The sequence below is a fragment of the Labrus mixtus genome, chromosome 21 (genome assembly GCF_963584025.1).
Source record: "Labrus mixtus chromosome 21, fLabMix1.1, whole genome shotgun sequence".
Classification (NCBI taxonomy): domain Eukaryota; kingdom Metazoa; phylum Chordata; class Actinopteri; order Labriformes; family Labridae; genus Labrus; species Labrus mixtus.
In genome coordinates, this window is record NC_083632.1 from 21,795,253 (window position 1) to 21,931,357 (window position 136,105).

At 40.5% G+C, this 136,105-nt stretch overlaps 10 protein-coding genes across 16 annotated transcripts; 5 read left to right on the top strand and 5 right to left on the bottom strand.

The window, feature by feature from the left end:
- Positions 1-16,980: 16,980 nt before the first annotated feature.
- Positions 16,981-38,437, top strand: slc38a10 (solute carrier family 38 member 10). 4 transcript variants are annotated; one of them, XM_061028864.1, is made up of 18 exons: positions 16,981-17,193; positions 17,368-17,571; positions 19,229-19,346; positions 20,000-20,045; positions 20,220-20,313; positions 21,063-21,206; positions 23,201-23,325; positions 27,208-27,310; positions 27,757-27,939; positions 29,879-29,990; positions 31,871-31,977; positions 32,095-32,248; positions 33,450-33,629; positions 33,703-34,143; positions 34,227-34,295; positions 35,622-35,642; positions 36,028-36,168; positions 36,258-38,437. In XM_061028864.1, the coding sequence occupies exons 2-18, from the start codon at positions 17,482-17,484 to the stop codon at positions 37,412-37,414; spliced, it is 3,285 nt and encodes a 1,094-aa protein (XP_060884847.1). In that variant the 5' UTR covers positions 16,981-17,193; positions 17,368-17,481; the 3' UTR covers positions 37,415-38,437. The 4 variants fall into 4 exon arrangements, with proteins under 4 accessions (XP_060884847.1, XP_060884849.1, XP_060884848.1 ...); XM_061028866.1 differs by having other exon boundaries at positions 29,882-29,990; XM_061028865.1 differs by lacking the exon at positions 23,201-23,325 and adding an exon at positions 24,025-24,149.
- On the bottom strand, positions 38,425-40,680 carry ndufaf8 (NADH:ubiquinone oxidoreductase complex assembly factor 8). The gene is made up of 3 exons (XM_061028878.1): positions 40,383-40,680; positions 38,785-38,895; positions 38,425-38,691 (listed from the first exon to the last, which is right to left on the bottom strand). Exons 1-3 carry the CDS (start codon positions 40,461-40,463, stop codon positions 38,671-38,673), a joined length of 213 nt encoding a protein of 70 aa, XP_060884861.1. The 5' UTR covers positions 40,464-40,680; the 3' UTR covers positions 38,425-38,670.
- Positions 40,681-40,825: 145 nt separating this feature from the next.
- tepsin (TEPSIN adaptor related protein complex 4 accessory protein) lies at positions 40,826-48,223 on the top strand. Of its 2 annotated transcripts, none has more exons than XM_061028869.1 (13): positions 40,826-40,947; positions 41,401-41,473; positions 42,239-42,330; positions 42,438-42,531; positions 42,627-42,694; positions 42,787-42,862; positions 43,133-43,204; positions 43,484-43,672; positions 43,813-43,999; positions 44,114-44,227; positions 44,317-44,395; positions 44,488-44,622; positions 46,814-48,223. In XM_061028869.1, the coding sequence occupies exons 1-13, from the start codon at positions 40,909-40,911 to the stop codon at positions 47,390-47,392; spliced, it is 1,797 nt and encodes a 598-aa protein (XP_060884852.1). In that variant the 5' UTR covers positions 40,826-40,908; the 3' UTR covers positions 47,393-48,223. The 2 variants fall into 2 exon arrangements, with proteins under 2 accessions (XP_060884852.1, XP_060884851.1); XM_061028868.1 differs by having other exon boundaries at positions 40,827-40,947; positions 43,481-43,672.
- Positions 48,224-48,988: 765 nt separating this feature from the next.
- Positions 48,989-51,202, bottom strand: si:dkey-21c1.1 (uncharacterized protein LOC100150256 homolog). Its single transcript, XM_061028877.1, has 3 exons — positions 50,550-51,202; positions 50,021-50,126; positions 48,989-49,674 (listed from the first exon to the last, which is right to left on the bottom strand). The coding sequence occupies exons 1-3, from the start codon at positions 50,564-50,566 to the stop codon at positions 49,417-49,419; spliced, it is 381 nt and encodes a 126-aa protein (XP_060884860.1). The 5' UTR covers positions 50,567-51,202; the 3' UTR covers positions 48,989-49,416.
- A 538-nt stretch (positions 51,203-51,740) lies between these two features.
- Positions 51,741-55,648, top strand: LOC132955826 (archaemetzincin-2). Of its 2 annotated transcripts, none has more exons than XM_061028873.1 (7): positions 51,741-51,858; positions 52,434-52,722; positions 52,808-52,981; positions 53,121-53,249; positions 53,461-53,624; positions 53,821-53,997; positions 55,024-55,648. In XM_061028873.1, exons 2-7 carry the CDS (start codon positions 52,434-52,436, stop codon positions 55,159-55,161), a joined length of 1,071 nt encoding a protein of 356 aa, XP_060884856.1. In that variant the 5' UTR covers positions 51,741-51,858; the 3' UTR covers positions 55,162-55,648. The 2 variants fall into 2 exon arrangements, with proteins under 2 accessions (XP_060884856.1, XP_060884857.1); XM_061028874.1 differs by having other exon boundaries at positions 51,812-51,912.
- Positions 55,649-57,320: 1,672 nt separating this feature from the next.
- LOC132955822 (monocarboxylate transporter 7-like) lies at positions 57,321-69,570 on the bottom strand. The gene is made up of 6 exons (XM_061028870.1): positions 69,407-69,570; positions 63,606-63,846; positions 63,365-63,508; positions 63,108-63,236; positions 60,184-61,170; positions 57,321-58,230 (listed from the first exon to the last, which is right to left on the bottom strand). The coding sequence occupies exons 2-6, from the start codon at positions 63,841-63,843 to the stop codon at positions 57,962-57,964; spliced, it is 1,767 nt and encodes a 588-aa protein (XP_060884853.1). The 5' UTR covers positions 63,844-63,846; positions 69,407-69,570; the 3' UTR covers positions 57,321-57,961.
- On the top strand, positions 68,807-88,219 carry arsg (arylsulfatase G). Its single transcript, XM_061028871.1, has 11 exons — positions 68,807-69,220; positions 71,815-72,054; positions 72,228-72,463; positions 75,109-75,223; positions 75,514-75,660; positions 84,621-84,808; positions 84,908-84,988; positions 85,115-85,223; positions 86,080-86,200; positions 86,307-86,397; positions 87,351-88,219. Exons 2-11 carry the CDS (start codon positions 71,828-71,830, stop codon positions 87,629-87,631), a joined length of 1,596 nt encoding a protein of 531 aa, XP_060884854.1. The 5' UTR covers positions 68,807-69,220; positions 71,815-71,827; the 3' UTR covers positions 87,632-88,219.
- Positions 88,042-99,202, bottom strand: LOC132955824 (WD repeat domain phosphoinositide-interacting protein 1-like). Its single transcript, XM_061028872.1, has 12 exons — positions 98,776-99,202; positions 97,519-97,601; positions 96,797-96,966; positions 96,593-96,689; positions 94,470-94,567; positions 94,285-94,377; positions 94,130-94,200; positions 92,518-92,625; positions 91,386-91,550; positions 91,191-91,298; positions 90,542-90,681; positions 88,042-90,096 (listed from the first exon to the last, which is right to left on the bottom strand). The coding sequence occupies exons 1-12, from the start codon at positions 98,850-98,852 to the stop codon at positions 89,984-89,986; spliced, it is 1,323 nt and encodes a 440-aa protein (XP_060884855.1). The 5' UTR covers positions 98,853-99,202; the 3' UTR covers positions 88,042-89,983.
- A 1,235-nt stretch (positions 99,203-100,437) lies between these two features.
- LOC132954967 (cAMP-dependent protein kinase type I-alpha regulatory subunit) lies at positions 100,438-108,604 on the top strand. Its single transcript, XM_061027533.1, has 11 exons — positions 100,438-100,596; positions 102,143-102,358; positions 103,182-103,352; positions 104,040-104,131; positions 104,222-104,283; positions 104,386-104,432; positions 104,519-104,677; positions 104,823-104,883; positions 105,071-105,192; positions 105,503-105,584; positions 106,079-108,604. The coding sequence occupies exons 2-11, from the start codon at positions 102,185-102,187 to the stop codon at positions 106,249-106,251; spliced, it is 1,143 nt and encodes a 380-aa protein (XP_060883516.1). The 5' UTR covers positions 100,438-100,596; positions 102,143-102,184; the 3' UTR covers positions 106,252-108,604.
- Positions 108,605-111,952: 3,348 nt separating this feature from the next.
- Positions 111,953-125,935, bottom strand: fam20a (FAM20A golgi associated secretory pathway pseudokinase). Of its 2 annotated transcripts, none has more exons than XM_061028226.1 (12): positions 125,521-125,935; positions 124,525-125,197; positions 122,710-122,903; positions 121,910-121,960; positions 120,631-120,709; positions 119,342-119,434; positions 116,358-116,473; positions 115,141-115,321; positions 114,550-114,659; positions 114,355-114,436; positions 114,212-114,271; positions 111,953-113,175 (listed from the first exon to the last, which is right to left on the bottom strand). In XM_061028226.1, exons 2-12 carry the CDS (start codon positions 124,893-124,895, stop codon positions 112,905-112,907), a joined length of 1,608 nt encoding a protein of 535 aa, XP_060884209.1. In that variant the 5' UTR covers positions 124,896-125,197; positions 125,521-125,935; the 3' UTR covers positions 111,953-112,904. The 2 variants fall into 2 exon arrangements, with proteins under 2 accessions (XP_060884209.1, XP_060884210.1); XM_061028227.1 differs by having other exon boundaries at positions 124,525-125,200.
- Between the last annotated feature and the right edge of the window lie 10,170 nt (positions 125,936-136,105).

A 136,105-nucleotide genomic window follows, 5' to 3' on the forward strand; every position in this document is an offset into this window, starting at 1 on the left:
ACTTAAAGACACAAAAAAACTCAAAGCTAGAAGTTGCAGATGTGTGCGCAACAATAGACTTCATCTGATACAATGTATTTATTTTACACATACACACACACACAGGGCACATCAGGATCTTGTGTGTGTAGGGAGGTTAGATGTATTGACCAGGAAGGAAGGAGGCTTATGAGGTCACCAGGAGTGAGAGAGAGAGACGATAGTGGACAAGACAGGGTGGGAGAGAGCAAGTGTGTGTGTGTGTGTGTGTGTGTGTGTGTGTGTGTGTGTGTGTGTGTGTGTGTGTGTGTGTGTGTGTGTGTGTGTGTGAGAGAGAGAGTGTGTGGTGGCAGGGGGTTTCCAACGTGTGCTTCCGGTGCAGGATGGCCCATTCATCATTCTCACATGGTGGGTTTACTTTGCCAGTGATAGAGAAAGAGGTGAGGAGAATTAATGTGTGTGTGTCTTCGTGTGTGTGTGTGTCCTCATGTGTGTGTGTGTGTGTGTGTGTGTGTGTGTGTGTGTGTGTCCTCATGTGTGTGTGTGTGTGTGTGTGTGTTGGAGGAGGGGTACATCAAATGAAAGCAGGACGAATGGCCAAACCAGATGTGAAGGTGTGTGTGCACGTTTCCCTTGTGTGTGTGTGCGTGTTTGTCTGTGTGTGTGTGTGTGTGTGTGTGTGTGTCTGTGTGTGTGTGTGTGTGTGCTTATGTTGCAAGGTGTGTCACAGGGTCAGATTCACTCCCCCTCCTCCTCTCCTCCTCCCTTGTAGCTGACATACATGTCATACACCACCTCCCTCCTATTCTCACCCATCCTCACCTACATAAAATCGCACACGCACACACACGCACACGCACGCACACACACACACACACACACAGACACACACACACACGAGGACACACACACGCACATGCACACACATTTTCTATATTGTGACAAAACATATTCATATGTTGAGCACATACACATAAAAACACACGAGAGCAGAAGTTGGAGTGTCATATTAGTTAAAGGTGTCTTGTTTTGGATGATGTCACTATTCAGTTGTGTGTGTGTGAGGGTGCATGTGTGGGTAGGTGTGTGTGTGTGGGTTCAGTGTAAGGTCGGGTGACATAACAGATGATCCCGTCATGCTCTCAAACAAACAGCTGCTTCCATGACAACAACTAAATATGCAACAGGCCTCAGTGAGAAAAGGGAGAAGAAGGAAGAGGAGGACAGATGAAGAGTCAAAACCTTCAAAATAAAACTTTTTCTGGGTCTTTCTCATCTATTGAATGCTCAACCTTTTTGCCTGGTGCTTTTATTTTGTAAATCCGGGCACGTCTGCTGACCTTTGACCTGCACCATCAGCTGGTTTTTTTGTTATGGGAAGTGACAGGAGGAGTCACCAAGGAGGATCCACAGCCTCCCCTACTGGCCACACACACACACACACACACACACACACACACACACACACACACACACACACACACACACACACACACACACACACACACACACACACACACACACACACACACACACACACACACACACACACACACACACACACACACACACACACACACACACACACACACACACACACACACACACACACACGTCATCTGAGTCTGATTACCTGGACCAATTAAAGGATCCATTTGATTAAAAGTCAGCGGTGGAGGTGAGAGTTGATGAAGAGTGCATTTCTTTTATTCTAAAAAGGGGAAACGGTGAGGGGTGAGAGAGGGGACAGTGAGGCGAGGTCGCCGCGGTAACTGGGAATTGGGAACACCTGTGGGATTCTGGGCTATGTCATGTCATAGACATGCATGAATAATACGCTAGTGCAGGGTAAACGTGCACACCGGGTCTCTGTCACTTTCTCTCTCATTCCGTCTTTCTTCTTCCTACAAACACACCCATTTAATTAAGCGCACACACACACAAGCAGCTATGCACACACACACACTTTCCTCTGACCTTGTTTGGGGTCACACAGAGGGGGACTGAAATGAGTTTCAAATGTTCACATTATTTATTATTGGGTATCATCTCACTGTACAAATCCCTTACAGATGTTAGCCTCTGGTGCATGTATGTGTTGGCGAGTGTGGGTGTGTGTGTGTGTGTGTGTGTGTGTGTGTGTGTGTGTGTTTGTAAGGTGTGTGAGTGTTTCAAACAGGCAACAGTGTAATTCTTTTAAAAGGAGGCTGGGCTGGTATGTTAGTGATTGTGGAGGTCAGTGTATACGCTGAGTGATGGTGAATCTTTTCTATGTGTGTGTGTGTGTGTGTGTGTGTGTGTGTGTGTGCTTATGCTCAGCAGGGGGAGGGGGAGGCTCTGAGTGACTGCAGAAGAAATGAGGGATGATCTTTATGTGGCAGCTTATTTGTTTTTAAATGCAGGAGGCTCAGAGGCCCCAAACTGAAGGCATCAAAGCGAGGGGCAAGAGGGGCGTCCGTCACTGTACTGTCAGCCTACAGAGACACACACACACACACACACACACACACACACACACACACACACACAGCTGTCCCGTCGACGTTGTGTTCGACATTGCTGTGTGGTTTATCTGAAGAGAAAAAAGTGTCAAGTTTTGCAGAGTCTGATCCTACATGCTGTAAAACCTGTAAAAAATAATGAGCCCGTCTAATTCTTTTCTTTGTCCTTGAACAGCGGACGTAAGGTGGCCGCGTCAGCATTTCCTAAATGAGTCATCTCAGCAAACACTTCAAATATTTTATAGATTAAATGAAGAATGTCGAAAGTAAATTTGAAGTGAAGCTTAAAAAGGAAGTCCAGCCGTATCGTTGACAACACTGAGGAAACTCAGCTTGTTGTTTTTTTTCAGATCTGGAAGTGTTGTGGACCTAAAAGGAGTTTACACTCTAATGATACGTTGACATATTGATGATGTTCAGTAAAGTTATTAACACATTTAATTTTATTTAAAAATACTAATATTAAACAATGACTGTTTTTTCTATTTTGACTAATAAATACATTTATATATTTTTTTAATTACAGACCATTTGGACATTCAAACCAAAATCTGTTTTTTCCCAGAAAATACAGATACTAATACTTTTATAATTCTTAAAAAAATAAGTAAAATAAGATAAGTAATACTTTTGTTCTCCCTGTGGGGATTTTTTTTCTTGACTCTGATCAACAGCAGTTATGAATAAAAAAGATGGAGCAAAATAAAGTGAACAAATTTACAAAAATCACAGTTCACACATGCTAATGACAGTCTGCAAAAGACAAGGGAACTATTTTACTTATTATGATTTTACAGCTTTGACTTTCATCCACATACATTGATGGTCCATACATCACTGATTTTACTAATATATATGTTATATATACGTTATATATGTACGATTGTCTGTACTCTAAAGTCTGATTGTGTGTTGTGTCTTTTGTCTGATGTGATCTTTGTTTTACGTTCTGCAGAACAGGAACCTGCTGTCTACCTGAGTCAGGCCCGTTTCACTGTAACTTCTGTAATGTTACTTTGAATCTTTTCCTGTATAATAAATGAAATTAAAATGGACACACATGGCGACAAATATTACACTGATGTACCATAATGTCCTCATGATGACCTTATATTGCACTGATAACAGCAGGATATCACATGGATGTAACATTCTGTCCTGACATAATATAAGAACTTTTTTTTTTAATTAATTTTTGTTTTGTTCTTCTCGTCTAACGTCCTGATTGAGGTGTAGCTACTTTGTTGAATTGACTCTTCTAGTTGATTATTTCTATAATCCGGGCTTCAGTCCTCGTTACGTCGCTGACATGTCGTGCATGTTTCTTTTTACACCGAAGGATTAAAGGGTTGAGAAAATTCTTGAACTGCTGGGGCCAATAAAGCCCACTTAATCTGTGAGATTATTGAAATAAGACATTATCAGAAAAACAAGGCTGTTTATTTAGTTCAAACTCCCGTGAACTTTTTGTTTGACCAACATTAAATATTACACAATGACACAAACACTAATCTCATTACAAAGTGAAAACTTAAACTCATATCAAATTTAGCATGTTAATCCTGTATGTAGTAAAAAGAGATGTTTGTTTTATTATTTGTAAAAAAAAAAGTATGTTCTTTAATTTTGTCGGGTGAAGTTGGTTGCAACCCTCTTCAAATAACTTTTTGAAGCTTCAACGATTAGTCAGAACTAAGGAATTAAATCAGAAAGCTCATACGTAATAAAATAGGAACATTTACAGATTCAGGAGTAAAGTAAAATACAGCTAAAGAAAAAAAAAACAAAGAGTCCTTATAGACGTCGTGTTGTGAGTCTGAGGTCTGGTTCTGATGAAGCTCTCTGTAAAGGTCAGCGCTGAGGAGGACCAAGAGGACACTCGGCTCGCCTCGGGACAGAGGGTCAGCTTCATCGAGGCTGGACGGGACTGCTGACCTTTCTGATGTCAGAGCAGGGGTCTAAGTGTGTGTGTGTGTGTGTGTGTGTGTGTGTGTGTGTGTGTGTGTGTGTGTGTGTGTGTATGGTGAGTGTGGCCTGGGGGAAGGATTGAAGGCAGGTCATATATAAATGTGACCACATGTTGAGACGGAGACACAAATCTCTTTCTGGATTGGGAATTTAGATTTTGCTAGTGCTTTTGATTTTTGTTAATTCATACAGAACACACACACACACACACATGCAGACGAGGAGAAGGAGGAGGGTGGTAGGTTGGGGGTCGGGGGGTAGGGGGTAGGGGGTAGGGGGGGCTTTGGTAGTTTGTAAAACACCTCGGGTTTCTGTTTTTGGCCCACACACTAGAGAGTCCTTGGCAGAAGCTAAATGGAGCAAAGTAAATAAAAGTGGCCATTATGTGCAGGCTCCAGTAAATAGCTGCTCTCTTGTCTCTCCGTGCTTCAAAAAGAGGGGCGGAAGATGCGATCACGAGGGAAGCCCGTGTCTTTTCTTCTCCAGCCATTATTGAAAGAGGAGGGGGGGGGGGGGGTGTAGTTGGCTCGCCACCTCTGCCTCCCCCTTCCTCCTCCTCTTCTTCTTCTTTACCCCCTTTTCTCTCCCCGCTTCCTGCTTCTCTCCTCTTCTTCTGCGTCCTTCTCTTCTTTGCTTTTTGCCCGCCCCAGTGTTCCTCAAACATGCAGGAAGGGAGAGATCAATGGTGTCCTCCGAGAGAGGGAGAGAGGGAATTACACAGCTGAATTTCGATGAGAACAGAAGAAAGGAAGAGGAAGGGAGAGAACAAGTAGAGGCGGGGAAGGCATGTGAAAGAGAGAGAGAGAGAGAGAGAGAGAGAAGAGGGATAGTATATCTTACGGGGGTAGGTGGGGTGGGGGGGAGGAATGTGGAAAAGTATGTAGAAGAATGGACGAGTGTGAGTGAGCCCTGAAAGACTTGATACAAAAAAGGGCCAAATTGCATTAAAACCCCTGAAAATTAATCCTCATAGGTTTAGTTTAATGTGTTTGTGTGTGTGTGTGTGTGTGTGTGTGTGTGTGTGTGTGTGTGTGTGTGTGTATGTGTGTGTGTGTGTGTGTGTGTGTGTGTATGTGTGTGTGTGAGTGTGCATGTGTGTGTGTCAGTGGGCTGAGATAACATCTACCACTGTGAGCATCGGCCTGTAATTTATGTTGACAAGTGAATGTGTGTGTCTTATTTGCTGGGATTGAAGAGATATTTCCTGTTTATTAGTGGGAGAATCTGCAATGTTTGCATCAACACACATGTACACACACACACACACACACACACACACACACACACACACACACACACACACACACACACACACACACACACACACACACACACACACACACACACACACACACACACACACACACACACACACACACAGCACGCTTAAGTAGAAAAAGAGACGAGAACGAGGAAACGGACATGAAAACAGCAGCTGTTTGTTGAGTCTTTGAACCATGAGTCAACTTTTTTTTTCTACACTGGTGTGATGTTTACATGTGTATGATGTAGATGTAACCTTTGACCTTTGCTTGAGACTAACTTCTGGCCAATGTCAGGGTGGAACTGCCCTTCATATTGCTGTCCATATAAAATGTTTGCTGAAATTGATTGAGGTGCTAAAAATATTAGAAATATACTTCAAAATTCTAAACAGTATTTCTTTGGATAAAAAAAAAGCCTATAGTCAATTTGTTAGTGACAGTTTTGATGTGTTTTGTTGTTGTTGGTACTGAGTTCAAAAAGTTCAAAATTGCCTTTTTTAGAAGAATTGTGTAAAAATAGTCCAAATTAGGAGAAAAATCCCATTCATAAATGGGACATGGTCGAATTACTCACCGCTTAAAATTGAGCAGATATGTGAACGTAGCAGGAAATATTCAGGGATATTTACTGTGAGTAAGAGGGCGGGGGTCATGACGTTTTTATCCCGTGAACTCTACACGACCTGTGAGATCTTTGTGCACGTAATAAACCTGCACCACACTCTATTTTCATTGCCAAGATGTTCTATTCAACTCTTTGGTTTGTACTGTGAATATGTCCAATTATACGTGGCATTGATATCAAGGAGAAACTGTCACCATAACATCAGACTCTGTTGCTTCATCTGCTTTCTTGGATATGTTGTTAACATTACACTGACTGCTGCGTCCTTCATACGTCTTGTCTTTCCTCAAGAGACCCCCCTGCTGTCCAACAAGGGCAAATCACAGGTGAGGGACATGTGTGAAAGGGCCACTCAGGGGCAGATTTCAGGGGCAGTCTGTCATTCAGGAGTACATGTGTGAAAAGGGCTAAGGAAACAATATTAACCATCGCAGGGTCTTCGGTAACCACTAAGTAACCACTAGATAACCACTAAGTAACCACTAAGTGACCAGTAAGTAACCAGTAAGTAACCAATAAGTAACCAGCAAGTAACCACTAAGTAACCACTACATGACCAGTAAGTAACCACTAAGTAACCACTAAGTAACCACTAGGTAACCATTAAGTAACCACTAAGTAACCACTAAGTAACCATTAAGTAACCACTAGGTAACCACTAAGTAACAACTAAGTAACCACTAAGTAACCACTAAATGACCACTAAGTAACCACTAAGTAAAACAACTAAGTAACCACTAAGTAACCATTAAGTAACCACTAAGTAACAACTAAGTAACCACTAAGTAACAACTAAGTAACCACTAAGTAACAACTAAGTAACCACTAAGTAACCACTAAGTAATCACTAAGTAACATCTAAGTAACCACTAAGTAACAACTAAGTAACCACTAAATGACCACTAAGTAACCACTAAGTAACCACTAAGTAACAACTAAGTAACCACTAAGTAACAACTAAGTAACAACTAAGTAACCACTAAGTAACAACTAAGTAACCACTAAGTAACAACTAAGTAACCACTAAATGACCACTAAGTAACCACTAAGTAATCACTAAGTAACAACTAAGTAACCACTAAGTAACCACTAAGTAACTACTAAGTAATCACTAAGTAACCACTAAGTAACATCTAAGTAACCACTAAATGACCACTAAGTAATCACTAAGTAACCACTAAGTAATCACTAAGTAACCACTAAGTAACATCTAAGTAACCACTAAATGACCACTAAGTAACCACTAAGTAACCACTAGGTAACCACTAAGTAACCACTAAGTAACCACTAGATAACCATTAAGTAACCACTAGGTAACCACTACTACATGTTTTATTCGTTTATTGTTTGTTTTATTCAACCATTTTCAAGTTCTTCATATCTTAATAAATTATTTAGTAACTGTGTCGACTTCTTTCTCTCTTTGAATCAGTTAGTCTTCCTGTTGTATTCCTAGTTATTCTGTATTTTATGTCTTAAATCACTTTGTAATACAAAGGTTTTAATGAGTGTTATATGAAAAGCTAATTATTATGATTATGACTGGTACAGACGTATGAAAGAAATTGACAAGTGAAGTTATATTTCATTGATAGAAATCCACTCTGAATACAACTAGAGCGTTCTGCGCCTCCATGTGGCAAGATAAAAGAAAAACATGAAAAACAATCCTGTTTCTTTTTTTTGGGTACTTTCTTTCTATTTATTTTCAGAGTAAATCCTGTTTCACTTTTAAAAGAAACCCCTTAATGATTATTGTCATGTGCATGCATGTTATGTTTTTGGGGTTGTATGGAGCAGATTGAATGTCCTGCAAGAGACCAACGTACAAGTATATCAGTCAGGGTTGTATGTATCACTCAGGACGGCACTATTTAGTGGGTTTGTTGGGGGAGTTCAGGCGGCTGTCTCTTCTTTCTCTGTCCATAATAAATCAGCAGAGCAATAAAGAAGCCGGACTAATCTTCATATTGCTTGTGTAAGGACCTGGCTGTTCATGTGATAAGTGCCACTCCTAAAATCCTAATGATGCTGCTGGCACCAGAGAGCTGCTCTCATGAAAGACCTGTTTTCAGAGAAAGGAGCTGTGGAGGAGTCCTGACGAGAACCTGGGAGGAAAAAAAATAAAAAAATACATCTCTCCTGGCTCTGAACTCGGTGTGTTACTTTGACACTGTCAATTACAAGGAGATATACGGGCCTGCCCCGTTTCCACCACTTTACTGAGTCCCCTTCAGTTGCAGCTCGCTCCTGCTGTAAATTATCACTCCCACAAGCTCAGGTTCGGAGTCACCACTGAGACCCTCCTCTGTATGGGTCTGAATTTGAAAGAATTCCCTCCCTCTGTGTGCCAAAACCCCCAAAGCCAGAGCGAACCTGAGGAGCATGAGGCCGCACGCCCGTGTGGACACGCTCACTCGCAAACAGAGATTTAAACACACACAAATGCACACAAATGTTCGTATACTGTGTATAAATGTCCCCTGCAGCTGTAGATCATTGGGAACAGGTAGAGAGTTTAGCACACACACACACACACTTTTGCTGGCTGTATATCACGGAGGTGGGTAAGGATGTCAGCACTCCCATACACAGTGAGCCTTATTGCAGAGTTTAATAGAGAAAAGCCAGCATGAATCCCCACAGTCATTCTGTTCCAGTCAAACACACCATTCACTACACACTCGATACGTGTGTGTGTGTGTGTGTGTGTGTGTCCTTGCATACTGTACACCATGTGCTTCAGAATGCAATGTGTGTGGTTAGATATACAATATGTAAAAGTAAATGCATTCAGTGTTTTTGTTGTTGTTTTTGTGTGTGAATGTAATACATTCTGTTTGTGTGTGGTCATGCATGAATACTGTATCTGTCACATTAGGGAAAGTTGGCTAGTGTGTGTGTGTGTGTGTGTGTGTGTGTGTGTGTGTGTGTGTGTGTGTGTCAGGATTGGGGCCATATTGACCCATCAGTGCTGCTCTGTCACCTCTTCTTTTTATGAGTCTGGCCTTTTAAAAACACTCTGGATTTATGGTCAGTTTGGGCGCTATCTGAGACGCAGTGTGTGTGTGTGTGTGTGTGTGTGTGTGTGTTAGAGAGAGCGAGAGAGCGAGAGAGAGAGAGAGAGAGTGTTTGAGTGTGTTAAGACATTTTTCCCCTAAACACAAGTCCTTATCTAGAGAATTAAAGTCAAGATGATGAGGTTTTTTTTCATGCAGTGTGACTCATATAATAATCTGAGTTGACATGCACAAAGTGAAAAGGGAAGGAAGAATAAACCTGGAAAGACCTGGAATCATTTTGGACACCTCTAATTTGTCATCTAGACATAAAAACTTACACAAAAAAACTCAATTTTAGAACTGGACCAACTGACCATAGAAGCTATTTTGCAAAGTTTGATTAAGGATTGGCATTGCTGCTTTTCTCCTTTCATACACTGAACATAAACATCCATGCAGTTTTTTTTTTGGCCTCAAGATTTTTGTTACACTTGAAATATGTTGATTATATCAGTTCCTCTATTTCTTTTGGAGTATAGCAGTTATAAAATGTGTAAGGGTTAGTATGAATAATTCACAATCTTGTGATTGCAAATACAACAGAATAAGTTGAATAAAAATCAATCAAAATGTACCCATAATGCATTGTGATTGCTCATTTATAGTCGTCTGTAAGTTAGAGTACTAAAATGTTTTCATAGTTTTACATATAAACATGTTTATATCAGTTATGATGTTTACTCGATGTCCAGCTGATGTTCATGCACTTGTTCTCTTCCTGCATGTAAACACAATGTTCATGTGCTGTATTAACACTAAAACACACACACACACACACACACACACACACACACACACACACACACACACACACACACACACACAGGCCTGAGTGGTGCAGATGGCAACTTGACGTCTCTCTTTCTCTCTGAAACTCAAAAATCCCACATCATCTTAAAAATTGATTTTCCAGAGAAAGAAGAACACCCCCCCCCCCGGAGATTAACTAAGTAAATTCTTCATTACAAAAGAAACACCCACAATTCTTCTTTGCTTAAATAAGCAGACATAGAGGATTTTCTTAAGACAGCTTTATATGTGATTCGAGGTGCTCTGTGATTGTGGATAGAGTCTAATGTGTGGTCCATTTGCTTCATTAATGGGGCAGACGCGAGACGCTCAGCCAAGAAAACGCCTATTGTTCCCTTTTACCGTCCTGTTTTTAATGTGTAGCATTAGTCCAGCAGTTGTTAGTGCTCTGCTGATGGTCAAATGACAAAGTCTTAATAGAATATAGTGGGACCGGCGGGACAAAGGTGGGCAATGTTCAGCTGGATGCAGCCAATTTCTGTGTGAGGGGCCTGCCTAAAAACCCCATTCATAGGCTGTCTAATGCTGCTGGCGTAATTAAATGTGATTACTGGAGCAGAGGGCTCCTCTCTCTCTCGCTCTCTGAGGGCCACACACAGGCCTGCAGGCAGCGTGCATGCGCTCATTAAGGAGGCGCTAACAGATGTACACAAGCGGCAACCACGGGCATACCTACAACTCTAAACTACATCTCAACAGACAAACATAAACAGAAGGAAATGTCTTCTTTTTTTCAGGCGAAAAAACTGAAAAGTGTTGGATAGTCTTTAACCAAGGGGCATGTAATCCTTCAACTTAGTTTTAAATAAGCAGTGAAGTAGCACAGTTGCTTTTTGACAGTTTTTTTTCTCCAAAAAGTCAGAATCAAGCACTAAAACAAACACATTCCAAGCACCTGGCCGTAAATAAAAATCAGGCTAAACTATGAACCTCAGCGAGCGATAATCATAAAGCAAACAGGCAGAAATATAAACAAAAATCAATTATGGTTTCCATCAACACACATTCACACAGTCGTGTACGCACACACCTCGTCTGGCCCGCTCTACGGTCCAGTTTCCTGGGCAGACACAGTCCCCCTGGTGCTCATGGGAAATAGTGAGCATGCCAGGCCCCACAAAGGCGTCCTTTCAGCCGCCCGCATGCTTGACCTGTGCAGGGTCAGCGCTCTGCTTTGTGCCCCGTGACCCTCCAGTGACCCGGGGTCACGGCAAGGGCCCCGGGGTCAAATCCAGATGCCTCCGTCTAATTTTGCCCCGACTGGGTTATCTGTCCAAATCTGCCCTAAAATTCCCCCCCCAACCCCACCTTAAAACCCACTACACATGACTGAGCCCCATAGAAACACACAGGTACTCTGCCGTCTAATTGGACTACTGTGGAGTAGTGCTCACACTCAAGCTCTCTCACACACACACACACACACACACACACACACACACACACACACACACACACACACACACACACACACACACACACACACACACACACACACACACACACACACACACACACACACACACACACACACACACACACCTGACCCCCTGTAACTGCACTAATACCCCATCCCATGGCCTTTGGTCTATCTTCAGGGATTAGGTGCAGAAAGACACACATACAAGCACAGATACATCCACACACACATTAACACACAGTCACACACACACTTATGAGCGCAGCAGGCCTGGCTGAGGGTCTACCTTGAGGGATTAGGTGCAGAGAGACAGGACCCTCCAGCCAATCAACTGGTCTGTCACATTGATTTTGAGGGGTCACTGGTGCACAATGGCCAGGGTTTTCCTGTCTTAACCTCTCTGATCATACACACATGCACACACACACACACACACACACACACACACACACACACACACTGGCACACATTCACACATGATAACAATGAACTTTATTCATATAATTTACGTAAAAAGTAGAGCTAAATAAGAGCCTTATGACTGGGTCAAATGCAAGACTTGTAAACAACTAATGGTAAAAATAGACGGCATGAGAACAAAAAACATTGGGACATCCTATAGGAATAAAAGTTTGGTCTTTAAAAGATAATTAAGTCTATAAAAGTTACATTTTAAGATGCGTAATTTCAGTATTGTATTGATAATAATGTACACATTTTACAGAAAAGACTTGACAAAGTGTCCACAAACACACATATATATGCAAACACATTCCCACACATCTGGTAACAATAAAGTTGATATCCTATAAGTAAAGAGTGGAGCTCTTATTACTGCACAGGATCCCAATTTGATTTAATTCCGGATTCGATATCGATTAATTTAGGGATATTTAAATTGCAATACCAATTCTGCTTTAATATGATTAGGATTCTCAGGGATTTTTTTTTGTTTAAAGGTCCCATATTATGCTTTTTCTGGTTTTATATGCTCTTTAGTGTGTTTTCCAAGTGTCCTGTGCATGTTTAGACACATCTATGTGCAAAAATTCAAAGTCCGCTGAAACGCGGCTTCTCCTACGTCCTCCTGTTAGCTGTAGCATTAGCTGCATGTAACGCTCGGTTCTAGCCCCCCTCGATAAAAATTTGTCAGTGCGACGTCATTGTCAGTGTGAGATCACTGATCTAAGCCCATTGGCTCGTTGTGGCAAGCCCTGCAGCTCATGTTGAAATTTCCAAGACGTGTGCTGAGCAACTGACCAATAACGACAGAGCGGATCGGCAGACCAATCAGAGCAGACTTGGCCCACGTGGGGTCTAACAGTGGGGGCTTAACAGAGTGTAACTGACGGACTCAGAGCGGAGAGGGAGCAAGGAGGAGCAGTACATGAAAACAGACACTTTTTTCAGACTTTAACTATTGTGAACGTACAAAAGTAGATACATAGATTAAATATACAAACCCCAAAAAGGGCATACTATGGGCTCTTTAAAGGCTTTATATGTTATTTTTTGATCCAGCAGATGTTGCCCTTGAGCACCAGCATGAAACCAAAACAACTGCATTGTTGTGTTAGCATGCTAATGCTAGCGATCTTTATTCTGCTCGTATCTTCACACTGCATGTAAATTTACCTGAAATGAGCGTGATCTAGAAACACAGTTAAGCAGTGAGTACAGTATGTTATTCTTCTTTTCTCTAGTCCCTCAATAAAACAACTTTTATACACGAGGGGAGGAGTCAGCCGGCCGTCCCGACGATGTAAACAAAGTGAAGATAGGACTCTGAAAACTCTGAAAACATCACACAGTGGGACTCGGGTGTTACACCCATTGTAGACAGTCATGACTCACAGAGTTATTTTCAGAGGATATACTTGATTTATATTATATGTAAGTGTGAAAAAATTGCATATAAAGCCTTTAATATGATTAGGGTTCTCAGGGATTTTTTTGGTTTAAATAGGTTGAGTTATCTAAAAAGTTATGGTTAACATTAAAAATTGACCCCAAAGCAGTTCCGTGAATGTACTTTGTATTTAGTTGCCTCTGACAACAGTTCAGCATTGACTTGTGGCTTGTTTGAATTATTACATTAATCTCCGCTCAATGTCGATAAAGTGAGAACAGTCACATATTCATTTGTTGCTCTGGTTTGTCCAGCTGTCACAGGTTAGGGCGACTTTTCTCTGCCAGCTTTAAGAGAAGTTGCAACGCTGTGTGTAACCTCTGTTTTGGTGTGGCCTCTTCACCCAAATGTTTGCTTGTTGGTTACACGTAGCATGGCGCAAGTATATCAACCCTCTAAGGTCGACGTTGTCATAAACGACATAAAGAAAGTTGTCTTCACACTATAATATAATTTCTTTAAAAAACTAGAAAACTTACTATAAAATCCAGTTGCTTCGTCAGGTCAGCTGCTTTCCGATGATAAACTCTGTGCCCCTGCAACATCCAGAGGCTTTTCTGTCCCACTGAGAAGATCCGTGTATATTCAGTGACTGTCCGGGTCTAATTCTCCCAAATATGAACATAATCCGTGATGTTTTATGTATTAATTCGAGTGAAACAATGTAACTTCTGTTAGCACGCTGTGCTAACGCGGACGCAGCCATCTTGTTTTTCTTGTTTATGTCGGTCGACCAATCAGAGGCCGAATCTGCGATCAACTGACATCTAAGGGCCAATGAGATGCTAGCGCAGTCTGAAACAGACGCCGCAACTTGATTACGTCACATAGGCCTATATACGAACTTTTTTTTACAACTTTATTGTAATCAATAGACAATAGGTTGGTAGATTTACGAACAAACATGCCAGGGGTTGACAAAGACTAAGATAAAGTGAAAGGAAGGATACAAATCTATACATCATAAGTTTATAAAATTTAAGTGATCACTAATTTTAAGGACCTTCGGGTTCTCAGTGTTGAATGATTTTTTATGCAGTTCATTAGAATAAAGTTTGAATGTCGGTTTTCTGCCTATTAAAAGATTGATCTGTGGATTGTATGAATCTATATCAGTTAATTCAAATGAAAAAAACTTCAAACCCATTTCTGAAGATGTGTAAACAATTAAAAGTAAAAATGGACATTATGGGAACACACAAGACTTAAAAAGTTTGATGAAAATAAATCCTTTAAAGATACAAACATATGGGTTAAAATCGACCACTTATGAGGTCTGTAAAGTGTGTTTTTAAATATTGAAAGAATGTAAAAAAAATCCTTTAAAAAATTGCAACAAAGGCACACACATGTTGACACAATCCCGAAACCCCCAGTCCTCTCAAATCTCCATCACATCCCTCCTTCTCTAAATCCTCCATCCCCATGGGGAAAGCACACCCGGCTGGGGGGAAATCTCCCATTACTCCCACCACCAGCATCCAGCCCCTTGCTCCTTCTCCTCTTTCCTGGTCAAACAAAACAATAGTTGTCCATCACAGAGGGCACTAGGCAGGGGGTTTTCATGACGGAAATAATCCTAGCTATACTGCCAGCAACATTTTCAGGTGCTCGGCCTGGTTACTTTCTCTGACGTCATTGTGCGCATTATGCCCATGCTGTTTTAGTCTGTGTTGTTCCCCCCCCCCCTCACACCTTTAGCCCTTGCATCCCTCTTTGCCTGTTTCCCTTTCCTGGAGGGAATCTCTGAGGCATCTGGAAAAACAGGATTCATGCATGTCTGTTGTTATTGTTATAACAGAGCAGGCAAGCGTTGAAAAGCTAGTCAGGTCCCATAGAGTAAAAGTTTCAATACAACAATGTAATACTTAATGATTGGAGAAGTCTTTCAATTACAATCCTGAAGCAAATGTATGGAGTGTTAGTTTCAAAATCTAACAACGTTAAGAACAAATTCATCAGAAGAAAAAAAAAAAGGCCAGTGTGACTGACAGATTATGAGACTGTCAGCTTGTCCTCTCCCTTTTAGTAACTTGATAATTTACAACTTTACTGTTTAGATTAGGCTAATATTATCCCTTGATTGAACTGACAACAAATCACAGACATCTGAAACATGACCTTGTCCTACAGGTGTAGACTGTTTGAAAGTGGTCTATCGACAGAAGCATCAGAGACTTAAAAAATCTTTATTAGTCAATTTTTATTTGACTATTTAACACTTTTTTATGATAAATTAGAGTCTGAAGAGAAACTTGTAGCCACAGCTGCCAAAAAAATAATAACACAGTAGGCCTACAGTAAAAAAGTGAAAAAATGTCCTGCAGGAATATAGTGGATGATAAGTAAAAAAAAGAAAGAAGGGAAAACAAAAGTAAATTAGATCAATCAATCAAACTTTATTTATATATTACCTTTCAGACAAATTAAATTGCAGTTCAAAGTGCTTTACAAGAGTGCAGAAAAGTTATTGACGAAAAAGTAGTTTATAAAATCATCGATAAAATCATTGAGAGACTAATGCACACCAATAAGAATTAAAAAAATATGTATAAAAATGAAAAAATTTAATACAACACATAAAAACAATAAGATATTAAAATTAATACATAGGAGAAGAATATTTAAAATTGTAGTTGGATAAAAAAGACAATAGAATAATGTTAAGATTTGAATTGATATAAAGCACTATATAAAAGCCAGACTGAATAAATGAGTTTTAAGACTGCATTTAAAAATCTCAATATTCTGGGCTCCTCTCAGACCCTCAGGAAGGTTGTTCCACAGTCTTGGAGTGAAACAGCTGAAAGCAGCATCACCAAATGTTTTTGTCCTGCTCTGTGGAACAACTAAAAGAGAGGAACTGGAGGATCTGAGGGGCCCCCCTGGTTCATAAACTAAAATCATATCTGATAGGTAGTCTGGTGCAAGGCCATGTAATGCTTTTTAGATGACAAAAACATTTTCCTATGGGGTGATAAAACTCTTGATGTGATTTAATTTGGTTAAGAAAGAGGGATTTATTTCAGGTACTTCTTAACCTCCATGTTCACCCTAATATGGCAGTGGTTCTCATCTGGTGGGTCGGGACCCAAAAGTGGGTTGTGGAGTCATTTTCAGTGGATCACGAAAGTGTGCCTGAGGGAAAAAAGTGTCAAATAGTCTCAAAATCACTTTTAAAACATTTTTGTTTCGCTTCATCTGTTTGTTCTGTTCCATCTGAGGTACAAACAGCACACTTTTTCATAAAACAAATCTCATTGGTCGAAAAATATCTATAACTTGGGTCTCGATTTCTTATTAAGGAGTGGGGTTAGAGACTAGACCAGTTGAGAAACCCTATGGAACCAAATGCATTACTTCAATGTGAACACTAGTGGGCGCTCATGTATTTCCACAGTGATGAAACCTGCAGGCGGTGTTGTCTTCTCTGACCTCATCGACTGTAATCTCTACTTCCTGGATACGCGTTCAGAAAAACAGTCAGGTTGGATTTGCAGTTATCATATTAAAGTGAGTTTCCACCAACTTGTAGCTAACACACACAGTAAAGCGTCATTTTCTAAATATAAATAACATCTTAATGCCACGAAATCACCGATGATAACGTAGACGGGTGAGTGAGGCGGTGGGCGCAGAAAGTTGCAGAGGAAGGTGAGTTAACTAAAGTAATAACGGTAGTGTTTGTTTGCTTTACTTTTAACCTCCTGTTACTTTTTATTTTAATATATTTTGTTTTAAGGGGAGGCTTTGTTGGGAGTTTTCATTAACAAGGTTACTTGTAATTGTGTCAAATGCAAACTAAGTTGTGTCTGTGTTTTCTCCCAGAGCGCCACGTCACTTAAAAAAGCGAGAGAGAAAAACACACCCGGAAACAGCTGCGACCACCGGGCTCTGTGACAGTCTCTTAACGGAGAAGGACCAGTGAATAAACAGGTCAAAATGACGGCGTCCAACTGGGGTCTCATCATGAATGTGGTGAACAGCATCGTGGGAGTCAGTGTGCTCACCATGCCCTTCTGCTTCAAACAGGTGCGTCACCTGAAGCTGCACGCGCACGTGTGTGTGCAGGTGCTGAGATAAAATCCATCCCAGAAACACGAGCCTTTGGTTTTTTTATAAACATATTTTTATTGACTTTCACATTTACCAGGACGTGTACAGTATATGCATGTAACAAAAGTATGACATAAAACAACCCTCCCAAAGTAGAACATGTGGCAGTACATCAATAACACAAGAATAATAAAAGTGATTAGTACAATACAAATGACAAAATAAATAAGTGAAATAATAAACATAAACAGTCACATTTGACACATATTTCTCGTACTAGTAACAGTTCACCATCATGCTTTCAATACATTGTCCAAGTCAGCATTTTTAACAAATTCCAAAAAAAACTCCCCAATTTTACCAAATTCTGAAGCTTTCTTCCTGACTATGTAAGTTTTTCAAGAGCCAGACTTGCTGATAATTCTTTTAACCAATGTCCAAGAGAGGGACTACATACATTTTTCCAACAGAGCGCAATTGAACGCCTCGCCTGTAATAAACATAGGTCCACCATTACCCTCTCTCTTTTAGAAAGAGTACATTCATCAGGAAACAGACCAAATATGCACAGCTTAGGACTTAACGTTATATGTGAGAGGTAAGAGATAACACAGACCTCCAACATTTTTAGATCTCTGCACATTCCCACAAGCGGTGAAATAGAGTGCCACGGTGTGAACTGCACTTATAACATAGGTCAGGAATATGAGGATCAAACTTGTTCAATTTTACTGGAGGGATGTAAGTCCTCATACGAGCCTTTGTTTTGACCGTAAACTGTGGCGAAGCAGATATTTGGTTGAGTTATTTTATTGTAAAATATTTAAATCATTTACGACAGCAGAGTTAAAAGAAGTAAAATGCACGTGAACAAGCTAAATTGCTCGTTATGGAGAATAACCAATTAGTTGTATTATTTGGCTTTTATCAATGTTGTTTTTTATGTAAGAATTCCAATTTTAATATAAAAGTTTGTCAAGCCTAGGTCCTTTTATGTTGTTTTTCTTAAAGGGTACATATAAGTAATTAACTAATGTATTTTGAGTCTTAGTTTGAAAACTTTTTACAACTTTAAAATGAATGTATTTAAATATAAGAAGCTGTATTTCCCTCTAAGTATACAGTTTAAAGTAATAGGATGTTAATGGTGAGGTGCAGTGAACTGTTTGTATGTACACTTCTTATGTCAATATATTTAACATTTCAGTTCAAACATTTACAGTATATACAGTTGGCTGAAATGCATATATGGTCATACTTTCTAAGTGTGGCAAAATTGTTTTAACATTAATTTAAGCTTTTGTTTAATTCCATTTATCAAAGGTTTTTAAACATGTTAAGATAAAATGTGTTTCTTAGAACAACCTCAATGATTAAACATGGCTGGGACAAAATGATGTGTAACTTGCTTTAGAAGCTACTTATTCAGTTTGAACTATTTTATATTTTGGATATCTTGTGAATGATAGGTGGTCTTTCCTTCAGTGGTATCAGGAAGTGTGTGTTTTCTCTCTCAGACCTTTTCCTTTATATCTACCTTCTTGTCCAATTAATTTAAAGTTTGTGAATCTGTTGTTTCCTCTATGGACTCCTGGTGTTATGAGTGTTAAAGTGTCACTCTGTCCTCTTCCAGTGTGGGATAGTGCTGGGGACTCTCCTGTTGTTCTCCTGTTCGTGGATGACCCACAAGTCCTGCATGTTTCTGGTCCACACAGCGAGTAACACAAAAAGAAGGACCTATGCGGGACTGGGTGAGTTTCAATCGAAATAAGTGACATTTTTACGTTTGTTTATGTTAAGATGGCGCTTGCATTTCTTGTTGAATGTAAAAAAGTTATTCAGAATTCAGTTAATGAAAGGTTTTGCATTACTGTTTCACAGTAGTTTACAGCAGGATGTATGTAACAACCCAGTTCAAGATTACATTTTTGGTGCTTTTATACATTTATTGGAGAGACAGGACAGTGGATAGAGTCAGATATCAGGGAGAGAGAGAGAAGGGAATGCCATTGGGGAATGGAGCCACAAGTCAGATTCAAACTCTGGTTGCCCCCTTCGAGGAGTTCAGCCGCTGTACATGGTGCAGGCTAACTAACCACTAGGCCACTGTCGCCCCTGTAACCACCCCATTTAATGTAAAGGAAACAAAGTTAGTATTTAGCAGTAGCAACAAAAGCTATCATGACTATGTGACTTTACTTACAGAAAACCCACATCATCCCCCGCAATGATCCAGAATCTTTCAGATGCTTAGTTCTGTTCTGTAGTACAAAAAGTCAAAACACATCACTTAGGTATTCCGGGTTTATCTTAGGCATTCTTTATACTTAAACTATTTTTAGGACACTGCCATCTGTTTGTCCACATGTTGTTCACACTGACGTCACGCTCTCTCTCTCTGCAGCTTTCCATGCTTACGGAAAACCAGGAAAAGCTCTGGTGGAGATGAGGCAAGTCTAGTCATGAATTCACTTTTCACATCATGCTGTATATGAAGCATAAATTATGTAGATTTCTTTTGTACAAATAACTTAAAAGATCTATAACAATTAAATAGATTTATTCCAAAAACATAAACTCCAATAATAATCTCAGCTGTCTTCTCTCTCTCTCTCTCCCTGCAGTATGATCGGTTTGATGTTGGGGACCTGCATTGCCTTCTACGTCGTGATAGCTGATCTGGGCTCCAATTTCTTTGCTCAGCTGTTAGGTTTACAGGTTTGAAATAAATGATTTCCTATCTACTTATCTCAGTCATTTAACATTTCCTAACACTTTATATGATATCAAATCATTGTTTTCCACTGCTCTCTTCTGCACTGCCTTTTTACTCTTGAAACCAAGTCACAACGTCCAAGTCACAACGTCTCTTGAATCACGTCTTTGAGTAAGCTTGTGAAGAGACAATGTTTTATTTTTAATAATTTATATTTTATTGATTTTTATAACAACATTATAATGGAAAACGCTTATAAAAACAGACTAAAAGGGAACAACAAAACAGGCAGGAAACATAATAGACAATAAATGGATGACAGAAATTAGATACAACGATGCAGAAAGTATCAACAGTGCATCACCAGAAGGAGAGCATATGATATGTGCTCACAAACAAACAAAAGTCAATCAACACCCTGGCAGTGATGTGTTGCGTTCTCCTGATATAAACTGGCTAAAATTGTCCCATTGCTCCTTAGAAATGTCATTTTTCCAGTTCAGCTTTCCAAGCATATTTTCACAAGCCGCTATTGTTGTCATTTCTTCTTTCCACATTTTCAGTTTCAAAGTTCTTGGTTCTTTCCAAAATCTAAGAATCACCCAAATTAATATTTGCTTAAATAGGGTACTACACCTTTATCCCCCAGGAGACAAAGCTGAGGTGATAGGGGAAGTTGGCATCCCAACCAGTCCTCCATAAGTGGTGAAGAAACAATGTTGTACTTTTCATCTCCCTCTCTCTTCTGAAGGTGACCTTTGGTTTCCGCGTGCTGCTGCTGTTTGCCGTGTCCCTGTTCATCGTCCTCCCTCTGAGTCTGCAGAGGAACATGATGTCCTCCATCCAGTCCTTCTCCGCCATGGCTCTCATGTTCTACACCCTTTTCATGTTCACGGTGAGCTCAACTACACACACACAAACACACGCACACACACACTCAAAGTGCATGAGATAAACTGCCTGTGTAGAAGATGAAACACCATACAGCTAACCAGCACAAAGCTTCATATAAAGTTTATCAAACAGTGCATTTCTTTTTTACTAACTAATTTAAAGGGCATTTTTTCTTATTCGATATTATTCACATTTTGTTTAATTTGAATGATTTCTTGGTTTTTGTTGATGCATTCATGTGTTCTATATGTTCTGTGTTTTCCTTAACTTTGAAGAGTTTATTCAGAAGTTCACTTCTAAAGTCTTTGGTGTTGTCGTCCTCCACAAAAGAAGAAGTACATTAATATACTACCTGCTTCTTGAAATGTAATCTTAATATTGTTTAGTAATGTTATCTAGCGTTATTATGTGTCAGTTCTTTCCTATGTGCTCCATTGTACAGAACTGTGTTTACCTTTTACCTTTTCTCTTTTTTTTTTTTCTTTTTTTTTTTTTTAAAGAGTAAATTGGAACTTAATCACATCAGGCAGAAAACAATTGCTGCACTGCTCTTTATAGCCTGAAACAAAGCCTCTCCCCTGGGAAAGCCAAACCACTGGGGAATGGCCACAAGAGAAATGTAAGCTCTGCAAGTGCAAAGTAAATGGAGGTCAGAAATTCTACTCCACTTAATCGTAAACTCTTTCAACTGGAAGGAATTACAAGTCTCTATTTTACCATTTGTTACTACATACATATATTAATGAAAAAACATCTTCATATTCTCTGATTATAAGTCAAACAACATCCCTATTTCCATTTGCCACAGTGGGACATTATTGATCTGTATATAATAAGAAAGAAATTCTGCTTGTGAATTTTCTCTTTTTCTAGTAACAACATGCATTGTCTCTCCACCGTAGAGATGTGTTTGTTAGGTAAAAAACAAAACATCTGCTGACTAAACAAGGGCTACAAGTAACGTTTAACTTGAAACTTAACTAAAGATGTCCTTTAAATTAAGTAATCATCTATCTGTCTCTAAAGTGTGAGGGAAATGTTTGTGCTCCCAAGATGTAGCAGTGATGCTTTCATGTTTTTATTTTTATTTTTATTTCAGTTTAAGCTTAATTTAAATAATTGTTTAACCCTTGATTGATTGCCAATTGTTTTTGGGCAAGACCCAAAGGGCCAGAAAATGCATTTTGTAACTAACTCTAAAAACATAATAGCATTAGAAAAAGATTGATAAGTGTCAGTCAGTGTTTGGATTTAATATGCAACCAAATGCTCAGCATATATATGAGATACATCGACAGGGACGAACACAAAAGACATTTTCTCTACAGTTATATTTGATTTAAGTTACTTTTGTAAACATACATTAATTTCATTATGGTTTATTTGTAAAGTCCAGTTTTTTTTTTATTTCAGTTAAAACAAATATTTTTGACAATCTAGTTTTTGTTATTATGTTTGAGATAATAACCTTGGGCATCCAAATTGCTGTTTTTGTCTTGCATAAGGTAAAAAATATATATATATATTCCAACGACTCGTGTTATTTCAGTGACTTCCAGCAGTAGTTTTCTGCCTCACTTGATTCAGCTCGTTTACTCTTTAAAGTCACACTCACACTGTGTGTGTGTGTTTCTGTTTCGGTCATGTTTAGTGCTGCTTCCCAACGTTTTACTGCTCATCACAGTCTCTCTGTGCAAAGTGACCTGTAGATCTTGTAGCATGGCGATTACATGGACAGTTGGTGTGGTGTGTGTCTGGCTTCAGATCCAGACCCGGCTCAGCCCAGTCCAGACCCCTAACCCTTTTAACAGTGATGTCATTTTCCCTCCTTTTCCTCTTTGCTCATTACACCACCTTACCTCTCTTTCTCCCTTGTGTCTTTCTGCTCTCCCTCACTCTCCTCGACTATCTCATCTGCACCCTTTTGTTTGCTCCCCTCTGTCCCACTGCCCTCTCCTCCTCCTCCTCCTCCTCCTCCTGATGCTGATGCTATAGATAGTGTTGTCGTCACTGCGCTATGGCATAATCTCGGGCTCCTGGATGGAGCGTGTTCACCTGTGGCGATTGAAGGGCGTCATTCAGTGCCTGCCCATTATCGCCACAACCTTCTGCTGTCACCCGTAAGTAAAACCATTGAATACCCACCCCCCCCAAAATAACACCACTGTAAGGGCAGTGTGGGGGGAAGATGGAGAGTGAAGGTAGCCTGCTGTTTCTCCTGCAACTTTACACTCCTTTAAAAACTTCTCTCCCACCGACCTGATCCTTCCGCCCATTCCTCTAAGTCATCCCTGTTTTCACCTTTAATTTGGGTTTGGTCTGAGCTGTTAGTGCTCTATGAGTGTGTGTGTGTGAGTGTTGGGGGCAGTAGAAATAAGGCAGAGAGGGGTGAAACATGCTGCAGTGAAAGTTTTGGCTGACTCCACACCCAGGATGAGCAGCCTGGGTGTGGGTGCGGAGGCTGAAGGACTGTGGAGTATTCTGCTGTTTTTAATCAGGTAAACAAATGAGCAGGACAGAAACACAAGCTGATCGATTAAAAAAACCTGTTAAGTACTTTTTGCATAGATTACTCATTCAAATTTGTGTTTTTTTTTTAAATATCACCTTCATTACTCAGCAGGTTTTTTTGTTCAGTTTTGGTTTTCTGGTCATGTGTCTTTCTGGTTTCCCTTTCTTCATTTCGTCATTCATTCCTTTCATTATCTGTCTGTGAGCCGTCGGCATGGGTGCAGCCCCCCCCTCGCCTCCTCCTCTTCGTGCTCTTCACACACTTTTCTTCATTTTGGTCTGGGCCGTAACCCCCTCCTTCCCCTCAGATGGTGCTGTCCTCGTTCAAACATGGCCTGCTCAGCGGTTGGTGGCTAGAGCAGGTCAATGTGGTGCGCTGGGAGGGTGTGTTTCGCTGTCTCCCCATCTGTGGGATGGCCTTCGCCTGTCAGTCGTAAGTACTCCTCCTGCCCTCCACCTGCATAGGACCAGTAAAATAATACTAATTACAAAGAAAAACCCCACTCAGAGTAGAATAAATCTGACTGTAGACCTTAAAACATGTTTTTTTGTACACTGTCTAACTCCTACAGCTGCAACATGAATTATGTTTTTCATTGCTGCATGTAGAAATGATGCATGTTTACTTGCATCATCACTTTAAGCCACAGTGGAGGGATCAGGGTGAATTTGTCACACAAAGAGACACACACATTTGTGGTGGAGATAATTGGTTGTTAAGGGATTTGTCGTCCTAATTAAGGCAGGCTGCTAATTTTTTTGCTAATGTGCTCTTCACAGTCAGCTCATCTGTTGCTGCCCTGCTTAGAATTAACCTGAGAACTAAAACTGCTTTTTTGTCCACACTTTTGCTTCTTTTATTATTTTACAAGAATAAAACTACTTGGCCTTTACTGGTTAAAAAAAAAAAATGGATGGAAAAGATTTACAGTTTTTAAGTGGCACCAAACATGGGACCAGTTTTAAAGTAAAGATGAAAAGTTCCTGTCCATTTAAAATCATCTTTATGATCTGAAAAAAAATCTTAAAATGTTCAAATTGTTCAAGGAAACAAAATTAGTGTGGCAACCATTGCCCATACATTTGATACTATTATATTCCTTCAACTTTCCTCACATTGACAACAGAGATTACTCCTCCTGACGTCAGCTCAGTTAGAGCTTCTTAGGGAGAACATATTCATCCTTTTTCTACATTTTCATCCACCTGCATGCTCTTTCACTGCTTCTTTTGTCCTGTCCTCTATGCTATAGCGCTTTGCTTCAGGTTTTAAGAGAGTGAAGGGTGATTATTGAAGGCCTAATTGGGATCTTGATGTACAAATTCCTACCTTTTGATTGCTGCACTGCACTTGGGTGTAGGGTGTGTTACAGTGAGGTCATCAGAGGCATGATGTTTGGTCGGTGGTAGTGTATGGGTTTGCTTGTGTTAGAGAGAGAGTGAGGTAAGTGATGGGAGTGGGTGACTGTAGCTTTGAGACTGAAACAACACTTTAATTAATAGAATTGCAAAAAGCCAGCAGAACATTTTGGTATGGCGGGTGTTTTCAAGGAGTAAGGTGTGCGTTTATTAGAAGAAAAAAAGTGTTGGGGGGGGGGGGGGGGGGGCAGGGTGGGGGGCTTCCACTAGCAGCACTGAATGATATTTGGCAGGGTGATTTCTTGGCCTGCGGTCAGGCAGAGAGAGGTGGGCGCCCCGTTAAAGCCAAACCACTAATCAACACATTGGACCGCGGCCATCTTACAGACACGTACTGATGTATTCACGGGCTGATTAACCAGCTCTCAGCACATTGGACTTTTATTACGTTCATGAAATGTGTTTACTTTCAGTTAAAACATTACTTAACATCACCATTATGGCGCGACAGGAGCTGGCCGTGTTGTCTTTTGGCTGCACGCTTTGAATAGCGAGGTGCAGTTAGCTCATAATAGAGGGACATAAGAAAAACATGTGTGGCCAAATTGTCCCTCTGTGATGCTTCTGTCAGCATGTTTCAACTCTGAGCTAACGATAATATCTACAGCACACACTCGAGCCCTCCAAACACTTCTCCATGTAAGACCTTCTCCGTCATATTTCCTCTACTTAAGGGCAGAAAAAAATGCACATTAGCCCCCGATCAGGACTTTTGTGTGACCATTAGATGATTTAGCTCCCAGTTTACAATATGCAGTTTTACTTAACCTTGGCTATCAGATTTACTGGTTTGCGGATTAAATAAGCATCAAGGAATAGCGCCACGGGACAGCACTTGGTCATAAAACCACAGCATGTGAAAGAGAGAGAACAAGAGGTGGAGAAAGTTATTGTTTCTTTCTTTCTCTGGTTGTCTCCATTTCTTACTTTCACATATATATACGATGGTGTTGGAGAAAGAGACGAGAGTCTGGGAAGTTTACAATGCTCTGAAAACCACCAGGGTCTCAGAGTCTGTATATAAAACCTGTAAATATTCTGGTTAATGTTCCAACAGTCCTCTCTACACTCACAGAGACAGTCTCAGGTTCAACCTCAGCCAGCCTTCACTACTGTCACCCATTCTGTGTCACACACACATGCACACACTCATGTGTCGACAAAGTCTTCCCCACATACTCCGCCCACACTGCCATGACATTACTTCCATCTCCTGCCTAATTATACCGGCAATTCTTTTATTGTTATGATCACTGTGTGAAACGATACGATTGGGGGAAAAATGTGATGCGTTCATGTGCATGTCGGATGTTCTCATCAACACAACTTGTTTGGTCTGATGTGCTGTACGTCCTGATTTACAGGCATCTTGATTACATTTGGCTACAGTATGTAATGACGGGCCTTTTTCTGCAGGTGATCATCAATTAATAAATGTTCTGATAGTTTAATGATTCATTAATATACTTGTAAAAAATGGATAAGCAATCCTGATGAATGGAAAAGAAGAAGGGCATTAGCTAGAAACTATTCCATTTTATAGAAATGTATGATCAACATTAGACTTTTTTCCAATCAGGTGGGGAGGTGAAACATTTGCATAGTTAAATATTGCTTGCCTGTTTCTTGCAACTTATAAGCTCAAGCAGCACCATTAAACTTTTTTTTTTTTTAACCAGAAACATGTGTAGCAAGATGTATCAGGCTTTTTATTTGCTTGATTGATTGACTGTAAAAAGGTCATTTTAAGCTGATTTTCTACATTTTTTTTTTTTTTTTTAAATCTGCATATTTATGTTATTAGAAGTTAGCATAAAGTACTTTTCAACCAGTCAAAAATGAAATCTGTCTAAAGTTAAGAAGAAAAGCTAAAAACAGAGATCTTTCCTGTCTTATCATCTCTGCCTGGGCTACTTTCCCACTCCTCCCAGCTCTTACTTCCAAACACAAGTTGCATTATCTGATCTTTTCCGACAGCACATGAATGCACCACAGCAGTAGACGTAGCGTGGTCTTTTGTCATGTAGCCCACAAAAAGTGTGTTGTTGCTGTGCGGCTACCGTCTCTCACAGGCAGGTGCTGCCGACGTACGACAGCCTGGACGAGCCGTCCGTCAAACGCATGAGCACCATCTTCACCTCAGCCCTCAATGTAGTCACCATCTTCTACATCACTGTGAGTGGAAACACACACACCATCCAAACACCATTAACACTGCTGCTGTTTGTCATGTCAGCCTGAAGATGTTGTGATATTACAGCGTGTCTGATATCATCTTCTTTATTAGTGATAATGTTTCATATTTGTATCAGTGGTAAAAATGGACCTTTCATTCCTTTTTTTCTCATAGTCCACTGCACAGCTCCTACATTGCACCTTTTTGTACATTTTGTGTTTTTTATTTTTACATTTTTAAATTCTATTTTATATATTGTAATCTCTTCTTATACTGTATTATTTAAGTTGTTGTTAGTTCTGCTTTATTTCCTTGTTAATTGTTTAGCACCAATACACCAAGTCAAATTCCTTGTATGTGTAAATGTACTTGGCAATAAACTCCGATTCTGATTCTGATAGTAACCCCAGTTCTTTTTCTGTCCCTCCGCCTCGTTGTGAACCAGGTGGGTTTCTTTGGCTACGTCAGTTTCACAGACAACATCGCCGGCAATGTTCTGATGAACTTCCCATCTAACCTGGTGACGGAGATGATCCGTGTTGGCTTCATGATGTCTGTGGCCGTCGGGTTCCCCATGATGATCCTGCCCTGCCGTCAGGCCATCAACACCATGCTGTTTGAGCAGCAGGTGAGCATGAATGATGCTAATAACTAGCTTTGTAGCAAACACAAATGGTTCAGATGTCTTGATACATTGTTACAGAAATACAGACATGAATGTTCAATGTTATGTGGTAACAGAAACCATCGATTAAATCAAACCTCAATGACCTCAACCATTGCTTTCTGAAGAGGTATTTTGAAGCCCACATTTGGGAATGGCAAACTCTGGCTTCAGGCAGAGAATAAGGCAGGAGGGGGAGTTGAGTTTTCCCCAGTAAAGAAATTAGCTATCGAGGCCAAAACTTATTTTTTATCCTGGCTGTAAACATTTCTGCTGTTTACAGCCAGAAAAAAATATGAGCTTCAATGGGGCTCCCTTGGTTTTGCAGCCAGCCTCATGTGGACACTTGAGGAACTTCAGTTGGTTTGCACTTTTACATTTGCTTTATTTTTCAATACTGGAGGTTGCTTCTTGATGCTATCAAACATTGTAGGCATACAAACACCTCTGCCTTGTACTCCTCTCACATTTTCTTCAAATCAAACAACTTAAAAAGCTTCTTTTTTTTTTTCATTTCTTATGTGTTCAAGCTGCACCATAAGATAACATCCTGCTTGTGTTTATAGTGAAAACCAGACCAGTAGTACTTATTCTGATTCCTGTATAACCAGCCTTACTGGCATTTTTTCCGCCGCCCTGGTGGACACTTTGTGTATCGCTTGTGTTTTCTTAAAGAGCCCATATTATGCCCTTTTTGGGGTTCGTATATTTAATCTATGTATCTACTTTTGTACGTTCACAATAGTTAAAGTCTGAAAAAAATGTCTGTTTTCATGTACTGCTCCTCCTTGCTCCCTCTACGCTCTGAGTCCGTCAGCTACACTCTGCTGAGCCCCCACTGTTAGACCCCACGTGGGCCAAGTCTGCTCTGATTGGTCTGCCGATCAAATTTTTATCGAGGGGGGCTAGAACCGAGCGTTACATGCAGCTAATGCTACAGCTAACAGGAGGACGTAGGAGAAGCCGCGTTTCCGCGGACTTTGAATTTTTTCACATAGATGTGTCTAAACATGCACAGGACACTTGGAAAACACACTAAAGGGCATATAAAACCAGAAAAAGCATAATATGGGACCTTTAAGTTTCATTTTCACCCTCAGTTTAGTTTCATTTACACAAAGAGCAGACTACAGTGTGCATGCAGCTCAGTTATCTCCTTACGTTTAAACCTTGGAGTTGATATGTCCGTTAGCAACATGTCATATATTGTTTGAATGCATTTTTATGAAGAGATATTTCTGTTTATGAAGATTACATTAAGCCTCCAGTTGTGAGTAAACACGGAGATCTGTTTTGCTAACAGCTAAATAGCTAACATTGAAGCATTGTGTCATGTATTTCCGGAGTTGTTTAGCTGCTGAATAAATGTGTGTAAGAATGTTATACAGCAATGTTACATGTGAATACATGGGGTTACAATTCATAGGGATTTAAAAAGTAGTTTAATTCATATTTTCATCTCAAGCTATTAATGTACATCATACATTTAACTATTTACAGTTTCATTTCATGTGTGTATGCTTTACATGTGCAGTATATTGACACAATATTTGTACTGTATTTTCAGTTTTACAGAAACGACCATCACTAAAGCCACTTAGTTCAAGAAAACGGTTTTATTGGAGTTTTTGTTCGCTATCTGTGTAGCCTTGCTCAGAAATGCAATCATGAGGACAGAATAGTACTAACTGTTGGTAATGTGATGATGAGAAATAAGACATTATTAAGCACAAGAACTGGTGTGGCCACAACAGAGAACTGTATGTTGTATGTTGTATGTATGTAATGTACTGTAAACACTGAAAGCTTCCTAGAAAACACGTTTTATTATTGTAAGCTTAAAAATAGAAAATGCAGTTTCATAATGTTGAGATGATCCTCCTTTTGTGTTTCCGTCTTATAGCAGAAGGATGGGACGTTTGCTGCGGGAGGATACATGCCTCCTGTGCGCTTTAAGATGATCACCCTCTGCATCGTGTTTGGAACCATGCTGGGAGGCATCCTCATCCCCAACGGTACATCCTGTGTGTTAGAACAGTAGTGCACTGTATGTATATGTGTGTGTTTGTGTACAGCTCGCCGACTGGAGGTCTTTAAGGTGTGTGTGTGTTCCTTTATGTGGGCGGGGTAGCTGTGGAGCTTTACGACATGTGTGAATGTGACTTTACGAGTCAGTGACTGTCACACTCTAACACAGTCCTTAAATCAGGACCCTAACTTTTATCTCCTTTTAGACGGGCAGACGGGAAGATAGGGCTATTATTCTCCCTGACTCTCACTGCACACACACACACACACACACACACACACACACATCCATGTAAACACTTTCATTGGCTCTCTGTCAGGTTTTCTGAGTCTCTCCGTCTCTCTCACAAACGGCTCCAAAATGGTGGAGATGTAAAGGTTAGCGTGAGTTTATGTATTATTCATTCTTTTATACAGCCGCTGTTTGTTAAACTTTTGATCGGCTGGACACACACACACACACACACACACACACAGCAGGTTTGGCCAGCTCTTTGTGTGTCTAATCAGACTAATAGACTGAGGAGAAGGGAGGTAAGGACCCTGGAGAGAATGGACACTAAATCTGAGGGAGACAATATGGTGTCCGTCCTCCGGATGAACTATGGAGTTCCAGGCCAGACGCCCAGCCAGCCCGGTCTTCAGGGACGGGGGCGGGGCCAGGGCTCAGTGCTGCCAGGAAATAGGGCTCCATTGTTGGTAGAGTAGGGCTGAGCGGGTATGAGGGGCAGAGGTGGTTGTGAATGGAGCCGGTGATAAAGAGCAAAGATATCAGGAGATGCTGTGAGGTTTTTAGAACAAGGTAGGAAACAGTACGATTCGCTGGAAACTTTTAATCGTTAACTTGATGCTAACTTTTTAAACTCTGCTCTTTAACTATAAGTGAACAATTTTAACTCTTTATCATTAACTTTAATCTAACTGTTACGTGTATAACCACTCCTTTCAGCTAGCTTTGTTAATCAGATATTTTATTAAATCATTTCAACTTTTTGAAGACTATAATCTTACTCTTTGAACTATACTGTTACTCTTTCATTTAACAGTATATCTGTAACAGTCATTTTTGAACAAACGGGACAAAGAAACATACACATGACAGCAGGCAAGACTTTAACTATATCAACTCTTAATCACTCACTTCAAGCTAACTATTGAAGCTGTATATCCGTTATATTTAGCTTTTTTAAGAATTACACAATTTAAAGTGGTCAACTGTTTATTCGTGACTTTTAGCTTGCCTTGGATAACTACTTTAATTGTTAATCCATTACATCATGCTGATCATTTCAACACTTTATACATTTCTTTAAGCTAACTAGTTTAGCTGTACATTCAAGGCTAAATGTGATTTTTCACACTTAAATATAATATAAATCAAGTATATCCTCTGAAAATAACTCTGTGAGTCATGACTGTCTACAATGGGTGTAACACCTGAGTCCCACTGTCTGTGATGTTTTCAGAGTCCTATCTTCACTTTGTTTACATCGCCTGGACGGCCGGCTGACTCCTCCCCTCGTGTATAAAAGTTGTTTAATTGAGGGACTAGAGAAAAGAAGAATAACATACTGTACTCACTGCTTAACTGTGTTTCTAGATCACACTCATTTCAGGTAAATTTACATGCAGTGTGAAGATACGAGCATAATAAAGATCACTAGCATTAGCATGCTAACACAACAATGCAACGCGAGTTGTTTTGGTTTCATGCTGGTGCTCAAGGGCGACATCTGCTGGATCAAAACATCACATATAAAGACTTTAAAGTGTGCCAACTACACTTTGGATGCATGTTGGTTTGAAATCCCTTCTCTATGGGCCGACAAGGTAATCGCTGTGTTTGTCTTTCCCTTTCTTTCTTCAGTGGAAACCATTCTGGGTCTAACTGGAGCCACCATGGGCAGCCTCATCTGCTTCATATGCCCTGCCCTGATCTTCAGAAAGATCCAGAAAAATGGCATCATCGCTCAGGTGACAGAGCAAAAAAAGGAACTCTCTTCAACTCTCCAATCATTAATTAGTCGAGTCATTCATCGCCTCTGACCTCATGTGCTTCTCCTCTTTCTCTCTTTCTCTCCACCTTGTTAGCTGGTGCTCTTTGTGGGTCTGGGCATCCTGCTGATCAGCACCTTTACCACCCTCTCCATTTCGGCCAGCAGTCCCCCCACCAAAACCATAGGTCCTCCTCCACCAGCACCTGTCAAGAACAACCGGCTCGTACCAGACCTTCCACAAATTCCAGGTAAAGATCACGACATACACTAATGGCATGCAATCACTTATCTACTTGATGAGATGTAGATTAAAGTGGTAAACTAATGAGCCATGCAAACATTTACCTCAACGGTCCTCAGCCAGGTAGACATGCAATAGTTTCATAGAAAAAGCACCAGAAGCATGAGACACATGGTTATTTCTTTGTTTTATTTTGTAAATTTGTGCACTGTTTGCAGCATCCTACGACAGCAATGTATAGAGAAGGAATTTGAGGCCGCAAAGATTAAAACAAAAGCACAAAGCCACGGGAAAAAGTAAAGCTTCCTTTCATGTGTGTGAGAAGAAAAGGAGGAGACAGACAGGGTGACTGATGGATAGACAGGAAGGGTGAGAAGATAACCTCTTGATAATATCTGAGAGCAGCACTGAGTGCTTGACATTGATGGAGCGAGAATGATGCCCTTCAAACTCGAGTAATCCCCGTCCCCCCGTCCCCCCCTCCCAGCCCTCTACCTCTGTTCATTTCTCCTGCCGTCCCCTCCCCCCAAAAAATACATCGTCTCCCCCTCTCTCCCTCATGTCTCCAGTGGCAGCTTAAAATGCCTGCGAGCTCCAGAATCCAAAAAGGGTGATACAGGTACAGGGGGAAGACAAAAAAAACAAATAGAGATGAACCTTAATGTTCTAATTTTGAAATTAATTAGGTGGCTTTTAGTTTCACTTCCTCTCATTTTCATACCTTCCTCTGGTGTGGTGCAACCTCCTGACCGGTTTCTCACTTTCCTTTCTTTTCATGCACCCCCTCACTCTTCTCTTCTCTCTGTTCCTCATTTATTTTACAGCACCAATTGTGTTCGTTCTGCCATTGTCAACAGTGGCTGCCACCTAGTGGACCAACCTACTCATTAGCACCGGTCGGCTTAAAATCCATGATTACTGGGTGGATCATAGTCATAATTGTAATGTGCTACACCCAGGTGTTAATTTATTTTGGTGCCAGCTGTTAATGTGTGTAATAAACACAACTGTGCAATACTCTAACGAGAGCTTGTCTGGACCAGCATTAAATACTGTTGACTTACCACAACACAGTCATTTCACTTTTCTCAGATAGTAGTGGAATAAATGAGGTGTCACATTTGTGGTTTCTTAATTTAGTCACATTTTTTATAGAGTTAGGGATTCAGTTGCAGCAATAACTCTGTGTTGTATGTGTCTGCATGTAGAAATTTCTCTTAACAAGAAGCCAGTGGAGATAGAAGAGCCAGCTCCTCCAGTTGTGGAGGTGGTAAAATCCGTAGAGAGGGTCCAGCCTGAGCCCCCCCAAATTATCGGACCAGTGGATGTACCTGAGAGGAAAAAGAAGAAGGAGGAGGAGGAGGTGCAGCTGGACCGCCCTGATGCTGGTAAGGACACTAAACCATGGTTCCAATGTAAAAGAAATGTGTATGAATAGTGATGATTTGGATATTTACTTAGGTGTTGCTGTGCCAGAGGTAGAGGCCCATCGCCATGAACCTCCCATCCCTCGAGACGAGGTCGTGGTGGACGCCAGGAAGAACAAAGCAGAGCTGGAGGATGACAAAAAACAACCGTTTGTAGGAGAAAAGGAACTTAAGAGACATAATGGTTTAAGCAATGAAATTAAGGTAGAGGACCAGAAAGACGAGAAAGAGGAACAAAAGCCTGCAGAGGTTGTGAAGAAAGAAGTCGTGGATTTGGGTGGAGGTGAAGTTCTTTCTAACGAGGTGCTGGAGAAGCAGGGTGAAGCAGTAGGAAAAGAGCAGGAAGTTCCTAAGCTAAAGACTGATGAAATAATTGATGCTGTGAAAGATTCCAGGAATGTAGATGTGTTGGAAAATAAGGCTCCGGCTGCACAGGTGGAAAATGAGGCCCAAGCACCAGATACTGCAGGGAAACGTGAGTATCACTTTTCTCCTACTTCTGTCATTTAAACGATGTGGAAGAGAGGACAATACTACATCGATCTGGTGACATTTCAGCTCCACTTCCTGAAGGAGAACATCAACCTGCTGCCGACAGCAAGGACGTGGCAGACGAGAAGTTGGAAGGTGAGTGGGATAGAAATATTCTGTGTATTCCCAAGATACCTATTTATAAACAAAACATGCTGCGCTGCCAACCTATCATTGGTTGGTACATCATTTGTCTTTGAATTTCCACAGTTAATCATATGTGATAAAATGTAAAATAAAGCTGCTACAACAGTCAGTATCATACAGTAGAAGTGGTGGGGATACAAGTCTATGTAACCATAGTTCGCCTTCATTGACCAGGATGCTTTGCAGCTTCAGCTTTGTGACATACAGGGGTCCTGTGACAGACACAGCTCTTTGTGTACACACTGTGCAGAAAAGTGAACTACATGATTACTCCAAGGACACTGTAAAGTTTTTGAACTTTTAGTACAAGATGATAAAGGCAAGTTTCAAAACATAAAGTGTAACACTTTGTTACTTATTACGTTTTCACAGATGACCCCATACATTTCCCTGAAAGGTTAAACAAATTTCCATTTAATTTTACATAAAAAATTAAAAAATAAAAAGATTTAACTTTCTGAAAATTTCCATGAAACATGATAGAATATAATGACTTTATTGATCCAAAACTGGGAAATTGTGGCGTTACAGCAGCAGGTTGTCCAAACACACAATATGAGCAAAAAACACAATGTTAGCAAATTTAAACACAATATAATATTAAATACAAAGTAAATAAGCACTAAAAATATCAAAACTAAGAATGGGAATATATACAACCAGGATTTGACTTAGCATTACTAGTCTTAAATATGAAAGATTAAATACAACATACTTTGCAGGAGGTGGATGTAAATGTTATAATTGAACAGTATTGACATAGGGAGATGTGAAATCAGTATTGACATAAGTTAAAGTGCAGGAGTGTAGACATATTATCAGTAGAAAATATTCAATATAACGGCGAGTAGACAGACCTTTTAGTACAAGATGATAAAGGCAAGTTGAAAAACAAAGTGGAACTTCCAGATAGTCTTCTGCTTTATGCTGTTTATGCTGCTGCCTCTTCCTTCCTTATCTCTATTTGTTTGTTTTGTCTTCCATTGTTTCATGTCTTTGAGATTTTGGGCCTTTTGCCTTATTTCAACGAAACAAAGTAAAGCACTGCAGGGGCTTAATTCTCATCCATTTCTTCCTCTGCCTGTTTTGGCTTTTGCTGACTTTTTCTTTCTGTTTACTTTTGCCCTTTCTCTCTCTCTCTCTCTCTCTCTCTCTCTCTCTCTCTCTCTCTCTCTCTCTCTCTCTCTCTCTCTCTCTCTCTCTCTCTCTCTCTCTCTCTCTCTCCCCCCATCTTTTCTCCTTCTTCTTCCTTTCTCTGCCGGACTCCTGTCACAGTGATAAAAAAGCTGGTTGCAGGTATGAATTCCCTCTCTCCTCTATTCTTAATCTCCCTCTGTTTCCCTGCCATTCACTCAGCGGACTATTTATCAATTAAGTAAATAGGAATTAGCTTATACTTCTACTACTTTATGATGTCATATCACTAAACAATCTGTTGATGTAGAACCCACCCACTCACTTCCCCCCATAACATAGTTTGTGTATGTCTACAGCTGCCCATTCCAGTTTATCTCAGTTTGGACCAATGAGACGGTCTGATGCTAGTGGAAAGAAAAAAATGTCTGCCCCACCTCCCATCTAGATAATGGTCCTGCATCAATCTAACTAAACCTCTCAGCTAATTAAAACATGTTTTGGAGCACTGTGTGACTTATTTTAATTCAGTGTCTTTGTCATGTAGAGGGCCAGCTGGACCACGCCGTCCTACTGCAGGTGATCAAGGAGCAGCAGGTGCAATCGAAGAGACTCCTGGACCAGCAGGAGAAACTTTTAGCTGTGATAGAAGAGCAACACAAGGAGATGCACCAGAAACAGCCTGCTGGTATGTATGCATGGGATGTTTTACAGACAGTACAGGTAACAAAGCATGTTGTTTAAGTTAAAAAAAAATGAATGTGTTTTATAATTCAGGGGCTGGAGAAGGCGAGGCAGAGAAAGGAGTCCAGGAACCCTTGGAGGTGGTGGTGGAAGGAGGAGCAACAAAGGTGAAAGAGTCCGGCTTGGCGTCAGACATGAAGCAGACAAAGGAGGAGGCTGGAGCTGCACAGGGTGTAGAAGACCAGCCTAATGCTTTATCCCCGAATCAAGCCCAGGCTGCTGATCAGGGTGCTGTGGCCGGGGATCCTAAAGCAGCTTATAAAGAGGACGGCCATGAAGCAGCAGGGGGAGAGCCCCATAAGCAGAGCGAGCTAGGGGCAAGGGGTGTGCCACTGAGAAAGAAAGGACCCGTTGACCATCAACCTGAACCTCAAAATGATCAGGTAGCCCAACTCAAGGATGAAGAAAGAAGTGTAGATAAGGAAAAGGAAAGAATGGAGAAAGAGGCGAGGCTTGAAAAAGAAAAGCACGAGATGGAGACAAAGGAAAAACTGAATCGAGAACTGGAGTTGGAGAAGGCGCGAGCTGAAAAAGAGAGAATTGAGAAAGAAGTGCAGGCGAGAGTGGAGACGCAGCGACTGGAAAGGGAAAGACGGGAGAGGCTGGCGAAAGAACAGGAGCTGGAGAGAGCGGCAAAGGAGAAGCTCGCACAGGAGAAAGCAGCAGCAGCAGCAGCAGAAGAGAGACTTAAGCAGAAGATGCAGCAGGCAGACAATGAAATATTTGAGAGAAAGAAAGAGATAAAAGTTGAGGAGGCTCAGGAGAAGCTGGCCCAGGTGGATGGAGATATAGCAGTCAGAGTTGTTGCACAGGGGGCTGAAGGAGAAGATGGAGGAGCTTTGAAGAGTGGAGGAAGAGACCTCAAAGAGAAAGCTGCAGCTCAGGCCGACCCCAGAGAAAGAGGAGAAGACTTGGCCGTCAAAGCCAACGCTCAGCCTCAGGGCTCCCACGAGAAGGTCAGGGACCAGGGAGAGATGGATCTAAGGAGGAGGCGCAGGGCACTGGGACCCGGCGAGGCTGAGGGGGTCTCAGAGGAGACCGGCATGTCCAGGGGGGTGCCTGGGCTGGAACCCCTGCTGGAGCTGGGGGGCTCAGACTTGCACGCTGCCCTTGAGGAGCGGCTACTGGCCGGGGCAATAGTGCACTCACGTCAGATTAAAGAGGCCTCAGAGGACGAGGGGGTGAAATAGATACATACCATACACCTGCAAGAACCAGTCAAACTGTGGACTATGAAACAGTTGCCTTTACATCCCTTCTCGACTTCAGAAATGTTCTGGACTAAAAGGAACACATTCTCCTTGATACTGTGTAGTTCAAAAATAACCCAAAGTCTTTGTTAAAGAGCAAAGTGTCTGTAAATGTTAACTTATTTTTGTCTATACTGGAGAGAATTTTAAGAGGTTACTGTTGAAATGTAAATAAATCTATGCAAATCTGTGTGAAATGTTTTGACAGGATGAGTGTAAAAATGTTTGTTTGAATCAACTCAGTTCCGTTTCATTTAGCAGCTCTGTGGCTTCTGTCTCTGTAGGTTCTGTGTCTTTTTAATCATCACCTGTGTGGATGTGTGTGTTTAACGCTGCGGCCAGTTAGGTTCATCTGTTACTTTAAAGTGTAAATAATGTACATGTGTTGTGTGGTTATTCTTTAGGCCTTCAATTGACCACATATTGGATGTATTGTGGGGGTAAAGCACCTTTAGTTTATTGTTGCTTCTCTATACTTTCAAATGAATGTAACTGCATTCAGCCTCATTCTGGAGCTCCGAGGGTTATAATAGTGTAGCCTTACTGTTTGAGAAACTGTGGATCCATGACTGTAGTAACAATCATTCCATCTTCAAAAGCTCCCTTGATTCATCGTGCCTTTCAATCAACATGCTGCATTGGGTGACTCTTTAAAAAAATGTGGCAGTTTTTCTCTATTTTATTTTTCATCTCTCTTTGAGAACTTTGAATCTACAAATCACTAAGATTAAGAACATTGTGTTAAGGAAATTGGAGAAATGAATGATCCATGTTTGGAGTGGTTTTTTAAATTATTATTTTATCCAGAAATCCAACTCTTCTAACTCCATCTGTTAGCACTTCAACACATGCTGGACCCTTTCTTCATACAAGAGACGTATTTTCATGACTATTTTTCTATGTGCATCAAGTTTCTGTACATTTTGCTGATAAGAATAAATAAAAACATCTTTATTACATCCACGGCTGTTCTTCTGTTTTTACACAGTGGATTCATAATTCTTTATTCACCTTCTGTATATTCCAGAAATGTATGCATACACTGAACAGTACTACCATGTATCACAAGATCGTCAGTTCATTTAGAGTGTCCTATAGATATTATCACATCCATTAGAGTGTCTTCTCCCACTGCACCGAGCACGTCATGTGACAGGTGAGTCCAGTATGCAGCTCCAACAAGGCAGGCAGAGTCCTCACTTGGGTTTTTTCTTGGCCTGTAATTAAAAAAATAAAATCTATTTTTGGACCACGATGGTGTGTCCCCACTACATAACAATGGAAGCTTGATCACTGACTTTGTCACTTACTGCATTCATAAAGCAGCTCTTCAGTGCTTCAAACTCCTTGGCACAAAGGTCTTTCTTCAGCTCGTGTCTGCCTGTTGTAGTCGCTGCCACACACTTCCCATACACCGCAGCCTGAATCAAAAACGGTGACATCCCGTAAAAAGTAAGTAACACGACTTTGTAACTTTATAATATGAAAAGTTTAAGATACAAAATTAGTAAATATTCTATTCTATTGTATAATCCATTGATTCATGATTCATCTTTTTTTAAATGTACATTTTGATTTATACACATTTCCACTGTTTCATTGTGCCAAATATGTATGCTACACCAATCTTCGTCTAATGTGTGAATAAAATGAGAAGCACAAAGTGGTTCATTCTTATCATTGAATAATCCAGCTGTAAGTAATAACAGTGGAGACTAAAGACTCTGAGCTAGATAACCTGTATTTTTGACCATCTATTACCAGGGGCCTTTATTTATCTCAACAGCAGAAGGCTCCAGACCTTCATATAAATACGTTTAATATTAGTGACAGACATTGCTGATTTGCTGTTTGATCAGTATTAATGGTCCTCTCTTAGTGCACATATATTGTGCTGCGTATTGACTGCTCTCCAGTTTGCTGTTAAAAGTAATCTGACTGAGATAATGTCTAATGTAAATTAAATTGTTTCTTGCATCAGTGGACAGATTACCTTTAGTTTTATTTTTTAAAAACAAAGCTTTTATTCTATTGTGAAACAATTACAGTGACGTGGAAAATTCAGTGGGTATACAGTACTCTACTGTTCCTGTAAAGCACCTGAAATGAAACTTCTGCCATCTTGTGGAATATATGGAAGCCCATTTCCACCAGTTAAAAAAATAAAAATGAAAACTTGGCTTTGTTGAGATTTATTTTTTTTTGACCATGAAAAAAAATCGAAATTATGAGATAATAAAGTCATAATTATGACATTCAAGGATGCATCTCGGTCACATTGAAGACTACATGAATGTACATACAGGCCCCTGGAGCAGAAGTCACGGAATAAACCACTTGAGCAAGGGACAAAATAAACAATTTTTATCTTTATCTCATAATTATGACTTTATTATCTCATAATTTCGATTTTTGATGGTCAAAAAAAAATCTCAACAAAGCCAAATTTTCAATTTTTATTTTTTTAACTGGCGGAAATGGGCTTCAATAGAAAGAGGCAGACTACTACAAAATACAGTTTGACATAATATCATAGACTGTAAATATTACGCATAATATACATTGCCAACTGACATTATCAATTGTTGAATTAAACAAAATGAGGCAATAGAAATGTACAATGTGCTTTGTTGGCAGCGCAAAAGACAGGAGGTTTAAGCACCCAATGTGTCGCCTGTATTACTTCAGAAATGTTTTCGTAACCTGCATTAAATATGCTTTTTGAAGGAGTCTATAAGAAATGTCCTTCCTTAACTCTCTTACAGCAAAATGTATGTTGTGTTTCTGTGTCTGTGAGGTTTAGACAGTTAAACATGCTAGGAGTTGTCTTTCACAGGAAAGCAACACAGCTGCAGCCTCATGCTAAGCTATGACAACAATAGAATAACTGTGTGTACTCATCGCTTACCTCTGCAGAACACTGTGCCAAAAGTTCAGGGAAAAGTCTTAATTTCTCTCGGTTACGACTCCAAACATTTGACCCAGACATGGCAGCTGTTTAGGCGTTAAAAGAGGTTTTTTTACACTACACACAACAGACGAGCACGATAGGATAGGAACGATCATGTGGTTACACTCGGCGTTTCACAATCATTAAAATATACAGACAAAAACAACTTGTGATACATTTTAAAGAAAGCTGCACATCAAGCAGACAACACTGTGCACCAGGGGCAGCGCCATATTGTTGACCCTGTCATCAGGGAAACCTCCAGCACAATATGCGGCGATACCATTCGCTGCTGTCCCTGTCAATCAATGTAGCTGCTTTAGCGTTCCTGAAGCTGATTCGCTAGTTGTAAACCATGGGCGTAACCAGAACGCCAATAGACTGTTTGCTGTTCCGTGATTGGTTAGCTGTCACCTCGAAGCTCCACCTCCCGCTCTCACCCCTCGGAGGAAGATGAGTAACCCGCAGCCTGGACTGCTAAATCATGGCAACATTTATGGAGCGATTAGCCTTCCTTCAGAAGGTAAGTGTTGTTTGCAGTCTTTACTTGTTGTGAAACATATTAGCTAAGAGATGAAAGAAGAATGTTTAACATGACGTACGTATACGTGCCTGTTTGAATCTGTTTAAGAGGTGACATCAGTAGCATGTTAGCTGCCCTGTAGCTAACAGTATGAAGAAACAAAAGTAGACATTGCCAAATGCTTTCATATTCTTTTTTCATTAAACCTGCTATCTTGTTTTATTACAAACGCAGACATTAAGGCACTTGTATTTGAAACTGATTTAACTGCCTGTTTGGCCTAAAGTAATGTGACTTAGACCCTGGTGTGATGCCTACTTGGTGTTGATTTCAGAGCTGCAAAGTAAACAAGTTGGATTCTTTTCAGATTGTTTATGAACCATGCATCCCCTCACTATCATCTTTAATCTTTCCTTTCTTTATTTTTCTCCATGTCTCGTCTGTTATCCAAAGGTCCCGACTCTGATGAAGGCTACAGCAGATGATGAAAACCCCTGTCCTGGATACCTTTTCCAAGAGATCGGGAGTATCCTTATTAAGATTAAGATTAAGATTTACTTCATTGATCCCCGCAAGGGGAAATGTCAGTTTTTACACTCTGTTAATCCTATATCACACACATGCACAAACAGGATCCTATGGACATGCACTAATGGAGAGATGTCAGAGTGACGGAGCAGCCCACTGCGGGCGCACCTGAGCTGATGGTGGGGGGGATCAGTGCCTTGCTCAGGGGCACCTCGGCATTGCTCAGGGAGTGATCTGGCACCTCTCCAGCTAGCAGACCAACTTCCATATTTGGTCCGCACCGGGACCCTACAGACTGAGCTACTGCAGCCTCTGTTTCGGTTCAGCCACTAGCTTCCACTTCTGAAGATGATTTGGATTTGATGTTGGATGGCAATAAATCAATTTAGTAATTTAGTAAACTAATAGCTGCTGGATTTCATCTACATTTTTAAAAATCAATTGTGTACCCTTACAATTATAATGTAAGGGTATGACTGTCGACATAACAGATCAAAGTTTGACTTAGCTTGTCATATCAGTTTAGTGAATCCCTTTTTAATGCAATGGATTGTAAAGCAATCAATTGAAAAACATTAATCATAAATGTTTCCAGAAAAGCTAATAAGTGAATTTCCACACAGGAGTTAAGTTGGAGAGATATTTCTCATAGTTATTTTATTCATCTCCTACTATTTTATTCAGTGAAGATTCACTTTCTGACGATCAGACACACCGAGTGCATAAAGCTAGGGAAATATCCTTAACCATCATCACTCTGTAGAAATCTCCCATGAGTCTTCAGGGAGCGGTCAGTGTTTGTTGGAGTACCTTCTGGAAAGGCTGCAGGTGGAGTCCTGTCACGTCAAACTCAAGGTGTGTGAACAGTATTATTTTTGACATGACTGATATGTTGGTAGATTTCCTTCTTTTCCTCTCTGTGTGTCAAATTAACGCTCTTGTTTGTGGACATTGTGTTTCAGGTGCTGAAGATATTTGTCCATCTTTGCGGTCATGGCTCAAACCATTTCCTCACAGAGCTCCGAAGGAACTCCACCTTCATCCAACAAGCATCAGGTTAGACATTGGCGGTTTGTAAACTGAGCTCCATTTATCTCTCATCGCTCATCAACTTAATTCTCACTTGCTGTTTGGCTTCTTCTTTTTTTAAGTGTACAGTGGCCCTCCTGATCCTATCCATGGCACAGCATTGTACCAGAAGGTTAGAAATACAGCACAGGTGAGACACAGGAGTCGTTACTTACTATGTCAATCAAATATCCCTGATTGACAGATTGAACACTCTTACATGTTTCCTCTTTCTATTCACAGGAAGTGGCCAGGTTGCTTTTCACAGATACATTAAAAAGTGATGCATCCCCACTCAGCCTAGCCACCCCGACAATGGGTGAGTATTCAATTAACCATTTGATGTAGTAATAAGGGCAGAAATCCACACATGCCACTTAATGACTACAAAAAAGTACAACAAATTTTATTGGTGTTACCAATCAGAATCGTTGAAAGCCATTCTTACCTTCAAATAAACGTTCCAAAATAAACTTTCTTATTGACACACAAGTGACTTTTGAGACTTTGGCTGTTTTAATCCCAAGTATATGTTTATTTGTTTTTTAAATCCCTGAATGCAATAGGTGTTATTTGTGTTTCTGTCTAGGTATGGGCTCAGGAACTAACCACAGATCAGGGATGCAGGGTTTTGGATACAGTCCGGGGAAGCAGGGGACAGGTAAGTGTCACACACACACACACACACACACACACACACACACACACACACACACACACACACACACACACACACACACACACACACACACACACACACACACACACACACACACACACACACACACACACACACACACACACACACACACACACACACACACACACACACACACACACACACACACACACACACACACACACAAACATCCAACCGATCTTCTGTCATATGAAAAGAGTCTGTCTGAACTTTTCTGTCTGTTCATCTTCCTCCCAGCAGGCAGTGACTCACTGCTGGATAAGATCCAGAAAGCTGCAGAGGTCGTGGCCAGCGCTGTGCTTCCCCCCACGGAACAACAGGGCATCCGTCTCCATGACAACCATTACCGGGCTGTAGTTGCGCCCTCTGCCCCCATCGAGGTGGCTGTTCCTGCATGCGCCTACAACCTGCCTGCCAGCAGGTCAAAAGGTTAAAACATTTTTGTTGTTATGGATGGATTAGTTAGGTTTAAAAGAAAATGAGGTTTAGGATTTCTGCAGTTTTCAAATCATGAACAATATACTTTATTTATTGTCTTCACCTGAGAATATCTTTTGTGTTCACCCCAGGGTTGACCCAGCGGTGCCCGGGACAGGTGGGAGGTGGCTGGGAGGAGACGGACAGTGGCACCAGCTCCTCTCACAACTCCTCTCAGGACATGGCAGCAAACAGCAGAGCCTCTGTGGGCAGCAAGTCAGCCGGTACTGGGAGCCAATCGGGGGCCAGCAGAGAGAGCAGCGGGGACCTATCAGAACGGTAAGCAGCCTGTCTAAATGGTAATGTAGTCACATATGTCAGCTTGGAGATGATTCTTTAAATGTTAAGTGGGGATTTTATGTTGCATATTTTTTTTTTCCGTCTGGTCTGCAGGGTGGAAGCGCTGCAGTTGGGGGACTGTGGCCAGGAGATGGCGCTCATCAACAGACTAACTGAAGGATCAAGAGTTTTCCTGTCCAGAGAGGAGACCCAGCACTTCATCAAAGAGTCAGTCCATTTAAATAAACCCATTATGAACATGAGTATTAGTTCTGTTGTATTGTATTTGGGACTGTATTTTCTGTTTAATCCCTCAGGTGCTCCATCCTCAACTGTGAGGTGGTGGTGGAGTTGCTCTCGAGCAAGCTTCAAGATCCGTCAAACACAGTAAAGATGGTAACAACTCTTAGGACTCACCAAATATCCAGATATATTTTTATGTAGGGCAACACTTCTATTCTTGTCTTTGTTTTCCTCCAATTCCTCAGCGTGCGATGTGTGCCGTATCATGCCTCATGACCTCCGACCTCCTCTCTCTGGAGCAAATGTTTGGAGCGACTCAAAGAAGGCTCTTCCAGCTGAGTGAGGGGGCTCCAGGGCCTGTGGCCAACAAAGCCACCAAGGTAAGGAGACAGAATCAGAGAGCCTGTTTTACACCTGGTGACGAGTGGACAGTTCTGAGTGGGTGTGTTCAAATCTGACTCCAATGACCAATTGTGATTGGTTCTCACTTTCTCACTCAATTTGTGAATAAACAGGAAGCCTGTGTCATCTTTATTAAGATTAAAAAACATCAACCCATAAAAGATGTTGATGCAGATGCACAGCAGAAAGAGAGAGAGAGAGCGAGAGAGCTTATATGGACGAGTAAGGCAAAAGAAGCAGAAAAAAAGTGACAAAGTGTGATCAAACTTTTCTGACTCTAAGCCTGATTTGATGTTAACAGTTATGTGATGTAACTGTAATTTATAGAGTAGACTGAAGTCTACAGTGACAAACACATCTCCTTTTTGAAATCACTGTGTCTTCCACTCTACATTATAATAAACTATGATGAATTGCTCGTGGGTCACATCAGTCACCCACATCCAGGCGGCATTTTACCATCCTCCCTTGTCCTTCTTCTGGTGAATGCACTGCTGTTATGACCAGCTCGTCTAGGCCCTAACATTCAGTGGCGGTCCACACAGTCAACTTGCTTCTAAAGTCTAGTTTATTTCAAAACAACACAAAAATACAAGGGCAGAGGGAAATGAGTCTACTCTGTCCAGAGGAAGAGAGACAGAAAGCTGTGGCAGCCTGGCTTATATTGCCCTTCCACTCAGGTGAAGCCCATCTGAAATCATCAGGTAGGTGGGCGGGTCTCCCAACAACCAGCAGGCATTCCACCACTGACCACCAGATGACGCCAAACCCTGAAACACAAAAGATGATGGTTACACTTTCGCTGCAACCATCTCGCCTCTGTAACGCCTCTGTTACTACCTCCAGAGGGGGGGGGGGGGGGTCACTTCATTCACCTATTACGCCTCTGTGACCTTCATTTAAGGCGTCACAGGGGCGTAAATATCGCGGCTTTAAACGGCAGCCTGAAAAGGGCCTTGTGTAACCATCAGATCCTCTCTGAAGGCTAACAGGATTTTAGACTTTTGGCAGGAGTGAATTTTCACCATCAGGACATCGTTATGTTTGACATGTTTGTAAAGGTTCCCCTCAGCAATAACATAAAACATGCTCCTTAACCCTCAGGCATCAGTTTAATTTACTACCCTCTTAAGTCACTAAGGACAAAAATGTCCACTTCAAAAAAACTGATATAAAAATAGAACAGATTGATATTTTTATCTACTTTTTTCTGCATAAATCTCTTAAACAACTTCAGCCCTGCTCAAAACTACCAAACAATCAATCATTTTTAGGAATTTAACCCTTTAAATGCCAGTTTGATTACTTGATGTCACTGTTATTTATGAAAAAAAACACAAGAGCTATTTTCCATATAACAAATATTTGTTGGCTGGGGGATTTTTTTCAAATCAGTCTTGGATATGTCAAAGATTATCCAAAATATTGACTTTGATGCATTGTTAGTTTTTGTGTAGCATCAGATTTAAAATGTAGTTCCCTGTTTGGACATTGGAGGGATGAAAATGTCCAATTTACAAAAAACTGCTATAAAAATAGAACAGATTGATATTTCTTTCTGCATAAATCTCTTAAAAACTCCAGCCCTGCTCAAAATGATCAAATATTGAGTAATTATCAGGAAATTAACCCTTTAAATGCCAGTTTGATCACATGATTATGGCAGGGAACAATCAAACAGGGAACTACATTTTAAATCTGATGCTACACAAAAACTAACAATGCATCAAAGTCAATATTTTGGATAATCTTTGACAATCTTTTTTTAAAAATTGATAATTTTACTGTTGTATTCAGTTGTTTATGAGTCTGTTTAACATCAGTATCCTTTTTTGATTTGATCTAATATTTAATCCCTCTTATGTATAGTTAGTTGTTTTTTGTATGTCCCTGTGTTCATTATGTGTTTTATGTACTATCTGTTTTTCTTAATAGTCCCTAGAGGGATTATTAAAGTTTAGGGGAAATAATTGTACACTGTACTGAAAAGCTGTGGCTAACTGCACTTACAAATGTCAGATCAGATCTGGATGCCACACAGAACACAATTTAATATCAGGTGTTAACAAGGCCATAGAGAAAGCTTCAAATAACAAAGACTGATGGGACAAACTGAAAGTATTCTAGTATTTAAGGGTGTATGTTTCTGTTCTTATCTCCTCTTACCAGATCCTGCGCCAGTTTGATGCTCTCATGGGTGGAGGTCTACACGCTCCCAGGCAGGAAAACAGCAACCACCAGACAACAACCAATCAGCTACCGACATCTACACACTCGGACCCTTTACTACCAACCCACTCTGCTGACAACACCAACCTTATGCATTGTGTCACCAAACCCCCGAACCATCCAGCTTCCCCTTCTGGTCTTGCCTTGGACCAGAGAGACTCCTCGGTGGAGATGAATGACTGTGATCTGGATTCTCCCGTTCAGAAGGAGTTGGTTCACGACCAGGTGGAGCCGGTCAGGACTGCTGAGGATGAATCAGAGCTGGACACAGAGAGGAGCTCTTCCCCTCCAGCTCACAGTGAGACGCCCCGTCTGAGCGGACTGTCCCTGTTCAGCGGTATGGAGCTGGTGACCAAGTTGAGGCCACTGTGCGAAAAGGAACCGTCCCAGACAGAGAGGAACATCTTCAGGGAGAATCTGTCTGTGCTTAACGGCAACAGCGACGATGCTCCTACAGTTTGTAACTCATTAGCTGATAGCAGCCAACCAGTGTCTGCCTTCTCATTTCTCAACTTTTGACCAATGTTTTACAGCTGGGACTGTATCAGTTAATCCAATGATGTCATCATGTATATCCTTTCAGAAATCTATTTATTTTTTAAGCTACGATTTAGATCTGTACGGTTTTAACTATATAAACGAAGCAAATAATGGTTGGGTGTTTAAACCTATATGGTGCCTCATTGGAAGTTGTCTTTAACATGTAGAGAGATCGGGTTGTGAGACTTGAGATTAAAGAATCTAATAATTGTAACATGTCAGATTATGGATGTGTGTGAGCCACAGTTGGTACAAGAAAGCCCTCACATGTATTTAGACTGTTTGCTGTTTAGCTGAGGTCTGATTTCCCTAAAGTATTACCCTGAGAATGGTTGTTTTTGAATTACAGGATATGATCGACAGTTGCTTTACCTCAGGATTCTTTTTAGCCAACTGAAACAACTCGTACACCTCCGCAGCACGTCCTACACCTCTGAGGGAGAACCCCCCCTCTATTTGTGATTTGCACTACTGTTGCTTTTCTTACAGACTCTACAAGTGAGAGGTGTATACCCTTATTTTTTTTTGGTACTAAGCTATTGTTTTAATGTGAGTGTTAGTTTACAAATTATTTATTCTGTCTGCCCGTTATTGTTCAAAGCATATCTATGAGAGTGGTCGAAGAGTGCATGTCTCTGATTTAAAGCTGTTTGGAGAACTAATGGAGGAATACATTGAGATTGTGTGTGCATAGGTGAAGTGCGAAATTATGTGTGTGTGTGTGGGGGGGGGGACAACAAGCAATCAGCATAATGCAAATATATCCGGTTGCTCATGTAACCAAATAAAGGCAGATTATGTTCACTATTACACCATTGTCAATTCTGCTGCTTACTGAGCTGTGGGACGTAGTACAGGCTACATGCACAGAGGAGGAATACTATGTAAGCTGCTGATGTTTTCAGTGGACACAAGCTATCCTGAAAAATAATAAAACATGCTGTATTTTTGTTACAGCGCTAACGACTACATAAAGGAGTCTTGTCTTAACAGAACTCTACTTGGCATCACTTTCAGCAGCACTTTACTCCAATGCCAAATGATTTGGAAGATTACATAAAATATGAATCACTTCAACATTTCCCATTTTGTTCGCAACACAGTGTGCTGGTCTCCAGGAACAAGCATGGCCGACAAGCTTACGCCACACATACGTGCACCTTTTTCTAAAAATGTTGAGGGAGTAAACAAACGGATTCAGAAAGCATTTCCTCGAGGCTGTTTTTATGTACTAGAGAACTGAGCCGAGTGTGACGTCGGAGCCGCAAACTGCAGCACTGCACTCTCTCACAGCTCTATAATTAGCCAAGAGTCTAATCTGAGGTTGGACATTGGTGGTAAGGCACATGATATATCTCTGTTGCATTACCTTCAATTCACTCACCTGCAACACTACAAACATTAGAGATTCATTTAGAAAGTTAAATTGAAAGTACACAATCATTCCTGTCCTGGTTTGTTTTCCAAGAAAACGAAAGCCTTTATATTTTGAGAATGCTTCCCTGTGGTGAAGAACTTGTGAAAGGGAACACTACATCAGACAAGTTTCCAGTTGAAAGTAAACAGAAAGTAGAGTTATTGATAAAGTGCGTAGCTTTATTTATTTTTGCGAGCACTTTGGATCATCACACTTTCCTTGTGATTAGCACCAATGGAAATGTCCACGCATCGACACACGCATGTAAAGAGAATGATTCCTCTCTATAAAGTGCAAGGAGTGCGTGCACGCACACACACACACACAGAAACACACACACATCAATACTGCACAGAAAACCACAGTGGCTGGGCCATGGAAAGGCGGATGTGCTTATGGTCTCGACAAATGGTACATGGCAAGGTGGGGATGAGGCTTTTATGCCTGAAAATCTGTAAACCTCCCCACAAATAGTCCCCTCCCCCCCGACCCGAGGGTGATATTTGAGGCTTTCAAACAGGAGCCACTGTGCCAGTGATGTCAGCACTGATAGCAGAGGGGCAAAAGGTCAGGATGGGGAAAGAGGTCATGTGGAGCCCGGGCGCCCTCTGGTCTGCAGACTACTGAAGTGCGCCTCCCTCAGGACTCTGTTGATGTGGTCGTAGGAGACACTACTGCTGTCGCCATGGATACGGTGCTGCAAGGAACCTGCAGAATCTCCAGGCTTTGGGCTGAGGGAGTTGTGGGTGATGCAGTTGTTCTGGCTGTGTATGCAGGGCCTGGTGGTGACCACTATTGCTCTCTCTGGACTACTGATCCCATTACTGCTGTCGCTGCTGGAAGACTGCAAACAGAGAGCAGAGATAAGCTCTGAAGTGAAGCTTCATGGATGGATGGATGCAAATGATAAATAAAACATGTTAGGCAGTTATGACTGTGGTGCATTGCATATGCATTGCAGAGTCACGTGTATTTCAATGCATGACGCCTGGTAGCAGGCTTTTTTTTCATAAATGTCAATTGGTTCTACACTATAAGCTTATAATAAAAACAAAACTACTTTAGCAGAAATGTTTATCCTCAAACAACACATGACTGCCATCACAGAATCACAGAAAGACATCTTGGTAAACCTACAGTACGTCCATGTGATGCTCTTAAGATAAATGTCAAGATCAAATCAGCCTCACCTCTGAATCTAAATCTGACACAAGCAGGCTTGGACCCCCTCCTGACTTTTTGGCCTGAGGACTGAGCTGCTGGTCCTCCTCACTGTCACAGCTACGGTGCCGTTTCCTGTGCAAAACAGAAAAGAGTATTTTCCCTCAGAAACATAAGAACATAAGGGAAAGAGACTAAGAAAGAAAGAATGCAGGCAGGGTGGGAGAGAGATTGGGCGGAGAAAGACAGAACATGAAGGGAGACCAAAAATAGCATCTCACACTCAGGCAGTTATATGACTAGACTTGAGGCGGTCCTATTATGAGAGCACATTGATTAGCATACCTTCAGTTTGGTCTAAATAGAAACTAAAAGTGAGGATTGTAACATTTACATTGTACAGTCAGACTGAATTATCTAGGATGATGTCCTGGATTCTGGTTATTGTAATATTTGACTTAGCTACTTTGTTTCATTACAATGAAGATGCACTTTAATATTAACATTATGTGGTAGGATCAGCCAATTAAAAACCAATACATGTCAAATATCCGTTACCTGCTGTCAGTCAGCATGTCTGCAGTCCTGGTGGTGTTGGGTTTTTGGCAATGAGAAAGGTTGTGAGCTGGACTGGGTGATCTTATTCTGAAGCTTTTGGCTTTGTTACCCCACGACCATCAGTGTGGCTCAGCTCAGTGTCATCACATCAGAAAGATTTAAGCAATCCAAATGGCTGAAGCACAAACCTGTGCTGCGGGTTAATTCAGACCTGTCACTGCTTCACAAGTCCAGTCCGCCCTGTCTGCTCCTCGGTGTTAGTACAAACTGCTTCCAGGCGTCTGAACACTAACCAGCTGATGAAGACAGCTATCTAATATCTATTCTCGTTAAACTCGGGGAAGCTAGCCCACACTCACTGCTAACCTCACAACGTTAATCAGCAAATTGTCAAGCTAACTTCTTTAGCTAACTACTGCTGCACTGTGCTAACTCAAAGTTCTTCCGCTTACGTATTCCGTCCACTTGCACGTTAACCGTGATTAACTGTTCCCTGGACTCGCAAGAAACAAAATTAAGTTACCGGTAAGTGAACATTAACATTATTTTAATGATGTCCGTCGTAGAATAACGCGTACTCCTGCTCCTTCAGGTATTCCATCGTAGTAGGCTTCTCCTTTTGCGGGTAAGTCGCAGCGACTGAGAGGCTCCGCCCACCTGTTTACCGGACGTCATCAGAAAAAAACGGGCGTTCAATTGGTAAGGGAATAATCAGGAAAAAAGAGCTTTCGGTAGGGAAATTTCCCGTAAAGGCTCCTGCAAGTGGGAACAACAACTTGAGTGGAAGAACATTTTGGTGCTCGAATTTGCTGAATTGACATACCAGAATTCATTATGCCAAAAAAAAATGGCGGAAATAAAACAAATTGTGACTTGATTATTAAGAGTTCTCATGTCGTGTTAGGCTCTTATAATTTGTTGTTGTAAACGTAGAGTGGTTTAGGTTCCTTTGAGCAAATAAATATAACACATCCTCTCATTGGCTTCAAATGTTTCCTTATTTTAAACGACTATAAAGTTAGAGGAACGAGTTGACATCACGGAAATTACGAGCATCCGAGGGGTACCTGAACGTTGCATATGTGCTCAGTGGAAACGGTTTCCGGTGTCAACATAATGGTGAAAAAAAACAAACAGTGAACTACTTGTCTTGTTCGTTGGTACTTATTGTAAAATTTTATAATAATATTTATTTTCTTTGCCGCCAAGCGAATTTGTATGGAGTGTCGAGAATAGACCTTTGCTGAAAACGAGATTGTTGCCTTATTGACATTTCTCAAGTAGACCTATCATTTAGCTTTATGGACAGGTAGGCTGTCTGTCTATTATACAATTAACTTAACAGAAATACCATGCCATATCTGTAAGTTTTATGAGGCTTTTATTGGTTTTGGTCAATTAAGATTGTAGAAAATAGACATTTTACATGCTGTATATTATAAGAGGAGCTGTTTTGTAAATATTAAACTATTTGTTTGTTTAGCTGCTGTTAGTGAGTTAGCATGGATAGTGTGCAGACTTTTTTATATACATTTAAGTGTAAGATATACAGTACATTTTACATATGTGGTTCGACGACATCTGTGCTTTTTTTCCTTACCTCAGTTTTTGTGATAATAATTTAGTTTGTAAGACGATCAATGTTTAAGAGCCTGTATTCATTTATACTTAATTAAACTATTAGTGAATTCATGTCCCTCAGTAAACTTAAGGACAATGCAACCTTTTCGGTCTAAGAGTCTTCTCTGAGCATGTTTGACTAGTTTGACAAGCTGGATAAACTGCTTCAAGCATGAAGAGAGAGGCCAGCATAAAATCAGTATATTGAAAATGTCCACCTGTCTTAATCTGTTTCCATGTTAATTCTTTATGTCTTTCTTGCAGATGAAGGTGATCCAGCACTCTGTGGTGACCCTGCAAACAGCTTTGATCTCTAATCGTCAGGACCTGGCAGAAATTTACAGCAAGTACACTGAGCAAGAGCGGTGTCTTCTGGAGGAAGGATTTCACTCGGGGCAGCCGGGGTCACTTTTCCTGCCCATCACGGTGCATTCTGACGCCGACTGGATCCCTGCTCACCCTGAGGAGCCTCAAGACTTCGAGAGCTTCTTCAGAGACCCTTACCGCAAGACCCCTGATGCCAGCCACAATACTATTTATATTCAAACCATAGGTGAGTGTGTTTGTGGGTGAAGTAATGAGACCTGCAAGAAATGATATACAGACTGACAGGTTTTTCTACACCATGTTTCTTGTAGGTTCCTTCGGCGAGGTGGGGGCCCAGACAGACCAGTATGTGGAGTGGCTCAGAGAATACTGCCAAGCCTTCTTCTATGGACTTTCTGTCACGCTGCTGCCGGCGGTTACTGTGGCTGAAACAGGATGTTCTTTCAGGGTTAACAGTAACTCAAACAACCTCCAGATCCTCACTGGTTAGTGAGCACCAGCTTGTATTGTATCATCTCCTGGCAGGTTTTGCCACTTTTACTGTAAGAAATGTAAAATAATAAGTGGTAAATGTGGTGAACATTGTCTTGAAAATGCACATTATTGTTTTATCCTGGATTGAAGGTGACCTGCTAAGATTTCTGGAGAAAAAGAAACCAAAAGATGCTTTTTGTATCGTTGGATTAACAATGATAGACCTCTACCCCAGTGACTCTTGGAACTTTGTCTTTGGGCAGGCTTCACTCAGTATGGGTAAGATTTAACACAAATCCTTAGCTAAGTATCTCAATATACTATAAATAGACTGCTAAATTACACTGCTTATTACCAGGAAACAACTACTTCAGTCATTACCATATGAAGCCTTTGGCATGCGATGTGGTTGAACTGTCACTAGATGGTGCAAAAGTAGTTTTGTTGGCAATATTCTCGTCTCACTCTTGGTTCTCCATTGTGATTGCAGGAATGGGTGTTTTTAGCTTTGCCAGGTATGATGACAACTTCTACACCAGCACTTATGCCGGGAGGCTAAAAAAAAGCCTTCAGCCAAAGCAGGGGGACTACTCAGTGTTTGACGGTTATTACACTCCTCCCATCAGTAGCACTCTGCTGCTTCGATCCTGCAAGGTTTCTGGCAAACATGCTCCTCTGATTACAAACTTTTCTGCACCCTGAACCTTTGAATGATTTTTTTTTCAAAGGTCCACAAACCCTTTAATCAGTACTGCTGATAAAAAAAAATCCTGCTTGTTGTTTTTTGTCTGTGCGTGTTTGCCTTTTTTTTGTGGTCATCAGCAAACCCCTCGTGTTACTTTCTTTCCAGACCATGACCCATGAAATTGGCCACATGTTTGGGATAAAGCATTGCCAGTGGTTGAACTGTGTCATGCAGGGCTCCAACCACCTGGAGGAGTCTGATCGTCGACCCCTGGATCTCTGTCCAGTCTGCCTTCGCAAGCTACAAGCCTCAATCAGCTTCAAAATAGCTGAAAGATACCAGGTACAAATCAGTGTTTCCCCGACCATTATATTAGGGGGCTGCTCACACCACTTGAAGGTCAAGTTTATTTTTTATTTTTTTGTATTTTTTTTGGGGGGGGGGGGCTTTTTGTGCCTTTATTGTAGGGATAGGATAATGGATAGAGTCGGAAATCAGGGAAAGAAGTAATTTAAGGATACCTTTCCGATAGAACAGGACAGCTGTCATTAAAAGTAACACATGAACACCAAGATTCCTTCAAGTGTTTGTGTCTATTGTAGAGTTCTGCTTGGGTGTTACAATAAAAACAGCATATTCGTGAAATACAAGTTAATTTGGTTGCACAACTACTTGGTCCTGGGTCAGGGAGTTCAGTCACACACATGCCAGAGTAATCCTGATTATTTCAACCCACTACACAGCGAATTTTCACACAGGAAGTTAAGTTTTAGGTCAGGTTTGGAGCTAATACATTCATACTGACAGAAATATTTCACAACCAGATTTATTAAAAATAAAAATAAATTATTTTAGAGAACTCATCTCTAAACTTTACTCTGCACATCATGAGGTAAACAAAAATATGTTTCCCTCATGATGTGCAGAGTAAAGCTTAGAGATGAGTTCTCTAAAATATATATATATATTTTTTTTAATAGATTTATACATTCCCAGCTGATTTCCATGTTTTATTTGAGATGTGGGACCATGTCAGTTTTAGAGGGAACAAAAATATGAACCGGGATATTTCTTTGAACATAACTGATGATGTAGCTCCATATCTATATGAAATAGGTCTTAATTTGTCAGCATGGAAAATGGAATAAAAAAACAGAAGTGTTTCACTACAATAGATTGGATTTTGACCTTCATAATCAACATTTAAGTTTCAGAAGTGACCCTAACTTTTTTTTTTCTCAGAACTTCTCTTGCTAGAACAAGTAACGTAAGAGAAGAAAAAGAAGATAAATACTTCAAAAAGATAACACCTTATTAGAGGGAGTAAAGAGACAGAAATAGTCATGTAATCATTTTTCTGTTTAACAGGCTTTGCTGCACTGGGTGGAGGACGATGACAGTCAGACATCCTGTCAGCCTGTTTCCTACCTTTCCAAACCCACCGAAGCGTTTCAAACATCCAGACTGTGGCTCCGCAGGTGTCTCGACATACTGAAGAGTACATGACCTGTAGACGGAAGTCGAGATAAGATCAGTGAAGCAGCTCTTATCTACTCTTGCTGAAGTTTCCCTGCAAGACATTTTTCGGTTTCCTGATCACAAAGTTCACTCTGATTTTTTTACGACTGTATTGGCGGCTGTGACTCAGTGGTAGTTCGTCTCTTAACTGGAAGGTTGGGGGTTCAATCCCAAGCTCTTGCACATGGGCGGTTCTAGGCAGGGGCCAACAGGGGCCAGTGAGCTTGGTCCCCCCTGTGGCTACCCCTCCAAAAGGAAGACCCCCCCCCCTCATAACACATACATAGTGTAGAGGCCATATTAATCATGGTAACTTTAGTTTCAGAAGTATGGTTTAAGTTTGTGTTATTTTATTTTTTGTGTTGTTAGAAATAAGTATTCATTTATGAGAAGTAATTGATTTGACATGGAAACCTTTATGGTGAATAATGGATTTATTTTGGCAGGTATTTTGTTTTATGGGTGGAGCCGAGTTAAATAATTGGAGTGCGATGGCACAGGTGGTGAGGAAAAAATCAGATCGTCTTTGTTTGTGGACTGTGGTGGAGGTATAGGAGCCACACAGCAAATGTTTTTTGATGGTGACCTTTTGTTATGAGTTTTGATATATTCATTTTGGATCTGTTCTGGAAACAAGTGGAATTATGAATAAAATAAGAAACCAAGTGAAACAACGTGTCTGTGAGTATATTTAAGTGGACAGGCATCAGGAACGAACAGGTTGGCTCCTATGACACAAGTGACAATTTTTATATGACACACAAGAAGAAATTGCCACTACACACAGTATGTGACTCAACAACCAGACTCACAATCTATAAATACTGTTACTGAAACAAATATAAATCATGGTATTTAATGATGTGCGCTATTATTTGGCACAATATATATATTTTTAAAGTGATCATCTTTGTCTATTTTTGACCTGGGTTTAATGTTCCCCTCTGACAAAACAACTGGCCCCAGTTTGGCCCCCTCAGTAAAAGTGGTCTAGAACCACCACTGCTCCTGCAGTCACATGTCCGATGTGTTCTTGGGCAAGACACTTACTCACGCTGCTTCGTCGCCCGTCGGTGGTGTATGAATGTGTATTAATGGGATTAGTTAATACTGATGGTCACTACTCAGCAGCCTCTACCATCAGTGTGTGAATGTGTAGATGTGACCTGCGGTGTAAAAGTACTTTGAGTAGTCAGTAGACTAGAAAAGCACTTTACAAGCTCAAGTCACTTTACGGTATTTGTTGGAGCTATTTAATTGTTGTTAGAATTAGTTTTTGGTATTTAGTTTACTCATTTGGGTGTTGTTGTTTATTTAATTATTCTACATGTTTTTTTTATTTAGAATAGATTTGGGTAATATTTTCTTTTGTTAGTTATTTGTTTAGTAAATTTAGTTTTGTATTAGTATTTTTGTTAGGTGTTTTGGTAACACTGTGGGCAACAGAGGTTATTTAGGTAAGAGGCAGGTAGAGGACCAGCATGCACCTGGGTGGGCCTATGTTTTTTTTTTTACCAGCACAAGAGAGGCAGCAGGAGTCATGATTTTCTTTGTTCTTTTGTTTGCTTTCTTTCAATAAACCACCAAAAACCCGCAGATCTCTTGCATGGACATTGGACTTCTTTTACCTGCGTACATCACATACCCATGGTGCATCAGTGGTCATTTGATTATGTTTGATATTAGTTTATTTAGATTTTTTTGTTTTTGGACAAATAGCCACTACAGTACTATTTACCATATTTGGTTTGGTGGAAATGGCTTCCTGTAGAGATAACTCTGCGAGAGACTCTTTAAAGTCGGACTGTCATATTTTTAGAGTTTTATGTTTTTGAAAACCCAAGAAGCAGCAGTGCAGACCGGTTCTTTGTGTTTCCAGGTGAAATGTTTCATTTTAGATTTTATTATCTGAAAGAAAGATGCAATATGAGCATTAAAAATGTTTTGATGTGAGGTCACAGTCCGTCCATCCTTTAGCTATACTGCTTATCCCCCCCGTTCAGGGTCACAGGGACGATCCAGTGTGAGCTGCGTTTGTCTGTATTGTTGAACCTTTTCCATCATTTGAACTGAATGATAGAAATACAAGAGCAGTCAATGAAGTTTGAGGTTTATATATAAAAAAAACAAAAAAAAAACATTACACATTATTTAAAGGTTCAAATCACTTGTTTTATTGTGATTGAACACATTTTCATTACAAAAATAGTTTCCAGTCTGACATTTCATATCAAATAATAAAGCAGTGTCAGCTTTGAAATAGTTTCATATAAAAAAAAGGAAGACAAAAACAGAGATACTTCTAGTCACGTGTGATCACCTGAGCTCTTTCTATAACACATGTTACAGAATTTGTGCAATTTGTTAGTTTCTGCAGTTTCATTTGCATCACAGTTTTATGATTATTATTATTATTATTATTAATGCATTGATTCCCAGCAGGTAATGAGGTGAAGCACCAGTATGATGTAATGGAATAACTTGTGGTTCATTAAGAACATGTCCATACTAACCCAGCTATAACTAACACCTCTGTCCCTAAAAAAGGTATTTATTGCAATTTACAGTGGAAAAACACTGTGTGGTACATCAAGTATGTAAGGCACACTTACTACGTACATATTGTGACCTTAACATTCTCAATATTGCTCTTCATAGCAGATCAGAAACACATATTATTGGTCTTTCTCTTCTTTGTATTTATGCCACTTGAGCACTTTCCAGCAGTCATCTTTTGCCATTTACCCTTAAACGGTTACCGTAGTAACCCTTACACCACATTAACAGCTCAAGCAAAACTGATAACCTCCTGGTCGTGGATTGAGATGGCCTCTACTTCAGCACTGTCACTTCTTATGTTGGGTGGCTGTGCTGCACCCTTCTCCTCTGAGTCCTTGTTTGAGTCATGTTTGTCTTCAGGGCATTTTGATTTTCTCCCACAGAGTATTCCTCTTTTAGCTGGCCTTACCAAACCGAGGAACACTGCGCTGATTGCCATGCCTACAGCACAGGAGTAGAAAGCTGACCCGTAGTTCTGAGTCAGATCCACCAACACACCTGCAGGAAGAGTTAAGAGTGGGTTTAAAGCAGCACTCCGATCATTTCAGATGTTCATTTCACTTCATTTGTCATTAAGGGAAGTAGAGTTCAGTTTCAACTCTGCCTGGGGCTGTGACAATAACACTTATGATGTCATAGTGATGTCATCAAGGTTATTTTCGTAGAGCTACGTAAAGAATATCTATATATTTTTTCACAGGCTGTGTAGTGTATCAGGTTTATTTATAAAGATGGTCTAATGAAAAAGCAGTACCCATTGGCATTATGGGAAATGTAGGATTCTGTTTGTGAGTTTACTTTTATTATTTTGTAAGATTTTATGGCCATTTTTGACTTTTGACCAGAGTTAGCCAAAATACTAATTGTCATGACTAGTCCCTTTGAATGAAGTGCTTTAGCGTCATAGAATTAAATATAACCCATTAACATAGATTCAGTAGTTTGGAACAATACAGACACATACGAAACAGTTTGGGTAACGAGAATAAATAATATCCAACAGGACATGATACAGTTAAAGTGGGTAGCTACAGCTACATTGTTGGTTCTCAATAAACCATTTTTAACATTGTATTAAACTGAATGATGGGATGTTGAGTCTCTGATTGATTGCTGTATTAAATTCCACTCGTGATGCTCTGAAGGAAAAAACAGCCTGGCTAAATGTGGTTTTCCTGAATGGGATTGTGCAGGTTTCCCAAACTTAACAGACTGTACTTCTACAGGATATGGCAATGATGAAAACTGAGTGGCTGTCTGTCTACAGTTTTGAGTGCTTTTTTTATCTAATGATTCCAGTGTTTTTAGGGCTGTGGAGTGTGTATTTGATGATACAAGAGAGAATCATTGAGTGTCCTTCATTCGATGGGATAAAAAGATAGATCAGAGATGTGGGGAGGAGAGAGTTTACATCTAAACCTGTAAACATGTCTGATTGCTATCATTGCTGTATGGCCTGCTCAGTACATGGTAGAACTATGTTAGTAGCCGCTCAGCTAGCAGCCCCTACTGATAGCTGTGTACAACAAAGAGAACAACAGACAAAAGACTTGTCTTATTTCTTTGTATTATTTTGACTTTTACATTTTAAATAGTGACAGTTAAACAATGATATTAACATTATGGATTTTTTAATTAAGTTATTCCTGTGTAGGATACTGTTTCAGAGAAAGAAAGAAGAAGAAGAAAGTAAGACTAGATTACATAACTACAGCTTTAATCCCATCGACCCTCAAACAGCATCATTACCTGTCAGGCTTAAGTCATTCTTTATCCCAATCTTACATTTGATCTTTTTAGCTTTGATTTGTACAAGGCATACAATCATTTGCTTCCCAACAGTATTCAGAGGTTTGTTTTAAACTAGAGAGAGCCGGTATGAACTAAGGGGAACAGGTGTGTATAAAAAAAGCAAAGGTAAGGACAAACATAAAGAACAGGTGTATTTTGGTAAAAGGGGTTAACTTGTGAAATTAAGAATGTGTAGTTCACTTTCCAGATTTAAATTGTTGTTTAAAAAAAATGGTGTTTAACAAATATAAAAGGTCTGTTTGATTATTTTTTTGTGAGTGTGACTTCTGTTTTGTTTTTTGTTTGTTTCATTTGTTTTGTTTTGAAATGAATTCTTGGAACAAATTTTGTTCTGATACGTTTTGTTTTTGTAACCAAACTAGTAGTGTCTTAAATAATGAGATTTGTAACAAGGGTCGGTGTAATAAGATAAAGCTTCAGCCTACACCTTTTCACTCAAAATGTTTTTTTCTTGTGACCGAAATAAATGATTACTACTACTATATACTATACTTACATTTTAACTGCATTAAATCAATGAAATGTTATCACAGAGAATATACCATCCTTGTGTTTTCCAAAGAGGAGTTATGTAGATGTGGTGAAGTGAAACCATGGGCAGTATTTACAGTAAACTTCTCACTACAAGATAAGACTTACCGCCGAGTGGTGGTCCAGCCAGCCCAGCAAAACTGTGTATGAACACATAAACTCCAGCAGCTGAAGACATCCTCTCTATGCCGACCACATCATCTTCAGCCAGCATGGGGATGTGTGTGCAAGCCAGGGTTCCCATAAAGAACCCGTACACCGCACAGCACACAGCCAGGCCGTAGAACTCCGTAGCAAACGTGAATCCCACCAGATCGGCAGCCATCAAAACCACACACACCAGAATCACGAGCAGCTTCTTGTTCACGATGCGCCTCCGCGACAGGATCCACCCGATGGTGAAGCGGCCAAAGACTTCGGCCGCGGCCATGATGGAGAGCATGTAGGTTGCGTGCTCCCGCTCCACTCCTCGACTCACGCACAGCTCGATGACGTAGAGAGGGGGGGCGAAGAAGCCGAGCGTGGCGAACAGTCCGAACAGAGAATAAAAGATGAAGCTGCACTCTTTGAGGATGGAGAAATCCAAAAGTTTTGTGTTTTTTAAAGAACCATCACCTGGTTCCTTTTCCTCTTTCACGACTTGTTTCTCAGCATTTCTGTGGTTCTTCTCCTCCGTTTCAGACTCTTTCATTTCTTCTGTGTTGTTTTCCACTGATGGCCATGCGTCTTCTTTTTGCAGTGAAGTCTTCTCCTCTGGGCTGCTGAGTTCTGCGTCCTTCAGAGACAGGACGCCAGAGTCTCCGGTGCTCACAGAGCCTCTGCTGAGCTCATTGTCCTGACTGTAGGAGTTCGCTTGTGCTTCTGAGGTATTGTTTATGATATAGTTTTCTGGGTTTGTGTCCTCCACCGTCTTCTGTGCTCTGAGGGCTTCCACTTCCTTTAGGGGCAACGCGTCCGTCTCTCCCTCCTGCACTGCGCTGGGTTTGATGACAATTGGCCGAAGAAGAGCGCCGCAGATGATGAGGCTGCTTTGCATGGCTCCTATCACAACCATGGTGTGCCGCCAGCCAATACGGTCCCTCAGTGCAGAAAAGGCTGAGGGACAAGAAGAGAAAATACTGTAATAAAAAACTATAAAGCACATATCCTACTTCAATTTAAGCCACAGAGAAGAGCTGATATGTCAGTGGAAAATATTATTATTATTATTTTTTTTTTTCTGTCTTTATTGACAAATTTAAAACATATAAAAAATGTTTCTACAAAATCTTAAAGAGGATGAACATACAACAGCAAAATACACAGGAACAAGTTAATTCAAACATAAATCAAGACTAGGGGGGATTATATATAAAAATAAATAATTAAAACTTTTCCAAAAGCATACATCAGGCAAATGTAATCACCTTTGGTGATGCTGCTTTCAGCTGTTACGCTCCGAGACTGTGGAACAACCTTCCTGAGGGTCTGAGAGGAGCCCAGAATATCGAGATTTTTAAACGCAGTCTTAAAACTCATTTATTCAGTCTGGCTTAAATTCAAATCTTAACATTATTCTATTGTCTTTTTATCCAACTACAATTTTAAATATTCTTCTCCTATGTATTTATTTTAATATCTTATTGCTTTTATGTGTCGTATTTTATTTTTTCGTTTTTATATATATATTTTAATTTTTATTGGTGTGCATTATTCTCTCAATGATTATAAACTACTTTTTCATCAATAACTTTTCTGCACTCTTGTAAAGCACTTTGAACTGCAATTTAATTTGTCTGAAATGTGCTATATAAATAAAGTTTGATTGATTGATTGATAAGCAGACAGCAATCTGGAGCAAGGACAAAAACATTCAACAAGGGCGAGAAATCAAAACAACAAGAATTTCATCTTAAGTCAGCACTAATCTTTCTAGCCATCCTGCTGATGTCAGTGGAACATTTAGCTCCAGGGTTTAAGTATAAGGCCAGCAATGTTCCATATTTATGTAATTGTCAACAAGTCTAAAATAAAACTCAACTCATGTTTTCTCTTTACCTGTCTGTGGCTCTTGGCAGAAGCTCATTGTTTTTCCAATATGAGTATATATTTTTTTAATGGTCACAAATGTACAGAAATGTTTTCATACAGTAGATCAGCTGTGCACTGAGATGTTTATCAAACATTCACCGGACAACACAGTGAATTTGTGCAGGATTATTTCACACTTCAGGGAGTATTTTTGGCAGCTGGGTGGTCCATGTTGGTTTGACTCAAACTATTCATGTTAAATGGACTTGAGTTTGTGGTGCGATTTTCTAGTCGTCTGACTACTCAAAGCGCTTTATTTACACCGCAGGTCACACCTACACATTCTTTCATACCTGTTCACACCCTGATGGCAGAGGCTGCTAATGAGCCCATCTTTCTTTTGAGAAATAAACATGCCTACAAGTGCAGCCTTGATGGACGTTTTAAAAGAATATGTAGAATATTATCAGAGAATCTTTTAATGGAGGTCTTTATTTAAACATTTTAAGTCATCGGTCCTAGAGCTTACAGTTCACTAACTAGGTTTTTTACCGTGACTATTTCTCGACTGTGTAATCTGTTGAAAACTGGACAATATTTATACATCAAACATGCCATCTATACATGAACCGTGCAATATCTACGCTGTTGATCCAGCAATGTATATTCATATTTGTAAATATTGTTTATATTCTCAATTACCTGTGCTTGAACATAGCTTATTACTTATACTACTTTATTATTGCTTTCACTTGGTACTTATTATATTGTTATTATTTTTTTATTTTATATTGTGAAACTTCCTACTGATTTTTGGTGTTATGAGCAACTGTAGCAAACAAATTTCCCCCTGGGATTAATAAAGTTTTTCTTGATTCTGATTCTGATTTACCGTTATTCTAAACAGTCGCAAACTCAAGATCAAACAGTAAAAACATCACACTGTTTTCCTAAAGCCCCTACAGTCTCTTGTCTTCTTTAATTGTTTATATTAAACACTTAGTGGAAGCTCGTGCACTCACCTGGTGCCAGGGCAAACATCGACAGGGACTCTCCAGTTGAGGCCACAGCTATGACCAAAGAGCGTCGTCGGTTAAAGTACTGGGTGAGGATGGTCAACGTGGGCAGGAAAGTCAGACAGTAGCCAATACCTGCACAATGGAAACAACACTTTTTTTTAAACTCTTAAAACAAAAAATAATTGAAAATTAAAATATGAAAATAAATTATAAGGTCTCTCTAAAAAGGGAGAAAATTAAAAAAGAAAGAAATACAAAACCTGCGACTAATCCATATGTGATGTACATTTGATTGATGGAGCTGGTGAAGCTGGTTGTGATCGAGCCAGTGGCCATGAGAAATCCTCCCAACATCACAACAAGCTGGAACCCAAAGCGGTTAGTCATCACAGCAGAGAGCGGAGCTGAGGACCAGAGGAGAACAAACGGATGTTAAGTGAAAACTAATTCTCTGAGGTCCATAGTTATTCCAACACATAAGATCTCTTTAGCTCTGCTCACCGTTAAACGTCATGACAAACAGACAGATTGAAACGATCCAGGAGACCCGACTGTTGGTCTCTCCAAACTCGTCCATCAGGTCCTGGAGGAAGATGCCAAAGCTCTTGATGGTGCCATAGGTGCAGACCCCCACCAAGAAGAAGGCTGCAGCCACAACCCATCCCCAGCCTCCGTCAGGGGCCTCTGGGTACACGTTGGGCCCCAGGAATCGTGGTCTCTTAACTCGAGACAGCGCCATGGCCTTTAGAGAGGAAAGACAGATTTAGGGACTGGACTGCTGTGGGGGGGGGGGGACCTGTGAAACTTTTGTTGGAAGGAAAACTGATGCATGTAGAGGGAAAAATCACTTCTTCTTCCCCACATCATTATGTAAAGTTTGTTAGACAATAAGAATAGAATTCACCAGTCACTGTTTATCACCAATATGACCAGATGTTGTATCAGTTGAAAAATCTTGCAGATGTACTGCTTGAGGCGGCTGCTTGTCGACAGGCAAGGCAGGTAGCTGCTTGGGGCCCCAGGCCATTAATAATAATATGATCTGGTTTACCAACTTCTTATCATTATTAAGTCCTGCAGTGTGCTTACTCAAACATGAACGTGTAACACGCTGAAAATGCTTTATCTTATTTCTTTCTATCATTTTGTTATATCAGTGTGTCTAGTTAAACTAATTTAATTTCCATAAGTATTTCAGTTAATTTAAATTTCTAAGAGTAAACCGTAAATACTGTGTGTTTTAACTACCTTTTAAGATTCAGACACTGGCCCTTTAAGAGAGGCGCAGTGAAGAAGACAGAGGTGTGTGTAGGCTGAAAACAAACCTTGGCTGTATCCGAATTGCCTAGTACCTACTCAATCTTTCAGTAGGCAGTACGTACTATCCGTGCTGCATACTGTTTAGTACCTACTATTCAGTAGGCGCGCACAGTAGGCAGATATTTGTTCCTACTTCTTCTGATTCGTTCAGTAATGAAGTGACGTCATTTACGTTACCCGAACAGGCCGCATCCACCCGTTTTTTGTTTTTTTTTGTTTAGCTTTATTCAAGAAGAGTAATGCTCATATACAGTCAGGTAAACAAAAAACAATATCACAATGTAAATCAAGTAAAAGGCAGATTAAATAACTAAATAACATACAGTACATAAAGGAAAGTACAAATGAAAGACAGTAATATACAGAATATAAAATAAACCAATAAAGACGCACTTAAATAGTGAAATCATTATTTAAATAGAGGGAGAAAGGTTTTATAATAATGTAGATATTTGTTATATTTTCTGTTGTTAATTAAAAGTAGTGATTTCAGTCGGGACTTTAACTCTAGATTAAAAATTGATTCTATTAATCCATGCTCATTTGTTTTGATTTGGATGCGCACGTGACGTGACGATTTACGTTTAATTTCGCACAGCATTAGTGATGTGAAAAGCAGTTCTTTTCAGTGTACTGAATCAGTAGAATCAGTTCAGTAAAGTGATTCGTTCAAAAGATTCGTTCACCGAATCGTTCAGTACTTCTCTGCAGCTCTGTCTGTGAATCAGAATTTAATAAGCTGAAACACGGCCGAACGTTTAGTTCTGCTCGCGATCGTACTGAGAACAGCCGGTGGTGAATAATAAACCAATGAGCTGAGAATTTAGTTTGCAAACTGAAAGCTGCTAAAACAATCACATTCATTTTCCCCGACCGTTCTGCTCAGTACGTTCAGTTCGTTCACTGAACGAGAGCTCCGCTCTTCCTCTCAGTTCGTTCAGTGATTCATGTCGGAGCTCCCGTTCAGTTCGTTGAGAGGAAGAGCGGAACTGAACAAGAGCTCACACACGAGAACGAGAGCACACACACACACACACACACACACACACACACACACACACACACACACACACACACACACACACACACACACACACACACACACACACACACACACACACACACACACACACACACACACACACACACACACACACACACACACACACACACACACACACACACACACACACACACACACACACACACACACACACACACACACACACACACACACACACACACACACACTGTACTGACTGAGGAGAGGAGGGAGGGCGGGCTTTGAGCGACTCTTACAGTCTGGAGAGAGAGACACGAGACGGGAGAGAGGAGAGCGCAACTGAAGTTGAGAAATGAACGACTCTTTTCAGTAAGTGATTCAGTTCAGTTCGTTCACCCAGATGATTCGTTCGTTTTGAACGAATCGTTCACGAACTACACATCACTACACATCACTACACAGCATTGTGGGTGGTAAAACACAATTCATTTCCTGTAAGCACGCATCCGATCCATACTGCATGAAACCAGGAAGTTAGTATCCATACTGAAATGTTCAGTATACTGAGGTGGACACAAAAAATGCATACTGAATGACCATGAAAGTTCAGTCTACTGAAACTCCCTACTGAAAAGTACATACTGCATACTGAACTGTGACTATTCGGAAAGAGCCCAGGTGTAAAGCTGTGGGCATTTTTCTTTAATAAAAGTTGCTAAAAGTGAAGATGGATGAGTTCTGACCTCTTCATTTCAAGGGTGCAACAAACACACTCTGACCACACGTGCGTCAACTTCAAAATCAAAGCCACTTCCAGACACCACAAACATGCTGACAGATTTGTTACATTAGGACAGGTACCTTTTTTTTTTACATTCAGCCACAGTGTCCACAACATTTAACAAGATGAGTTGACATCTCAGGTCAGTCCTAACAACAACAAACCCAAAAGACTGCCCGGATCCTGTGGCACACAAGTGTCCTCAGCAGCTATGTTGAATGTTAATGTGTTAATGTTATCTTTGATTGCACAGCCATGAATTTGCACAGCTGTGGAGAACCCTCTATATTGTTATTACATAAGTACCACTGTCATCACTGTTTTTGCAAACTTCCATCTCTTACCTCCAGCAAGTATTTTTACATTCAGTTGACAAGCCTGAATAAATGTTGTATTTCATTTTTCATTTTTTTTAACCAGTAAGAATGTTAAGTTAAATCCTTAATGTATAGATCTCTTCTTATTCTTATTTTTTATATTCTAAGTGCTTATTTACTATGTATCTATTCTTATATTGTTTTATTTGCTCTGATAACCTGCAGCTGTAACACCACAATTTCCCAGTTTGGGATCAATAAAGTAATTCTATTCTATATTCTATTCTATGACTAAGATGGACTCATTGTGCGTTGGGGTTGGTTAGGGGAGGGTGGGGTAAGATGAGCCAGTTTTTACTTATGTGCTTCTCCAGGCAAGGAGAAAGGAGTACCATGAAAACATCTACTCTTAATTTGAGATGTTGCCTCAACTGAAAATCTAAGAATGCATCTTTGACAAAGGGCCTTAAAAAACAACTTCAGGAAAAGAAAGTGTTCCTGCGGGTTCAAATGACCCCAGACCAGGGGTAAGTTCATCTGAGTCAGTGGGTAGAAGGAGCCATCTGGGGGTAATTCCACCATCCTATTTTCAAGGTTTAATGAAGTCATGAAATAAATAAAAAAATCTTGTTTTAAAAAATCGATTCAATGATGCATTTACCTTTCCAAACAGTCGTTATTTGTTTTGTTTATAGTTACGTCAAACAACAAAAACAACCAAGTGAAGTTTTAATAATCTGTTTTCTTTCATTGTTGAACAATAGTTTTAAACATTTCTGTAAAGTGAGGGTATGTGCACTTGTCCAGATCAACCATCAGCATAGTTTGAGGAGCAGAAACCATCTAAACCAAAGACGGTGATGATTCAGTGAATGAAAATAAATAAATTAAACAGATGTTTAATTTATGTTTGGCAGAAGAAAACAAAGTTATTCCCTCCCGTAGTTTCAATCAAAATTGATGTGATCAGTTTCACTTTTTTTGACCTTGAGGAGAACAAGAGAAACGTTTGAGCTCCAAGTCCACTGCGTCATGAAAAACGACCGTCTGATGTTTTGTCTATCACAGTTGTTGCTCCCTACTTTCAGTTCTTTCAACATTTTTTACATACATCAGCATTTTCCTAAAATTCAAAGTTAAGTTGAACCACTGGTTCAATTGACCCCACAGCACACTGCCGGACTCAGGATGTTTGAGGGACAGGGCCGAAAACAATAATAAAAAAGGGCACGTTAGAAACGCTGGTTAATATAAAATATAATTTATTACATGATTTGAACTACTACACATCTGTGATAAAACACAAAAGCAACTATGAACTAAACTCCTCAAAAAAAGTTTGGAAATGTTATTTTGGTCACTTATTTCACCACTTTAATAATACTAATTGGTGTTGTATTTTATATCGTTGGAAAGCCTGATTAGTCACCTTTACAACGAGGTACAACTTGAAAGGAATGTGCAATCATAGAACGAGCTAACACAGCTAAACGTGTATGGAAGCGATTAGTGATCAGAATTCAAATGATAAAGCTAATTTGAAAATTCAAATGCATTAACAGAAATTCTTTTTAACTTTCAGAATATGGGTGTATTATTTGACTCAAAAATAAAATTCTGATTAATTTATCTAATTTGAATTTTATCATAATTCAAATGAAAAAGCTAATTTTAAAATGAAAATACAGTAACAGAAACATGTTTTAATTTTCAGATTATAGGTGCATTATAGACTGTAAACATTACGTTCACCTGCCTGAGAGCTGGAGTCTGACGTCACTTTCCTGCGTCGTCCACTTTGCCAATTCGTTTTCGAGTTTGAATTATGATCACTTTTTAGCACTGCAAGTTTGAAAACGAAAAGCCAAAGACCTTTTTGTTTTCATTTGAATTATGTCATACAATATGCATACATAGAGAGTAAAAGTATAATGCAAACTGGATGACTGAATATTCATTTTAAATATAGGTCAAATAATTATAAAAATATTAAATAAAATTAGCTTTTTCATTTGAATTATGATACAGATTAAGCGGGGAATTTTTTGAAAATGATAAAGCAAATGTAATTTTCTTGAATTTTCAAATTAGCTTTATCATTTGAATTCTGATCACTAGTCGCTTCCATAAACGTGTGGGTAGCGCTCCCCTGTAATATTCTTCTGTCACATTGTCCATGAAGAGGGTCACCCTGGAGGACACGACTTCCATCATGTTTTATTCTCCATGAGGACACTTTGGCGGCACTTGAGATGAATGACTTTTCCAGAGGGGACATCTCGAAACCCTCCACGAGCTCCGAGGATCAAACTGGCAGAAATCACTCCAAGAAGTGTAACAGGATCAGACAAAGGCTACTTCGACCCCTGTGGGTAAGGCATATGTTGTGTTGGGCGGGGAGGGGGGGGTGTGCTCATGTAGTAGCCTGTAAGAACACCACCCACACTTTCAAAGTTTCTGCTCACCCCACTCTCTCCTGTCGTTCAACACACAGGGAACATGTGTGTGACAGTTTTGCCGGGGACCCTTTTTTTCATTCATTCAGATGATTTGAGTGGGTGGTGGTAGTGGGTGGTGGTAGTGGGTGGTCGTGTAAAATAGTAGGAGCCATTTGTCCGAAGCTCGTGCGGCTGACGCAACGCACCCGGTCCGGCTGTGGACAATGTGACTCTAATATAACTGCTACACACACTTTGTAAGTACTGGAACACCGCCTGTATTTCAATATGACCTAGTTCATTTAAGAAGTGCTCACTATTATATGTTTCGCCCTATTAAAGATTTGTTGCACAATTACACTCCGTGTGCCGAAGTGTCCGCGCGTAAAGTGTAAAGCCGTGGACTGTCAATATTAGACTAAGTAGTGTTGAGTCTGTCTCACCTGTGTGTAGTCTCAGACGGAAGTCCTTCCTTCGCTTGTCCTCTGCAGCGGTGATGAGACACTGAACTTTACAAACACATATGTCCACGTATATGTCCTCTCAAACTCACGGACACGTCGAAACACACACACAACCAAACACACATACTACCATGCCCTGTTGGAAAGAGGCTCGTATTCATAACCCCCCCGGGTTAAATATAAATCTGGATCCAGCCAGTTCTCTCTCTCTCTCCACACCCACAGGCATTTAACTGTGGTGACATGGCCACTGATTGGATGATCGGGGAGTGAATAAGTCATTATCTGTTGTTGTGGCTCCGCTCGTTTAATTGTGGGGGACATATTGCTCCTAAATCACTGAATTTTCCCTCGTTGACTCACAATATTTTCTGTGAGTCTTTTGATTTGAAGTTTCTTTTCATTGATCTTTGTCAACTTCGCGCAGACATTCGTTTCTAGCAGATTCATAATATTCAGTGTGTTGTGAGGTGACATGGGGCTATGTTTGAATTTTTTCGTTTCGTGTCCTTTGCCCAGTACAGTACTTGTAGAGCTTCTTCTTTTAATCTATAACTGCTGTATAAGCCTTAGTTAAAAAAAAACAACAGTTCAATTATATAATGTGAAAATAATAATAAAAAAACAATAGACAAATAAATAAATCTGTGTGCAGAAATCTCATGTGCAATTACAGATTGACAAGATTTGCAGAACAAGGAAACATGTTTTTTTTATTTGATTATATAGTGTCAAAAGTCATGCAGTTTTTCTGCACAGTTTATATTTATTGTGTAGCCTACTTGTACTTATTTTTATTTATATATATATATATATATATATATATATATATATATATTTATATTTTTTTGGGGTAACTTTGGGGTAACTAACTCCAGGAGAAATGTATAACAATTCCAGTGTACCCGTGCCGTCCTGTACCATGTGCAGAAGGCAATACAAATGTAATATGAATTTTTATCTAATCTGTTGTTGACTTTTATTCACTGCTGAACCTTTGGAAGTGAAGCAACCTTTCCTATTGCCACACCATCGCCTCACATAAACTTTCTGATTGCACCTGACAAATATAGACTTTGTTTCTTTGGAAGTTTGTTTTCAACCAGAAATGCTGCAGCAGTGGTTGTTACTGTGCTCTGTTTTGACTGTGCTAAAGCAGCCTTTAAAACTTAAGACTTTGATCTGCAGCACAATAATATGATGATGTACATGTTCAGCTTGTTATTCTGGTGTGGTGAAGAGGGGGAAAATTGGTTAATGGCAACAACTTCACGCCAAGAGTCTTCACCAAACCCGTTGGACATAATCAAAGGAAATGTATTTACATGCGTTTAAGGAAACAGTTTTTGTTTAGGCACCAGAGGCTTTACTCGTTGATCTCTTTTCATTGTGCACCACAGTGTCTGGTTAAGTGGAGAAGATTGCATTACAGATCCAAAAACTAAGAGATTCATTTCCTTTGTGTGGTACAGACAGAACTTGTTCTGAAAGAGAACATTTAACATTCAGCTTGTTTAAAACTAAAAGATGAAATCAACATTGTTGCTGCTGTATAAACTCAATGATGAAACAGACTGTGGATTATAATGCAGATTAATTGGCCGAGGTCAGACAGTTACAACACAACACAAATTGTTAACAATCACGGACAGACAATGTACTGACAAAGTTAACAGACTTGCTTATATTCTGCTAGAAGGTACATCCTACAAATTCTTGGCTCCTTTGGTACATCTCTATAAGAAAGAAGACCTCAGCTTGACTCGTAAATCTCAGACACATAACATTTCATTCTTAACAAACCTTTGTTTACAACAGACAGTTGGCTCCAAACCAAATATAACTCTGCTGCTATGAGATGTCAGTGTTTACCCTACCATTATATTAGGGGGCGGCCCGCCCCCCCAACGGCCCCTCCCACCCCCCCTTGAAGGTCAAATTAATTATTGTTTTATTTTTTTGATTTATTTTTGGGCTTTTTGTGCCTTTATTGTAGAGATATGATAGTGGATAGAGTCAGAAATCAGGGAAAGAAGTCATTTAAGGATACCTTTCCAATAGAACAGGGCAGCTGTCATTAAAAGTAACACATGAACACCAAGATTCCTTGTGTGTGTTTGTGTCGTCTCCTCGCACCCCCCCCCCCCCCCCCCAAGCTGTAAACCTAGGGGAAACACTGGATGTTTTACATAGATATGGTTATAGCTTCAACCTGAGAGAAGAGTTATTCTTAGAAGGGAGACAGATTTAAATGGTTCATTCACAAAGTTACCAAAATGTATGAAATCATGAAAATTCGTTCTATCAATTCTCCTTGCATTAAAACAACCCTTGTCCATTGTTTAGCAATGCTGTGAGGAAACAAACCCATGTTACCTTTTTTGCAGATTTTGATCCAAAATGGCCGAGGCAGTCACGTGGCTCCTTCTGTCTGGGATCCTGGTGTGTGGTCTGTTGCTCCACACTGCGTCCAAACAAGAAGAGGATGTTAATCATCCCAATGCAAAACCTAACTTCATCATCATACTGGCAGATGATATAGGCTGGGGTGACCTGGACGCTAATCAGCCTGAAGAGAAGGCGAACAACACACCTTACCTCAACCTGATGGCTGAACAAGGACTTAGGTAAACAATCAGTAAATCAGTTCTTTGTTATGTAGAACTACATTTGATGTAATATTACTAATGTTTAATGTAAACTATATAACCTAACCTCTGAAATGTTTTTTCCATACTCCCTTTGTGACGTTCAAGAAGCTTTAGTGTTCTTTCTCCATAAGTGTCCTTACTTTCCCCAGATTGACAGACTTTCACTCTCCTGCGTCGACCTGTTCCCCGTCCCGCGCTGCTCTCCTGACAGGCCGCTATGGCCTCAGAAACGGGGTGACCCATAACTTCGCTGTGGGCTCTGTGGCCGGTCTGCCTCTGTCTGAAGTGACCTTCCCCCAGCTGCTGCAGAAGGCGGGGTATTACACTGCCATGATCGGGAAATGGCATCTTGGTCATAATGGACCGTACAGTCCTACTAACAGAGGTGAGGAAGCTTAACATGAATCCTCCAAAACCCCATGGGAACTCAAGTATACATTATCTGCATCAGGCTGTGTGTGTGAGGTGTGACGAGGTGTGGGAATTTTGGTTGAACTTATTTCCTCATCTTGAGAGCATTAAACATCAATTTGGCACAAAAAAAGATTTAAAAACGAGAGCATCTTTGCCTACTTGAAAGCATTGATCAAACTTTAAGAGCTTCAAAAAAACATTTTTCGATCTACTGTTTGCTATGCTTTGCTTCTGTCAACTCCTTGGCAAACAAACTGTAAACAATGGATAATTCAAGTAAGAGTTGTGTGGTTTATAGATATTTTTATATAAATTCTGTATATAGTATAAAAAGTTTCAAAGGAGAAACTGTTTAAAGGTTACACTCCAAAATGGCAGCCCCACTGTCAGTAACAGGAGAACTGCTGAGGATTACATACACAGTGTAAAAAAGACTAGGATTTAACCTAGGACACATAAACAAATGAGATAGGAGCTATGGCACCGACCTCTCTCAGAACTACTATCTATCTTTCCTGTTCAGTGTTGTGGCGTCAGTCACTTTCTCTAGGTCACTGCAGCCACACGGAGTGTGTGAGCGAACTCTCTGGCTTCGCTGCAGGGAGGATAGATTACACAGCAAACAACTGTCTGCAGCTGTGTCCTGTGAGAAGACACACTCGGTCCCTGACTTTAAGCCTGCAGCTGATTCAACACCCAGCCCCCACTGGCACTTACCCATCAACCAAGCCCCTTTAACCCAAACTCACTCCATCACTTCAAACAGCCTTGTGACCTTTCCACATTTAACCAAAGGTCATGCAGCACAGTGTTTCCCCTAGGTTTACAGCTTTGGGGGGGTGTGGGCAGACAGACGGTGACACAAACAGTTGAAGGAATCTTGGTGTTCATGTGTTACTTTTAATGACAGCTGTCCTTTTCTATTGGAAAGGTATCCTTAAATGACTTCTTTCCCTGATTTCTGACTCTATCCACTATCCTATCCCTACAATAATGGCACAAAAAGCCCAAAAAATTAAAAAAAAAATTTATTAACTTGACCTTCAAGGGGGGCGGGCCCCCCCCCCCCCTAATATAATGGTCGGGAAAACACTGCAGCAAGATACCAACAGGTTACATAGCAAGCAGTTTAAACATTTAAAGCAAACACACTCATTTCACGTTATTATCCTAGACAAAACTGTCATCTCACTTTGTAATAATTTAACCAAAGACATCACAATGACACCTCCTATCCAAAATAGTCATTTTAGGTATCCACAAGGTCATCTCCCCTAGGACAAATGATGCCCTCTTGACATTCTTGTGTATTGGGCTTTTAATTTTAGAAATCCATCAGGTCATTTTTCCTACCTACATTAAACATTCTGGATACAATAGAATTCTTCCGAAGACAAAAATCTAATTTTTGATATCTACAATCCAGATATTTATTTTCCTTATTTGAATCTTACACTAGACATTAAATTGTGAAGATCTGGATTTTTCTTCCCCTTCATTTTGGATATCCAAAATTAAATGCACGACTAGTGAGATGTGGACTGTAGATATCTAAAATGGTAATTTTTCCAGGAAGTTTTCTACTGCAGCTGTCCAGTAAGTTCATCAGAAATGCACATTTTGACATTTATTCAAACATGATTAACACCAATTGATGAACCAGAGATGGCCTTCAGGTGCTCGTAGAGAAACACAGGAACTGGTTTTTAAGGTTTGGTTATTGGGAGCTGCTGTCAGTGAGGGTTAGGCCACAGATAGAATAGAATCAGATTTATTGGCTATGTATGCTTACACTCACACACAAGGAATTTGTCTTCAGTAACTGCTCTCAATGTACAAAGTTAAACATTAAACATAAGCAAGAAAAACACACTAATATAAGGCTAAATAAGACAGTAGTGCAGTGGTGAGTAGTGCAAAAAACAGATGAACATGATAATAAATATATAGTTATGTAACAGATGTTTAACCCTCAGGCATCAGTTTAATTTACTACCCTCTTAAGTCACTAAGGACAAAAATGTCCACTTACAAAAAACTGCCATAAAAATAGAACAGATTGATATTTCTTTCTACTTTTTTTCTGCATAAATCTCTTAAACAACTTCAGCCCTGCTCAAAACTACCAAATATTGAGTAATTATCAGGAATTTAACCCTTTAAATGCCAGTTATTCTCTACAAACACCAAATTAAAGTATTTTGTTGTTGAGAAGAGCCTGGTAAACTGTGAATCAGGCTCCAAAACATACAGGTATGAGACATTTACACACTATACTTTTTACTTTTACACAGCATACTGAGGCACAGAATTTGTTCTGCCTCAGAAATGTTTGGAGAAAAAAGTGACAACTTGGCTAAACAAATATACAACTCCTGTTAAGGTCGAGAAGAAGCTTTTACACACATTCCTAACTTATATGTATAAAACCTTCCATTTTCTAGTTCAAGAAGGTTTTTTTTTTCATAGTGCAGATTTGTGTTTGTGTATGAGTATTAGCTTATGGCACAGTCCAAACATTATTCAGCTCTCTCTGTCAAATGTTCTCATGCTTTCAACAAGTAACTATAGTTGTGTTGATGAATATGCACATCATGTTTATTTTCTCTTGAACAGGTTTTGACTACTACTTGGGTATCCCTTACAGTAACGACATGGGCTGTACCGACACACCAGGATACGATTTGCCTCACTGCCTTCCATGTGTAACATATGGGCCGCAGGTGATGAGGTGTGGCTCCTAATATATATGACCTTTTCATGCTGTTGTCAGAGTTGCTCTATTTACATATCCAAGGGATTCACTAGTTTACCTTTGTAAACATCTCACCTTGGTACTTATTTAGTATTTTAATATAAACTCACTTACTTGATCCCAAAGTAAAACTCTGTATGGTGAATGGCTGCATGTTTAATATTTATGTGTAAAGGGAGCCCTAACCAAACACAAATCATCTGGAAACTACTCGGCACCAATAAAAGATTTTAACGTTTTGATGCTCTGTTATTCTCGTGCTCTAGATTTCAAAGGCGCGCACATGCAGGCTGTTACTCCAAAGTGGGCCTTCCTCTGATTGAAAACAGAAGTATTGTGGAGCAGCCGCTTGACCTGTGGACACTGACCGAGCAATACCAATCTGCTGCAACCAAGATGATACGCAATGCAAGGTATACAATACATCTGTAAACACAAACCGTATTCAAAGTACAATCAGTGATTTTAAACAGGCTGTTGTTAACATATATATTTTTTAAATTCCTCTGCTACACTAATAGAACAAAATTGTGTTTGCATGTTTGAATTCATTTTATGTCAAGGAGCTGCTCTGGCTGTAAGTCATATGTCTAAGTCTGTGGTTCTCAACTGGTGGGACTTGGATCTGTTTTCAGTGGGTCTCAGACGAGTACCTGGGAAAAAAAGTTGTGGCAAAGGACATTTAATTCCTATGATGCATTCGAGTGCAGTAGTGAGGTCATTTATTCACACTTCAGCGCAGTAGGTTGCGGTAATCAAGGTCAAGGTTTCTTTATTCTAAGGAGAAATTTGTCTAGGATGCTGGGAAATCGCTGCATGGACAATACATCAAAGACAACATAAAAACAGTAATTACAATGTAAAACATTTAACTTCTCCGTGCTACAGTACACACACACTCACTCCTACAGTCACAGACGCATGCACACTGTGCACATGTACACATGCCACTCCAGACAGTTTCAACATGTCTACAGTTATCGGTACATTGGGGGCCTCCTGGTTTTCCGTTCCTCTTCTATTTTTTGCTCATTAATGAGCTTAACTGAAAAAGGAACTAGTGAGTTTTTAAAGCGGTTGTATTTACACAGAGGAACCCTGTACCTTCTCCCTGAGTTCAATAAAACATATTCAGAGTGCAATACATGGGACGTGTCCAATAAAATACCCTTAGCCTGTGTGATGGTAGCCTGCTCAAAAAGATCCACCCTAATGCTGGTTGCTAACCGCCATTAAATGACAAAAGAAGAAGAGAGAGTGTACATTTTGTTCTGCTGGTTTAGAATAGGGGAAAACAAATACAAAGCTGTATATGTTAAATATATGGGTTATCATCTGTTGTGTGCAGAGAGGTGCTGTTTGTTTGACTACCTTCTATGTTGTGTTTTGTGATGCCAGGGTTTGAGCAGTTGAAAACAATGGTCTAAGTCATTGTACAACTGACAACATACCACATTTGGTACTTGTATCCATATGCATTTGAAGATTTTAAGTTGCATTTCTGCATGAGATCAGAGGAAAGCGTGTTGGTTAAAGGGGAACGGTTCTGTTTGACTTCTCTATAGTTGACGTTTACAGACCACAGCAATGCAAATACTCTGAGAATGCATACAGATGGTCCTAAAGCTTTGGGGCATAAGCACAGCTTTATCAAGTCAAACAGTGTGTTCGCATCAAACGGGTGCTGTTAATATAGTGGGGAAAAAAACATCTCTTTTGTGTAAGTGTGTTGTTTCTCTCGTCAAGTAACGTTGGTAATTTTAATTTTGCATTTTAATTTTAAGCAAAATGAAAAATGCAACTAAAAGTCAAGTCAGCCTTCCCCTGAAGGAGTCGTGCCTCAACCTTGTAGAACACCAACAGTAAACATAGTCTGTTACTGTGCAATCTGTAACAGCCTAAGTTAGCACTGATACAAAGAAATATACAGCAAACATAATGCCAGTTGGATCCAGTACAGGAGGGTTTCATTTGGCATATTTTGTGGTTTTAACCAGTTAGAACACATTTCATGAACTTTCCAAATCTTCACACAGGCTTTCTTTGAGGCAGAGGAGGACAGCTCTTTGCATCTCACTGAAAATCAGACCTTCGTGTTATAGCACAGGGTCATGTGAACTGTTGCAGCGGTTATCAGTCATGTGATCTGTCAAGACCCAGAAGTATGCAGACTGAAGCCGTTTCAAAGCTGTGGTTAAGAAAGTTCCTACTAATACAAAAGAAATGGGAGCATGAAGCACAAACGTTCCTATGTGCACTTTCATACCCAGTGAATACCACACAGAAACCTTAACATTAATATAAATACATTTATGCCCACACTTTAGCTTCAAAAATACATCATAGTCATGTTTTTCCCTTTGACATGTAATGTAGGTAGATAAGATTGTATCTGATATGATATATGTTATTGCGACCCATGTATGTTATTGTTTTTTTTTTTGTTTTTTTTTAATATATATATATTTTTCCTTCAGTAATTTGGTTACGTCTGTGCTGTCTTGTTCTGTGTTTGTTATGTGAAGAATTAATATAACATATATGTATAAACATTTTTTTTTACAGCTGTGAAAAACTTTAAAACCAGCCAATCCAGCGCTGCATGCTCGCAAGCCAACCAATGAGCAGTTAAGAAAGATAGAGTTGTTTATTTTGTTATTTTAATCACTGTGAGACATGTGTGCTTCTGTGTTTTGTTTTTTGTTGTTTTTTTGGGTCGTTGTGACGGGGTCCTCTGGCAATCCACCCGAAACTTAAAAACAGGCGTAGTCGCAGACTGTAAGTGAAGTGTTTTTATTTTCTGCCGGCCTCCCAAAGTGCAGTGATAGCTATTTACAAACATGAAAAAATGCAAAAACAGAAAAACAAACAAAAACAAACAAACGGTACTTCCAAAAAAAAATGAACTCTCGCTGTAACATGTTACCTTCCCTGTAACCATCCTCAACTGCCTGAAAGCAGTAAGCAGCCATCTTTTAAAAGCAAGAAGCCCCTCCCACTGGGCGTTATGAATTGCATAACATTTTACACAAAACACACTTTCTCACGAATGAGCAATTTATAACTGGTTAAATTCATATGGTCTACTCATCGCTAAATTACCCATTTTCATCCATATTTTATTAACACCTCGCTAATGTATCTGTGGCGATACATTGCAACCAAACATTTAATTACCCGATCAATCACGTGATTACCAATGTGCGCCCCATCCGCCTATTTAGAATGCGGAACTGGGCCCACTCTGTTTGGCACCCAAACGGGACACAGCGGCGCGCATGAAACGCACCAACGGTAATACCGCTATGACTATATATATATATATGTATGAAACCAAAAATAGAGCTCTCAAGTGTGCACCCTTAATCGCGCTATGAAACTGAGAGGGAAAGGAGGATGATGGTGTGATTGACTGTATGATTATAGGCGCACTGGCAGAGGGAAAAGTTTGGCGGATGTGTGTGTGTCAGCGTGTGTGAGTGTGTGTCAGCGTGTGTCAGCGTGTGTGCGCTGACTGCAGTCAGTGACGGAGCCGCTCCGTCACATCATCCCCCTCCTCCCGGAGGTTGACGATGTGCGGCAACCTGGAAAGGTAGTCAGCCACCACATTGGACGTTCCCGATCGGTGTCGGATGGTGAACTTGAACGGCTGGAGTGAAAGATACCATCTGGTCAGGCGACTGTTGTGGTCCTTCATTGAGTTGATCCAGGTCAGAGCTCTGTGGTCCGTTTCAAGATCAAACTCCCGTCCAAGTAGATAGTACCGCAGACTTTCCAATCCCCACTTAATGGCCAGGCCCTCCTTCTCCACCGTGGAATACCTGGTCTCCCGTGGCTGAAGCTTGCGGCTCAGGTACAGAATTGGATGCTCTTCTCCTGGATCTCCTTGGGCCAGAACTGCTCCAAGACCAACTGCAGAGGCATCCACCTGTACCAGGAATCGTCGGTTGAAGTCTGGACTTTTGAGAACAGGGGAAGAGCACAGGTGGGCTTTCAGGGTGCTGAAAGCTGTTTCGCAGTCATCTGACCAGGTAACAGGATTTCTCTGGTCCTTGCTGGTGAGTGCCGTGATCGGTGCAGCAATCGTTGCAAATTGGGGCACAAATCTCCTGTACCAGCCAGCCAAACCCAGGAAAGACCGTACCTCCTTCTTGGTGCGAGGTCGAGGGCATTTCTGGATAGCTTCAACCTTATCCACTTGAGGTCGCACCTCTCCTCGGCCCAGTAGGTAACCCAGGTACCTTGTCTCTTGCCGTGCCCACTCACACTTTGAGGGATTGAGGGTCAGCCCAGCCTGCTGGATTTTCCCAAGAACCAGGGACAGATGCTGTATATGATCTTCCCAGGTATTGCTGTAGATGACCACATCGTCCAGATAGGCGGCGCTGCAATGTCCACAATCCTGGAGGACTCTGTCCATCAGTCTCTGGAAGGTGGCGGGAGCTCCATGAAGACCGAAGGGCATCACCGTGAACTGGAAGAGACCAGCTGGTGTTCGGAACGCTGTGTACGGTCGGCTCGACTCTTCAAGGGGCACTTGCCAGTACCCTTTACACAGGTCCAACGTGGTGATGAACTTTGCTGCTCCAATCTGTTCCAGCAGGTCATCGATCCTTGGCATTGGGTAGGCATCAAACTGAGAGATGGAATTGAGTTTCCTGAAGTCAATGCAGATGCGGAGGGACCCGTCCTTTTTGAAGACGATGACCACCGGACTGCACCACTCGGAGTTGGATGGCTCGATCACACCCAGTCTGAGCATTTCTTCTACCTCTTGTTTCAGTTTCTCCACCAGATTTTGCGGGACTCGGTAGGGACGTTGGCGAATTGCTTGTCCCTCTTTCAGTCGGATGACATGCTCAACCACAGTGGTTTTCCCTGGATTGGCAGCAAACAGAGAAGAAGCCTCCTGGAAGACCTGCAGCAGCTGTGATGCTCGTTCTGGGGCCAGGTGTACCAATACAGGAGAGACAGGCGTTGCTTGAGTTTCTGGACCCGTCTGTTCTTCTTCCTCAAGGTCCACTTCTCTTACCAGCAAAGCCATCCCTGTAGAAGCCACTGGTCGCTCCTTCCACTCTTTGAGAAGGTTGACATGGTAGGTCTGTTTCGGTCGTTTCTTCTCAGGATGGTAAACCTCATAGGTGACCGGGCCCATCTTGCGGGAGATGGTGTATGGGCCTTGCCATTTTGCCAGGAGCTTGCTGTTGGATGAAGGAAGAAGCAGCAGAACTTTCTGGTCAGGCTGGAACTCCCGATGTCGAGCCTGTTGGTCGTACCAAGTCTTCTGACTCTTCTGGGCCTCTCGCAGATTGACCTCTGCCTCCTCCTGGTATTTAACGAGTCGCTCCCTCATCTCCAGCACAAACTGGATCACCCCTCTGTCGTTAGTAGTGGTTGATGGAGCCTCCCAACCCTTACGAAGTAGATCCAAGGGTCCTTGTATATCCCAGCCATACAGGAGCTCAAATGGAGAAAAACCTGTCGAAGCTTGAGGAACCTCCCGGTATGCAAACAGCAGGAATGGCAGCCAGCGATCCCAGTCCTTCCCTGTGTCGTCAACAAACTTCCGGAGCATCCTCTTCAGCGTCTGGTTAAACCTCTCAACCAAACCGTCTGTCTGTGGGTGGTATGGCGTGGTCTTGATTGCATTAATGCCCAGCTGCTTACAGAGGAGCTGCATGAGTCTGGAGGTAAAGTTGGTCCCCTGATCAGTGAGGATCTCGTCTGGTATTCCCACCCTGGAGAAAAGCTGGACCAACGCACGCACTACCGCTGGAGCAGTGATGGTGCGAAGGGGAAAAGCCTCTGGAAACCGCGTTGCATAATCACAGATGACCAGGATGTACTGATGACCTCCGCTGCTTTTCACCAGAGGGCCCACGATGTCCATGGCAATCCTGCGGAATGGTGTGGAGATGACAGGGAGAGGCTGCAGAAAAGCTCGGTCAGATTTGCGGGCAGTGCATGTTTTCTGGCATGTAGGGCATGTGGTGCAATATTTCTGAATGTCGGTGTACATGGAAGGCCAAAAAAAACGTGAACTGACACGGATGTAGGTTTTGTGGCGACCAAGGTGTCCTGCCCATGGGAGTGTGTGTGCTAGGTGCATGACAAGGACCCTACAACTAGCTGGGATCACAAGACGTTTGTCTTCATTACAAACACAATACAGCACATCATTGTCAACAATGAACATCTCCTTCCCCACACAATCCCCACTGGTGTCCTTGACTACTTTGGCAAACAATGGTTGCAAAGTAGCATCTTCCCTTTGTAACACTGAAATATTGTCAGGCACATTCCACATGTCATCACACAGCACAATCTGTCGGTCTGGTTGAGCTAGCTTTAGCTGTTTCTCAAAGCGTCGCTGGCGACGGGATTTTCTTGGCCCCTTAGTGCCACCCTCACACAGACTACTGTCGAGGTCTGGGAGTGGTTGGACACCAGCTTTCGCTTGGGCTCTGGTGATTACAGGACAAGACAATTGCACATTCAGTTCTCCCTTTTTTCCAGAGTCACTTTGCTCTGACAGTTCTTTATCCTGTAACAAGTCCATTAACACAGGCAAGTCCCAACCCAAGATGGCATCAACAGGCAGATGCTCTACAACCCCAACAGTCAGTAGGTAAGATTGTTCATCAATGATCACCATTAGTTCAGTTTTGGGATAGAGGTGCCTGTCTCCATGAACACACAAAATGTCCGCCTGCCTGCGGTAGTCCACACTGCCTACTGGCACCAGAGCACTTTTAACCAGTGACATGTAGCTACCTGAGTCTAACAGGGCTGTCACGCGTTGACCACTGATGGTAACAGTTTTATGTCGCGTTTTCACCTCCAGGTCCGCCTCGGGGCCCATTTCTGACCGGGGTGCATAACAAGCGCCGGTGACCTTAGCTTTGCGTACGGGACACACAGAAGCTTTGTGGCCTGGCTGCTGGCAATAGAAGCAAACAAGGTCCTTACCCGATCCTCGTTGGTTTGGGGCAGAGATAGTGTCACCTGAAGGTTCTTGGTGTCTCTCTCCCCTTGTAGGTCGTGACTGCGGATGCTGGAAAGCTGGTCGGGGGGGTAGACTGGTGAAACGTGGCACTGGTGCATTGGAGACACGTGGAGCTGGTACACCTCTCCGGGCATTCAGGTACTGTAGCGCCAGCCGGGCAGCTGAGAGTCCCTCGACTGGCTCGTGCTCCTTCACCCAGGTCCTCACCTCCGTCGGAAGTACCCGGAGTAGCTGCTCCAAGACGACGGCTTCCCCAATCTCCTCCTTGGTGTGCTGCTCGGGCCGGATCCAGCGTCGGTAGAGTCCCTTCAGGCGGTGGTAGGTCTCGGTGGGGTTCTCACCAGAGGGCACAGCGGTGGCACGGAACTGCTGCCGATACGTCTCTGGAGAGATGTCAAATTTTATGAGCAGGGCTGCTCTTAAGTCAGTGTAGCAGTGAGCCATCTCCTCATCCATCGCAGTGTAGGCCTCCAGTGCCTTACCAGTCAGCAGTGGAACGAGGCGGCAGGCCCACTCACTCTCTGGCCATTTCCAGGTCTTGGCAATTCGCTCAAATCTCAGCAGATAGTTCTCAATGTCTTCCCCCATCTGATATTGTGGAATTTTGGGGTCTTGGTAGGGCCTCCACTCTGGCCTCGGCTGTTCAGGTCGACTGCTGGTATCCTGCGACGGAAAAGAAGGATACTCAGCTGCTGAATCCTGATGTCCTCGCCGGGGTGCTGGGGTAGGCAGCTCGAATCTTGGGCTGCTCGCAGTGGCTGTACTTGGAGTTGTGACATGGGCTGGCCTGTTCTGCCCCCGTGGTGCAAGAGTCTGTCGGGACTGGGGCCCTGGTTGATAAGGCTGCTCGGGCCCTGGAAGAGAAGCCCTCAGGCCTTGGATCTCTGCCAACAGGCCCTCCTCTCTCCTTTGCTGTGATGCCAAAAAGTCTCTCATCATAGCCACCAGTTCTCCTCCTGCTTCACCTGCAGACACTGGGCCTTTAGGAGCTGCTGGGACCTGCCAAGGCCTGTACTCCTCATCGTCCTCCTCTGTCGAAGTTGCCACTGTGTCCCAAGCCGGGTCAGCCTTGGCAGCTGCTTCCTCCAACTGCTCTCGCCGCTGGGACTGTAGTCCTGTGCGCTGCTTTTGGGGCCGGATTAGCTTCTTGCGACTAGCCATCCCACTTCTGACACCATATGTGACGGGGTCCTCTGGCAATCCACCCGAAACTTAAAAACAGGCGTAGTCGTAGACTGTAAGTGAAGTGTTTTTATTTTCTGCCGGCCTCCCAAAGTGCAGTGATAGCTATTTACAAACATGAAAAAATGCAAAAACAGAAAACCAAACAAAAACAAACAAACGGTACTTCCAAAAAAAAATGAACTCTCGCTGTAACATGTTACCTTCCCTGTAACCATAAGCAGTAAGCAGCCATCTTTTAAAAGCAAGAAGCCCCTCCCACTGGGCGTTATGAATTGCATAACATTTTACACAAAACACACTTTCTCACGAATGAGCAATTTATAACTGGTTAAATTCATATGGTCTACTCATCGCTAAATTACCCATTTTCATCCATATTTTATTAACACCTCGCTAATGTATCTGTGGCGATACATTGCAACCAAACATTTAATTACCCAATCAATCACGTGATTACCAATGTGCGCCCCATCCGCCTATTTAGAATGCGGAACTGGGCCCACTCTGTTTGGCACCCAAACGGGACACAGCGGCGCGCATGAAACGCACCAACGGTAATACCGCTATGACTCTCTATATATATATATATGTATGAAACCAAAAATAGAGCTCTCAAGTGTGCACCCTTAATCGCGCTATGAAACTGAGAGGGAAAGGAGGATGATGGTGTGATTGACTGTATGATTATAGGCGCACTGGCAGAGGGAAAAGTTTGGCGGATGTGTGTGTGTCAGCGTGTGTGAGTGTGTGTCAGCGTGTGTCAGCGTGTGTGCGCTGACTGCAGTCAGTGACGGAGCCGCTCCGTCACAGTCGTATATTCTCGTAGAATTTCCAGCTTCACCGCATTTTAGTGCGAAAGCTCTGAGCATAAAATTATGTGAAGAGGCTGCATGTCTGTAACAGAACCACAGGTGATTGAACTCAAAAGCACGACTCAAAACACAGTCCTTGGTAAGGGAAAAAAACAGTCTTTACTTTTGACAAGTAGACAGAATCCAAAAAAAGGGAACAGGGAACGGGGCACATGAGGGCAGGAAGTGAAGGATCTGAAAGGAGAGGAGAGGTCAATGACCCAAAACAGGAAATAATACAAGTAGAAATGAAAACATAACCTAAGACACAGAGCTGGACATGACAATGTCCTCATATGTTGACAGACATTCAGAAAACCTATCTTTGCAGGGAGCGAGGACAGCCCTACCTCCTGTACTTAGCGTTAGCTCACATGCATGTTCCCCTGGCCCCTCCACCCCCTCAAGATGCTACCATCACAGACGTGTACTCTGCCAGCCTGCGAGAGATGGACAACCTGGTCTGGGCAGTAAAGAGCGCAGCTGATGAGACAGACAATACTCTCATCTGGTTCACTGGTATGATGGATTCATTACATCTGTTGTTTAACACTGTCAGTGTAACTGTTATCTCAGCAATAAATACATTATTAATATTATTAAGTGTGTTGTGTTTAGGTGACAACGGTCCATGGGAAGTGAAGTGCCAGTATGCAGGAAGTGTAGGACCATACAAAGGGAAGTGGCAGACCAGCAGAGGTATACAAAATAAGGCATGCAATATGAAGGGAAGCGATTGTTCCAAATACACATTATTAGCCTGGGTAACTGTACACTTGTTGTGAATCCCTATGTTCCCAAAGTCACCTTTTTCCTGTGTGATAGGTGGAGGCTCAGCTAAGCGCACCACCTGGGAGGGAGGCCACAGGGTTCCAACAGTGGCTTATTGGCCGGGGCGGATCCCTGCTAACACCACCAGCTCCGCCCTGCTCAGGTACTCCCCATCTGACCCACAGATGCACTTTTTAAACCATGTGTACATATGTGGACTCAGAGGGTCAAACCCTGTTTAACTAAGTCCAGATTTAGAGACCATTATGAAATATATCGAGACAACTGTTTGGTAGATTGCCATGAAAGTGGGTTTAGATAATTGGAATCACTTCAATGACTCCCTGATTTTACATATTGTACCATATTCAGGTCAACATTTTAATATTTCCCTAAATAAATGTATTGGTTAGAAACGATTACCTACAAAACATTTTATTCTAAATATTTATTTTTTGTTCACGCTGCTTTAGTGCACCCTATTCTCAGTATGTAAACAGTACATCTTTAGCAACACTGAACTATACACAACACATGGATCTACTGTTTATTTATACAGTACATATTGCATTTATTTTTGAACCATCTACCTCCTGTATAAATAAGCAAACTGGTTACATATGCTGTGTTAAAAATGTTTAGTATATTTCTGTCTGTACAAATAGAGCATGTATACTCATACGCATGACCTACATAGTTTAATCTGATTCTGATTGTGACTGGTCTTTGTGCTAATTTGCACATGGATAACATGGTCAATACTCAACATCAATTTGTTGTTATTATTATTATTATTATTATTATTATTATTATTATTGTTGTGTGCTTGTATCGTTAGCATTTAGCTCAAAGCACAGTGTCAAAGAGCAACTAGCCTGGCTATAGTCCATGCTGGCTGTGTAAGACTTTCATTCTTCTGTTTTCTCTCTCCTAATTGTCAGTTGTATAAGATATGGAACATTTGTAGATATCTCCACTTTAACAGAAAAAAAACACTTATCTCATTTACGCTCTGGCAGTGGTTTGGACATCTTCCCAACTCTCCTCTCCCTGGCGAGAGTAACTCCCCCCTCAGACAGACGCATCGATGGAATTGATGCTACAAACATCCTCCTGCACGGTGAAGAGGCGGGTCATGAGGTACAAACTTTTTGATTCGATGTATTCACTTTTTTTTTTTTCCTGTAATGTCGATTCTGATAAACACCGAGTTGCAGAGATGAGCTGTTGTCTTTTTTTCTCGTAGTTTCTCTTCCATCCAAACAGCGGTGCTGCCGGCAGGTTTGGTGACCTGCAGACAGTTCGAGCAGGGAAACACAAAGCTTTCTACATCACAGGTAAAATAAAGGTCACATGTGTGCAAAACCAGCCTTACTATATTTTGCAGGTCAGTCATGTTATTACTGGAACTGAAGCTGCTGTTTTGCTGCATAACCACAATGATTGATGCATGACATCTTGCATGTCAAACAGCCAACCAGCCTGTGTTGTTTTTTGAGCATTACTTAAATAGTCATCAGTTTCATTTTCACAGACAAGCATCAAGCTGCATAAATATGAATACCTTCAATAAAGACCAAATGAATATTATATCAGTGTTGGCAAGCACATTTATTAAAGGCTAATATAAGAAACAAATTTTTTTTGTTTGGTAACTTTAAAACAAGCATCATTAATAAACAGTGAAATGAAAGTTTCTTTACTTTATAATAATTTGCTGTTAACAAACAATGGAATATGTGTTACATACTGGATAATGTTTACTAATGATTAGTGATGCTATAATTGAGGTTACTTTGTCATTAAATCAGTAATATGTTGATAAATTATGTTTTGTATTAAAGCTGATAATAGACAATATGGGTCACATTGTGATTACATTAGTACAACAATTATTGACAGTTTTGTAAGGACTGTTTATGAAAGATGGTTGTAGCAGCCATTTTCTGGTTATTTGTTGTTTTGCATTTGTTTTTGTTGTTTGTGAACAGCAGGGGGCAGTGCACATGGGTTGATTAGGAACCCTTTAAATGTTCCAGGTGTGTCACTGTTGGGTGATGTACCAGGAAGGGACACAGGTTTTTTTTTACCACATGTCAATGAGACAGGTCAATGGGATGCAGTTGGAAATGTTTGTTTGTCTAAATTAAATGAAGAAACATGATATTTCTGAGTGAACATTGAACTTATTGCGTGCGTAAGGCCTCACTGAAACGGTGCATCAGTGGCTGTTTGTTGAGTTTATGTGGTTTGTCACAATGGTTCTTGTAAAATGTAAACTGTTGTGCAGGTGCAGCGGAGGCATGTGGTGGTGCATCAGGGAGGCAGCAGCTCCATGACCCGCCGTTGATATTTGATCTTGAGCATGACGAGGCCGAGGAAACCCCTCTGCAGGTCCAGACACCGGAGTACCAGGCGGCAGCGCTTAGGATCGCCCGCAGGAGGGAGGAGTTATTATGGGACATCGCAACAGACGAGTCCGTGTCCACAGCAGATTACAGCACAGACGATTCAGCGGCGCCCTGCTGTGACCCTGGACACGCTGTCTGCCGCTGCAGCACGCTGGGCTGATGAAAAAAAAAAAAACACACACACGCAAACACAACGAGAGAGAGGAGAGCTCATCTAAACAAACAGATGTGTTGACAGATGTTCCCGTTTGACGTGCTCCACTGGTTGTTTGTAGAGCATTTTGTTTGGGAGGTTCAATGTCCAGATGCAGAAAGAGACAAACAGGAAGAGGTCAAAAAGGTCCAGACAGCCCAGCTTTGATGATGTGATGTCTATGTTTCAGTGAGGGGAAGATTGTTACAGTTTAATCAAAGTCATAGTCAAATGTAATGCCATGAATAACTAAAGCTTTGGGGGGGAAACTCTCAGATTGTTTACACTTATAATCTGGTTGGACATTAAATGACACACAACACAACATTTGATTATTACCATAAAGCATTTGTTGAAATAACAACACATTGCACAGGTTGAATAATGTCTCAGCTTTAATGAGTCTCTGGTTTAAACAGCTCAATGCAGCGTCGGGGTGTCCTATCAGCGCCACCTTTTGGCAAGTCAAATGGTATTACCATGTTACTTTATTACAACAGTACTATTTATAAATGTTATATATACATTATACACACAGTACAAATCCTCAATACATATGCACGCATGGGAAGTCTATGCGTCGACGTGTAATACTTATATTTAATACAACAAAGTAAAAATGACTTTCATGTTTTAACAAAACTGAATTCAGCATCAAAAGGTCTCCAGGATTTATCACTGAAATGAAAGGACTTTTGTCACATCCGTCTTAACATGAAGCTTTTCACATTCAGCTGCTGACTGCTCCTCCTCCTCGGACAGACAAACCTTCAAGATAAATTAGAAGCTTACATTTGTTACTACTCGTCTATCTCCACCATGGTTAGTATGACAGCTGCGTCTGCACGTCATAAAATACATACTGCATCATGACTTATAAAGTGTCACATCCAAAACATTTATTTTTTCCTTCTTGAAGGGAACTGCTGCTCCTCCTTGTAGAGGTGGGACACATTTAATGCCCGTTTTGAAGCTCAGAAATTTCAACGCTAGATTGATGAAAATGCACTTTTGATAGATTTTTTTAGATTTGTTTTTGTGCCGGAAAACACATTTTTCTGTTTGAAAATTTGACTTCTGTGATTGCATTTGGCTTCTTTGAAAAAGCTCGTATGAGGACTTGAAGCATCTATCCTAAGAGATTTTGTTTGTCAGTCTGGACCCTAGTTTGGCCACAGTAACCTGCTGTCTTCACTGTGGTGGAATCTGTAGTTATTTAGATTATAATGTACAGACATCATTAGGTTTATTCACTGTTCTCTAATGTCAGACAGACCTGACAGAGTTCAGTTGTTATTAGAACACCAAGGACAGCTTGGAAAGTGTCAACTGTCTTTCCTGATATCTGTAAGGATGTTTGGTAGACTTATTGTCTGCTCCAGTGTTATAGACGTCACAGATTAGTCTAGGTGGCACGACCCTGATCATGGTAATGTCTTTTAGGATATATGCGATGCCTTTTGAAAAGTTCTGCAGATGTGATTGAGCAAGACACGAGTACAGAAGTGTGATGTTGAATCATGTCTCCTCATGAGTATTCTTCTTATGTTTAAACTTTCATCAACGTAAGCCATCTGAGTCAACTGAGTCTTATTGTGTGGAGTCAAGTCTTAGTGATTTCCTCAACATTCACGACCACCTCGTTACATTCAGTCTGCTCACTGATACTGGACCAAACACACGCTCACCTGAATGCAACCATGAAAATAATTTGCAGCGGTTTACTCCTATGCTGATTTTGTCATGTACATGTGAAAGTCTCTCCTGCTGTCTTTGAGCAGTCAGATGTATCACTCATTGAGAGTGGTTACCTCTGAATGTGTTTAAAAAAGGCGTCCAGCAGCAGCTTCAGTTAACAATAACAACAAAGTAATAATTAGTCTTGTTTGCTTTAGAAGGTCATGAAGAAGTGTCGGTATTCGTTTCAGTCAGTCATAATCCTCACAGGAGCTTTAATGGTATCATGCGGAATTTAGCAGTGGGACTCTTTGAGAGTCTTTGAATCTGTCTTATAAAGAGATGTTCTGTTTTAATCATGAGTGGACCTCCCACTCTATTTTAGTGTTTTTATTTTTAAATCTTAACTCTTCCGAAAAAAAGAGACAGGGATGCAAATACAGGAACATCAGGAAGTAACATCTTGGCGACATGTGACCCTAGGCCAGCAGGGTTTACATGTGGAAGAGCGAGGTCACCACAACATATCTCAACACAGGAATATTATTCCACCCCCAATCCCTGCTTGAAACAAGTATAAGTCTGAATCTTATTCAGGGATGTGGATGTTTAACAAGAGGAGGCGGGGTTTGGTCAGTTACTCTAGTTGCCGACTGGAGGGAATTCGTTCTCGTCGTCGAGACACACGGGGCTCTCGGCGAACTCGTGCTCCGGGAAGATCTCCCCCTTCTGGGCGCCGCCGTCCTCAGAGTAACCTGGGAAGAAATGAAGGGGGAAAAGAAGACTTTTGAACCCTTATGGTGACGGCCATCTTGTGTTGGATCTGAACAAACTTTAAATGTACTTTGGGTAGTTTTTATAGGTGCATACTAGAAATAACACATAAAAGAGTTTTTCCTGCTGCTGATTGGCTTAAACAATGACATTTTAAAATTGCCTTCTCCCCACCAACCCTTCATATGTAAAACAAATGATTATTTGACGTATTTTTTTTTTTTTTTACATTTTTAAACACGACCCATCTAAATTCAGGTAATAGAGCCCAATACAATATTTAAAGCGTTATCCATGTAGTATGAAAGCTTGAATCATTTAAAGCATCGTAGGTTGAAAGGAGTTCAAGTCAAGTATCTAGTAGACGAGGCTAGTGGAATATCTTTTCATCAGCTTTTTCATCTGGAATTATTCAGGACATCGTACCCATGAGAGTAGTGGAGGAAGGAGGCGTTGAAGGGAGAGCCACAGTGGCGGCATATGATTGGCTGGCTGGTTGGGGAGAGACATCCTCCTGTTTCTCCTCTTCACTTTCCTCCACCTGCTCCTCGCTGGAGTCAAACAACCTGCAGGAGCAGAGCACACATCACTGTTACACCAAACTCATGATAGATACCATCACAAACACATAAGTTCAGTCTGTTCAGACTATAAATAAAAAAATCCCTTCCTGCTGAAACTCTCAGCTCTTTTAAATCCAGGTTGAAGACACACCTGTTTACAGCCTTTCATTAAACAGCTTTAATAAGATTTTAAACTTTAACTCTGCACTGTAACTTTTAACTCTTTTTATATTTCTACTTGATTTATTTCAATTAATTTCATTTGAATTATTTGTATTTGAACATATTTTCAGATTTAATAATTTCAGTGATTTTTAAATTTTCTATTTTAATGTTTCTTTTCTTTCCTCTGTCATGATGCTTTTGATGTCTTGTGTGAAGCACTTTGAATTGTCTGTTGTTGAAATGTGCTATATGAATAAACTTGCCTTGCCTTCCATTTTTTCAGTTATGCCATATTGTTTACATGCAGACATTTGTACATGATTCAGCCCTATAAGAGACACACACACCTGTGTTTTTGAACCAGGACGCACTCGCCTCCATCCTGTGGATCGACATTATAAATGTAAAGAAACCCGTCTGAGGACGCCACCAGCAGGCGAGGGAGCTTCTGGATCCTGACAGACAAAACAAACACAAGATTATGAATGACTCGAGGCAGAAAAAAAACATCCCTCTCTTGTCTTTCACTTGTTCTGTCTTACGTAGCCAGGGCGCAGATATTCTTCAAGCCAAACATGTTGAGTCTGACAGTGGCAAAGGCTCGGTCCTGGTGCATCATGTCAGACACCTGGGCGGGAAGGTAGGTGCTGGCTGCTGTGAACATTTTGCCCATATACGCTGACCATGTAGGAGACTCCTCCTCTTGACTGGAAGAAGAACAAGAAGCGGTCCATAAAGGTTAAAAGGTGCAAAGATACTGCATGTTATGACTCTCTTTAAAATGTGATTTTGTTTTTGGTTAACCAGATGGGTTTTTTTCTTTTATAGCAACAAATGAATGCATTGTTTTACATCAGAAGTAGAGCACAGGGTTCAGGACAAATGCATGCATTGTCCTTCTCTGAACCACACAAGGTTTAAAGAAGGACGGAAGTAAAATCCTTTCCAACACAGAGACAACATCTCCTGTTGTTAGTTTCTTTGGACAACAACATCTACCATGTCTTTATAATGTTACGTTGACTTATTCATAAAAAGGAAAAGGAGGAAATAAATTAATATAATGTATGTGCAATATTAACCTAAAAAACAAAAAACAGTGTCATTATATAATGTGAAAAATATGTGTGCAATAACCTCAGGTGCAATAAGAGATGTAGAAAACATATTTATATTTTCATTTCATTGTACAGTGTTCCCCTTTGTTATTTTTTTGTATTATATTTTTTCTTTAATACAGTGTATAGCTTCTGTACAGTTTATTTTATTTTACTTAGCTGTTACTACAACTTATTTTTTTATTATTTTATTTGTACTTTTCTACTCTTTTTTTTTCTTATGTTATTCTATTTTATATATAATTTAACCTTTTTTGTAGAAGCTGACTCAGGGAGAAACGCACAACAATTCCAATGTACCTGTACTGTCCTGTACCTGTGCAAATGGAAATAAACATCTATTCTATTCTATATCAAATAAAATATCATGGTTGTGTTGTGGTTTTTGGACTCAAGGATGAACATGCTTTAAATTTGTGTTTATGATTAAACAGTTCAGATATTGTATCTAAGCTGGTAAATCAATTCATCCATTATGGGATCAATGGGAATAAAGCTCTGACTTCTACTGTCATCAAGAAAAAACAACAACAACAAACTGTGTGTGTGTGTTTACCTGGGGCTGTGCTGCTCCAGTTTAAAGATATGAACCGTCTCAGTGTTGCTCGAGGCGCACAGGAACTGAGCGTCTGTGCTGAAGGACAACGAGCTGATGCTCACATATCTGAAACACACGGAGAAAAGACGGTTAAAGAAACCAAAGAGTGATGATTAAAGCTGGAGGAGAACAAGCAAGAGGAAGCTATAATAAAAATAAAAACATGAACGTGCTGTTTTCCACTTATAGTTCAACCCTCTCAAACGACTTGTTTTCTGCAGCTTCAGGAAGACTTCACCTGAAGAGAGCATGGTCAGAGTGGACACAGGTAGGCAGTAAACAGGCCGTCCAATTGATTTCATTTGTTTGAAGTGAAATGACTAGAAAGACTGTTTACAGATCTACAACGGCCACAATTACCTTTCTTAAAATGTTCTCTTGTCAGAGCAGGAGGAGCAGCAACTAACCTTGAAATGATGCTTTGATGCTAACTTACCCAGGCCGTCTTGACACATCCATGCCCAGAAGAAGACACAGGCTGAAACTGGTCTGCATTTCTTCCTGTTTGTTGATTCTTTTTAGATAACCTCCCTCATTAAGTAAAAGACATTTTTAACTACCTCCTTGGCTCGTGATAAAGTGTTTATAGAAAGCCCTGAGGCTTCCCTTCTTCTTGAGTTTAGTTTTCAGATTTCAAAAGTTCCCAGCATTCACCTGGAGTTACAACCCTGCCACTGTGAGCACCCAGTATCCTTCTCTTTCCATCTGATTTATTTATTGGTGTTTGGATGTTGGGCGACTTCAACTTACTTAACAACATTCTTTTTTAATATAATAAATTGCCTGCTGCGCTGGCTGGCCTAGCGGTTATTTTGCACGCCCTGTGGACGGCCTGGATTCTACTCTGACCTGCAGCTCCTTTCCTGTGCGTCATTCTCTGTTATTTAATGTCTATTTTTGATAACTCTGCACTATCTTCTTTTTAAACATTGCTGTACATATATAAACAACACAACTTCAGAAGGTCAACACTTTTTTTTTTTTTTTTTATATTCAGGTCTAATTACAGATTTTTTCCTCAACTGTTTTTAGGTTCTTGTTTAAATTACATATATTTTTATCCCTGCATGGGTTCTGTACATTTCTTCTATAAGTCTATTTTTAATTGCACAGTTTAAGTTTGATTCATCTAGAGGTATTCTTTAAATCTTTTTTTCAGGTTAATATGTATATATGGGAGGGAGGGGGGGGGGTCGGTTTTGTGGTTCATTTGTAACAAATGTTTCATGTCATGTACGTCTTTGTAACCTGCTACTGGATGCTTTGAATGTCCCTCGGGATCAATAAAGTATCTATCTATCTATCTATCTATCTATCTATCTATCTATCTTCTCTACTCTCTCTCTCCCCAGTTTCCGACTCTATCCTATCCTAACGGCATAAAAAGCCTAAAGAGCTCTACAGTGCATACACAACTAACACCAATGGCTACAAGAGTATCTTACTTACATAAACACTAACATGGGGGGTTATCAAACTGCACACCTTCCTGTCAGAAGCCATTTTTTAATCCAACATACAATCACCATCAAACACCTTGTCTGCTGTCTATTTGTTAATAAGTGCTGACCTTTTCATCCCTCGACGGAATTCAAACAGTTTCTGTCCTTCAGGAACGCTGAAGACTCTGATGACGGTGCCCTGAGGAGGAGAACGTGGTGAGAAGGCAGCTGGTGGAAGAAAAAAAGAGAGAGAAGGGGGGATAAAACGGATAGAAGTTGTTACCTTCTCTGAAGCACTGGCCAGTTTGGTTCCGGAGGAGTTGAAGGCGAGGGCTGCCAGGGGACTGTCATGGGCCTGGATCAGGGTCAGGGTAGTCTAAAAGGGGGCAAAAAAGTCCTTCTGATGAAATGAGGAATGAAAACAGCTACATTTTTAAAAATTATTTGTTAGAGTTCAATGCTCCTCACCAGGTTGTTGGCATCATAAACGGTGATCTCTCCGATGGTGGCACTGCCGGGGTACGCCAGGAACGAGTTACTGTGGTTTACAGAGAGAGCGCAGAGACCTGCAGGGGGGCACAGAGGAGGATGATGGGAAATACTTATTTCTCTTCCAAACACCTAATGGACCAATATTTGCTTTAACCTTCATACTGTAAGATATTTGCACCAGGGGGAAGAGCCATGATTGGCCAACGGCCCAAAATCCTGAACTATGATTGGCTGGGACTTTTTGGGCTGTATTACAACAGGATGCTTCCTTTTCATTTCACTGCCCGTTACATTTTGTTAATACTTTAACTGGTGATTTGGAAATACATGTTTTTGATCGTTAAAAGAGTTACAGGATGAAGACTGAATTATTGAGAAAATGACACACAATTGTATAAGATTTATTTGATACATTAATGTAAGTAGTGACAGAAGATATGATAAGTGGGGGCCACCCCAGTCAAAAAAGTTTGGCTTGCACTCACCATCAAGCACAGCTGTACAGCTTTCTACTTAGCATATTTTGTATTATATATTTGTACATTTATATTCCATCTTATTCTATATAAGTCCCCTCCTGACAGTATGACGGTGCTAGCTTTCTACATTTTTATTTTCTACTTCTATGTTCATTGTTGACATTTTCCTTGAATGTGTAAACCTTCTTATCAGTAAACCTGAATCTGATTCCTGTTCCAGTTGCTCAACAGTAGAGCCACTGTTGTAATTATCTGTCTTCTTGATCTATCATTCTCCTCATATGCTGCTTCTAGACCAATGACAACTCCAAAATTGAAAAGAACCAATGCATGCTTTTTTTTTTTTTTTTACACAAATGTTGTCCTAGATTGAACCTCATTATTTTTGTACTCTTTTGTTTGAAGTGCTGTATGTCTGTAGCTGTGTTCAAATGTGCTGCTGCCTGTCTTGGACATGACACTCTTTCTAAATCTAAATGAAGTTTTCTTGTTAAATAAACATCAAATTAAATTAAAATCATATTTCTTTACAGATTTTCCAAGTACTACAGCAGCTGAGTTTAATTTATTTATAACAAGACCCTGGCAAGTAGCTCTAAAGTTACACTTCTTCTTAATGAAGAAATGAATCTGCAGAGTCCCTCTGCACCTTTAAGAAAAAGCTAAAGACCCAGCTCTTTCATGAACCCCTATGCACTAAATGATATTAATGATGATGATGATGATGACGATGGTTTTGTTTGATAATGACGATTTTAAGGATGGTTTTGATGCCGATAAGAACTCTCAAGAACAGCTGTTGATGTTGTGCTTTGCCTGTCAGCACCTGCGTCCGATCGGACTTAAGTTTCGAAGTTTCGAGTGGGAGGTCCCACCCACTGATCTGTGATTCGTTTGTAGCTTCAGTGGTTGAAAATATGAGGAACTAGTGTTGTAGTTTCACACCACTAACCGCAACAGCTTCCAGTGACACAAAAATTGTCATTTTGCTTCACTGGAAGCTTCTTTTCAGACTTCCCATCTCAGGGGAAAATGAGGGCGGGATGCACGACCATTCAAAAATACCACCAGGTTTCTAATGATACAAAGATTAATGCAAATGGGTGAAGTATCCCTTTAAAGCTATTTGTTTGCACTTCCTGACGTTGTTTCCTCTTTTCTACTGTAGATCCTTGCTTGTGTTGTACTTACACTCTGACGTACGTCGCTTTGGATAAAAGCGCCTGATAAATGAATTGTAGAAATAAAACATTCTTACTTTTTTCGATACAAAGTCACATTCATAAGCAATTAAATGTAATGATGCTTTAACTGCTACAGCTGGTCTTGATGTGGTTTGACCAGTAGCTTCTAGTAATCTTCAAACAGATTTTTATCTACAACTAATGTTAATGCGTCCATTTTTTTTTTTACGTTTATGTCGCCGTTAAAGCATTAGTCATTAGTCCCAGAAATGAACAGTATCCCTTTAAAAGTCCCTGGTAGTCATAGTAGCATCTATTTATCAATAGGAACATATAGCTTTCAATCAAAGAAAATACAACAAGTTTGCTCAAAGTGGACACTTTACATACACACTGTTTGTCTGCATACAGTAGAGATGTAACAGCTCGATGGTACCTGAGGGATTTGTAGGTGTGTTGAGCAGGGTCTTGAGTAGTTTCATGTCTTTGATGTTGTGGATGTACATCGATTCCTCCAGGCACACCACCAGTCGCTAAGACGACGGCGACAGACGAGACAAGGAAATGTAAAAAAATTAATCAAAAAACAGAATTACCACGAGGATTACAGGGAAAGAAAAGCTGTACTTCCTGCTCTTACCAGTCTGTTGAGCCTGACGGAGAGGATGTTGTTGGAGTAGCTGTAGTTACAAATCTCGGTACCTTTCTTAAAGTGGTAGACGTTCATTCGCCGAGGCATGGACAGACTGACCACTACCACCAGACTGCTGGAGAAAAGCCGCTCCACTATATATACCTCTGGACACTCCACTGGGGACAAAGGGCAAAGGGACAAGGGAGAGACATTTATTTCATGCTTTCACTCTGTGAATATACTCTACACTCACACATGTAATACACATTTACACTGAAGCATTTCAAAGGCAAATGTGGTATCTTTGTCAGTAACTATTTTGCCTCACTGTTATCAGGTAAACTGTCAGTCTCCGAACAAAGAGAACTTTTGAGCTCACACTTCCTCAAACCGACTCTACACACTTTCTCCTTCTTTGTTGCTATGGGGATAAGGAAAAACGACAACTCCCTTTGTTTGACTCTGTATGCAGCTGTGGCCTCTCTCCAATTCTTCCTGACCACAGCTAACATAACACTTCTATTACACTTTTGCCATGACACCTCAGGGCGGGGATGCTGCTTTGTCACTTACTGTTTGCATGACTGGATACAGCATACTTACTGTAAGCCCTCAATCATGTCCTATTGTTTGTTGAAGATATGACTGTGCAGGGGAGTCAGTCAACTTGTGACTACCATGTATATTTCTGTAATTTGACAACATGTGATGTACGGTGAGATTCTTACCCCCCTCATGGATACAGTCCAGTTTGTCCGCAGCAGTGACTGAGAAGAGCCTGTAGCCCGTCTTTGTGCCCACTGACAGAGAACTGTGATAAAAAAAACACACAAGAGATTATTTCACCAGACGCGCCCACCACTGCTAAGGTTAAAAATAACATCAGACTACTGTAATTACAGTAACTTTAAAAAAAGATTCTGAAGTACTTTATTTGCACTCTGCTGCATGTTGTTTGCTGTCACATCAACGACTTGCACACAACAACCTGATACACATAATGTCAACCTTTTGTTGCTGTAAAGTCATCTTAGAAACTCTTTCCTGTAATCGCTAATGAACAATAACTTGCAAAACAACATGAGCTTTAAAACATTTTCACAGATGCTACAGTGTGTGTCTCTTTAATTCTTAGCTTCATCATACTTACATGATACATTTGTGATTACGTCTGATAACTGAACCATCAGTCATATTATAATACTAGAATGTAGCAGTCACCAGTCAAATCTATAGTTTACCTGATCTGAGGCGGCAGCCATATGTGACTAATCCATCTTATCTTGTTATGACAACACAGCTTGCATTGAAATCTATTAATTGCCCCCAAGTACACTTGTCTTATCTTTACATGGCAGAAGTTTGACAAAGAAGGGTGCTAACCGTTGGGCCACCTGGTTGGTTTTACAATTACAGGATGTATTTAATGAAGGGGGAAGCACCTGTAACTAAACACGTATGGTAGTCATTTAGGGTCTCTTATGGTCACTTAGCATTCGGTAGTCAAATCATTAAGGGGGGCAAAAAATGATGAAGAAACTGGCTGTTTAATTATGTTTCCATACCACCAGATGATACCACAGATGCCCTTCCTGTTTAAAGTATTTACTTGCAGTTTTCCATGTAAGTTGATGTCATGAAAAGTTGCATTAGACTCTATAAATGAGGCATGTTTTCTAATGAACCTGTCTTATTACACAACAGCCAGTAGTCTAGTTTGGTTAAACTGTCTAGTTTAATGTGCAACAGGCCTTAAAGATTAACACAGTGGCCTACTTCACTTTCAGCTGCTTGGAACTAATCTGCAAGTTTTAATGAAGCATACAGACGGTTTCATTTTGGACACACATACAGCTGCTTTGTTTGCGATTTTGCAAATGGACAGAATATTAAACAAGAGTAGTGTAATACGACTGCAAATAATTATGCAACAGTCAGGTGCATGGTGGAGATTGAGTTCATGCAGGGGCCCGCAGGTCGCTTACGTGGTGTCCTGGTTAAACGAGGCACAGACGAAGCCTCGGTGCACAACAGGGCCATCCGGGTCTTCCTCGAACTCCATCCGAGCCGATGTATTCCCTCTTCTCTCGCCGGTCGAGGGTCGGAGGCCTCGGGCTCGGGTCGATCCCCGCCGGAACCCGCTTCCCCTCCTCTTCTCCCCCGACTCCAAGCGCCACGCTCACACTCTTCAGGGAGAGGAATGTCCGGCCAGTCTGACTCAAGAGACACACACACACACACAACACCGAGTGGTTAATCTCGAACCTCTAACCTTAACCCTAAACGAGATACAAACATGAACTGTTCCGCTAAGTGAGTCGACGCTGCTGTTTTGATGTTATTAACTTCCAATATCCACACAGCAAAACAAAAACAGCTGATGGGTGGATGCGTCACCCCAAGAAGTATCGTGATTGGCTCACGACGATATGCCAAAATCTGGACTACGGCGTTTCTATTGGTCAGACTGTTGAGAGCCTATGATTTATTTGATAGTATTGCTGTCAATCAAATAGAACCCGCCTATCAAGGAGGTAAACTGTTGATTGGCCAATTATACCTTCAGTCTTATCACGAGGAAATGTTTTGATGTTTTCATTGGATAAAAGACTTATCAGGCTTTTACCACACAAACCAACTTGTTTGACTGCGAGATGTTTTTGTTTTTACTATTGAAAGAAATACAATATATATATTTTGTTTGTACACTGTAAATAGATAGGATAGCTAGGAACTTTATTAATCCCTTGGGAAGGTTCCCTCAGGAAATTCAGATTCCAGCAGCAGGTAACACCAAAGGATAGAACAGCACACAGATACACAGAATAACATAAAAACACAAGTTATATACACAATAATATACAAATAGTATACTGTACACAGTAACAGCAATAGACATGTCAGATAACCAGTTGTCAATCATTAACCATACTAACCATTACACTTATTCTTTGCTTTGTTGACAAATCTACATGAAGACTTTGAATAGGCCCAGTGAATATTTCCTGTTTATGTTTATATTATATGTATCAGGCAATAGATATTTTTAACTCCACTTTAGGTTAGCTACGTTCCAGTTTGTACACACAAATCATACATTCAGTTTATCAGATGTGATTCTTTATTATAGACTGGAGATAAGTTCCTGAAATTAACTGCATTTTAACAAGCTACAACATCTGAATATTCAGTGTACATTAACATGTCAGTTTTTAGACTATATTATATAAACCCCTCAAAATAATTGTGTTTAATGAGAAAGCTTTCATAAGTTATAATAGTAGGCTACATTTTATATTGTTTATATTTCACATTGAATACGTCCTTCAACTTCAGAGAAATAAGAGGAGTTCTGTAATACTTCCTGGGTTCCCTTTTCAGACTTTTCTGTTTCTCCAATTCATCTGTCCCCGAAATGACCCTCATGTTGGTAAGTTTATGCGCTATACAGTGAAACGGTGAATGCATCTCTAAAGTCAAAGTGTGAGATTCAGATTATTGGTGTAATTTATAATCAGATAACAATCGATTTTCTTTTTTTTATTTATTTCTGAACTATGTCCTTGACGTCACGGCTTCCGTGCGCCCCCTTTAAGGTTGCCAAGGGTTACGGGCTCACATGTCAGAACGGGGAGAATTGACGTCAGTGACGGCTGCTGATTGGTTCTCAGCCGTATCCGGTGGGGCAGCGGTCCAGGGCTCGGAAAAAAAATCGAAGCGGAGAGGATCTGGTAACGGTACGCATTGAGAAATAACCCCCATCCCGAGTCGCTAACCAAGGGCTCGGCAGGAATTTACATTTTCTTGTGAGTATTCTCGCTGTTTATCAGCACACGGATAGCATGACCTCCGCACAGCTCTAAATGTGTTTCCTCCGTCTCTCGTTTGTTTATGATAGAACTCAAGATGGCGTCATTTGAGGAGAGCTTTGCCTTTGCACGGCGCTAGCAAGCTATGCATCAAACTAGACACTCTCAAGAACACAACGTAGGCCTGTTGTAGTCAAGAAAAACTCCAAAACATTCCTTTATCACTTCTATTTGGTGTTATTTTGTTGTAAGAATAATGTGTAGGTTGCATTTTTTGCAATAGTCCCGTTTGCTGTGAGATACTTGGCTGCAGCCGTCAGAAGCCTTCCTGACCTAGACAGTGTTACAGTCAGGACATTAGCTTTACTCTGTTTCTACAGGCGAAACCATTCACTTAATGTGTTGACCATTAGACTCACAATAGTCATTTATCATCCAACAAAGCCCGTTATCGCTTGTTGAGCAAGGTCATTTGTGCATCTCAGCGTTTCCTCTACTTAAATTGACAGACAGCCCGCTTCTCAATATACAGAGCAGGCGGTGCTGCATCTCTCTCAAATCATTAATCTCATGCTAATTGAATGCTTTCACTAGTTTAGATTTACATGTAATAAAAGTCACTACCACCTGCTTTCACATCAGTATAACGTGTCGCCTTTATCTTCTTGTTGTAGGTTTACATTGAAACAAGCCTGCCAAGTTTCCGCTGTGGTATTAGTTAGTTGCATAAAGGATGTTGTGGCGTCATCTTTGATATCATGGCTTGTAATTTATGTTTAACCACGCCAGATTAGAAATCATCATGTTAATCTGATGAACATGCAGAAAAAACACTTGCAGCAGGGACAGGAAGGATCTGCCTGTTAGTCCTGTTCGTCTGTCCACTCCACAGGTTCTCTTTTTCACTCAATTACTTATCTGAACTATGCTGGGTACATCAGGGCTTTGCAGGCCTTCCTGTTTTAGACTGCACAGCTAGATCAAGCTATCTGAAGAAGCTTACCACATGATCTGTCAGGCTGTTTTGCTCAGCAGCAGTGTTGTGACCTTCTGCATGTTTTTATGGTTTGTGGTGTCTTTCACAGTGGGTTGATTCATAGGCCTCTTTTTGAACCATTCATCTTATATTAGGGCCGTGGGTATGATACTGTGTCCCTGATAGAAAGCTTCATTCAGGCTGGTGAAAAAGGAAAGCTGTTTTGAGTAAATAAGCCATGCACTGACAGCAGGCCTGTCCTAGTTTGTTGTCTGTGGTCAGATATGTGTGATCACATCATATGACCAGCTTCCTCTCCTGACACTGAGAAGCACTCAGGCTCCTTAGTGCCAGAGCAACCCCCCCCCCCCCCCCCAATCTCTCAGTGCCTTCTCACTCAGGCTCTATTTTTCTCACATTCTAATGCTTTTTTTTTGTCTGTCCATTTTACAACACGACACACAACTAGTACCCTGCTCTTGTTTTTTGTTCCAGTAAATCCATGTTGGCTTTTTGATGGCCTGAATTAATTCCCTCATTTCCCTCGTTACTGTTCACTCCCTCCAGTACAAAGGTTAGAGGTCACAGAGCAGGGTCGCCGTTGTCGTCATGGCATCTGGAAGTACGAGCAGCGAGGAGGAGCGGAGCCTGAGAGAGTGTGAGCAGTACGTGCAAAAACACAACATTCAACAGCTGCTGAAGGACTGCATTGTCCAGCTGTGCACCTCCAGGCCAGACAGGCCCATGGCCTTCCTCAGGGAGTACTTCGAGAGGCTGGAGAAGGTGTGTATGTGTGTGTGTGTGTGTGTGTGTGTGTGTGTGTGTGTGTGTGTGCTTCTATGGTTTTCCGTATTGGTCAGTGAACAGTAAACAAATGATCTGACATTGATAGCTTATCATCGCATACTCTCATTCTTCTTAATGTCTCATAAAAAGTTATCATTTGACCTTTTTTGAGTATTTTTAATTACATTGAGTCAGACTATATTTTTATTTTTATTTAACCGAGAATATGTCAAATAATTATAATATAATAACAATAATAATAATAATAATTATAATAATAATTTAACTGTTTTTTTAGTTTTAAAAATCAACCTACCAGTAATTAGATTTCTAAAAACACTCGGTTCACACTTAAAAACAGTTGAAGTCCTTCTGCGCATTTGTGTCCATCGTTTTATTATTTTCTCATTTGAATCTTTTCTGAATTGTTTTTTACCAACTGTGCAAAGTTAACAATCACTACATTACAAAATTCTTAAAGTGCAGAATCAGTAGCACAAAGATTCATTATTTCAGTTAAAATTAAAAAGAATGGAAAGGACAAACCTACTGCAAGAACATAAACAAATAAAGTTTTAAATTAAAGCACAACAACCACATTTATTTCAATCACTAATAACAGCATTGAATAATGTCATAAAACTGATAAAAAATAAAACAATTAAACTGATAACATCAATATTTGTCTGCGTATGTAAAGATGAACTTTTTGTTGCATTCATACGATGTGCTCTTTAAAAACTTCTCGATTACTTGAATGTATTAGTTCTAAACCTTGATGGCTGTTGGTCTCTTGACATTCATCCCTGCCTTGGTCCAGGAGGAGGCCAAACAGATCCAGAACCAGCAGAAGGCCAGCAGTTCCCGCTCAGACTCCCGTGATGAGGAGGTGTCTCCTCCCATGAACCCTGTGGTTAAAGGTCGCCGGCGGAGAGGAGCGTTCAGCGCAGAGGTCTACACGGAGGAGGACGCTGCCTCCTACGTCAGAAAGGTAGACACACAGGCAGCCATGACAGCTGCAAGAAGTTTGCAATATTTAGATCTACATCAACAATCATATGCTGTCAGTATTATTTAAAATATATTTTGAGACGTTAATCGTTAATACTTTTTTAAATTGCATTGGTCAGGTGCTATTTTGTCCCTTAAGGCGCACAGTAGCTAAGATAACCCTACAACAGCCTCTCCCTGTAGGCACAGTGATGGATAAGAACAACATCTCTGCACCTTTGAATGACTCATTTCAGTTAAAATGACGAGTCAAAAGTTATTATCCATCTTGTGACATCAAACATTGAACTTTTTTGCCGTCGTCGTTAACTGTTTTTATTGACTTTTTGATCCGTAAAATGTTCCTTTTTTCAGTCGTTGAGTTAATGCTGTAACCTTCGGTTTGCCACAGTTTCCTTTCAAAATAAAAGCAGGTTCGTATCCAAACAGGAAGTAAAGGACCCCCCCTAGCTTTACACAAAAAAAATAAAAAAAAATAAAAGCATAAAAGAAATGTTTTGAAATATGAAATAATGGAATTTAAAACATGTGGTTAACCGTGATTATGTATTGAATTTCAGCTATCGATCGTGATTTTAAGAAAGGAATCGTCAGACAGCCTGAGTTAATAATTGTCAGTGTGTAAAAAAAGTCTTTACACAACATCTCTGTGTTGTTGTTTTTTAAGGTTATTCCAAAAGACTACAAGACAATGGCAGCGTTGGCCAAAGCCATTGAAAAGAACGTTCTCTTCTCACACCTGGACGACAATGAGAGGAGGTACTCACCCTAAACACTTTTTGTTTTTTTTTAATATAATTTGAGTTTTGATAATTGTGTTACTGATCAACCTACCTTTCTCTCTTTCAGCGACATATTTGATGCAATGTTTCCAGTCACCTACATCGCAGGGGAAACTGTCATTCTGCAGGGTAAGATTACATCTTTTTTTTAGAGTTAATAAAAAACAAACACTCATCAACATCTGTAGATCGTTTCTTTGTGATGCCTACAGTAATGTTTTGTGCATCCAGGTGATGAAGGGGACAATTTCTATGTTATCGACCAAGGGGAGATGGACGTGAGTAACTGATCTCAGATTTTTAGAAAGCAATTACCAAAAAATCTCCTCATAATAAGACACCGTCTTCCCTGTTAATCTCTCAGGTGTATGTTAACAATGAATGGGTGACCAGCATCGGGGAGGGTGGCAGCTTTGGAGAGCTGGCCCTGATATACGGCACCCCGAGGGCGGCCACAGTCAGAGCCAAGACCAATGTGAAGCTGTGGGGCATTGACAGAGACAGCTACAGGAGAATACTCATGGTGAGGAGATGTGTTCATAATGTAGAGAAAGACAACTGTTTGAAAAGCTGCATAGTGGAATGTTTGACATTCATGTGACCAAAAGTGTTTCGCCCCTGAGGTCATTTTAACTTATTAACACTAAATATTATTATCTGTCTTTCAGGGAAGCACTTTGAGAAAGAGGAAGATGTATGAGGAATTCCTCAGGAAAGTGTCCATTCTAGGTGATTTTTTTTTTTTTAAACCAGCCTCACACACAAATCTAAAAATAGAACAAGAGAAGCTGAGATTCAAAATAACCTGAAAAGAATATGTAAAAATAACTTGCTTCAAAACCAAGCTAATAACAGATTCAGCTTCATCACAGGAGATTTCTGTCACTTCACCTGATCCCTCTCCTCTTCTTCTCAGAGTCTCTTGATAAATGGGAGCGTCTGACGGTCGCTGACGCCTTGGAGCCCGTCCAGTTTGAGGACGGACAGAAGATTGTTGTGCAGGGAGAGCCCGGAGATGAGTTCTTCATCATCTTGGAGGTAAAACTTTTTTAAAAACAATTAACAAGGAAATAAAGCAGAACTAGCAACAACTTAAATAATACAGTATAAGAAGCTATTACAATATATAATGTACAAAAGGTGCAAAATGCCATTCATCTCGAGCGCATTGTGGTGTCCTCATGCTCCAGCAGTGATGGAAAGAAAGATTTTCTATCTGTAGCAGGTTCCTTTTTATTTAGTTAAGTTAATGTTGTTACTGTCACTCTAACTCACCACTGACCACTAGGCCACCAGTGCCCTACTCATACGCATGAAGTCAATTATATTCATTTATGTGTTTTTTCAGGGTTCTGCAGCTGTGTTGCAGCGTCGCTCAGAGAATGAGGAGTTTGTGGAAGTGGGGAGGTTAGGACCATCTGACTACTTTGGTAAGTACTGAAGCATTATCACTGCTCATTTTTATTTCATTCAATCAGAATCAGATTTATTGTCCAGGTATGCTTACACACACAAGGAATTTAACTTAGGTGAACTGTGCTCTCTTATGTACAGGTACAACATTAAATATAAATAAACATAAAAAGAAAAGACTAATATTTACATGACTAAATATGAAACAGTGCAGTGGTGAATAGTGCAAAAGATGCTGAAGTAACATGTAAAGTAAAATGCAGTTATGTGACAGATGGGTCAATTAAGATGTCAATTACAGTATTTACATAAATAAGTGTGCTTATATTGATCATTTAAATTAAATAATATATATATACATATATGTGTATTCACAGTGACATTCAATGCATTCATGTTACTTTTGTGGTACTGTGTATTGACAATCTCCAAAGTTCATGTTGCATTCGTCTGGATCTTAGTTTTTTTTATAGGTTTTAAGCTGCTTTGTGTGTGTTTGTGTGTTCTCCAGGTGAGATTGCTCTGCTGATGAACCGCCCCCGTGCCGCCACTGTGGTCGCCCGTGGCCCGCTGAAGTGCGTCAAGCTGGACCGGCCTCGCTTCGAGCGCGTCCTGGGTCCCTGTTCAGACATTCTCAAACGCAACATCCAACAGTACAACAGCTTCGTCTCGCTGTCCGTCTGAAGGGGGGCGTCCTTTCTCTCCTCCACCTTCTCTCTCTCCCTCCACCTTTCTCCCTCCTTTTAGACCCAGGGTCCACCAATGCAATTTGCTTTTTTTGGCACTTTCTTCTTCTTTCTGTTCGCTTTTCTCCCTGTTTTTTTTTCTTTTTTTCTCAGTTTTCCACACAGAGATTGTTTTAATGTTACCACCTGTCACACTGAGGTGACGTTCAGCCATTCACCAGCGCTTGTTCCAGCTGCTGTAAGCTACCTTGTAGGCACAGTTACATCACATGTTACCTATGTTGTATATGTATTTGCTGGTTACGCTTTCTTTTTTAGACTGAAACACAGAGCAGGATTGTTCAGAGATCTGGAAGATATTAGGGTCTCAGACTGATGAGACAGGACAATCAACCTTTACATGGCGCTTTGGGGGATTTTTTTTTTTTTTTAACAGATTTGTGTTGTAGATTGATGTGAAAAGAGGACTGCTTCTCCCTGTTACAGTTTCCTTTTTGCTTGATTAGATAAAGAGCGTTAAGCAGAAATTAGAAGCTGCAGGAAGTATGTGATTGCATCAAATTTAGCTTTTTAGATTTCAGCTGTACTATCTTTGTTTTTATTTTTCCTTTTGACTGATATGATGTCACTTGATGAGTCTGATTTGCTTATTTCCAGAAAGCTCTGAGAACTTTTAATTTTGATTATGCAGCTACCAGGCTAGTGCCAAATTTTGATTCTCGTCACATCGCAAGGATGCATAGCCGTGGAAAATGCAAGTGCGTGTTCTCTTCCCTGTCTATCTGAAGCTCTAAGCAGAACGTAGTTATTACCCTTATTGTCCTCTTAATCAGTAGAACAACCATACAAGTACTGCCTTGACTACTCTGAGGGACAAAATATAACAAAGAAAGTAAAAAAAAAAAAGAGTATTAAATGTATTTCAGTATTCAATTTTTGAGTATATACCAAATAACTTGGTCACTCTTCTGCTATGGTTTGTAATCAAAAATGTTATTATAGTATAGTTAAAATGATCATAGTTATATTATTATTATTAACTTAATGATGAACTTATGGTTTGGAGTGATGGTGATCTTAAAAAAAATATGTTTAACTGTCTTTTGTAAACACTTATTTTTCCATAAATTCTATTTTAGGTGTCCAGTGCCACAAAGTAAAAAAAAAAAAAAAAAATCTTGTCAACTAGACAAAACCAGTATGTAATTGTATTGTGTAAAAAGCGTCATGGGTTTTTAAGCTAGATCATATGGGGTTAATTACAGGTTTATTGAAGTGACGTCTTGAGCGGAGATTGTTTCATGGAATTCAGGACACGAGAAGTATTTATGTGTGAAAGCATCACAGGCGAGCAGATATTTATTTGAAAACTAGTGTCATTGCTTATTGCCTGTTTGAAAAGATAGCTGTCTTTTCATCAGAGTAGCTTGTGATCTGTTCTCTATGCTTACTTGGCATGATGTTTTAGGCATCCAGTGATCTGGTATGAATGGAAGCGTGTATTGAGAAAAAAAAAAAAAAAGCTTGCCCTGCAGCTGCAGGAAATTTGTTAAATATTTGGTTTGCTACTCCCTAGCTTAACTGCTTCACAACTATTTAATGGCATCAAATGTTACCTCTGTTTGTTTTTTATTATTTCTAAGATCTTTTACCAAATCACACAAAATGTTGACTTCTGGATCAAAGGCTTAAATCTTCATTCCTGCCTCACTAGCTGTTATCAGAAGCATTCATGCTGTCTGTTTTTGTCTCAATCGGAGCCCTTTTATGAGCTCACTATTGAGGTGTTCGTGTTTGTACGTCCAAAAAGATTTGAGTTTTTGTGCCGATTTCAGGGTAGTCAGGTTAGTGAGAGTTTTTGTGAATGGAAATGAGTGGATATTTTTCTTTTAACTGATCATCTTCATCTCCCCCTCCTTAACTTAAGAAGATATTCTATTGGGTTTGGTTACATGTGGATTTATGTCCATTGACCAAAAATCCCATTTATCCTGATCCATAGGAAGTTCAGTGGCAAAGGTTTGTCTCACCCTTTGTCCAAATAAAGTTTTCATGTAAATAGCAACATCGTCAGATTTTAGTCCAGAATTGTTTTTAACCACACTGCAATCGTCCCGGTTTGCCTTAGCTTACCTAACCTGGGCTAACAGTAGTTGTCAGTCACTCCTGCTAGCCCGATCTTCAGTGAGTTTTGTTCGGCCTGCAGTGCAGAGAGCTGCGGGCGATCAGAGGACCATTCTTTTTCTATTCTACCCTGTATTCAGTTTGACCTCCTGTATGTGCAAAGATGTTTATCCTTTTGGTATAGATTGTTCCAGATGGCAATTTAAGCAATAAAAAAGTAAAAAATATTACAACCTTGTCTCCAGTTATGTTTGATTTCTCTTTACAGCGTTACATGTGACTATAATCTTACAAGGGGGTTTCAGGTCAGGGTCCTGGTGAACTCATATCTTACTATCACTATTGAAAGCTTTACTACTTTGAGGTACAGACTGTAAAATGGCCCTGAAAACAAATGTAATGTGACATCTGTCCACCAGAGGGAGACATGTCGGCTTTAAGTGCAGGAAAAGCCTCGTGATAAATGCTGTTTATTTCTGAACCAACACACGTGAACTATATTTAGAAGAACATTTCATTCACTTGTAGGAACAGCATTTTTTTTTATTTTAGACATACAATAAGTTTCAAAACTTGAGTGCCTAATTAATAAATGCAAAGACAGACCTCCAGGTTTAGATGAGTTAGATGTTACATTTATTAGAATTAGGTTTTTGAATTTGAGCTGTCAGGCATAACAAGGTGGAGATGGCAGAAGGTGAGGGTGGCCTGCAGAAGCTGGAAGCATGGGCAGGAATACTTGTCCCAGTTTGCACTCAGATGTTGTATTTGTTAACACCTCCTTCAGAAAGTGGAAATCTTCTGTTGAGGTTCTCTGCCTTCTTCTGCAACTTTTGCCAACAACTTGTAGCCAAGTCCATCTGAAGGTTGTGGCCTCCACCATACACCACGAGCAATCACTTGCTGCCCTAGCCAAGGAAGTGCTGCTCCTGCTTCAACTTGGACTTTCTGGCAGCATGTTGTCGTACCAGCCTCCACATCCTGCCTCTCACATATACAGTATACAGATCTTTCTCAGAGCAGAGTTATTGCCGAACCCTGCACTTTAAGTCTGCACACTTCCTCTTCTAACCTGCACACTTACCTGAAACGTGTTCCTGAGGTATGTCAAGCAAATGTGTATTCATTTTCTTCTGGGCCCTGGTTCATGTTGGGTTCAATGTCATTATTATCAAACAGTAGCCAACCTACAATCAGTGGTTTCAAAATAGTAGCAAGGTGTGTTATAATACATTTCAGATAAATAAAAATATTCAGATATAGTGTGTTCTCATGGGCAGCTCTATCAGACCTCAAAGGTTATGGTTGTATGGCCGTTTTATTTAATAAAGGATAGGCAAAAAGTTGCAATTTATGTAACCATGCTGCTGACAGTTTGGTCAATTTTGAGGTTTGGCAAAAAATATAATAAAATAATAATAATCTAATAACACATTAGTTAGAATATTAACAGGGGCATGTCAAATACAGCCAATTTAAACAATTACTGCAGTTTATATGATAAAAACTCTAGGCCTATAATTAGTTGTTTTTTTAATCTAAGGTGACATTGAAAATTATTCACGTCAGCAACACTTTGGTGTTATTGTCCTTACACTTCAATAAACAGTTTATTTGTCAGGTAGGAAATAAAGGATTATTATATAAGGAGGATTTTTTTTTAACCTTAGTAGCCTCTAAAAGTCCCCGGAATAGTCCAGTTCTGACAGCGTGCATCATGACAGTAAACATCGTCAAGATGTTGAAATCTCACATTTTTCATGATGAATGTTTTTTTTAGTGTGGCTCTCGTCACTCTGAGTCTTTATTCATCGTGTGGAAGGAAAAAGTCCTCAGTTGAAGTTTAAACTTGGAAGAAATGGTAGAGTAAAAGTCTTGAAACACGTTTCTTGGCTGTAGAGGTTTTGTTTTTGTTTGATGTTTTCACAGGCTTATCTCACCTCTGTGATCTGACATTTCTCCATTTCAGCCCATTGACCTCTTTGAGTTTTTATTTGTCGTTTTCACGTCTTTGAGTCTGCATCAGATAAGACAAGAAAAGTTTACATTATGGCCAATTTGGAATAGATATTGGGGAACAAATAAGGGAGTACTGAGGAACTAACGAGCCTACGTGTGAACCATTAAGATTTTTAGAAAAGACTGTAAAATGAAACACATGTATTGCCAAAATTTGACCGCCAGGGGGCGACATATTGTTGCTTTAGGTGTAGAAAAGCCTCATGAAACAGAATCAGTTTAATATTTTTTATATAAATGGTCCAGGACTATATAAACATAATGAACCTTTATAGAAAAGATTTTTGAATAGTAGGATTTATTAATTTTAAACGTGTGTGTGTGTGTGTGTGTGTGTGTGTGTGTGTGTGTGTGTGTGTGTGTGTGTGTGTGTGTGTGTGTGTGTGTGTGTGTGTGTGTGTGTGTGTGTGTGTGTGTGTGTGTGTGTGTGTGTGTGTGTAAATGGAGCATTTTGATATCTGGACAATTAGAGAGTGACTCACTTCTGGAGCCATTTGAGAAATTGCAGTGTGTAATGTGTAATTTCTGTGTTGCTTTCATTTTCAGCACCATTTAGCTAAATATTCTACTTTCTCTCTAGTATCTGTTGTGATGATTACACACTACAGATACTGACAGCGTGATCACTGTGTTTCTCTTAACCACGTGTGAGCGTGCGATGTTGGAGAGTCATTGACCTGTTTTTTTTAAAGTCCTTTGCCCATCATAGGCCAACATACTGCAAATATAAGTGTTTAATATTTCCTTCCTTCTCGTATTCCCTGGTTTATTACAGACTTTATCTCTTTATTTTTTCCTTCTTGGAGGGTTTTAATGACCTTCGACAACTTAGGTCATTTTTCCATGAAGTGACATTTTGATGATGAACAGTTGTACTTGGCTCTCTGTGAAGCACCAATATGATTTGTGCTCTATCGCTCTGAGTTCAGCATGTTCTTTCACTTCCTCCTCTGGTTGTTCTTGTTGCCAGGCTTGAATCAAGATAAACTGTATAAACGGTTGAAGGCATTCACCTGCAGGAGAAAGCACACTGTGTGATCTTATCAGCCTCATTGGCGGTGTCGACAGGCGGAGGTCTGACTTTATTTGGCAAAACTTACAAATTCAAACATCCCCTTGTAAAAATAGTTGTGTGGTGTTTTTTTTGTCTTACGTTACATGGAGACCTGGAACATATCAGACTTGTTTGATAAGAGGAGCAAAGAAAGTAGTTATAAGTTAAGGCTGAGACATGCTAACAGAGGTAACACATCCACAAGTTGTTAAAAAGAACTTTGTCTTTGTTTAGAAGTATTTAAGTATTTAAGTGGTATTTTACGTTCAGACTGTAAACTGCTGCTCTGTCCCGGCCTGCTTCAGTTCACAGTTATGTGGTAAAGCTGTTTAAACACTCAGATGAGACAGAAGGATTACAAGTCTGGAAAACCGGGTGGAGTAAACTAAATGAGTGTTTAATAGGTAGCACTTTTCTCTCTCACTCTCTCACACACACACACACACAAACACACAAACACACCATCCTGTTTCTTGCAGGTGGCAAAATCTTTTCAAACCGATACCAATTCATAAAAATCTTTATTTTTTTAATTAAACACAAATGAACGCAACAATCGTCTAAAACATTTATTAAATAAACAAGTGATCCAGTGCTTCAAAGCTCCTTCTAATGAATGTGTTTCAATTTCTCAAGGGATGTCTCAGCTTTGAAATGGTATCTAGCTGTTCTTTAAAGGCTTCATATGTGATTTTTCACACTTAAATATAATATAAATCAAGTATATCCTCTGAAAATAACTCTGTGAGTCATGACTGTCTACAATGAGTGTAACACCCGAGTCCCACTGTCTGTGATGTTTTCAGAGTTTTCAGAGTCCTATCTTCACTTTGTTTACATCGTCGGGACGGCTGGCCGGCTGACTCCTCCCCTCGTGTATAAAAGTTGTTTAATTGAGGGACTAGAGAAAAGAAGAATAACATACTGTACTCACTGCTTAACTGTGTTTCTAGATCACGCTCATTTCAGGTAAATTTACATGTAGTGTGAAGATACGAGCATAATAAAGATCGCTAGCATTAGCATGCTAACACAACAATGCAGTGCGAGTTGTTTTGGTTTCATGCTGGTGCTCAAGGGCGACATCTGCTGGATCAAAAAATCACATATAAAGCCTTTAAAAGGGCTTATTTTGAATAAATTTTCCCTAAACCATCCTGATGTAGCAGGTGAACATGTAAAGATTATGACTGTCATGACAAAATGCACCCTTAGGGGATTTTATGACCATGAGAGAAACAAAATGAAATAAAACTATACCCCCCTTTAGGATAGGAATTCAAAGCCTGAAATAATTCACAAGGAGATTCCTTTCGACTCTGCAGGCACCTCTGAACATTTCACAGCGTCTTCCATTTATGGGCTTGTTCCTTAAATCGAAACCATATGAGCTTCATCCTGAAGTTTTTTCAGAAATCAGCTACGAGGAGCAGCGGCGACTTTTCCCTCCTCTGTTACCTGACCTCTCTCATTTCTGTTACGCTCTGAGGCCTCGTTGTGGATTTCACAAAGTCTCTGGTGATCACCTCGTCCTCACCCAGCCGCCGGATGCAACGCTGCACCGCCCGGAGGACCTTCTGTAACCTGCGGTCCAAAGCTAAGAGGTGAGGCTCCGTCAGGATGGGCTGTAAGGGGTCTCCCTCCAGGGACTCCCTCATCACATCGCTCAGCCTGTAGTCCCGTTGGCTCAGGAGCCGGAGTCGCATTAGAGTGGAACGTTTTATTCTGATGGGAGAGGAAGAGAGGCTCATTTTCATTTCACATGTTCTTCTTCTTTTTTCTTTTTTAAAGGCTGGTGGCCCTGAAGGTCATAATTCAGCATTTGACAAAAGAACAACAAGGTCTCATTTAACACAACATCACAAGGACATCTCAAAATAACTAATTTCATGAAATACAAAACCTTTCACAAAACAAAAGTATTTTAAAAAACACATTTCACAAAACCAGATACGACTTCACACGACTTTTCTGACAAAGCACAAAATCCTTTTTACACGCGCCATCTCAAAATTAGCAACACATTAGAGACACATCTTACGAAACACAACAGAATTTCGCACAACACAACAACCATTAACAAGCACAAATCATGACACACACCACTCTTAAAGGCTTTATATGTGATTTTTTGATCCAGCAGATGTCGCCCTTGAGCACCAGCATGAAACCAAAACAACTCTTGCTGCATTGTTGTGTTAGCATGCTAATGCTAGCGATCTTTATTATGCTCGTATCTTCACACTGCATGTAAATTTACCTGAAATGAGCGTGATCTAGAAACACAGTTAAGAAGTGAGTACAGTATGTTATTCTTCTTTTCTCTAGTCCCTCAATTAAACAACTTTTATACGAGAGGGGAGGAGTCAGCCGGCTGTCCTGACGATGTAAACAAACTGAAGATAGGACTCTGAAAACTCTGAAAACATCACAGACAGTGGGACTCGGGTGTTACACCCATTGTAGACAGTCATGACTCACAGAGTTATTTTCATAATATACTTGATTTCTATTATATTTAAGTGTGAAAAATCACATATAAAGCCTTTAACAAGCAAAACATTTCATGAAACTCGCTGCCCTTGACACACTCAAAAAAACGTCATGACCTTAGAAAAGCACAGCAATTCAAAAAACACATAAAAAAACAGATTTTGTTGTGTTCTCATTGTCTTTGTTTTCTGCTTCCTTCAGGACCACCATCAAAAGGCTAAAAATCCTCATTCTAAACAGACACATGTAAAGATCATTTGACACTCACATGCAGCACTGAGACAGAGGAGCCAGGATGGACATTTCATCTTGAGAGTGTTTCCCAAACCTGAACACAAGACAAGAGCAGGAAATGAAACTACAAAGTACAAATTGACTATAAATGAATTCTCTGTGACGTCTTTGTCTCACCCTCTGGCATTGTCCAAGTGGAGGAGGAATCCTTCGTCCCCAAATTTGGTAAAAATCTCATAATGGTGCCTGTCCATGTTTCCTGTAATGCACAGTAGAAACCAAAGACTTTCCAAAAATGTTCTATGAATTATTTCAGATAATAGAAGTTCTGCTGTGTGTGTGTGTGTGTGTGTGGGTTGGAGTTGAACGTACCTATGAGGAAGTCAAAGATGGACATGTCTATGATGTTGAGGAGCCTGTTGCCTGAGTTATACGGATACGTTTGCTTTATGGTGTCACAGAAGAAAGGATTCACCTCCCACCTTTAAGAAGAGACATCAATGACAACAAAAAGTTCTTTATACAGAAAACTGTTGAATAAGAGTCCCTTTTTTAACAGAATTAAAGACAACGGTTTTAAAAAAAGTCTCTCATTATTATTCTGGAGATATAACCAAACAACAGCATCAGAGAGAGCCAAAAACAATATTATGTTAACCTGTTAATATTATGTTTACTTCCCTTATGTAAAGATTATTTATACAAATTTTTATTGAAGGTTTCACAATAAAATCAATAAAAAAATCATTTTTGAACAAATTTCAATTTATACAATTCTTCAAAATCTATGTGCAATCTTTCTTTCTAGAATGTAAAATACTAATCAGATTGATTTCAGAGTTAATGATTTATGAGATGGAACACACAGTTAACCAATCAGAACCCCCTGTTAGACTTTGTATCATGTGAGTATGATATCACTTTATATTATATTGGCTGAACATTCAGATATTGAGCTCTCACTCCTCTTGTCCGCTGAAGGTGTACGAGCGGATCCAGGGGTTGGGGATGGAGATGCGGGGGGCGATGCTGAGTCCGGGCAGGTAGGCAGACAGGGAACCCTCCAGCAGGTCCGGGCCTCCACACACAGCATACTCCGTCTTGCACACATACAGGCACTTGGCGAAGAAACAAGTGTTGTTTGCTTTAGGAAAAGAGGGACAAATATTGGTATAAAAAAATGAGCTTCCTCTTCACATGCTTTTTGGATGGGCTTTGCCTCTCCCTCAAACTAAAAGCAATGTTTCTCAACTGGTGGGTCGGGACCCAAGGGTTGGTTGCGGAGCCATTTTCATGGGTCGCCAATGTGTGCCTGGATAAAAAATATTATTTTAAAATGTCTATGAAAGTCTTGTTTTGTTCTGTCACATTTTGTACTTTCTGAGGTCCAAACTGCATAATTTTTCTTTGAACAAATCTGATTGGTTGACAAATATCTGAAATCCAGGTCGTGATTTTTCCTGAATGAGTTGGCGGTGGGTCCTCCTGAGGCTAGAACAGTTGAGAACCACTGAACTAAAGGAGTGTTACAGGTAATCAAATAGACAAAGGATATTTAACAAATGGAGACCATAGGGGCTGAACATTTTTCATTTGTATTTGAGACCAAAGACTTGTGATGATAAACCAGCTTTAATCGTGTTTAATGACTTTTTATGTTGAACTACAGACGTAATTGACAAATGGGCTAAAAGGCTAACCAAAACGTGCTGCAAAATATCCATTTGGAGCAGCTTCAGTTTACAATTGCTATGAAAGACCCCATCATCCAACACAAGGAATACTAGCTACAAATAGTCAGTTTGGGAAACCTTATTGAACTTTATTGGCCTGAGGTCAGTTGATAAGATCGGCCACAACTATCATTTTAGTCAGTTAAATGTTTAACTTTCTTTAGAGCCAGGAAACAATAGATTAGCTTAGCATACAAAAAAGCAAAGGAGGTCAAACAGTGGAAGCTAGCCTTGTATTAGTTACCACAATTTATAATCTGAAAGAGGCACTGTGAACACAGAGCAGAGAACAACAAACCCAGAGGGAGTTTGAAGTTGCTCTTTTTTTTGTAGAAAGTCATCATTCATTGATATAGTTTGATTGGATATATTTGATACATAATGTTTAAAATATTGCATCTAACACCTGTAAAGTATTCCTTTTAAAGGAGCCCACACGTTCATTACCAGGTGAGGTGAAGAAAACCCCTCTGAGGTCTTCGTTGTGGGTGACTTGGAGCACTTCTCCTGTGACATTCACCAGCCTGCCAGACACAGGAGGGACTCTCCTGAAGTCCAGAACCCTGAAAAAAAAACAGTTATAAATGAATCTCTGTAAGTTAATTAACTTTCTTACATTAATTAAATGCAAATCTAAGATAAATCCTCAGATGTAAATGTTATCCTTATCTCTGTCTTTTTTTACCTTATTAAACAGGAGCTTATTGTTTTGACTGATTCTTATCCATAGAAACATATTGTGAGTCTAAACGCTGGATAATGTAGCAGGCTGTTTCTGATACACTATCTAGAGAGCTTATGTCTCCCCGAGGGCCATATTCCAGGCATGACTCGCAAACAGCAATCAAACAGCAATCAGTGTGTAAGGCTGAATGGCGGTTTCTCCAATCCTCGGCATTCCCCAACTGCTGATTACTGGCGATGATAATGAGAGCTTCTGGCAGCCACCACAGACACAACAGAGGCAGACAACACACCGCCACAGATTAAAAACACACCACCATGAATTAAAAATAGGAGAGAGCAGAGCAACAATCTAGTTTTGCTGTTTGTGTGTTGAGTGATAGAAACTGTTTTCACCTTTTTGAAGGTCGACATATTGCCAAAGCAGATTTTTCAGTCAAATAACTTTTTTTGAATTACAGTCATTGTTTGAGTTGTTGACATTGCCCTCCCGTGTTTTTTTTTGTGCTGTAAAATGATGATGTATCGTGTGTGGCTTCTTTAATGATACAGTCTAGCTCAGATGACTGTGTTTCATCGTGAATCACCTCAGTTTGGCTTATGTGTGATTTGAAAAAAAGACGTGTGTGTTCCCGTGATTGTTCGAGGTCTGTGGGTTTGTGCTGATCAGCTGGTGTGGAAATCATGGGCTGGGTGACATGTTGCAATCTATGTGTGGGCTGGCTGGTTTATATGTTGTCAGAGGGTGAGTTACTTTTGATTTAGAGCTATTTGTAAGAGACTATTAAAGACTTTCTGGATAAGCTGCAACATTGCTCCATTTTGGAAAACAGTCAATTAGAATGTCTCGTATAACTTGTATCACACTCTATTCATCTTTGTTTCATTTCAGTTCAAGCTTTAGATGTAAAAAAAAAAAAAAAAAAGTTACTAGGACTACACCTCTGATTACCACTTTTCATATATTCATATTAATTTAAAAAAATAAACAAGATAACTAAACACAGACACATTTGACACATTTTTACCAATCTGAGTTTCCAGTAAATTGATTGCCTTTATTGCACAAAGAAAAAGCCCCCGGCCCTAAATCTTGCAGTATGTCCTATCATGTCATACACAAAAGTTCCCCTTAACTCGAAGCTACTGTGAGATATGAATGAGACAGGAGTTAATGCTGATGCTTCTTTATAAGATCAGGTATAGGGATAAGGGGGATTTTTTCATAATAGTTCTTTTTTATGTCTGTCACTGCTGCTGGGGTACATCAACATCACAGAGACTTGACACGCCTATTTTACATATTTCCCTGATTTATTACATTAATGTTTCTTTTACATGTTCAGGAAACACTACAGGACACACTCAGCAAAGAGATAAGACCATTTAGTCCACAGGAATCTCCAGAGTTGACACAAACTGAAGGTTTCTTTTAGTAGCTTTAAGAATGGTATATCCTACAACAGCCTTTCCCAAACTTAAGACTGCCGCGTCCCACTTTGAAATACAAAATTACTCCAGGGCCCGTTATAAAATGTTGAGATATTTTAGTGTCCTGTCCACCAAAATAGTGAATCCACACACAACCCCTATAGAGCCATTCAACTAACTCTGATGGGTTTTTTTTTTTTTTTTTTACAATGCTTTTTATGATAACTTGATAACATCAGTAATCATAAGTATTTTTACACACATTCACTATTGAACATATCTAGAAAAAGTCTGTCTGCTGTTGTGTCTAATGTGCTGTCTGAGTGAATGTATGTGTGTGTCATATGTCCCTGGTTGGTTCTGACCTGAGCTGGGTGGGTGGGTGGGAGGAGGGGAGGAGGGGAGGGGAATGGGTTTGTTGACAAACTACTTCAGAAGTGTTTCATTGTAATTTACAAATGTTTGTCACTTTATTGAAAAAAGTAAATAAAAAGAGTTGGAAAAAATATATATCTAGAAAATATTCAGAGCAGGCTGCCCCTAAAATCTTTCTGAGTTGCCTGTACACATCACAGAAGGAGAATTAAGCGGTTTGACGGAGGGGGGGTTGGGTTCTTAGGAGGCAGCACATGACGTAAAAAAAAGCCACCAGGGTATCTTCAAGCAAACTCATTAAGAGGGAGAAACAAGGATTAAGTTCAACTTAATCCTTGTTTCTAACCAAATGTGCCTGAAGATAGCCTGGTGACTTTCCTCCTTTAAGTTGAACTGTTAATCTTCAAGAGCACTTTCAACTGAGTCTACCTCCACTGTGAGCACCAGATATCCTCCTTTTTCATGTGACTATGATCACAGTTGTTGCCTTTTTATAAATGCAATAGATTATTGGACATATTCCAAATATCAAAAAACAAGTGTCACACATCATACAGATGAGGAGAAAAGACTCTGAAGCAGCTTCTTTACAGGCATGTTCTCAAAATCAGCAATTTGTGTTCACACATGCAGCTCACCCCCAAATTTCTCGGGACATTTTCAGGAATTTTCAAATTCCTTTTTTTCTTGTTTTCTTTTTGCTGTTCGGTTCAGATTACATTCAGAGATAACATGGCAGCAGATGTTTCTTAATGCAATTACATCATGTAAGGAAGCATTTGTTGCACTTCAGTATGCACCAGGACCAAAACAGGAAGTACCTTTGATGAGAGATGTACAAAATAACTCAACATCACAGCTAACATTAATACTCAGAGTGACACTGAGACGATCGGATAATCAGTAAAACAGCTGAAAAGTAGCATGACATGTGCACCCACCTGTCCAGGTGGAAGGCAGCAATCTCAGCATTGTGTCTCTGGAAATCAACGAAGTAGAAGAAGTCCTCTGGCGTTTCTTCGTCCCTCTGCTGCCTGACGCACACACACACGCACGCACGCACGCACGCACACACACACACACACACACACACACACACACACACACACACACACACACACACGTGGTTAAGACAAACACAGTGATCACACTGTCAGTAACAATAGTCTGTAGTGTGTAATCAACACAGCAGATACCATCATTTAAACAGATACTAGAGAGAAACTTGATGATTTAGCTAAATTGTGCTGAAAAATGAAGTCAACACAGAAATGACACGTACTGTAATTTCTCAAATGGCCACTAGGGCTGGCTCCAGAAGTGAGTCCCTCTCAATTATTTCAGAAATCCAAATGCCCCGCTTTAAAGTCGATCTAAACATGTTTAAAGTCTAGTTCAAAAAGGTGAGCATCTACGGCTTATTTCTCAATTCATGACAAATTAATGGGACGTTTTTTTATATTAAGAACTATAAAAAAAACGTTTAACTTATATTAAGACTTAATGCTAGACTGCATGCTAATTTGACACAAAAATAACACAATGTCAATACGTGTTTTTTTTTTATGAAATTAAATAGCCTATAAAATTATATTTCTCTTCTGTTTATTGTACAAACAGACTGCTTGATAACTCTGGTCCACAGACACTTTAGTGACATAATATCAACACCCTCGCACTTATTAGTAGATATCGACATCTGCTCCACCACAAACACTTGCTTATTAGCTTGTTCAGTGTTTCTCACATTGAGTTATATTTGTGGCAGCCTGGTCATCGAAGTCAAGACTTTCTTTAGCTGTTCATGGTGATAAGAAGACTGGTTTTGTTTTAATATCAAATCATGTTGTGAAGCGAACACCACGGACAGAACCACATTCAATTTTAAATAAATATCTAAGTATACAGCTAATAAATAAGCCACGGCATAGTGTGTATAGCTTTGAATTGTAGTGCTTGCCAACCCCTTTAAACATAGAAAATGTTGGCCCAAAATAAACATAGAAACATCAAAAAAGCTGAACTCAAGGCTTCAAAACCGTGTGACATCATGGTAGCTACAACCTGGTATTGTATACAAAAAATGAAAATTATACCTACCCAAATTTGGGTAGATTCTCCTCGATCTTACACACTTGTTATTGTTCCTGCTTGATACACTTCACCTTTTGTGCACTGACATTAAAAAGCTTAAAACCATGGACGCACAAAATGTGGACTCAGTCCTCACCTCATTGGTTTGAACATGACTTTAGCAAAGTTTTGCATCTTCAGAGCCAGTTTCAGGTGATGTCCACTCGGCTTCACAACTACAGAAGAGAGACATGGGACACATATCATTATGCCAAGTCATCTTCTTTTGCTCTGTAACAGGTTGTGGGTTTGAATGTCGGCTTTACAAAAGTTAACGCTCGGTATCAGGTTTGTGAGTCAGTATTTGGTTTTCATCTTAATGCCCCCAGGGTCCAGTTCATACTGAATTATTTCCTACATCTGCCAGTTCCCTGTGATACAGTAATTGGAGGTTTTTGGTCACACAGCTGGAGCCCTGCTCTTTTCTGTCTGGCTTTGTATTATATCACAGCATGAGAGCAGACTAACCACTCCCTGCTGCGCTATGTGGAACTCCAGTGTATTAATAGTTAACAATCACATACAATTTATAGTCCTTACTTTTTTTTACTGGAAATGACCGAGAAGAGGCGTAAATAACCTTTGTGTATGATGAAAACGGTCACTCTTCGGTTACTGAAATAATGAGAAAGTCTTTTGAGGTTAAATTTAAACTGTCTGGGCAAGATTTTTTTCTGCTGCATTTCCTCTTGGCACTGCTCAATGTTTGCATGGTCAGTCATTTCACTGCACTAAAGTGAGGCACTGAAAGTGCAAGAAGTATGTAAGAGCAGGAAGATTAAGATAAATAGTAAGAATTTAAAAACACTGCTTGCACTTCAAGCAAAAAAATTTCATATTTCTGCATTAAAAAGGCAGTACTAGAGTTTCAACACATGCATTTCTTATTAGTTATACCTAGCCAACAGGTAGCTCCATTATTTTTTAAAGTATCCCTCCATTTGCAGCATTGTCTGTCATGCTGTTAGAGCTAAACTAACTGGTGGAAGCGTAGGTGTTGAAGGCTGAATCCTGCAAACGTTGGCTTCCCTCAGAGCGCAGAAAAACATCAAACATTTAATTAAGAGCTGTGCCTTTGAACACCAACAAACGCCTGGTTTTATTTGCCCTCGAGCAAGCATCTTTTACAGACAAATCTTATATTCAGTGCCAAATGGAAACACAATCACAAAGGCAGCAGTATGTTTGTGTCTGATGGTACTGAAGCGCACGGCGGAAAGCAGAGGAAAAACAAAGGGGGATAGTCAAGAGATCAAACAATCGTGTTGATACAAGCTTAACATGCAGACACACAGTGTAAGATACAAGAGAAAGAACATCAACACTTGAACAGATAGACAAGCTTCATTTTTACCCCGTGGAGCATATCAACATACCTTGGGTGCAGTCACATGCTCCTTTCAGGGCCTTCTCATCTTGAGTATAATCTGTTAGAGATTGAAGATTATTCATTTGTAATGCAGTATACATGGATTAAATTTAGGTGTTACATGTGGTGTTGGACATCATGCACGTCATTTTGTATCAAAGCCATAATAGTAACATCTCTGCTAGGCCCTGCACTGGACTGAAAACATGCTGTTTGAAGCCTTTATAGTACAATAGGATGCCGCTGAAAGGCATAAAAGGAGAGGGCATGGTTAATAAGTAAGTTGGAGAATTTAAGACGGTGAAAGACTTAAGAAAAAAACACACCTTCTGGTTGGTTACCATTAAGATCCACTCCAAATTACAATCAATAAATATTACTACTTTTTCAGATTCGGGGGATTATTGGGGAAGAAATACTCTGTTACTGTTCTCAAATAGTCGTCTTGTAATTTTCAGCTATGCCTGCATTTTACTTGAGTATGCATTTTTCAGATGTCAAATGACATAATAACCTTCTACATTTAAACACTAATTTCTATACAATTTAGGTTTACAGGAAACAGTTGATAGATATGTCCTTAATGGTGCACTTTTAATATTTACACCAAGAGTAATTTCAGAGCCTTTACCTCATTAAAGCAGATATACAGAAGAATCCATCCATCCATCCATCCATCCATCAATCCATCCATCATCAATCCATCCATGCATCCATCCATCCATGCATCCATCCATCCATCATCCATCCATCCATCAATCCATCCATCAATCCATCCATCCATCCATCCATCCATCCATTCATCACCTGCGCTGATGACTGTCATGCCCTGCATCTCCTTGAGGAGTTTTGGGATGGCGGGGTTGACTCTTGAGTACAGCGCGTAGCGGTTGATTCCCAGGTGGAACTTCACCCAGCTGGCATTGGGATCATATGTCACCTGATGTTCAGTCAAAGTGATGTTGGACACGGCGGCAGCCTCGCTGTAAATCTTCATATGTCTGAGGAGGAGGAAGCAAAACAGAAATTTCTAGTAGGTAAATCTTTTTAAATCCCCTTTTCTGTCAATACACTACTGATATCTAAAGTGTTCTCATAAATGCTTTTGTGCTTCAGAGTTCTTGTGAATACTTCGTAGCTGACTGAGAAACACCAGAGCTCCTGCTGTGGTTTGGATGTACTTGAATTTTTAAGCTTTGTAAAAATATCTGCTCTTTTGTAGAGCCAGTATTTTATTTTGGACGGAGTACTTGGTTCCAGAAATCCATGGCAAAGTGTGTTCTACAGAAGAAAGGTCTTACAAGAATATGTTGTTTAAAGACAGGAGAAATGGAACTAGAGGGGGAAAAAATCTTAGGCAAGCTCATTTTATATTCAAATTTAAATTTTGCATATCAAACTTTATAAGTTATCTTATAGTCTCAATTGGTTTTTAAAGCAATTGTAAGCCATCTTTAAATATTTTCAGTCTCCTCCCCTCCCCTCCCCTCCTCTCCTCTCCTCTCCTCTCCTCTCCCCTCCTCTCCCCTCCCCTCCTCTCCTCTCCTCTCCTCTCCTCTCCCCTCCTCTCCCCTCCCCTCCTCTCCTCTCCTCTCCTCTCCTCTCCTCTCCTCTCCTCTCCTCTCCTCTGTGCTATAATTGAAGCCCAGGGAAGAATAATCAGAGACCAAAACAAATATGTCTGTGGTTAGAGAGCAGCACCACATCGCCTGAGCTGACCACACTGAGTAGGACGGTCATCTCGCAACCCAAACAAACTTGAACATTGGTTGGATAGAGCGCCAAGAGAAGGGATAAAAATAAGAGTTTGTTCAAGGGTCAAAAGCTAAATCATAGATAGAAATTACACCACAAAGAACATAGTCACAAAGAACACAGCAATGACAAGGAGGAGAATGTGTAACAGGTGCAAAATTTATTTTAGAAGGACACAAGAAAAGGTTGCTAATGAAACTAGTTGTTTCCTGCTTCTGCATGCTATTACAGTAAAATGGTTTCACTATTTATTTTAGCAGCCTCTGACATGAAATTGTCTAGGTGTTGGTGTTTGTATGCTGTTGCAACCTTTAAACAAACATGTGGGCCGTCCATTGTGTTTGTGTGCAATCCTAAATATTGTCCCTATTTCAACCATAAGAGCCCAAAATGAGTATCTGCCTGGTCGGGATTCATACACAGCCTCTCAAGCCAAGACAGCTACAGCTCCCACAGATTAACACAAGCTATAAATCCCTGTTTACCTTAAAGAGAGCGCTCCAGATGTGAGCTCTCAGGGAGGACATGTATTTGTCACAATCCCATTTGACATTTGGACTCAATTGACGGTATTGTCTTAACACATCCTAAAGTCTGTGTGGGTGTGTGACTCTGTTGTCATGAGTTAATCCACAAGTGTGTTTGTATGTACGGATGTGTGTTTGTCTGTAATGTCAGTGACCCTGCCCTTTGACCACAGTCGAGCCCCAACACGTGCTGTCACAGTATGACATTTACTCTTTCACAATAAAAGTTGAGCAACACCAGAAAATCGTGTGGTTGCAAAATCAACTAAATTGTGGACAAATGTGGCTTAATCTGAATGTGACTTTTAAAATATTAGAAAAATAACACTTTAATTTTTACCTTTCCCAGCGGGACACCTTCCTCCTGTAGTACTCCATCAGCTGCTCCGCCAGCAGCAACCGCTCCTCCGGCCCGATCCCCGGAGTTTCGATGTTGTACAGAGGGTGAGAAAACAGCCTCTCCAATTTTGAAGCTCCATCATCTGGTCCGGATGTTGTACCATCCAGGGGCGATGACACAGAGGTCCAGTTGGAGAGCTGAGGGGTGGCCAGACCCCCGTGCATGGGGAGGGTATAGTTATTGGGACCACATGGGCAAAAGTGTTCCGATTTGAGCCCCACGCTCCGCAGCTTTGGCAGCAGGATGAAGTAGAGGTCAGCAGAGAAGATGGCAGTGAGGGTTGCGGCTAAGAAGAGACGGTCTCTCCTCATTATTAAAAAAAAAGAAAAAAAAGAAAAAGAAAGTAAAAATATAGAAAGATGGTCCTGGCTATGTCCTGGATGCTATGGCATCATTTGTTGCCTTCACACTCAGGTAGACAGATGGACGCCGTCACAGGTTGGTCCAAATCCCTTTCTTTCTTTCTTTCTTTCTCTCCTCTATCTGTCTGATCCTTCCAGCCTCACTTTTTCTTCTCCTCCTCCTCCTCCTTCCTTGGCAGCAAAAGAGCAGCACTGAGAGCGAGCATGTGTCTGCAACAGTAACTGACAGTTTGGCTGCTTCCAGAGACCTGCTGCTGGAGAGAGAGAGAGAGAGAGAGAGAGAGAGAGAGAGAGAGAGAGAGAGAGAGAGAGAGAGAGAGAGAGTGTGTGTGTGTGAGATAGAGCGGGAGAGAGAGTGTACACTGTGGGTGTGTGTATGCAGGTATGTAAACAGACATCAAATGACAGGTTAGTAGATTGAAAGTGAAGGCAAAGACGGAGATAGAAAAACACTCTCACACATGGGGAGGAGTCTTTTGCTGCTTTTTTTCTGTACTGTCAGGGAGACAGATTGTGAGTGTGCAAGTGTAGCTTTACAGTTTTTTGTGTAAAAGTGTGTGAGTGTGTGACTTACCTCGACATTGCTCTTCTTCCAAGAAGACGCAAAGACAGGAGTTCCTTCCCTCTGTCATCCTTCAGCCTCCTCCTCACTCACTTTCACCCCGCCTTCATCTTCATCAAACCTCCTCCAAATCCTTTGCTTCCCATCATCCCTTTCTTCAACATTTTACCCTCTTTTTCTATTTCTCTATTTCCCTCTCTTTTCCTCATTCCTCTCTATCTTTGCCTCTTTAGCCACAGAGCTCCGGTCTGTTTCCCTCCAGGCAAAAAATTCCCAGCTGCACTCTCCTTCCTGCTGCAGTTTCCCACACATGACTCCCCTCACTTACTCCCTGTCTTGCTGATCTGCAGAGAAACGCATGTTTTTCAAAAAAAGCTGTACGGGGGAAAAAAAGAAAACTCTTGCACAACTTCAAATGAGGATAAATAACACCTCCCCTCGTTTACAGGCCACCATTTTTTTCCCTCTCCCCCCCTCTCTCAGTGAAAACACACAACGTGTAAATGTCGCTCTAAAAAGCCTAAAGCAGCTTAATTCTGGAGCAAATGAAGATCTCGCAGGGCATTTCCCAGCCTGCATCTGTGTTGTTGTTTCTGTGGTATTTTGGAACATCTGTCGTCTGTTGGGGAGTGTGTTTGTGTGCGTGGAAGTCTGGTAAAATTACGCATCAATGTCTGGGAGTATTTCTCGAGGGGGCTTTAACCTCACTGAAGAGAAAACAGGTCGAAATATGAAAAACCAAGAAGATTTAACCTGCCATTTAGCAAGATTTAATGTATCCACTCGAGCAAAAAACATTTAAAAAATAGGCGCACACATGAGTTTGTGTTTACCTCCTTGAAGACCAGACCTACGGACACAAAAGGACAAAAGGAGATGCTTTAGTTGATTTGATTCAAATGTACGCTGTAAAATATCTGTCCAGATTCCTCACTGTCAAGTCAAATAGAAGAAAAAATTGAAATTGAAATTTGTAGTTACACATTTTGTCTTGAAACTGTTCACTTGTATTTTTAGGAACATACTGCATATTTAAGAGTTCCTGGTGTAAAAACTTGGGGTAAAGACACAGATGTATGAAATAACATTTAAGGTTTTATTCCACTGCACAGAAATGTAAAGATGTTAGCTTTTATGTTGAAAAGGGGATTACATACTTCATACAGAAGGAATATATTTTTCACAACACATTCATTAGGTGGAAATTAAATGTTTGTCTTACAGATGTGTTGAAACAGCAAGTGCAGTCTCCATGTTTGTCGCAGCTGCTTCTGTTTGTATTTGTCCCTGAGACACAGACACGAGAGAAAGACTCTGTGCTTGCTTCCTCCCCCACTAAAACATGCAGACCAGCGCTTAAAATAACCCCCTTTTTAGGGATGAGCGGGCATGCACATGCAAAGAGGGTGTAAAATCCAGTTTTGAAAGACGACAAGCAAAAATAGGCTATTGAATCTTGTGTCACCAATTTGTACAATTCAGCAGACGTGTGGTGATAAGAACAAGGAGTGTGGGTGACATGGCTAAGATGTCTGTTGGTCTTTATGCTTTTCTGGTACTCAGAAGATTCAAATATCAGGAAGCTTAACATTTATACAGCCGACTTCGTCTGTCAGGATGTAAGCTCTTTTCAAAGAAACTGAAATGTTTTGTTCCAGACTATTTCTTGGATTGACACATAAACATGATAGTGTTGCTAGTTAGCTAAAAGTGATAATTACTTCAGGGTGAGATTTACCAACTATGTAACATCATAGCCTGTTATTTCTACTCCACGTGTTTCACAAACAAGTTCATTAATTAGTTTTAGAGGTGGATTGGTAGATTTTTTTTAACCTTTGGATAGAGCCAGACCAGCCATTTTTCCTGTTTCAAACCTTCCTGCTTAGCTAGGCTAACTAGCTACTGGCTGTGGCTTTATATTTGCTATAATCATGAGGTGGGTAATCTTTGTATCTAACTATTGGAAGGATAGTGAATACGTCAACTCATTAAAGTTTCTTTCTCTGTTTATCTGCAAAATGATCTTCATTGGAGCAGCAGAGCTAAGCTAACCATGTGTATGCTGTACCTTTATAGCCTACAAACTTGAGAGTCGAAGCTATTTTCTCATCCATCATATAACCCAAAAGGGAAATTATTCCTTTGAAAAAATATCTTTGTGAAAGAAGAAAGAAGAACACGGGTCAAAATGGACACATTAATGCAGTGTGCAACACAATCTATCTTAAAGAGTATAATGCTAACACTGCTAAAATAACATATTCAAACAGACATATTTGCTCTTCAGTTTCAAGCAGACTTCATAAAATTAGAAAAAGGCAGAAAAACTGAATTCATGTCGGCATCTTTCTATCTGATTGGACAGGTGGGCTCACTTCTTCCACCCAGACACTGTGAGCTGAGCCTTTTGCCAGACTGTACACCACACCCAGGGGATTGTGGGTTAATTCTCAGAGGAGACATCTCCAGGAAAATAAAGAGTAGAAAAATTAAAAACAGACTTTTCAACTTCAAGTTCAGAAAAAAAAAAGAAAATCATAAATATGTAGCAGGGTCATGGAGGCTTTCCTCCTTCACTAAACATCTTCAGCAGTGAGATGGATCCAAAGATGAATTTTAGATTTCTGTTTCACCATTTAGCAGTCCATCCACATGTAGGGTCATTAGAAGAGGACATAAATGCAAAGTGTTGTCAATAAAAACACAACAAAAGGACTGAGTTTAAATCGAATCCAGGAAAAAAAGCAGGAAGTGGGACAGCCATATATGAAATGTACAACAAATGTACCCAAAATACGATAGTCAGGTCAGTTGTATCCTTATTTGAGGCCTTTTAAATTCTAGTTTTTCTTCAATCAAATTTTATTTACAGAACTTCAGCCTGACTGTTGACTGTTACAGCCACAGCACTCAGGCCACCCTCACATTCCTCCAGAACTGATCATGCTTTTATGGTTGGGTGTTCTGACCAGTATTTTTATGCTGGCCACTACTGGATCTCTTCCAGCCTAGACTACCACAACGTCAATAAACACTCCCACTATAGAGTGTTTATATAATGCTTTGACATTAATGTGGCCCTTTTCAAACTTAAAAGAGTACACTAGCGAAGCAAGACGTTATAGATGTGAGTATATTACTGAACATATGATGACGTAGCAACAGAAAGCACATCTTATTATTATGTTAAATTACTTTTTCTTAAAGCAGTCACAAGAGGCAACAACAGGAGAGTGCTAGGCTAATGTGGAAATGCTAAAATTTTGTTTTATGGTAGTACAAGAAACTTAACAGTCAGACTTTAGCAGCTAAATCCCAAAATCCAGTATGAATTTTTTTTTCATGGTTAAATACAGAAGCCATTAGCGGACATTTCATTTCATTTCATTTATTACACAGGAAAGTTTAAAAGTAACATTAAGTTACAGTTTAATGGGCCTGACTCAGTTTAAAAACTGGTTTCCAGCAGGTTCCTGTTCTGCGGAACATGAAACATAAACCACAGTCATGACACATCAAGACAAACACATTTACAGGACATTAGCATGGGCTAGGCAGATACAGACAAATAGAAACAAACAGTACAGATACTGCCAACAATACTTGAACAGTACATGAACAATTAATGAGTGCAGGTGTAAGTGTGGAGAAGGTGTCGTTTGTATGTATTTTTGAAATATGAGGTAGATGTTAAAGTTCTAATGTGATGGGGAATGTCATTCCAAATTTTGGTGTATGTCTAAAAGAAGGACTTCTGACCATAGTTGTTTTTGTATGCAGGGACATGAATCCATGAATTTCATTTTACTAAATTCTCCTGTTATAATGAGTAATTTCCAGTTGTTTTCTTGGGATCTCGACTTATCTATTGTGTATCCCCAGAACTGAAAAACAACAAAACAAACAGCAGCTATTACACCTTAAAACATTCATATGGATCAATGCAACAGATTATTGATGTCCCAGTCTGTGAATTCACAGTGTGTAGCGGCATTGCAGAAGCGCGAGAGCATGTCACAGTGGAAGCTCCACATACACACACTGTCAGAAATGCGCACACACACACACACACACACACACACACACACACACACACACACACACACACACACACACACACACACACACACACACCTGTTCTCCCCTGCTGCCTCTGCCGATCCCGATCAGCCCCCGTAACGCCTCCATTACTATTACCAGGGCTATATAAATAGATTTAACTTTCCATATCAGTATGGGCAATGGCAGAATTGGATGTTAGCTTAGCATGAGCTGTTAAAAGGTAAAAAATGTCCCTACAGACACTTGTGTTGTTTTGACCTCTTGGCAACTGATATCATGAATAAACTTAATTTTGTACCCATGTGTCAAATAGTCATGGAGGGACGACGAAGAATAAATGTATGTACATGCAAAATTCTCCCGGAAGGATTGCCACCTTGTTGTGGTCCGGGGGCTTGCGTGCCTCAATGACCCCAAGAGCTATACCGACAGGAGCTTAGGCTCCTGATAGGGTCACCCAAGTCGGTCAGGTCGAGGGATAGAGGTCTGACAAAGTGCAATCCACTGGTCCTCCAGGTTGGGGGTTGGACACAGGGCTAATAACCCAGTCCCGTAGAAAAAAATATTGTTACGGAAACGGCAACAAAGGAAAAAAACACTACTGTGTACAATGGGCCTCCAGAGTTATCGAAAGAAATTAGAATGAATGTCAGTAGTGAAAGCCTTAAGGAAGCTACTGACAGGTAGGTGGGTGCCCTCAACACAAAATGCAAGACCAGAATTGGATTCTGGAATATGCAAACCTTGTACCAAACAAGTAAACTCGCTCAAGTCACAGCAGAAATGAGAAATTACAACCTACATATTCTCAAAATAAGTGAGAGTAGGTGGGCAGGAACAGGCAGACACAAAACCAACACAGGAGAGACCGTCCTGTACTCCGGAAGAGATGACAACCAACATCATGAAGGGGTAGCCATCGTCCTTAGAAAAGGAATGGAGAAGTGTCTGATGGAATAGAAACCTGTAAACAGCAGACTCATGAAAGTCAGATTGTGGAGGAAACACATTAACATCACAATCATCCAATGCTATGCACCAACAAATGACAGTGATGAAATAACCAAGGACATATTCTATGACCAGCTTCAAGCCGAATTAGAAGAAACTCCACAACATGATATAAAGATAATAATGGGTGATTTAAATGCAAAATTAGGCAGCAATAACCAAAATTATGACAGGGCCATCGGGAGAGAGGGCTGCGGCATCATGAATGAAAACGGAGAGAGGCTGTTAGAGTTATGTACCACTTACGACCTTGTCATCGGAGGTACCCTATTCCCACATCCACAAACTCACCTGGTGTTCCCCCAATGGAAGATACAGGAACCAGATAGACCATCTAATGATCAATGGCACCTGGAGACGATCACTCTTGGACGTCAGAGTCAGGAGAGGAGCTGATGTCGGCAGTGACCATCACTTAGTCACAGCAGTGCTGAAGTTAAAATTAAGGAGAGCCGGGCAGAAGACAATAGGACAGCAACATTTTGACGTGGAGAAATTACATGACCCCAAAGTGAAGGCCACTTTTATACTACAGCTGAAAAACAGATTCCAAGCTCTGGCAGACACAAGTGACAATACACAAAAAGGACCTGATGATGCCAACATGAAATGGGAACAGATCAAAACCGCTTACTCCAATAGCAGTGAAGTCTGCCTTGGATTAAAGCAAAGGAACAGAAAAGAGTGGATTACAGCAGACACCTGGAAAGTCATAGCAGATAGGAGAGCCCGTAAGAAGAAATTAATGTAAGCCAAGTCAGAAAGGATTAAAGATAAATACAAGCAACAATATAGGGAAACCGACAGAACAGTTAAGAGGATGGCAAGAGAAAACAAGAGAAATTATATAAACAGTCTTGCAGACCAGGCAGAAGAAGCAGCAAACAAGGGAGAGCAAGGTAAGGTCTATAAAAGTACCAAAATGGTCTGCGCTAGGTACCATAGAGCTATAGATACGCCGATCACTGACAAACAAGGGCGAACTCTTACATCAGAGGCAGAAGTAGAGGCAAGGTGGGCAGAACACTTCAGCGAGGTCCTAAACAGACCCCCACTAACAGCAGAAGCAGAGATACAGGAACCTGAGACTGCCCTTGATGTTAACACTACACCACCAGAAAAAAAAGAAATTGTTTCAGCCATCAAATCACTCAAAAATGGAAAAGCCCCCGGGCAAGACAACCTGAATGCAGAACTGTTCAAAGTACATCCAGAACTTTCAGCAAAACTGCTCAAACCACTCTTCACATCCATATGGGAGGGGAAGACGATACCAAACGATTGGTCAAAGGGTGTAATCGTAAAGATCCCCAAGAAAGGTTCCCTAAAAAACTGTGACAACTGGAGTGGAATTACCCTTTTGTCAATTCCAAGCAAAATACTTGCAAAAATCATCATACAAAGAATTTCAGATGCAATAGACAAGCAGCTCAGAAGAGAGCAAGCAGGATTTCGGAAAGGAAGAGGGTGTGCCGACCAGATTTTCACTCTGCGCAACATCATAGAGCAGTGCACAGAATGGCAAAGACAGCTATATATCAACTTTGTAGACTTCGAGAAAGCATTTGACGGCATCCACAGGGACAGTTTATGGCGCATTCTACGTTTGTATGGGATTCCACAAGAAATCATCCTCATCATAAAGGGTTTTTACACCAACTTCACATGCCAAGTAGGAAACAGCAACCACACTTTTGAAGTCAAGATTGGAGTGAGGCAAGGATGCGTAATGTCAGCATTACACTTCAATACCGTCATAGACTGGGTGATGCGAAGAACAACCGAAGATCAACCTAGAGGCATCAGATGGACACTATTTACAACACTTGAAGACCTAGACTTTGCAGACGAACTTGGCACTGGTTTCCCATACCCACCAACATATGCAAGAAAAAACATCCCGTGTCAACAGATTTGCACAACAAATGGGACTGAACATAAGCCTGAAGAAAACAGAGGTGATGACCTTAAACACACAAAATCCCCCACCTATAAATGGAGTAAATATACCCACAACAGAAGAGTTTTCATATCTAGGAAGCACTGTTAGATATGATGGAGGAACAGGCAATGACATCAAAAGCCGACTCAACAAGGCATGAAACACATTCAGAATGATGAACAATGTGTGGAAGTCCACGAAGTACAGCATCAACACCAAACTCAAGTTGTACCAGAGCTGTGTTCTCTCCACCTTACTATACAGCTCTGAATGCTGGAGGATGACAGAGAAAGACCTTTCCAAGCTCTCGGCATTCCACACAAGAAACCTCGGAAAAATCCTACGTATCTTCTGGCCTAACACCGTCTCCAACCAGCAATTACTTGCTCGGACCAACCAAGAAAGTATAGAGACCATCATAAAAAGAAGGCGGTGGAGATGGATTGGACACATCATGTGAAAAGAACAGGATTACATTACTAGAACCGCCCTACACTGGACACCTGAAGGCAAACGAAAGAGAGGACGACCCAAAGAAACCTGGCGTCGAACAGTGGAGAAAGAACTGAAAGACATGAAGCAGACCTGGAGTTCTATCCAAAAGCTCGCCTAAAACAGACAGGAGTGGAGATCCTTTGTTGCTGCTCTACATGCCAGTAGGCATAAAGGGCAGTAAGTAAAGTAAGTAAGTACATGCAAAATTGCAGTTATATTGAATTCAAGCTCCTTTATTGACACGGTTATATTTCATTACAATGAAGATATTTTTCAATAACAGACATGTGTTCAGAAAAAGGATCAATTAGAAAATGTGTTCTTTTTTTAATGCAAACAAAGGGCCCCAACAAAACACAAGGATTAGTTAAACAAGGAGAGGGAGAACATAAATCCAGCTGTGGGCCAAGAGTATGATGGTTAAAAAAAAACATCGGCTCAACAGAGATTATTGTGGTAAATGTCATCAAACAGACGTCTCCTCTCATGGATGAAGTCCTCACACAGACACTGACACATACAGATGACAGATTATCGTTGGACCGATAGCGGTGCATGGAGAAAAGGAAACAAAACAATTTAGATGAGAGAGACGAGTTTGTCTGCGTGGTTTGGCCGGTGACTTTGTTTACACTCATCAGCTGCTGATTGTTTGATAGGAGGTTGCCAGAGGCTTCTTAGGTCGCTCGTGGTCAGCGACTGCAGGGCTAGGGTGCGGAGCTAAAGTGGATGACAGGAGACAATGTTATTGAATGTGTGAATGTGTGTGTGTGTGTGTGTGTGTGTGTGTGTGTGTGTGTGTACCTAACAGTGTCTGACTGGGTGCGGTTGCTGAGAAAGCACAGCTAATCACTTATCTTGGCAAGTTCTGAGTAAAGGGGAAGACAGGGAAAGGAAAGTGTAGGAAATGTCAAAATCACACACAAACAAACACACACTGAAAACCATGAGTGTTTGAGAGCTTTTTGAAAAGAAAATCTTCAATCTTTCTGGCGTTTTTTGGAGAAGAACATAGCCTAAATGTTCCCCGAGCCGAGCTCCAGACTTCAGAGGAGGGGGAATGTGAAGAATGCTCTGGCTCTTCTCTTCATAATGTGCTGAAATTGGACATGATTTAATCAGAGGATCAGGTTTAATAAGCTTGGAAGGCCATCCTGACCGGTGCGTATAACCCATTTTTTTATGCAGTAGCAAAGACACACACACACACCCATATTTATGTCTAGAAGGACCCTCTGACGAAAGTGGTAATTACTGGCCGGGACATTCCCAGAGCATAGCCAAATGTGACTCTGGGTCAAGTAGAGTCTGTGTGTGTGTGTGTGTGTGTGTGTGTGTGTGTGTGTGTGTGTGTGTGTGTGTGTGTGTGTGTGTGTGCAGAACCTAAAAACACCTGTTTGCACTAAATGGTTACCTTCAGAACAGCATTTCTCCTCTGATGTTTGACCCCTGTCGACAAGGTCAGGTACTCTACCTTTGACCCTGCTCAGCCCCGATTCCCCACCATCAGTCCTCTCCTCTGAGTCCTCTGTCACTTCCTTCATATTCTTCCTGCAGCTGTCAGATGAGAAAGATATTGTTCTCTGCTGAAGGGAATATCACTTGTGCAAACACAAAGCTGTTTACTTTGGATGAGGCAGGTTTCACAATTCTGTTCATGCCACTGAACTCGACAGAACTTTGATCAGTGATCTCTGCTGGATGGTGTTTTGTCAAAGAGTCTGATATGTGTGTGTTTATTTTTACGAGATGATTCAAACCAGAAGTGTAGCAGTTCTCTATTACTGTGTTGTGGCTGGCCTTTTTCTCTATATACCTTCCTTCATTTTGTGTCTGTGAGCATGTGACTGCTTTAATAGGTAAATGAATCATGACAACAAATACAAGAGCCTAGCCTCATGAATGTTAAGAGCTCATAAGCACCGAAAAGAACAATTTTACGCTGATTTGCTGTCTATAAAACATCTGAGTTATGGATTACAGAGAACATAATGTGCATTCAGGGTTTTTCGGATGATTTCAATTGTTTTGGTGTTAAAAAAAAAGTGTTGTGCAGTATTTAGTGTCTGGTTTAAACAAGAGTTTACAGCTATGCTACCAGCTAATGAAAATGTTTATGTCAGCATGTTTACGTGCTGGTGTTGAGTTTTGTTCTTAGTGTAGCAATCTAGCTGGCTGTCACTCGTAATCTCTTAACACAGAGATGAGAAGGCTAATTTGATTTGTTTGGAATTAAATGTTGACCTTATTTTGGCTCTGGATGAAAAACAAAACATAATACACAAATATTTTAGGGGATATTTAAAACAACATTAAATTCAATGCATTGGGTTTTTGACTATAAAATTAAGATGTTTGTGTTTTTTCATGCAGCTCATTTCAGATAATATGTATTGGGTTGTTTAGACACACAGTCCTCGTGCAATGGAACACAAAAAATATGTAGATGATGGCCATTTTTGTGGGTCCACAGAATAAAGAACCAGGTCTGCAGGTTTTGAGAAAAGTGCAATCAATGTGCAAAAACATTGTTCAGCATTGCAATAAACAAATGAAGGGCAATACATATTTTAAAAAGTTTGTATTTACTTCAACTCACAGTATTTATTTTCAATCCATCTCTGTAATGTTTCAACCATCATGTTGAATAGGAAACATTGCTTGTTTATATCAAATATTTTTCCTTCTTATTGTCATAAATTCAACGCGTTTGCTCATATAACAATAACAACAATGAAATTGCAGTTACATGAGCCGACCAACCTGGGATTCATAGGGATAATGAAGTGCCATTTATAATACAAAGAAACCTATGTTGCAGAATATTTAACCTAAAAGGGATCAAGAGTTAACTCTAAGATGGCAGGATTTATTGTACTGAATTTAATGGCCAATCAACTCAACAGTTGAGATATTTAATTCTGCATCAACAACATGTTTGGCCGACAAAAATAATTGTGCAGTAATTACTGGAGAGCTACAGGGGAGAATACTCCGTGGGCAGGGTCATGTCCAGACGTTTTTAATTGGGGTGGCCTACCTGGGGCACTGACTTATGCAGGGGTGGCATCATGCCACAATGCC

Excerpts from the sequence above, each read along its gene's own strand:
- slc38a10 (XM_061028864.1), top strand. The coding sequence starts at position 17,482 with ATGACGGCGTCCAACTGGGGTCTCATCATGAATGTGGTGAACAGCATC. Across the intron at positions 20,314-21,062 it reads CTCAGCTGTTAGGTTTACAG|GTGACCTTTGGTTTCCGCGT; the intron begins GTTTGAAATAAA and ends TCTCTTCTGAAG. Across the intron at positions 31,978-32,094 it reads AAAATGGCATCATCGCTCAG|CTGGTGCTCTTTGTGGGTCT; the intron begins GTGACAGAGCAA and ends CCACCTTGTTAG.
- ndufaf8 (XM_061028878.1), bottom strand. The coding sequence starts at position 40,463 with ATGTCTGGGTCAAATGTTTGGAGTCGTAACCGAGAGAAATTAAGACTT. Across the intron at positions 38,896-40,382 it reads TGGCACAGTGTTCTGCAGAG|GCTGCGGTGTATGGGAAGTG; the intron begins GTAAGCGATGAG and ends TTTTTGATTCAG. Across the intron at positions 38,692-38,784 it reads AGAGCTGCTTTATGAATGCA|GCCAAGAAAAAACCCAAGTG; the intron begins GTAAGTGACAAA and ends TTTTAATTACAG.
- tepsin (XM_061028868.1), top strand. The coding sequence starts at position 40,909 with ATGGCAACATTTATGGAGCGATTAGCCTTCCTTCAGAAG. Across the intron at positions 43,205-43,480 it reads TCCGGGGAAGCAGGGGACAG|CAGGCAGTGACTCACTGCTG; the intron begins GTAAGTGTCACA and ends TCTTCCTCCCAG. Across the intron at positions 44,623-46,813 it reads TGGCCAACAAAGCCACCAAG|ATCCTGCGCCAGTTTGATGC; the intron begins GTAAGGAGACAG and ends TCCTCTTACCAG.
- si:dkey-21c1.1 (XM_061028877.1), bottom strand. Across the intron at positions 49,675-50,020 it reads TGTCAGATTTAGATTCAGAG|TCTTCCAGCAGCGACAGCAG; the intron begins GTGAGGCTGATT and ends CTCTGTTTGCAG.
- LOC132955826 (XM_061028873.1), top strand. The coding sequence starts at position 52,434 with ATGAAGGTGATCCAGCACTCTGTGGTGACCCTGCAAACAGCTTTGATC. Across the intron at positions 52,723-52,807 it reads TATTTATATTCAAACCATAG|GTTCCTTCGGCGAGGTGGGG; the intron begins GTGAGTGTGTTT and ends TGTTTCTTGTAG. Across the intron at positions 52,982-53,120 it reads CAACCTCCAGATCCTCACTG|GTGACCTGCTAAGATTTCTG; the intron begins GTTAGTGAGCAC and ends CCTGGATTGAAG.
- LOC132955822 (XM_061028870.1), bottom strand. The coding sequence starts at position 63,843 with ATGGCGCTGTCTCGAGTTAAGAGACCACGATTCCTGGGGCCCAACGTG. Across the intron at positions 63,509-63,605 it reads GTTTGTCATGACGTTTAACG|CTCCGCTCTCTGCTGTGATG; the intron begins GTGAGCAGAGCT and ends TCTGGTCCTCAG. Across the intron at positions 63,237-63,364 it reads CACATATGGATTAGTCGCAG|GTATTGGCTACTGTCTGACT; the intron begins GTTTTGTATTTC and ends TCCATTGTGCAG.
- arsg (XM_061028871.1), top strand. The coding sequence starts at position 71,828 with ATGGCCGAGGCAGTCACGTGGCTCCTTCTGTCTGGGATCCTGGTGTGT. Across the intron at positions 72,055-72,227 it reads ATGGCTGAACAAGGACTTAG|ATTGACAGACTTTCACTCTC; the intron begins GTAAACAATCAG and ends TACTTTCCCCAG. Across the intron at positions 86,398-87,350 it reads CAAAGCTTTCTACATCACAG|GTGCAGCGGAGGCATGTGGT; the intron begins GTAAAATAAAGG and ends ACTGTTGTGCAG.
- LOC132955824 (XM_061028872.1), bottom strand. The coding sequence starts at position 98,852 with ATGGAGTTCGAGGAAGACCCGGATGGCCCTGTTGTGCACCGAGGCTTC. Across the intron at positions 96,690-96,796 it reads CCGTCAGGCTCAACAGACTG|CGACTGGTGGTGTGCCTGGA; the intron begins GTAAGAGCAGGA and ends CCGTCGTCTTAG. Across the intron at positions 91,551-92,517 it reads CTGGAGCAGCACAGCCCCAG|TCAAGAGGAGGAGTCTCCTA; the intron begins GTAAACACACAC and ends TTCTTCTTCCAG.
- LOC132954967 (XM_061027533.1), top strand. The coding sequence starts at position 102,185 with ATGGCATCTGGAAGTACGAGCAGCGAGGAGGAGCGGAGCCTGAGAGAG. Across the intron at positions 105,193-105,502 it reads AGTTCTTCATCATCTTGGAG|GGTTCTGCAGCTGTGTTGCA; the intron begins GTAAAACTTTTT and ends GTGTTTTTTCAG. Across the intron at positions 105,585-106,078 it reads AGGACCATCTGACTACTTTG|GTGAGATTGCTCTGCTGATG; the intron begins GTAAGTACTGAA and ends TGTGTTCTCCAG.
- fam20a (XM_061028226.1), bottom strand. The coding sequence starts at position 124,895 with ATGAGGAGAGACCGTCTCTTCTTAGCCGCAACCCTCACTGCCATCTTC. Across the intron at positions 120,710-121,909 it reads AGCATGTGACTGCACCCAAG|TTGTGAAGCCGAGTGGACAT; the intron begins GTATGTTGATAT and ends TCTCTTCTGTAG. Across the intron at positions 114,437-114,549 it reads CATCTTTGACTTCCTCATAG|GAAACATGGACAGGCACCAT; the intron begins GTACGTTCAACT and ends TGTGCATTACAG.